The 123,192-nt window shown below is 44.5% G+C and overlaps 6 protein-coding genes across 13 annotated transcripts in view; 1 reads left to right on the plus strand and 5 right to left on the minus strand.

Moving 5' to 3' along the window:
* LOC119180708 (protein HGV2) overlaps positions 1-24,552 on the minus strand; it is a 31,668-nt gene extending 7,116 nt beyond the window's left edge. Inside the window, exons 1-7 of one of the 3 annotated variants that reach the window (XM_037431838.2) lie at positions 24,364-24,552; positions 20,342-20,568; positions 17,819-17,899; positions 16,590-16,790; positions 11,608-11,738; positions 6,663-6,727; positions 3,277-3,570 (exon numbers count right to left, since the gene is read on the minus strand). In XM_037431838.2, coding sequence (XP_037287735.2) covers positions 3,277-3,570; positions 6,663-6,727; positions 11,608-11,738; positions 16,590-16,790; positions 17,819-17,899; positions 20,342-20,568; positions 24,364-24,401 — 1,037 coding nt within the window. In that variant the 5' untranslated portion in view covers positions 24,402-24,552. The remainder of the gene's footprint in view (positions 1-3,276; positions 3,571-6,662; positions 6,728-11,607; positions 11,739-16,589; positions 16,791-17,818; positions 17,900-20,341; positions 20,569-24,363) is intronic. The other 2 variants (XM_037431839.2, XM_037431841.2) reach the window with 2 other exon arrangements.
* Positions 24,553-26,762: 2,210 nt separating this feature from the next.
* Positions 26,763-50,635, minus strand: LOC119180553 (DEP domain-containing protein 1A-like). Its single transcript, XM_037431654.2, has 12 exons — positions 50,439-50,635; positions 49,555-49,712; positions 48,648-48,752; positions 47,534-47,824; positions 46,492-46,622; positions 40,078-40,125; positions 38,642-38,788; positions 37,230-38,126; positions 36,321-36,484; positions 33,720-33,899; positions 29,015-29,170; positions 26,763-28,008 (listed from the first exon to the last, which is right to left on the minus strand). Exons 1-12 carry the CDS (start codon positions 50,478-50,480, stop codon positions 27,883-27,885), a joined length of 2,445 nt encoding a protein of 814 aa, XP_037287551.2. The 5' UTR covers positions 50,481-50,635; the 3' UTR covers positions 26,763-27,882.
* A 3,620-nt stretch (positions 50,636-54,255) lies between these two features.
* Positions 54,256-55,567, minus strand: MED22 (Mediator complex subunit 22). The gene is made up of 2 exons (XM_037431653.2): positions 55,214-55,567; positions 54,256-54,494 (listed from the first exon to the last, which is right to left on the minus strand). Exons 1-2 carry the CDS (start codon positions 55,421-55,423, stop codon positions 54,276-54,278), a joined length of 429 nt encoding a protein of 142 aa, XP_037287550.1. The 5' UTR covers positions 55,424-55,567; the 3' UTR covers positions 54,256-54,275.
* A 4,328-nt stretch (positions 55,568-59,895) lies between these two features.
* On the minus strand, positions 59,896-82,554 carry Hmgs (hydroxymethylglutaryl-CoA synthase). 3 transcript variants are annotated; one of them, XM_075875391.1, is made up of 9 exons: positions 82,245-82,554; positions 74,816-75,263; positions 72,336-72,461; positions 69,315-69,479; positions 65,117-65,273; positions 64,020-64,190; positions 62,655-62,887; positions 61,223-61,368; positions 59,896-60,416 (listed from the first exon to the last, which is right to left on the minus strand). In XM_075875391.1, the coding sequence occupies exons 2-9, from the start codon at positions 75,258-75,260 to the stop codon at positions 60,360-60,362; spliced, it is 1,500 nt and encodes a 499-aa protein (XP_075731506.1). In that variant the 5' UTR covers positions 75,261-75,263; positions 82,245-82,554; the 3' UTR covers positions 59,896-60,359. The 3 variants fall into 3 exon arrangements, with proteins under 3 accessions (XP_075731506.1, XP_075731505.1, XP_075731507.1); XM_075875390.1 differs by lacking the exon at positions 82,245-82,554 and adding an exon at positions 81,174-81,314; XM_075875392.1 differs by lacking the exon at positions 82,245-82,554 and adding an exon at positions 79,990-80,011.
* A 13,427-nt stretch (positions 82,555-95,981) lies between these two features.
* Mfap1 (Microfibril-associated protein 1) lies at positions 95,982-118,261 on the minus strand. The gene is made up of 11 exons (XM_037431784.2): positions 118,064-118,261; positions 117,329-117,380; positions 116,715-116,891; positions 115,195-115,339; positions 113,924-113,983; positions 106,971-107,098; positions 105,863-105,971; positions 100,884-101,044; positions 98,823-98,982; positions 97,490-97,579; positions 95,982-96,298 (listed from the first exon to the last, which is right to left on the minus strand). The coding sequence occupies exons 1-11, from the start codon at positions 118,143-118,145 to the stop codon at positions 96,110-96,112; spliced, it is 1,353 nt and encodes a 450-aa protein (XP_037287681.1). The 5' UTR covers positions 118,146-118,261; the 3' UTR covers positions 95,982-96,109.
* Positions 118,262-118,731: 470 nt separating this feature from the next.
* On the plus strand, positions 118,732-121,434 carry Rrp45 (exosome complex component Rrp45). 4 transcript variants are annotated; one of them, XM_075875393.1, is made up of 3 exons: positions 118,732-118,869; positions 119,567-119,767; positions 119,847-121,434. In XM_075875393.1, exons 1-3 carry the CDS (start codon positions 118,783-118,785, stop codon positions 120,951-120,953), a joined length of 1,395 nt encoding a protein of 464 aa, XP_075731508.1. In that variant the 5' UTR covers positions 118,732-118,782; the 3' UTR covers positions 120,954-121,434. The 4 variants fall into 4 exon arrangements, with proteins under 4 accessions (XP_075731508.1, XP_037287741.2, XP_075731511.1 ...); XM_037431844.2 differs by lacking the exon at positions 118,732-118,869 and adding an exon at positions 118,903-119,112; XM_075875396.1 differs by lacking the exon at positions 118,732-118,869 and adding an exon at positions 118,927-119,024.
* Positions 121,435-123,192: the final 1,758 nt, after the last annotated feature.

Consider the following 123,192-nt stretch of genomic DNA (forward strand, 5'->3'; position numbering starts at 1 on the left):
TTATGTCACACGCTTCGCACTTTCTGCCGTCAGCTACAAAACATTATATACCTCACACAAAACGGCGCTAGGTTAATGCTGAAAGCTACATTCCCCGTGAGGAATATAGCTTTCTGCGACAAGTGCAACAATTTTTTTTCCGAGTGGAGCTCCCACCCGGCAAAACACGGCGCGACGGTAAGTCCCTTCGTTGTGAACCTTCAGTCCACTCGTGCAAAAGTGATCACTGGCAATCGGCAGACTGCAATAATATTTTCGCTGCAATAAATATATCGCACCGCGGCCTTCATGCCAAAACGTGGCAGAATTGTTTGAAGCAAAAGCTGGTGCCGGCGGCCTCGACAGTGCCCCAAAAACTGATGGGCAAGTGTGCGGCATCTGTGAAATCACTATACAGTGACCTTAATATAGCCAATTCCGGCAATATAGCGGCATCCTTCGATGGCACGTTGACGCCCGGCCATTTGTCACACATAAGAGTCGGCACAGTCATCAAACTTTTCAGGACTTATGCTCGACTACATTGCGTTGAGCAACTTCTGTGCAGATTGTGCGAGCAGCCCGAAGCCTGGCGACCCGGATTATGAAAATTGGAAGGCAAACTATCTGTGCCAGACAAATATAGACCAAAAAGCTGGAGAGACGGAAGTCAAAGCAGCACTACTACTGTTTCAGAGGTCACTAGGTGCACCAACTGAGGTACACCATAAACCTCTTGAACGGTGATAGTCATTTTTAGTGCTCAAGCAGGCAGAAGTATATGGCTTTGTGCTGATTCAAAAAGAAAGTTCCGTTAATCATGTTTCATTAAAAATTCCATTAAAAGAATGGGCACAGCCCTGCATGCACTCAATGCATAACACAAGGGCTCGGCTTCAGAAGCTTTAGCTGGAAAAGGCAAATTGACCGGTGACTTGATCACCAAACTTGGTGCGTACTAGAGATGAGCATTGAAGTCAAACAAGGGGAACGTCAAAGACACATGGAAAGCTGCAATGGCGACATATCGCCACATAATGTCCAATGATGAGGTTTCTGACCACAGTCTTGGCCCATCAGGTCCCAGCTCTTGGAGCCGTCAGATGCTGCTCATGCAAAGAATGAGCCCATTACGAAGCACTTCACCCAGTATATGAGCACCTTTCAGAAGAAAAACTGCTTAAAAGGTGCCAGTGCAGCGTAATCCACAAGAATAACGAATGCTTGCATTCAATTCAATAACTTGGGCATTGGCTCCAAAGGAACAACGTACCCCGCTTTTTGCTGTTGAAGCTGCTGTGGCCGAGACAGTGATGACATTTATTTCGGGGAATGAAAGAACTTCATCTGCCATACTACAGGAGCTTCAGTTGAGTTCAGGCCTACCAAACAGCCAGAGAATGGCTGAGAAAGACAACCGGCGTGCAGCAGCATCAGTGAACAAGCGTGCATCTGCAGGAAATTTGCAACAAAAAAAAAAACGCTACTAGCAGCTCCCGGCAGAGAGGCTACATCTCTGGTGGCTACTGATCAGTTAGCTAGGTGAATGTGCCATTACATCTTGTTAGATATGAATAAATATGAGCCTTGTTTGTTTTGATTTTTTCAATTTATGAATTCTTGACGCTTTGCAACTATTCGGGAGCAATTTCTCAATAACCAGAGCACCTAGAATAATCATTCTTGTTGCAAAGCGGAGCCACACGAATGGTTTCCACAATGGTAGCGGCACACTCTTGTGTTTCTGTGTCAGTGTTTCTTTATTATTCATTAATTCAAACGATTATTTAGTCACATTTTCAGCACGAAGATTTCATGAGCTGTATAATTTCTAATAGTTGTCATATCAAAAAAGTATTCCTACCCTTCTGAATCTTATGTTTCCTGGTATCCAGCCGTCTATCTGAACGAAGATATTGATGAGTAGTTTTTGAACGATTGTTCCCAGGACTATGCTAATTAATTAACAATTACCAGCGGAACTAATTGACATATTTAAAAACTAAGTGCATATTTAAAATCGGCAAGAAAAACTGAATGAGACTGTGCAATGTCATGAAATTGGGCAAAGGAAATCACAAGATAATAAAAAGAACCACTTCCTCCCTAAACCGTGAAGCTTAGCACCCTAACCACAACAAGGTCTCAAACACGAAAAATTTTGGCAGATCCTAAGCATTGAGGGAATCAATTGTACGCAAAGCAGTCAGCCAGCAGCTGCTTATGCCACGATTCGAGCCCATTACACTTAAACATCCATATAAAAAACACGGATATAAAAAAATATCGGTTATAACAAAGCATATGAAAAATAGTCTGGCAATGAATACAGTGTTAGAAATAAACCTTTATAACACATCTTTGGATATAATGAACTTAATTTTTTGTAAAATGCAACTTTGTTATAATGAGGTTTGAGTGCACTTACAAAGGCAGGCTGAACACATCGGTCTCAAAACGGTAGCCATAATGTCAGCACTCGCGTTGCACCACAGATGTCGCTGTTATTGAAACCAGTTGTATGGAGTGTTCGTTGGCGTATCCATGCAGGGATGAGCAACACTAGATTATAGTCTTACAAGTCATAGAACTGTAGATGCAATTCGTTGAGTGCTAAATTAAAATCGTGTACTTACTTGACACCCACAAAGTATTTTATGAAGTTTTCAATAGACTGCAGATCACCTGTGGAGCATACCTGCATACTATAGGCTAGTATGTGCAACACGAGACTGGGAAAGGGTGTCAAGATGTACGTGACAGCTTTTATATTCATCATGTTTGTCACACACTCATACCCTTCTGTGCTTATTTTAGTATATAAAAAGTTAAGAGGTGACAATAGAACACCCAGACATGTGGCTAGATGGACAGATACAGAGAGATAGATAGAAACAGTGCATTAAAGATAATAAGTAGCGACCGTTTCTTTCAACTTTCTCCTAGTATGGCCACCGTGGCTGATAATCGATTGTGCGTCCTGAATATTAGCCGGGCAACCCCGTTGCCGTTGGGGTATCACTGCAGTTGTGAAAACTTTTAAAAATGTTGTCAGCGTTTGTCGACACTTGACAAATGACAATGACAGTGCGAACACTCATCTGAATTATACCCTCCTATGCCAGTTTTGGTATACAACAAATTAAGAAGGTGACCATAACAGCACCCATGCATAGGCTGCTAGATAGATGTACAGAAACGCTCAAAGTGCTTTTGGTTCATAAGAGAATGTTTTGCATTTGAAAATTGATGTCAGGACTTGCTAAAGGCACTTAACCAGACCAGACAAAAGCTTACCGGTTGCAATTATCAAGGCGCAGCTCGAGGACGCGTACAGCGTCGCGGAAATCGTTGACGGCCTCCTGGTACAGCCCACCAAACGAGTAGGCCAGCCCTCGCTGGTAGTACGTCTCGGCCATTTTGCGGCTGTCGGCCTCGAGCAGCTCCATCTGGATCTTCAAGCACTCGCTGAAGTCCTCCACGGCCTGCTCGCAGTTGTCTGACTCGAGGCTGATCTCGCCCAACCTCAGCAGCACTTCGGCCACCTTGAGGCGGTGCTCGTTCTGGTTCTCCGTTTCTTCCTCTGCCTGCCTGCAAGAACCAAAGCAGTCATTCAAACTCTGAATATGGGAGATGCACGACAAAATTTTACGAGAAACTTGACATACGACTCAAGGTATTGACATCTGCACCTAATGCAACAACTTTGCTAATTTCAATATTTTGACAGGACCGTGACACCTTTGAGGATGGTTAGAAAATTCTGCTGATTGGTAGTTCACGCTCCTGAGAACACCAAGCCAAATGCAGCACACCGCCTAGAATTTACACATTTTTCAAAGTTAGCTAGAAATCGCTCACTCTTCTCTCAACTAATGATGTTAAATCCGAAATAACCACGTCGCAAAAGCTAAGTCCATGGGCATTGGCTGATTTGGGTACCATGCGCTGCATAGTCGCCGCAGCCGCCATGAGATGCTGCAATGTAACACTCCCCCACTACATCCTACAGAGTTACAAGTACACCAGCGCACTCGAAATCCCATTGAAAGTAAGCCACGCATTGAAAAATTAAACGAAACGTGCTAAAGGTCATGGCATCTGCCGACGAATGCGTGTAGCTGCTTGCCCTCTTGGCCTATTGCTGGGGTGGAAGAAGAAAGAAAGCGTTTGAAGCGTACGACGAGTACCTGCAACTCCGCTCGCAGTCGACAAATTATAAATGTTTTTGGCAGTCAATTTGTAAGGCTGTAAGCTTTTTTTAATGAATCCATTTGACAATTACTCAAAAAAGTAGGTTTCCTTAAAAAAATGCTCACTGTCACTCTCGTCGGGCAAAAGTTTGCGAAGGCTTGCATTTGCAATCTAATACTCAACAAAGCTACTTGCCCAGTTAAAGGGGCCCTGCAACAATTTTAGAGCATAGGTCAGAAAACGCTGCTGATCAGTAGTTGAAGCTCCCAAAAACACACGAACCAGCGCAGCACGCGCAGCACGCCCAACCAGCGCAGCACGCCCAACCTTACAGCGCAGCACGCCCAACCTTACAGCGCAGCACGCCCAACCTGCAATTCACAATAAATTCTCAAAAATAGCTTTCTCTTCCCTCGAAAAAAAATGACGAAACATGCTCAAAAATCACTCGTCTCTGCTATTCTAACAGCCATTGGCTCATTTGAACGTCACCTGCTCGGTCGTGACAGGGATCGCCGTGACTTGTCCACGCATGCTTGCGCGACCGCACTGAGAAAGCCAAGCGTTAGAAGAAAAAAAAAGTGATCGAGGTCACGAGGCTTTCGTGGTTTATTTGTTTTCTCCGTGCCATCCCTCCCCCCTAAGCTTCGAGTGCTTTCGTTGGGACGAGAATAAAGAAAACGCGAATCCAGTGTGCAACAATTTGTCACTCCGCTCATACTGCATGGATTCTAAAATTTTTGCAGTGGTCGATTTGTGAGGCAATAAGCTCTTTTAGAGAATCAAATTTAGTGAATCAAAAATGTTGCAGGGCCTCGTTAAGAAAAAAGAATGCAAACATGCATATGCTTGTGACAAAATCTGCTGCAAAGACAGCACATGTGGATTTATGCCGTCTCATGCCAGCAGCTGCAGGAAGCTGTCTGAAAACGCGGTCTCGTCTGCATCCTCTCATGGCCTCAACATGACATTTGCACCTAATGGCTGGTAACTATGCGCTGTCACGCGTCAAGGCATTACATCCCTGACAATAAGTGATGTTAAAGAAAAGCCACGGGAGAGAGCTAGCTGGACAATTACCAGAGAGATAAACAATAGCTGGTGTGTAGCAACAGTGTCTACAGATTCAAAAAATATTCTAATCAACCTCAGAAAGGCGTTTTCCACTCTTAGAAAATAGAAAACTTATGCCATATCAGGCTTGATAAGCCCGTGTTAATCTGGACACCACTGCTGATATGACCAGCACCCTGGAATCATGTGCAGCACTTGTGGATAGGCGTCTGCAAATACTCAAACTTTCTAATATTTTTCCAATACAGTCGAACCCTTGTATAAGAGAAATGTACCAGGAGAGTGATTCATTTCAGTGTAAGCACGCTGTCTCTTACACCCATTTGTCTCTTACATCAGTCTCTCTTATAAAGGGGTTAGACTGTACTGTTTGCTATTCAATACACCAGAATTTTACAATTCGAAGTACTATTCAAACTTTCGAAAACTAACTTTAACTAGAGTAAATCAGCGTGCTTTGCCTTGGGTTTTTTGGCAATGACATGCGAAACTGCTAACTGCTTCCGCCTGCGCTCTGAGCAGTCGCTGCACAACGAGCTTAACTGGGGGATCAGTTGCCAATGTGTAAAACGCCGATCTGTGGTTCCGAAAAGCCAGTAGGCCAAGCGATTCGTTCTTGTGACAAAGCGCACTGCTGCTTCTTTGCTTTTGCATGTCTGCTAGCATAGTATAGTGTGCAAAGTTCGACCTAGCCATGACTCCGAGCAGTAAGCTCAGTTGAGATGTGCATGGTTGCGGTACTCGATGTTTAAAACTACATGAAGCCCAATCGTTAATATCATCCCAAAACTGTCTTCCCAAGGTCCGAAGTGTCTCACCACCAGTATATGCGTCTATGTTCACGACGAATGTGATCACCGAGGTTCTACCTGTAGGAGCCAAACTATAGCATAATTATCCTATAAGTGATCTTTAGCCACGCACACAGAACGAGCGCGAACATGTCACTTAGTAGAGCACACAGCCATGATCTCGCGTAGAGCGAGTAGCAGATGACGCTCGCTCAGAGGGAGGATCAGACCAATGCCAATGAGTGCTCGAGCACTCATCGCCGCTTATTCAAAAGAAGTGCTCGAAGACACGAGGTGCGTGCGTGACCCATTTTTTTTCCCCATACTATCCCCTCATGCTTAGCTTCCAGGGCTCTTGACGAGACGAGAGGATGCAATGGTAGCATGCAACAAATTGTTGCAAGTCCGCACATACAAGATGGATTCGAAAATTTTTTACGGCGGTGGGTTCGTCAGGCAATAAGCTCCTTTAATGAATGGCTACAAGAAAAAGTGTTGCAGGGCCCTTTTAATCTAAAATTATTGCAATTGCAGTGGAAGTAAAGAATGCCTCGGTAAGCAAAAATATGTTCTACAATACCATGTTCACAAAAAGGATTAGGAATGACAGCAGATGTGAAATACCTTTTAAATATATTCTTGGCTATTTCAAGCACCTCCCACGCCAACTGTAGATTGGGAACGTCTTCCTGCACAATGAAGAATAAGCCATTGCACAAATATTGATCATTTTTGTCATAACTTGATAGAAACAAATTACCTGGAATAATTTATTAAAGAAGCAATTAAACAAGAACAGTTGTAACACACACACACACACACACACAGGAAAAAGCTATCAGTACGTACCAGCGCTTTAAATTTCATTTACATGATGCAATAGCGAACATTAGTACTATTACTGTCACTGTTTGTTCCCCCTTTAATAGTATTAAATTTTTACACTTAATCAAAATAAGCAGGCTTGCCGACCTTCAATATATGAAAAACATAGCAAGTGAAGCAGGATTATCCTAATATTGAAGACTTAAATCTATGCCAGAGTGAAAGCTCAATGTATGATGTCCAAAACGACAGCGATTACCGTATTTTTGCGCATATAACCCGCCCCTGCATATAATCCGCACCCCCACTTTCAGCTCACCGAGAAAGAAAAAAAAGATCCTCGCGTATTGCCCGCACATTTGATATACAGGAAAGGCTGTACAAAAACTACTGCTCAAGCAACATAGCACATATGTAGACAGAAAAAGCTTTATTTAGCAAGCAGAATACCCTGTCTGCAAGGCCAGTCACAATTCACTCACTGTCACTGCTCTCGCTAGAGCTATCACTTGAGCCGCAGTCCTCACTATTATGCACAAGGTCATCTTCGGTTCCATCTATGTTGTTTGTGATGCAGCATTTCTTGAAACTTTTTCACACCATCTCACCTGGAATGGCCTTCCATGCCTCGACAATCTACTTGCAGAATAGGGCAATATCAGGCCTTCGAACTCGTCCTGTCGGCGTCAAGTCGTAGCAGCCTTCAGCCATTCACTCGGCGTAATAGCGCTTGACATGCGCTTTGAAGGGCTTGTTAAGCGACACATCTAGAAGCTGCACCTTTGACGTCATTCCACCGGGTATAACAACTAAGTCGGTGCCGTTGCGTGAAAGGCGGTCCTTCACGCAACGTTGTGTGGCCGCGGAACGAGTCAAGAACGAGCATGGACCTCTTTGCAAGCATCGCACCGGGCCTCTTCTCCCATACCGTCTTGATCCAGTCTACGAACAAGTCACTGTTCATCCACGCGTTCTCGTGTGCGCGCACCACCACACCGGCAGGCAAATGAACCTTTGGTAGAGTTTTCCTTTTCAAGATGACGTATAGTCGCAGTTGCGTGCCGTCGGCAAGGACACAAAGCAAGACTGTGATGCGCAGTTTCGTGTTCCCGCCAGTCAGCACGCTCACCCAACTGCTACCCGTCTTCTCAATCGTTGTGTCCAACAGCATTTCAAAATAAACAGGAGTTTCATCCGCATTGCCGATTTGCGAGAAAATGTAATTGTGCTGCTTTCGCAGGCCAATTACATATCTCCGGTACTTGAGCAGCTTCTCCTCATAAGAAGCCAGCAAGCGTTGACATATTGTAGTCCGCCATCTGATTGAGAGCGCTAGCCGCTTCATAAAGCGGAGCAGCCATCCGCGGCTCGTTTGAAACTCGTGAGGTAGGCCTAGCTCCCTCGAAAGTCGCCGCACTTCAACTTGGGCCATCTCGGTCGATGCGGCGTGACCCCTGCTTCTCACATCTTCGATGAACTTTACTAGCTCCGTCTCCAGCTCAGGGTAGGCACCGGTCTTGGGGCCACGAAATGACCTACGGTCGCGGTGCGCAGCTTGTAGGCTCTCTTTCTTCTTTCTCCACAGTCGCACGCAGGACTCGTCCACATCATGCCGTCTTCCCGTTTCGCGATTTCCGAATTCCTCAATGACGGCGGTGATCTTAAGCTTTTGCTGTGCCGTGAAGGCCTGCCGCCGTACGCTACTCATGGTGACAGAACAGATCAACTTAGGCTTGGCGAACGGGTCGAGATGTGGAGAACTAGCAGTGTCAGCGAGGTAAAGAGCACTCACACTCGGCGACAACTTGACAGCACTACCCCTTCTAGTACACTGTAACAGCACCCTGGAAATAGCAGAACCGAAATGCATGCCTGCTACCGCGTCAAAAAGTAGTACATTAGTTTACTGATAATATATATCTATAGAAACTATAACATCTCATTTGCCTTGCTGAAATAAATACTGCTTTATTTATTATGGAACTTACTTTATTTATTATGGAACTTTCTTAGATATCACCACCTTTTCGGCAAGCCCTTCCCAAAAGTAAATATGGTGTCCGTGACGTAGGGACATGTGGAGGGTCACTGAGCGGCCGCGAACGTCCAAAAAATATACTTGTGGTGTGACAGTGAGATTTTACACGGAACAATCAAATTGTCTCTCCCCAAGTGTTTTTCTAAACACTTCAACGATGCAAGCAAGCGAAACCAAAATCGGTCGCAAGCTGCCGTGCTACTTGCGGAGCAACACGAATTTGCGGAAACCGCCTCCGTAGCCTTCGCTACACTGTTAAGGGGCTTCACAGCACAACACGCATTGCTGTGAAGCAGCACTATAAGAAAAACCCTGCGTATTATCTGCACCTCGACTTTGCCACTGAAATATTTGGGTTTTTGGTGCGGGTTATACACGCTAAAATACGGTATCAACAGCGGTGCCCTAGTTACCGAAAAATTAAGGTACATGCATGAGAACACATGCACCACGTGCAAGACATTTGCAAAACGATTTCCAATGACGTCAAAGTTACCACCTACACTTATTCGCTACTATGCAATGGAAAAAGCTGCACTAAACCTTCAGTGCATCAAAAGACGTAATAAAATGCCGCTTGTTGATTTCTGTTCGTTTGATCATGGGAAAAAACCATCAGATGTTACTATGGGGAATGGCGCGATTCAATTCTCACCTTGTAAAACTGGACAGTTAGTGCTATCTAGCGAGGCCCAGTTGAACCAAGCATGCCTGCCATCTTGGAGGCCATGGCAGGGAATTGTTCAATGGCCACTGTTTCTGCTGTGGTTCCTGCTACTTTCGCTCTGCTGCTACTGGTGTCGGTGACCGCGCAGTAATGCCGGGCAGCATAGTTCAAGGCAACAGTGACGTGAGATGGCCACTTTGAGGCAGGAGATTCGAAGTGCGTAATGCAATGCGTATTACTAAAACATTTTATTTCAAAATAAGCACTTCCATGGCACAGAAGTAGCACGAGGTTTCTGTACAACTATTTCAGCAGTCAGCGTCGACTTAATGTTCGACATTAGTGTCCCTTTAAAGGGCCCCTTCAACGCTTTTCTAAGTAATCATTTTATTAAAAGAGCTCATTGCATCAATAATAGACTGCCGTAAAAAGTTTTCCAATCCGTCAAGTACGAGCAAAGTTAGAGAGACGTGGCGTACACATTGAACGTTTTCCCTCCTTACGTGCAATTAGTGCTCTAAAAGCAAACCAGGGAGGGAGATGACTCACATCACGAACTTGAGCACTTTTTATAGACTTTTTTGTGTGTGCCTTGCTTTCAGTGTGATCTCGAGCACACTCGAGGTCACATGGTGGCACTTCACAGTGGGCACAGTAACTGTGGAGCTCACGATGCTCAAAACAGCCAACAGCCATAAACATAGGATGTATGGCACAGTAATTTGATTATTGGCATCAGTTGTAGAGAAAGAGCGATTTATAGCTGATCAAGAATCTATTGTAAATTCCAAGCTGCATGCTACACTATCATACTTGGCTCACATGTTTGGACCATGTTGAATCGGTGTTGCAGGGCATTAAAATATTTACCATTGTCTCCACACACACTGAGAGGGCAGAATTTCAACTCTGTAGCCACAGCTAGAATGATTAGTGCTACAAAAAATATTAGTGTACATTATTTGCAATATATTCATTAAAATTAATTTCATGGGTCTTGCACCATAAGCTTACAATATTATTAGAGAATTTAGTAACATTTTCATATCGCAATTCCACAAATTTTAATCTCACCTTTCCAGTGAATTTTAAAAGATGGCTAACACTTGCTATGAAAACCAAATAGAAAATTAATGCCAAGCCATTTCAGACAATCCATGCGTACCCAAATTGTGTGAGCTCTATTTTTATTAACCCAAGGAAAAAAAAATAGCAGCTCCACCTACAGAACCATGACGCGCCTGCCCTGCCCCGGTGAAAGATTGTTGTCCTACCTGGTTATCACTTTTTATCGGCTCATTTGAACATTATGCATATAAAGAGTTAAAGGATCGTTGCTACTACCTAAAACGCTAATTTTGGCTGAGCGGCAATGTTAGAGTCCCTGACAAACTCTACCAGGACATTCATGTTTCCTGTCTAAAACCAGCCACACAAATATTCATTCGTATGGGTAAATCAGCTATATGAAACACTTGAAAAGTGCTTGACTTGTGAAAAATGAGCAAGTACTGCTGGATGGAGCACATTTACAGGTTCTCCACGAGATAGAAATTACTAAATAAAGTAATTTTTGTTTGTTTGTTTTAAGGTTGTCACCGAGTACATTCTTGCAACTTCGACTGCACAGCCACAGCTACAGTAGTCGTCCCGAAGTATCCGTGTGTGTTCAGGGCCACAAATCACTCAAACAGAAATATAACTTAGCAAGGTGCTTGTTTGGGCTGGTTCGTACTCCATTGAACTCATAAGTAGTGCAATCTTCAGGGACAAGAGACAAAGAAGGCGATTGATGATTGATTGATTGATTTGTGGGGTTTAACGTATCAAAACCGCCATATGATTATGAGAGGCGCCGTAGTGGAGGGCTCCGGAAATTTCGACCACCTGGGGTTCTTTAACGTGAACCTTAAATCTGAGCACACAGGCCTACACAAGCGCTAAATTAGCGCTTGTGAGTCACCTTTCTTGTCCCTCGTCTCTGAAGCTTGCGCTACCACTCAAACAGAATGTGAACACTTGATAAAATGGAAGAGCACCTCTTTTGGTGGAGACGACGAACCACTGGGACCCGCCGTCGAAGTGCCAGGTTCACTGGGTGGCGGCTCCGTGTCCTCCTTCAGTGCAGGCTCGGGCTTCTCGAGATCTTCTTCAGCATCCTCCTCGTTTTCTGCAGAGCCAGTGCTGCCTTACAGAGGTGCAGTGTCAATGCTACAAGCCCTACGCTTTCAGAGATGAAAAATTCGTGAACACGACTTGTCGATAGGAGCCAGAATTTTAGACAAGCAGACTTGTCTCTTTCAAGGCTGCTAGCACTGTAGCGTTAAGGCGACCCTGAAATGATTTTAACAATTTTCTATAAGTACGTTGAACTACTAAGGCAAGTCCTAAGAATCCCGTGAAGACAAATCTGATTTAAGCTCTCTTTGCTTCAACTGCGTAATTTATTACAAGACCTGAAACATACGAATTGCTACAGATCACAGCAGCTCAGCCAAGTGAGTTTTGAACTTCTCGCGCTTTTTGCACGTCGAATAGTTCCAATTTATGCAACGCCAGTGACTGACCCAATTCCATATGTCAAGTCTACGTCATAGAACCTCCTGTGGGCAGAGTGTAGTCTGTGCCACAACGTGCTCAGTGTTTACAAGAGCTCAGTGATAGTGTTTATCTCGAGGTTTCTTTTCTTGGACACAATGAATTGCCCTGTCCGTGTTGTGTACCATATATCTAGCATTTGGCGACTTGTAAAACTGCAACACCGTGCAATGTTTGCGAGGCATCTGGCGAGCAGAATCACTTCAGCGCGTTGCTGCGATAGGGAAGACCCACTCAAGTTTGCCTGCCGACGCCAGCGCTTGCCATTCCCTTGCTGCAAAAAGCACAAACAACTCTGGAGCTTTGCGATGCTTCCGCTCCCTTTGCTTGCCATACGTTTGTGAAGCTCGTGCTGCACATGAAACACCCCTCGTTTCGCGATTTCACCTTCACAAAGAGGAAGGAATCGCTGCTGCGTCTTCAACTGTCACAATGGCCATGCAAACACAAAGGGGTCAACTACACCAGTGAAATTCTACCGATTCCCAAACAGATGGTACGAAAAAAAGCAGACAGGAATGAATCAAAGCAATGCGCCAAAAAAAGTACAATTTCTCATAAAAGTGAGCATGTTCATAATGCATTGAACTTAACTGCAGTCAATTCCTGCGCCTCCACCCCTCTAATCTGTCGAGTTACAGGGAGGCGCACGTCTGCAGCTTAAAAGCACAAATTACCATAATACTTCTAACTGCCGCCTTTCGAGCACTGTGGAAAACTTGCGAAGATATATGTTTATGGTACTACTATTATTCGATATTGTTGGGGACATAGTAGTTGGAAGTCTTGTACGCACCTGGTATTTGTGATGTGTGGTTATACATTTTTTATATCCAGCGCCGATGGAAGTGTGTGGTTGCCAAAAGCTTCAACAACGATTTGTAGCAGACGTTTTGTAGGAAACGACAAAGATGACTGACACCAGTACCTATTTTATGGATTCTTGAATTCACGCTCAGCAAAAATTTTGTTTCTTGCCGGCGTAATTATCAAGTAAAGCAATAATAGAAGGGTATTAATCAAACGTGACACTTTCACACCACCACGTTTGAAGATATGTAACAGTGCATAAAACTAGAAAAGACGAAAGATGTGCAAGAAAAAAAAACTAGAAAGATGCCCTGTTACATATGTTGAAGTGAGCCAACTAGCCCAGCAAGCCACCATCTCATGTTTTAAGGGCAAGATTGGAGCATTGTTAGTAATAAGCACATTTGTCTATGTAACAGTTGTGCCCATCCTGTATTTGTTTTCTTTGTTTGCAGTGTGGTTGTGATTTTGGTGCAAAATTGACTGCTGAATTGAGACATGCGCCAACTAGCCCAACAGCGAGTACAACAAGCGCATTACTCTTTGGATACGTTTCACTGAAAGTAATAACGATTCAATCATCGGAGCACGCAAAATGTTTGATAAATAAATTTTCATGCGTAGCAATCTCCGTGCAGTTCTCAAAAGAAATACTTCTGTGCACATCAGATCGCCACAATTGCAAATTTTTTCTATAAGACCTTACGCCATCGCACATGTTTTTATAGTTTGATTACAGTGCAGTCTGCTATCACTAGCACCGCATCTGCTACATGGCTGAGCAGACACTGGCCTTTCACCAAATTTCTGCCACGAAGAAAATCTTAAATTGCGGTGATTCTTCTTAAACGTGGATCCGGAAACATGTACATCGTAACACGTGATGCAAAACCCCCCAAAACATGTGCAGAACGCGTGCAGCGTGCAAGCAACTCGACTCGCTTTTGAGGCAGTTGGAAGGGAACAGCGGAGAAGTGAACACTCGTGTAAGAAGTTTTCTCACATGCATCGACAGCACCCGGCACCGCAGCGTCCTCCACGGCGAGAGTCTCCACCACAAGTGTCACGCTCTTGCTATCCGGATCTATGCTATCTTCCGGATCTATCCGGATAGATCTCCCGATCTATCCGGATCTAGCTATCTTGCTATCCACGATCTATGGGTCGGAGCACACAACCGCACTGCCCAAGTTTACGCTTATCCCTGATCATTTTTGAATTATCGTTTGTCCACATACCTTGGCAAGTTCTTGCCATACAGGTAAAAATAAAATCAACTGGTAGTGTGGTGGACCCTGTCAGAGCAGATAACTCTGCGAGTTCTGTTTCTGCTGCGAGTTGGCGTGCTGCCCGGCACACTAGGCCATGGCCTGTCCGTGAACATAACTACGCGAAGCTCAAGCTGTCAAGCGCACTGTCATGAGCTGTCAAGAGCACTGTGATTGCCAGTGATGCCAGCATGCCTCCTGTTCAGGAGGCAAAGGCAGTGATAAGGAGGGGTGTACAGATATAATTGCCCATAGTGGCCTTAGTACAGGATACACTGCTTAATTTGTGATGCAAATGATTCGATGAAGCTCAAGCCTAAATGACAAAACTTAAAAAAATTAATGGCCCCTTTAAGCAGTTGCAGCCCTGGAGAAGACAAGTTCACCTGTAGTTATATTGGCTCCAATGACACCCCGTGTTCATGAATTTTTCTTCACTCTTCCGCTGAACTTCTGGTTTTTTCGAAGCTCTGAGCTTCAATCTTATGCATTCGAAGCAACAACAAGTCCCATACTTAAGAATTTCAGAGGCCATGAGCTCATAATTTAACAACTGGTAGTGTTGTACATTCGAAAACCACATTATGATTATGACTGACGCCAGAGTGGAGAGGTCTGAAATATATAGACCACCCCGAGTTCTTCAGGTGCATTTAAATCTAAGTACACGCTCCTCTACTATTTGGCCTGCATCAAAATGAGGCAGTCGCGGCCAGGAATTAAGCCAACGTCCTCAAGATTTTAACTGTTTGATACTAACACACCTGACCACATGGCCCAACCTTCACTTTAGTAGCTGCGGCACCGTTCTTGGTGGCATGAGAGTGCATTGAATGCATAGGAGATGTTATCACCCAGTGTAAACACCTAGGTACTTCAATATTTGCCTAGGAAGATCTTGACGGCAGAAGAAGAGAAAATATATCAGACTACTGAATCTGCAAGTTTCTAAGTTCCTGCAAGTTCCCGATAATCGGCCTGAAAAGGGCTCGCAACGGCAATAGGGTAGAAAACGGAGTTAAAAGTACTCCCGACATATCATCAAACCATCGAAACATTTTGGCGACCAATATTTACTCTAATTAAATTTCACGAACTTGATTGGAAGTTCACATAATTTTGCAAGCATGGTAATAACATGTCATCGTAACTGAATAGCAAATAGAACCCAGTGCCAAAATGAGGTACCAGTGAATAGGAATTATAAGTCTTCATTTTTTTTTTTAGTGAAACACCATAAAATGCGATTCAAACGCATTTGCGTACACCACAAAAAAAGAAAGCAATAAATTTTTTAGCAATGGCAAATTCGCAGTCAATGAGAAAACTTGGAACAGCAAGCAAATCAGCTAAAATATAAAGCATAGCAATGTTTAGTATTGGGGTGCACTTAGATGAAATGCACCTTCAGACAAGCAACAAAGCATGGTTAACATGGCATTCTGCAAAAGGAAACCGTGGGAAGTAGTCTGTAATGCTGCCTGAATCAGCAAGGCAAATTTCTCCCACAGTACAATGAAAGAATGTTAAAACAAAAGAAATGATGCCCGTTAGTAAGAGAGCAGTTTCAGAAATGCAAGAAATTATTAAGTTCCAAACAAGCACCAGGCTTCAGCAGACATGAAAAGTTACAGAATGTGACAGGGAAGAGACGTAAGTGACGTGACGACGTGAAACCGCATCCTTGACCGACAAGACCAGCTCCATTCCACAGATGTTATACCCTCCTTACATGGTCGCACTTCAACCAATGAATTGAATTTTTCGACTTGCACAGAAAGTGAGTGACACCGCATCGGACTAGCAATTCATTGGATGATTAACAATGTTTGTACGAGAAAGCTACATGATGACCTTAAGAGACCAACCACACCGTATCAGCTACAAACCTTGACAAGACCGATAAGTGCTTAACTTAGCTTGTTCCTCGTGACTGAGCTCATAAAATTGTATAACAAAACAATTGAACCAGAATCTGTGGAATTCTGCTCTAATTTAACATCAATTTTCCGGGTTTTCAGTGCCCTACTCGTTATTAATTCTGGTTTTTGTTTCAGTTTCCCGAGTATCTGAACCTGCAGTTTTGGTGCTATGTACTAGCTCCTAACCTGACCACTTTCATTACATGATGACTCGCTGTTTACCAGGATGAGGTCATTTCGTTGATTAACCAGTGTCAATAGAGCAAAATGCTGGCTCAATGATAGTTTAAAGTGTCCATGCGAAGAAGGTACCGAGAAAAACGACCACCAGAAGAAAGTGAGGTAAACCATGACAAGAGAAGGCCAAAAGACAGACGAGAGTAGAAGAGCTGTTGGGGCCACCCGAAGTGCAGGCTCTCTCACCTCCACCATTCTGCTGTGCCTTCACCTCAGTGGCGGCACCTGCCGCCGCCTCACCACCATCACCACTACCACCAGACGAGTCTTTCGATTCCGGCGCGTTCGCTACGCCTGGGCTTTCCGACAACTTTGCAGCAGAACCAGACTGCTCTTCTTTGTCTTGTTTTTTTCCGTTTTCTTCTTCACTACCTTCCTTAGAAGATCCTGCGGAGGCAATTTTGGGCCAAGCAAAGCGTTTCTTACGACATCACCTGGAGGGAAATCGGGTGCCACCATCTTTGCGAGATTTCATACGGACGCTAGGCCATGACTAGAGTGACTGCATGTGGCTGTATACCGCATTTGCTCGCATGATAGGCGCACACCAGTATTACCCACATTAACCAGCATTAACCTGTATATTTTCCCTTTCAAAAGAGTTCACTTGCTTACGACACAAAAAAGCAGCGAAAAAGAGAAACAGACAGGAAAGCAAGCAACGACTGTCGCCTGTCCCACAACTTCAATGAGCAGCCAGTACACTTCACATTTCATATAAAATGCAAGCAGAAGGCCTCAGTACTAAGCAATATTGAAAATCAATTCATTACGTGCTGTTCTAGCACAAAATAGCCTATTGTGGTAGATAAGATGCTGCTAACCTGGAGTTTTTAAGGCTATCTCACTTTTCAACGACTACGCCAAAGTTGTAACATCCCAGTGTTCGCCTACAGTTCCAACTTTCCTTCTAGGCAATCGCAAGAAGCTCTATAGGGACAATGACATGAAAGGCTTAGCTGCTGAACCATTTAAATAATGTAGCCAGCCTCTTATGTGCCTCAATGCAGCGGAGGCGTTGCATCATAAAAGGACACATGTATGTATGCTCTGAATGTAGAGTCGTGATTAGTTATAACAATAGCCTAACACCGAACAATACCATAGTTATATCTAATATTTGTTAGAAGCCTATTTGCTAATATCTATGCATGAGAAGTCCAAGTAAAAGAAACACATGTTATGCCTCAAACAAGCAAGCAAAGTGTTTGCCTATACCATCTATAACAACCTTCAAATTTGATACTATTGTGACCTTGTGAAGAAAACATTAGCCAGCACAATGTTGAAACTTAGCTGCCAGCACAAAATGTACATTGCACATATGTATACAAACACAAGAGTAACTTGTCACGAGCAAAGCTGCCACCTATGCATGGCATGCCATGTTTCTTAGACGTGCATAGTGTACTCACCCGCTGAATCCCCTTCTTGAGACTTTTCCTCTTCTCCATCTTCTTCATCATCGTCGTCATCTTCCTTCTCCTCTTCGGACTCTACAGAAATACATCAAGAACGGAGATGGTTTTCAGAATGAACGACCAACAAGGATGAAGGCCCACATATGGATGGCCTATGCGACAATGGCATTTACGAGTGAACTTCTCTACAAAATCATGCAGCTGAAATCATTTTCTGGTGGCTAGATTTTTTTTTACGCTGCGAGTCAAGTTGGGTTACGTTCCTCAAGAGGAAGTTAAAAATCAACACATAAGATGTTAAAAAAGACTTTCCATGAATACCATGAGAGAAAGAACTTACTGCACGAAAATGAGCAAGGTCAGCCAGGTGAAGCACTGTCTCTGACCTTTGCTCTTTGAAATGTCCTGTAGGTGGTGTTCCACATATTGATCAGTGGCATAGTCACGAGCATTTTCCCAATTTTTTGAAAAGGAAGGAACCTGAACTGGACTTCGAATGTTGCCTTGAGTCATTACGCTATGTATCCTATGGTGGACAGAAGTTTGATTGATATGTGGGGTTTTAACGTCCCAAAACCACTATATGATTATGAGAGACGCCGTAGTGGAGGGCTCCGGAAATTTAGACCACCTGGGGTTCTTTAACGTGCCCCCAACTCTGAGCACACATGTGGACAGAAGTTTGAAGACAGGCTGGGTGTCGGGTGGGGGGGAGGGAGCAAACACCTAGTGTGCCGCTTTCTGTATATACTACAGATGTCTACCTGGCAGTACATCTACTATGCATGGCACACATACCTAAGTACATTTGCACTGTGCAGTAAGCGAAACTGCCAAATCGCATGAGCAATACCACCAGAGTCAAAGGCACCAGTCACAGGAACCAGAAGGAGTATTTGTCCCCCCGAATGCCACCCTTGAAAGCATGCCTTAGCAGCCCCATTTACCAGCTGCGTTTCCTTCTAGCCAGATATTCATATTTAGAACCCAATGATAGCACACTTATTTTCTGTGCTTCCATAAATTCACATAGCCATATTTAGAACCCAACGATAGCACATTTATTTTCTGTGCTTCCACAAATGCACATAGCCGATGCAGTTTCCAACCTTCAACTCCCTCGGCAACATCATATAAATAAGCACCACCAGGCGATTGGAAAACCTTTGCCATTACATAGAAGTCCAAATGCAGAAGGAATAATCAAGGATAGCCCAGTCTTTATTTCCTCTGCTACTCATTAAATATTTCCCACCAAAAAGCAGAGTCCAGTGGTTCTCAGCCATGGATGTGTCAGGCACCCCTTGTGGACTGGTGGAAGTGATGGGGGACACCTTGCAGCGGAGGGAATAGAGGGGTATGTAGGTAAACAACTGGAGCGTGAAACAGGTGCCTTTCATTGCTGCTGAAAACATCAAACAAACGTGCCACATCCCTTTATTTTGGACAGTTCATCAACACGTGGCACAGACACACTAAAAAAAAAATGCGGGTGAGGGTTTCGCGGATCACAGATATGGCTTCGTGGCCGCGAACCCCCATTTGAGAACCACTTGAATAGTGCATCGCATTTTCTAAGAATGAACTGCGCGTCTAAACTGATTTGAGTGTTTCTGTAGCTGCTTCGTGGTCCTTTAAACAAATCTGCAAAATTTAAATGTTTGGCGGTGCTATCAACCCCTGTAACGTCATTTGCACCTCGTGGCACACACGCGTGTCACGGATAGGCTGCATTTAGGGCTAACAGCCGCTGAGCGGTAGGTGGCGCAGCGTTTGCACAAGATCTTCACTATCATCATCATGGTTAGTGCCAGCAGCCACACCTGGTGGCAATGCTGGGTGGCCGGACAGGAAAGATTGGGGATTCTCTTTCTTTGGTGCGTGACAGCTGGCGCAAATGGTCGCCTTCTGACAGTGTCCCGTAGTGAGTCGAACATCGGCGCCGCCCCTTTCGGGTCACCGTCTGTTATGTTGAGTGTACTGAAATATAGTACAAGGTTGTGTTTTAGCGTGTCACTAATGACGTATGTGATTCGGCTGACGATGCCGTCAATGTAAAAGTAATTGAATAAATGTACATGATGTTTGGTGTAGTTCGACCGTGTCTGCTGTCTCCGTGGATTCCGAGAGTGGTTATCTCATTTCAAGACACCCACAATGAGCTGCACATTATTGTAGTCAGTTCCAACAATTGCAGACTGAATAATATGGTACATTGTTCATCATGCTACTTCTGTCACATATGTAGCAGCGGAGCCTAATGTTAGTCATGTTGATTATACTTATGTCACTCAATTATGTGTTCATTGTCTACATAAGCTGGTGTTTCTGCGCAAGCATGTGTCTCAGTCAGGCGCATGCTTGCAAGTTTAGCCCTTACCCCTCTGGTTTTCTGTAAGAAAACTATCAAATGTGTGAATAAAAAATCAAAATAAACACGTCTATTTCTGTAGATTATGCAAAACGGCAACAAACAGGGCTCTACTGTGATGCTAAGGAAACGCTAGCCAGACTTACCCAAGGCGTTTCCCAGCACGTCTGACTCCTGTCGGGCAAGTTCGAGCAGCGCACGTCCGTAGAAGAGGTAGGCTTCCCCACACTCCTTGGCGGTCTCGCCATACAAGTTCGCCAGAAGCTTACAGGCCTCCTCCAGGCTCGCCGCAGCTGACGCGTAGTCCTGGACGATAAAGTCCCTCTTCCCCGAAAGGAGCAGCATGGCCGCATCCACCTTGGACTTGTCTTCCCTGGAAGCAAGCCACCCACAATTATTTCAGTACAATGTTGAAATACAGTACTTATAAAGGGGACACAAGCCGCTTTTCGAAGTAATCATAGTGCGACCACAGTATTAGCAATGCTCACGGCCTATAGGTGGCGCGCCGTGCAATCTAAGATCGCTGCGGAAGGATGATCAACCCATGAACTCGCATAGAAAAAGATTGGACGCACGGACGTACTCTCCGTGCTGCTTTCACCGAATGAACTCTTGATCGTGAAATGAATGTATATCGGACCAAAGTACTTTCCCAAACTATAGGAACTGCTGAATGTTCGCTACCTTATTTCTTGTCGCAGTGCAAAGGGCGGTGGTGGCAGCTAATCGTGCGTGTATCAACGATGCTTTGTGTAATCCTGTGCGTGCTACAAAAAGCTGCGCCAACTAGAATTCACGTCTCAATCGAATGGCACTCCGAGATAACTTGTGCCGAGCCTGCCTGGGGAATTTGCCGCAATATTAGGCCACTAGCAAGTAGCGCGTCGTCGTGTCTACACAAGACCAAATGTTTCATATTACGCCATCGTCGTTATTTGTGCTGTATGCATCGTGCAGCTGCTTCTTAACGGAACACAAGCATTTCACTTCCCATTAAGTAGCGCTTGTGTCACAGCCATGATCAGACTCCAACAGTGCGCAGTTCGTTGCACTCTGATGTTGCAGGTTCCATCAGCGTGATCGAAACAAGGATATCGAAATGAATACACGCGTACGCTTTTTGCAAGGTCAAAATTATGAAAATTTGTCCAACAATAATGTCATTTGGACGGCACCGGTGAAGTGCAGGAGAAGTTAGCGGGGACTGTAGTAACTGCACATTTCATTGCTCCAACCATTTCGCTTCACTGGTCGAGCTCGAGCATTTTGTAATATTTACTGTAATTGGGCTATATGCAATGCACAAGAAAAACTTTTTTTTTATTTGGAGTTCGCTGAAGGATATACAATAAATACAGCCAAAGGGACTTACGAGCATGAAAAACAAAACATTAAAGCAAGACGGGACGGGAAGTGCAACTCGCTGCTCGTGAGCTAGCAGCTGATCATTCATAGTCGCTATTTTTCTCATCGCGTTGACAACCATCTACGTCCAGTGAAAAATCCTTGACGTCAAGATGCTTTCCTTGAACATCACTGCTTAAAGTAATCTGAGGAATTCTCCCCGCCGAACGACTTTGATAGCACCAACAATGCGTCATTCACCACGCACAACACCCACACGGCGTCAATCACCACGTTTATCTGTGGGTTCGGAGAACATTTCGTTCCGGTACTCCGCAAGAAAGGAATCGCTTGCAGTGTGCTGCCATCTATTAACGAAAGTAAAAAACAAGCGGTGCAGTGTAGGCCAAGGTTTTGAAGCGCAAATCGTGAGCCTGTGCTACTTTCTGCTTGCAATGAATGTATGGGATTCATGCACTACAAAAGCACTGACGAATGTTATAATGCTATACGCACACAAGGCGTTTCAACTGTAAATATTAGACAATAACATTTAACTATCCAACGTGGCTGCAGAAAACATCGTGAAGCTGACATTTGTACTCTGTGGGCTATAATTGAAGGCGCGAGTTGCCACATATATTCACGAAAATTTCACCTCTCGCAAGAACTAATCAGATTTATTGTGTCACGAACGGTCCGGTATATTCACTGCACGCAACATACAAAATGATTTGTGTTTGTTTCTTGCCAACGCGTTAATACTGAGGCTAGAACCGCCGTACGAGAAAGCGTCTGCCTACTGATCATCCTTGAGAGGACGCTCCTGAATTCTGCTAGGCGGTGCGACAGTCTATGAACATTACGAATTGGAGTTTATTGTCTAACAAATCGACTGTCACAAGAATTTGTCGTCGAACCAGTAGGAAACAAGCAGAGTTCCAGCTGTTCGCGACACGCTTCCTCTCGACCTGACGGGCGTGGTGCAAGTTAAGCAGGAAAGGATGGCACAGGGGAAAGAATTTACGCCAGGGCCGTAACTAGGGGGAGATTAAGAAAGTATTGCCCCGCCCCCCCCCCCTCCTCCTCAAGTTTTTTTTTTTATGTTTCAGCTTTTTGAGTGGTGCTAAAGTATTTACCGGATGACAACTAGTTGCCAAAGTTGGCCACTCCACACATAAACACCCCCTCAAAAAAATTCCTAGGTTAAGCCCTGACATCAGCACACATAAATGACAATCGCTCCCTCCGAATGTCATTTTTATGCACGATTGTGGCTCCCTACGGAAAGTTAGCAGACTATGAAGCGCTGTGCCAGCACCCCGCAGCAATAAGCACATCACATCCAAATGCCACATTTGATTTATGCTTGGCTATTAGCAACAGCATGATGCCTGTTGTTTGACAAGTGGGTGCCGGCAGTTCCAAAGCCAGTGAGGACGGGCCTCTGCACAAAGAGAGCACCTGAAAATAGCAACTTTATGGTCTACTTGTAATATGACTGCAAAAATTTATTGAGATGTCCATAGCAGCGTCTGCTATCTGCAAGACAAGTTTCCTGACCAAGACCGAGGGGCGGTTCAGGATTCCTTTAAGAAAACCGAACTTTGGGTGCACTGATATTTCAACTTTGCTAAAATAGCACAGGCAACTAGCATGAAGACAAGTACATTAGAATTGCATTTGTCGCATCCCCTTTTAGCCTTTAGTTTGATCTGTTCTTTGCCAAATAAACGACCGACAGTAGTTTTCAGCGTCATCTTTATTATAAATTACTTGAATATGCAGGACCTCCAAACCGCAAGAGAAACACTGCCACGCTTCAGAGCTCCCTTGATTTATTAAAACAGCATTACTACAGCCTTGTCGGTTTAATAATAACGAATGGTTTCATGGGCCAGAACCATGATATGATTACGAGTGAGGGCCTCTGGATTGCTCATGACCAATTAGGGTTTTTTTTAACACGCACCTATATGTAAGTACACAGGTGTTCTTGCATTTCGCTTTGATCGAAATGTGGCCGCCATGGCCGGATATAGAACCCGCGTCCTCCAGCTTAGCAGTCCAACAATTGAATTCACTCTGCTAACAGGGCTGGCGTGTTTAGGTTGCCGTTTCGTGCTCGGAATGTTCCAAAGGGGCAAGCACAATTGCCAGCTTGTTTCGACAGGCAAGTACGGCAAATAATGAATTCACGGTGCGCCCGCAGCAAGGCAAACGGGGCTTAATACTCTCTGCGTTTGATTAAGGTAGTGGCAATAACAAATGAAAACGCTTTAGTGAATAAATTGACTGCTGTGGCCAGTAGGCGTGACGATTAGCGAGCCCGAGTCACGTATTAGCTTCAAATATGGCAGCGAAACAAACATCTCTGTACGGTTTACAAGCGGCGTAACCAACGCACAACGGTGCAGCACAAAAGCGGAGGAAAGCCTTAAAACTTTGGGGCTTCACAGTTTTAACAAGTAAACATGTGACTACGCGGGTCAAACGACACTGAACACGCAACGCAAATTCACGAAACGTACGTCCGACATAAACGGCGAGTGGACGGAATCCAACTCGTATTCAGCACAGCGAAAGTTGCACCACTTCGCGCGCTTTTTTTTTTTTTTTCTTGACCAAAATTACCGATCCGCCGCACGCCTCTTGTGATTCAAGAGAACACGCGGGCAGCCGAAACCGACGCGTTAGCCATATTTTACGACCACACGGCAAGTTTGTGCAACCGAACTAACCGAGCCCGCGTGGACAGAGAGAAGAGCTTCGCATTCAGTCGCGTCGCTTTTTGAGCCGGTCGCTTTCATTTTCCACTCACCCATCCGGCTTGGCGGGCTGTGAACTTGTATCGGCCATCCTTGGTATTCGTGATGTGCGACGCCTCGAAGACGCAATGCGGCCGACAGAAACGAGCGCGCAAACGTTGTTTTCGCGCCTTTGAGAAGGATTGAAATTGCGGCGTAGGGCCGACACACAGAGACGGCCGCCTTATCAGCCTCGTTTCTGAGAGCACCCACGCCACAAGCGGCGCTAGTGTAGCGGCAGTGAAGAGAGAGAAAACGCGTTATCTACATTCATGCAGTTTCTACAGATTTCTTACAGTATAGTTACAGATAATGATATACATCTTGTAGCAAAATATGCGCACTAACGCGCCACAGGAAGTATGCATGATACGCATAAAAAAGAGCGCGAATAGGGCTTGCCAAATAGTGGCGCGTAATTCAAAATTCAACATGGCACGCGCGGTTTCGTTGTCCAGTCCGATCATTGAGCAAAGTCATCTCTGCTGGTTTGCGGCATAGCGTAGCCGCTGTGGTGGTTAAGTACAGGCTCTACGAAAAGGTGGAAGTCACCGCGTATGCGTCCGAACCTTCCACGGACTCAAATAGCGTCGAACCCTCACGCTTAACCTCTATCGGCTAACCGTCCGGTTATCTAATTTTATTGTGATAGCAATTACACGGACAGTATCAGACGGTTTATGCCATCGTCGCCACCACCGCCGTCATTCACCGTATATGTATACACGTATATATATATATCGCTCGGCAGCCAGCTAGTCGCGATGCGTCAACGCGCGCTTATCTCTCTTACGCGTACTTTGCCCCGCGGATGGGGCAAAGCAGGGGGGGGGGGGGGGTTCGTGATGAGGTGCTCGTGTCCGCGCGCTTATTCTTCGGTGGGCAGAATCGCGCGCCTTCGGCTTTCACCGGAAAGATTGCGTTTATTGCCGGGCGCACAAAGATCACTTCGCTCGCTGGGCAGGCCCCGTTTGCGAAAAGAGCACGCTTTTCAAACACAGCGAAGTAACAACTGGAACACTCGTTAGTTCGCGCTCATATCTGTACCTGTGATTACATTTCGTGCGTCATTTTGTTTAAACAGCACGTCAAGCGTCGAGCTGTGAACGTTGTTGGTTAGCTCTCGTCCTGTGTGTGTTAACTGTTTTCGTGCATCGTTTGTGCCTGAGCAGAGCGCTGCACGTTTCGATCTGCTAACCGTTCCCAGCGTTATATTCCAAGTTGTTGCTATTGCATTCATTGCTTCGCCCTTGCGGCGAAACTGTGACTTTTTTTTTGTGTCAAGCCTCGCAGTTGGACTGTTTAGATCGACCATAGTCCCTCAGCACTTCGGCATAACATGTGCAACGCATAATTTCGCAACAGGCGAAGGAAAACTGCAATCTTTTGGACCCGTGCAGTTGAGTAAATCCACCGTGAAAATGTACATTGGAAATATAATTTTCTCATTTCTTGAAAAAAGAAAAAACACAAAATAAGTGCCATCTCGGCGTTCGTTCATAGAGTTTGATATTTTACCAAAATTCTTGCCACGCTACATATCAGTGCCATTGAACTTGCAATACGCAAGTTCTATGGCACTATATGCGATAAAAATAAAACAATTTATGTACATTATACTTATGAACAAATTGAAAAGTAGTTCTCCAGGATAGTGCAAAAGCAGCTAAGACTATGACTCACACTAAACTTAAAATGAGAAATTTTAAAACGGGGGATGGGTGCTGAAGCTGACGTTTTGATAAGCGAACTTGTCTTTTTCAAGCGTCAACAAAAGAAAAGTTCGCTTGTCAAAACGTCGGCTCCAGTACACACCCCGTTTTCGAACTTGTCATTGTAAGCTTTCATCTTCCCCCATCTTGTTGTTCTTTCGAATCAACCTAGAAGACCTTCTACTTATAGCTAAAACACTCGTAGTATTATCTGCACTTTCCCTTAGAGCTTATATGATCTATAGCAACAGCTAAGACTTGCGTTCTCTATCGCTATCTTCTATCAACTTGCTGGGATGAGCAGCTCCCATAACTTCTACAAGTAGAATGTACAAACTAGTGGAAAGAACTATTTACTGCTATCTCCTGTGCGACATGCAGTGGATAACTAGGACATTGCTTGGAAGTGGGTTACAGCTCGTGCCATGACTTAGGACGTACAGTCGCACTTAATCTAAGTTGCAACACACAGTCTGTACTCAAAATGGCGCCAACACTGCAAAGTGGCACCTACATGGAAAAAAATTAGTGAATTAAACTCTCTCAATTAGTGGTACTTTCTGAACCAATTTAATGTTTGCTTGCATCATTGTTCGGGCTTGGGGTCACTTTAACCACAGCCAGTGTGTTGCAACTGATAGTGTGACTGTACATGACAGCACGATTCTATCACTATCACCGGAAGAATAGGCAAAAAACAATGCAGTGTGATGATGATTTTATTTGATTTGTATTGCAATACAATGTGCTATACAACAGCAAAAAACAAACTAAGCAGGTACAACTGAAAATGATCAAATAATGACAGATAAAAGTGCTCTGTAATAAAACCTAATATTGTACATATGCGACTAGTGCTGTGTTCGTAGCATGATCACATGCAAATGTAGTTGACCGTGACTGTAGGAAATTGCAAAAAAGCTCATATCGCTTTTTATTGTAGCACCACAGAGTTTCGCGTTAATACTTTTAAATAACATGATGTAAGAAAGATACATGGCCATCAGTTGTAAGTAGTTCATTGAGCATATGGCACATCCAACAGACCTTTGGCAGGGAAAGGCCACCAGAATAGTCCTTGCACTGAAAACACAAAGTAAAAATGACTCTTTCTCTCAGAACCCATGCAAAATCCCTGAGCTAACTATGCGCAGCGAACGTGTGCAGCGGTCATGTAAAATATAGCAGCAATACTGTGGTTTCAAAAGCAATGTCATCGCAGTTCACACCACCTTGAATTTCCTCCCTCTTATGGTGGACAGACAGTAGTGAACAAGGAAATGCAGCGATGAAGACAAGGACAACACTAGACCAGCACTCTATGCTCTCGACAAGCAGAGACTCACGTACACACGTCATTTACAGTAGTGGGAAACGTACGGAGAAGTAGACATTGAAGACAATACCCATTTTCGTTGCACTTAAAAAACGTCACAGCTACTTGAGTGTCAGCCATCCATTTCATCTGTGCTTACACATTAAATATGCAAAGAACAAAACACAGTTGTGAACTAATGTAATTTAGATAACTTTCCATACATTACAAAGAAAAACAATGCTCCACACAGTCCCAGCCAGCTTTTAGCAAGCACTGGTCCTCACTTACGGAGACTATTTTATGTGTCCAAGCACAAGACTCCATAGACCGAAATTTCAGCTTTCTATAACTTCGTATTGCAATGCACAAGTTCAATGGCACTGTATGCGATAAAAATCAAACAAACAACGATTCACTTAAGTGATTAGTTCAAGCACCCGTGCATAAATTCAGATCATATTCCAGAGCCACAAGTATATAGGATTTAAAGACCTGAAGTTAAATCACAATCTCAGACTTCTAAGCAAGCCAATCACGGTGGCCCTTGAACGGCTGTTCCTCTTGAATGTAACTGGAACAGGCTCATCACACGTCTTCTTGTTGTAGATGTCAGGATAATTTTGTCGAAACTGCAAGGAACGAAAGTGACGGTGAATGTAAATACTAGCTCTTGTTGTAGATGTCAGGATAATTTTGTCGAAACTGCAAGGAACGAAAGTGACGGTGAATGTAAATACTAGCTAAGTACAAACGTTTAAAAAGAGGAGTAATGCTCATAATCTAGCTCCTGCAAAACAGTATGTCAGATATACACACGAAAATTCCCAGATGTTCATAAGCTTACTCTATTGTTTACTGGGACACTTATTAATAGCCTGAACAACTGCACTGCGAATTATGTGCATTAGATATACTGCAACAAGCAGACATATATGCGCAGAACGATGCATAGGGCCAAAAATGTTTGTCATTCCCAACTTTGTAAATCTTGCATATTTTGTCTCTTTTGAAGCGAGCGAGTCACAAACAACTTTCTGAAAAATCTCTTTCTAATGCTCTAGTCATAATTATCCATAGAGTGTTGAGGAAAGTGAAGCTAGTAATAACTATTTGGCATTTTTAACTACACCGGGGGCACTTGGTACGAAGATCATTCACTTCTCACATTAATTTGCAATCTCCTCAGGATATTCTGGAACTAAAGGAAACTGACGCTAGGAGCAAGCCCGCATAAAGTGTGAACCTCAATTTGCGTTGTTGTAGCTAACGTCAACAAGCTTTCTTGCAAGAATCGAATTGAAAAGCACTATTAGTTAAATCTTCCTTGGCTTTGTACTTTTCTGCCATGGGCAACTTGAGTACTTGTGATTACATGTTTGTGCTTAGACCCTACATACGTCCTTAGGCTTAGATTCGAGAATGTCCCTTTACTAGTGGAAATTGCATTCTGCATTTTCCTTAATTTATTGATTCCTAAAGCACTACTGCATTCAATATTGGCATATTAGACGTTCTCAAGCATTGACCTTTCACCCTGACAATAGCTATTATTTGCCTTTACTGTACCTTAAACTAGACCACGTTTCATCTTTCGCTGGCAAGCCCAAATTTCAGAGCTACTCTCCACAAGCGCACCTGCTTCATCCTAGTGTTGCGTTCCTTGTCCGATATTCTCGGGTCGCGGAGGATGTCGTCGAAGAGGTCCATCAGGGCTTGCTCGGACAGCGTCCGCTTCTGCGCCTCAAACTGCTCGCGCGTCACCTGCTGGCAGTAAGTGGTCGCCTTGTTGGCCTGCAAAAAAAGAAGCGTTCCGTCTCACCACCCCGTTAGAGGTGCTGGCAGGCAATGTTAGGATGGCATGCGGTGGGAAGTGTAACGGTGTTGGCGGGGTAGGGAGTGGGGTAGGGGCCGGTTTCTAAACTACTGACACAAATGGGAGGTGTCGCAAAAGGAACATTTTTTTTTTCTTCGTATGCAGTGTTAGAGCTCTCCGCACACCAGACTCGGAGAACACATATGTAATATTCCCCTTTTATTTTAAAGTTTTTTGTCACCAAGCATCTGCAAGCCAGCCTCATTGCAATGGATTATTACCACGAGTCAACGCAGCTCATTGAGTTTGTAAACTCTGCATCCTGCATGCAGTCTTAAGTACAGAAAACAACGGACGACAATTCACTCATTTTTATTTACGTGCATCAAATGTAACTTACAGCAGATGACACAGCTGCTGCAAGTACATTGTGAATAGCTGTCACTGTAAAACTGCCCTCTTGATATCAAAACAGAATTTTTTTTTTAAGGTAGCCTAGAAGTGTATACAATTAATTTGCAGGTGTCATGTAACATTTATTTTATGATTCATAACACCAGCATTTTATTTAGAGCAACAATACAACAATACAAAAATACTTGAAATTCGGGTTAGTGCTTTTTTAATGCTTCATTTCTTATTTTCTTTCATTCTACATCAAAACAGACAGTGAAAACCCAAGAACAAAGGGACAAAATACTTCCACTGTCTAACTCAAAGAATACTTGAGTCTGTGGAAATGGACCACCCAATTATATTATCTCGTTTTTGCAACATCATTGCAAGGGCAAACAATCAACATCATAATTTCCTGGGACTTACGCTTCGAAGCACACAGGCACACAGACAGATGGAGCACCTCGTTGTGTACGAAGGTCATACTGAACTGCCAGGTTGCAAACGAGCATAGATATTTAGCGTGTCCATGAACATAACGCCGTTCACAGAATACCAAGTTTCAATAGACATAGGAGTAGCAGCAACGCTGCAGCTACGAAGTTGCAGTGCAGCACTTGGATTTAGAAGACACTGCTTTTCGTTGCATTACATTGTTGCAGTGACAAACCATACGGGTGCAACACAACAGTTTGTGCATGGCTTCATAAGGGGAAGCTATAGATTATTTAACTATAACACAAAACATGACCTTCAAAATATGACTAATGTTAGGGACTGGATAATGCAGTGGCATTAAAACTGATGCAGGGGCATTTCCATGTAAGCTGCTGAAAATTTTTGAGGTGACGCTGGAGTCCAAAATGTCGTCACAATTCACAATAAAAATATCAAAACTGAGAACACAGTCAAGTAAAACAAAGTAGCTTACAAAAATGCGTTTATTTTGATGTTCTTGGCACGGTGATAAGAAAATGCATGCAGACACATTACTTCTCATTGGCAGAGGAGGCAATGCACACAGAAAGAAGAGGTTATATAAACAATACATTAACCATTCAAGGGACACAAAAGAGAAATGATTCGTAACGTTAGAGTGACCTTCTATTAGAGTTGTGAATAGGTAGGTCATTGTCACAGTTAACAGAGAGTTAGTAAGCCAATGTGTGTTAAACTCATGCACTACCTCCTTGTAATTTATGGGATATTTCATAGCATCCATTTCAAATTAGATAAAGCTACTATCTTAAAATTCCTTTTCATACATGTGGGAATTAGTAGCCTATTTCTACACAGATAACGTGCCCAATATATTTTTAAAATTCATAAAATTTTCATGCCTATGTTCTCAAAGTGAGAATTCGGCTGTATAGTGTAGAAACACCTTATCAAATCAGGTCATAAGGCACTACTATACAGTGAGAGATGCCATAATGAAGTGCTCTGGAATAGTTTAAAACCTTTGAGAGTTTTAAGTGCACAAACGATTTGGTATTTTGTCCTGTGTTTTGGTAATTGTAAAACGGTACTTTACTTATACGTGAAAAACAGTTTTGCTCTTTAGTGTCCCTAAATATTCTAAAATTTTGTTGCAGCTAGCCGATCTTCAAGCAAAGAAAAAATCCGAGGAACTTTCTGGAGGAGTGCGTGTGATTTCTATTGCGGAGCATTGTCTCTCTGCTGTGCTCTTGACATATTGAAAAATTTTGTAATGACAAACTTTGATCACAGACCAGAATGACATAATGCAGGTTTCGTTAAGCGTAGGAACTTCGAGTACTACCGCATCTGTCACTTTATTAGCAAACAGCGCAACATCACTAGGAAACTAGACCAAAAAGCATGAAGGTTAACTACGCTGAAGTGTCCGTGCGGGCAACGCTGACTTTACTAAAGCTGAGACACTGTACATCTATCAAAGTGTTCTCGAAGGTCGCTAGCTAGCCAATATGCAAGGAAAAAAAAGGAGGGGGGAGGGGAGAGAGAAAGCAATCAGACAAGGTGACAAGTCACCTCAGAATGACATGCACAAAACAAAAATGATGAAAAGAAAAACAACTTTTGATTTAATTGCAGTTCTAGCACAATATATAATAATTGCCCTGGCCCATAAACATTTGTCAGAACTGATGTCTAACCAAAAACTTGTCTTTAAAACAAATGCAAGCGTTACTGTCTGATAATAAAGCCACAGTAACAGCAAACCTCAGGGTAGTACTAACAACTCGGCTTTGCTAGCTTGCTCTATCTGTAAAAACAAAAATTGCGAATACATATGCATGATTGATTTTTTTTTCCATGTGAAACCAGATATAGCCCTTGTCACGTTGTGCTCAACACAGCGAAAAAAAAACAACTTTCAAGCCAATACAAGGGCTAACTCCTCCTTCTGAATAAAGTCAGAATGAAAAATTTTTTTCACAGGTAGGCAACTTATGCTATCATGATATTTCATAAACAGAAGGATTTCCAACTTCCGTAAAATGTATTTACAAGGCCCTCGAATTGAAGCTTCAACATATAAGCAGTGCAATGACACACACACAAGCAACAACCACTACAGTGCTCATGACAATAACAAAGCCTTCTGCACAAAGAAATGAACTAATTATGGACGGATATCATCGCAGTTGAACACAGGGGTATGGAGCTCACTATAAATAAACAAGAAAAGTGGTCAAATGATACACAAAGGCTTCCAAAAAAAATTTGCCTTGTATACTGTATTTAAACTAATGAAGATCAATGTATTTGAATGCCATGACAATTACATTCAATGTTTTGAGTAAAAGAAAGATTGTTTCCATCACAGCAAAAAACACAAGCGTAGAAAACATGATTTAAGGGTCCTTAACTAAAATACGATATTCACAATGAATGCTTCGTGTTTAAACATAGTCCAAGAGCCTTCAAAGCAATATCATTCAGCTTTGTACAAATGACCAGCTGAAGCTGAATGCCAATTCATTTGGCACAAATTGACTACAGTACTTGTGATAACGGTTTCCAAAGAATGTTATGAAAGCTGCAGAAGAACAGGGAAAGAATATACCTCAATGCACAACCGGGACATGCACACAAAGTGCTAAACTAACAATGATGGTTAATAGAGTTCATTCTATTACTATTCACTCAACTGTATCAGAAGAGTGCACAAATTTCACAGCCATAGCAGTGAATGTGCCCCACTTGTGTCCTAAACGTTGCCCTTGCCATAGTCTTGTGCTTCTATAATCCCAACAAATCATCAGCGAGCTCGTCTCACATTTCTACTCGGCAATGCTACGGAAGCTGAGATGCACAAAATTTTTGTACATGTAAGTCTACTTTCAAGAGTCCGGAGAAATACACCACTCAACATTACACCCAAAAACCTGGAATACCGATACCTGGGCAGAGAAAGGAAAGTTAGCTGTTTACTGGAATATAACGAAAAGTGTTAATGTTTGTATGATGTAAATGTGTTCAAGCACAATGTTACAAAATACATGCAAACAGAAGCCAAATCTCATGTTCCTACACTTTTGTGTTACCAACAGAACAGTTCCACTATACATTCGCAACCTGCGACAATAACTGAGCTGATTCGAGCCCTCCTAGAAAAAAAATTATCAATGACCTCTGACCAGGATATTATTTCGAAAGCTGAAAGAACCACCAGAAAAAAAAATGTTACCACCAAATGCATTCACCAAAGCACCAAAAGCAAATGTTACCACCAAATCCATTCACAATAGAACCTAATCGTAGATACATTTGGAAAAGGAGCTTGAGATGGTGCTATTATCTATTATCTCGGAAAATGCTTAGCCCGTCAATGATATTTTAACATTCATCAGAGTGCATAAATTAGAAATCATGCAGATTTGGAACACATAAGTGAAGTTCCATGTACTACATGCAAAACAGACCACAAGAGTGCTAACTATACATGCATGATTTCGAAGTGAAGAAGCCAGCCTAATAACAGACACAAAAAAATTGTTCGAGAAATTGTTGGCATATATTGCGCAGGCTGCCAGGCACTAAACACCGTCTTTCACTTAACCATCTTTCGTGCAACGACCGTTTAACTGGCACCGTGCGCCGCAGCTAAACGGTAGGCAAGGGTCACCTAGCGTCGCTGCTTACCCGCTCCCTTCGCAGAATGGTGAGCCGTGCCTCCACCTCCAGGTGAAGTTCACGGGGGGGAGCAAAGATGCGGTCGCAGTGCTTCACGAGGAAAGCGAGAAGTTCCTGGGCTGTGTCGGGAGTAGCTTCCAAGCAGCTGCCATCAGTGCTCATCAGGATGCACGCAAATGTGTTCAGCAACTGCATCAGACAATGCGGTATGCGCAATGTGGTTATCCCTTTGCAACATGGCGTTCTCATCCAAAGATATGACTTAGTTTTGCCATTTCTGTGCACTATTGGCAGGGAAGAGACCACGAACACTGAACTAAAGGTAAACTAAGCACTCTTGTTACTTAATCTGTGTGTCACTTCCAGTTGAAATATTTTGCTACAAACAATCCTTCTAGTGATGGCAGTACTGTGTTTTACAAGACATAGAATTCAGGGCACTTCAGCAGGACCCACACAAAGTTTTTTTTTAAACCTTTTTTAGAATACTCGCTGCCAGCAGATAACTTTCACAGGCAACTTGAGTGGTTTGTTGAATTCGGTTTATGAATACATGTACCATGACTGACTGTACAATAACTAGATGATTATTTAGTTTGTAATACAATTATGTAGTAAAATACGCTATACAGTAAAACCTCGCAAATGAGTTCTTCGGAAACCCGCAAGGTGGCGGAAGGGTTAATAAAGGGAAAAAAGACAGCCACCTGTTTGTAGCATGAAGCCACAAGAAAATCCGTACGATTTTTTCAGAAAGAAAAGCCTCTTAGTTGCCGAAAAATTTGTCCTAGTCCGGGGAGCAAAGATGCAGCTGCAGGTCTTCTTTTCCACAAGCGCACATTTCAGCTGAACCTAAGGTCCCCAACACCCCGCTGGCAGCAGCGGTGCCTCCCGTTCACCCGTCTTTGCGGCAAAACTGGGCTCAGGTGTTGCGGGAAAACATAACCCTTGGAGTCGCGAGCTAGTCAGCACAGCAAATGACCACCTCAGATTATACTACTTTCAGTAACTCAAGGTTTCCCACTTTTTGTATGTTTTGTTACTTCGAACTGCTTAATTCGAAGATTTTTGACAGTTCCAGTGACTTCGAATTAATGAGGTTTTACTGTAGTTTATTCTAACACTTCCACTTGCTTTACACTTGGTCTCCATACTCTAAGCATCCAATTACGAAAATTTTGTGCGTTTATAGGCAGTCCATCATAATGCACATAGCAATATGATTATTATTAGCCATACAATTCTCCAACATGTGGAGGAGGCTCAATATCTGCACCAAACAATACCATGCATGCAATGTTCTTCTAACGCAGGTTTAGGTGTAGTTTTTTAATGCAGCAGCATTTATTGCACTTACTGTGCAAGTCTTGCATTGGAGCACAATTATATTAGGCAGCTGCACCTACAATGTCATGTGCAGAATATATTCTAACAACAGCAACGACAACAAAAAATTTTGTTTAAAGGGCCACTAAACAACACCAAGGTCAAAAAATTGTTGTAAAGAGAAATATGTGCACTTTTACTTCGTGAACATGCTGCTGCAACATATTTACAAATATGTGCTATATTAAGGAAGCTACAGGCGCTAGAACATCGCGTTCAGTTGGTTTCAAATTTTCGCGTGGTCGTCGTCGTGACTTTGCCCCCTTCAGCAATGTGACAAGACGTCTGCGGTTGACGTCATCGGCGAGCTCAGTCAGTCGCAACGCACTTATGCCTGGCTGTTTACTGTTTACCCTGTGCTGATGCTTCTCTGCAGTCCAGTAGCTTGATTTGCAGCCAACAACGATTTGCAGCAAAACTGCGTTCCAAAACTCGGACATGAAGTTGGCCCGATTTTTCTGGAGTTTGATTTTTCAGAAGTTGGAAGACTGTCGCGCAGTCTTGGAGCAGCAACACAAAACACAAATATGCATCTAATAGTGGGTTTGCTGATCAACAGGTGGCGCGAAAATCTGCTCACTTCCAAGAACTGGGTCAGTAAAGTGTGCCAATTTCGATGCATGGAGCCTATGGGAAGTTTTGCAACTCGTATGATTGAATGGCTCTGTCGTAGCTGTGGGTGGGAACAGGAACTGTTGTTGACTTCACTACTGTTTGTTGAGACCTGGTTTAGACCAATCGATGAGCTGCGTGCTGCGTCACATCGCCGATCGCCGAGTTGTTGTCACTGCGCTTGCAAGGAGCGTTGGTCAGACGTAGAAAAGGAGAGCGTGAATTGTTTTTCAAAGCGAAGGCTCTGCGCGAAACACAGCTCTGTAATATTCAGAAAACGCGACCACAGTGGTCTACTTTACGAATTACCAAGCCTGTTATGGGGGTGTAAAAAAAAATCTGAGCCTGTTGACTGGCCCTTTATATATGGGATCTTGAACTGATGTCACACAATGTATTGAGTAGTGATTAAGCATGATCAGGGTCAAATTCCTTGTCAGTGATTGGCTCCCTTGAGCAGCTTACACCCAAGCCGTGCAAGTGCCACAGCTGGAAATCAAACCTAGAAGTCACTTACAGCAGCAGAAACGCAAGGCAACTGAACCACGACGACATGTTAAAGGCTACGAGATCACTGCAGCATCACAGTAGAATTTAGGAGAACAGGCATACCACACTCATATTGCTATGATGGGGGATTAGAGTCAGCACTTCGTTCCGCGACGTCTTGTAAATGAAGCGCAGGAGAAGGTGCAGGTATCGCCGTCTGCAAGGCGGAAGAAGAAGCGATGCCACCTGCATCACCTTCACTGCCCGCCGCAGGTCTTCAGAATTTTCTGCAAGAGGGGAAGCCATGTAGTATTAGTGAGGGGTCTTGCATAGTAGGCTGTTGGAGTGCCGCGGAGGCTGTCGGAGGCCATAATTTTGCAAAGTTCAGGGTCACTACTCTCATGACCTCCCCCTCCCAGCTGTCACGAGTGCTGCGATAACCCACTCACCTTTGCAATACCTCGAATCCGTCCCATCACCGTGGCGGCCACAAGATATTTCATAGTGTAATCACACATTCTAGTCCATATAAATGTATCCTATGTTATCATAAAAAGCAGCCATTCTGTCTGGGTTTACTGTAGCACAAATCTGGTGCTGATAGCCAACAGACATTAATTACTGCAATTAATTATTACTTTGGGAGCAGTATATCAGGGAAGTAATGACCATTCAAAAGGGAACAACATTGTTGCTGGAGCACTTAACAGAAGATACATAGAAGAATGCTTCTAGTAATTGAAGCGGTGAACGGAGTCTATCAAGACATATTTTGAAAGTGACCATTTTGATGATAAAAAAGCTTGTGAAATGCATTTTTTTTAATTATCTTATAAAATTTTGGGGCAGCGCTCACACTTTCATAGCAATAAAAGACACCTATACCTTGTAGCATTAAGCTATTTTATTGTGTTTATTGCTTGCATTTAAAATCCATCAGAAAACAAAACACTCCTAACTGAAAATGGACACTTCTTTGGCGTCTGTCACAGTGACAGCATTACCAAACTTCATGCCTACGTATTCACTCACCTCTGGGCCGCAATGAAGAGATGTTTGCATAGAATGGCCCCGCAGTCTTTCCTGTCTCTGCCGGAGTGGAGTGCACCAGGACCGGTAAGCTCTCGCAACTCGGATTCGACCTAGCATAGCGTAGGCACGTCACGCTGTCACTAGCCGACACGAAGCTACCGTCTCGAGAGGATGCCACACTGACTTGAGTTGGCGCCGTCGTGTAAGACACGCTTCCAGCAGAACGCTGCACTGCCACCTGCCAGTCACTGGTCAAGCTGCTACTAGATCCGTACCCTAGGTTCACGTACCCCTCCCCGACTAGCATGTTGCCTCTCCTCGCCTCCCGTTCTTTTTTGATTTGCCTCAATGTCAAGAATCCGTCAACGTTCACAGACGCCGTGCTCCGCACCAAAGCCTCCTTTGGAGCCGACATCGTTGCGTGAGTGAAGTGCCTCGCAACATTCAGATCTTCGGCGGATGAGCTTCGCGGCACTCCAATGGGCTTCTTGTCAGTGTCGAAGCCGCCGCTGAAGCCAGCCACACCAACACTGCCGCTGCAGGCCAGGTTGTAGACGTCGCTGTAAACGTCACTGTAGGCCGGTGACAATGGTCGGGTGAAGCCGCCGCTGCATGAGCTTATTGTACTGGCCGTCTCGGCACTCAATGCGAACGCATGCTCTACAGAGCCCTGCGACTCGATGAGGACTGTCACGGGGTCTGCCGATTCAAAGGCAGTGCGATAAACCAAATGTCGACCGGACAGTGACGGTTGAAGACTAGGCTTAGTAAATTGATGTGGCTTTGCCGTCGCTTCGACTGGCAGAGCTAAAATCGACATGCTGTGCAGAAGGTTTTCGACCGATGCGTCAGGAGTTGGTGGCTCCTCCGGGACCTTGCAGCTTTCTACAAGTGGACCTAAAATGGGAACCAAGACAATGAAACCTGTACAAACTTTACTAAGCAAAATGCGAATAGAAACATCCCTGCATCAGAAAAATTATTGTGAAACATTGGGGTACTCATTAAAAATTTCAACGAAACGAAATGCGCCTTAATTAAGGTTTTGTTGATGTCATCGTCATAGGCTGGAAAACCCATTCATGAGCCAGTTTGCACGAAGTACGAATGACCAATAAATATGAGTAAGCTCAAGTTGGTCCAAGGCTTTGCAATCAAGGTTCTGACATTTATTGTGAGTTGGCCAAGCTGAGCTGATCTTGAGTGCAAACGAGCCTTAAGCAAGGATTACATTTTGTGAGTCAGTGAATTCTCTGCACATCGCCAGCCTAGTGTAGTAACAGTCTATAAAGCTAACATAGCATTTCACACAGGGCAAAGCCTTACAGGAAAGGAGATCCGTTAGGCCGCCACACAAGGTCCACTCAATGAGGCACATTTGTATGCAAATAGAACGTGCAGGCGGTGATTACCAAAAGCGTGGTAGAACAGCCTCAGGATAGGTTGAGGGACCAAAGCAGTTCCAAGGCCACTGAAGAATTCGCTGACCACCTTCAACACGTCCAGTTCGAAGCCTGGGTAATTGGGCAGGCAGCTTCCCGCACCCGACGCTCGAGGCCCTGAAAACGTGATATTTGTGACACTAATGTTGCACAAACCTGAAAATATGACAGACAGATGCTTCAAAGACAAAAGCCATTAAAACATGGTAAAATATACCTTTTTCTGTTATACTGCTCAAGATTCTGACTGTTTGTTTAAAAATTCAGAGGCTTTGTTGCGTGAAGGTACTAAACAGACACATTGCTCGATTGGTTGTAGCTAGCAAGACCGGTACCTAAAACGAGTAATATCAACAGCTGAAATGTCTGTGTAACAGTGGTCACTCGTAACTTTGGTGCTTAATGTCACACATTTTATATGTTGTAGACCTGATTAACAATTAAGTAAGCCCGAAAAATTGGACTTTTGTAACCTAACCCCTGATCATATTTCCACATTATAAAAAAACTAGTTTGGCTCTAAACTGGTCAAAATGAGAATGTTAATAATATTGTCTGGGCTTATACACCCCAAAATCTAAATACGATTATAAGAGATGCCGTAGTCGAGGGCTCCGAAAATTTCGACTGCCTGGTGTTCTTTAACGTGCAGCGACGTCGTACAGTACACGGGCCTTCACCATTTCGCCTCCATTTAAATGCGACCGCCACGGCCGGAATCAAACTTAAGACCTTTGAGTCAGCAACCAAGCACCGTAGCCAATGTTTCACTGAGGCAGACAGAGATGAGAATGTTATAAAATCATTATATGTGATGGTGAAATCCTAAACAAGCTCTAAATATCGGAGAGACGAAAAATTCATGATTATGGGGTGTCGCTGGGGAAGTCATTTCAACAAGTGAACTTGTCTTCTTCAATACTGCAACTGAAGAAGAAAGTCCACTTGTCGAAACTTTGGCCCCAGCGGAACGACACCGTCAAAGATTTTTCATCTCTACAAGTTTCCATCTTCCCCCTAACATTTGCCTTCCTCTAAATATTGTGTATTATTGGGTGCCGAGTGAATCAATGACCTTTGAACGTTACTGTTTCCAGAAGAAGGAAAGCGTGCATCATAAAGTACTTGGAGACAATCAGGCATGAGGCATTTTCTATTATTTAGTTCATCTAGGCTTGATGACATACATATACAAAAGAAGCCAAACACAAGCACTGGATGACGGACCTCTCTTACTGCTATTTCTGCAGCCAAGTTGTTTGTTTTTTGATTGCTCTGAGGACAAGAGTTTGCCCAATTAAATGCCTGCAGTTCATTTTTTTTTCGTTTATCACCTATTGGTCACAGCACTGTTACATGCAGTACATGACAATAAATCTTCATAAAAAAAATAAGTGAGGACTCACAGTGGATGAGACACTTCATCGCGTTGATTATCCACTTCGGCAAGTCATCTGCAAAGAATTTGCAAGAAAGGCAACTTACAAGACTGATTTCCTTCATGTTGAAGAGACAGGGCATGCAAACACGGTCACGAGAGGGAATCCAGGACAGTGATTAATGCATAGCTTTGGTGTACAAGATTCCATATAGCTGCGGCCACTTCTACGTATATAAAATATCATCATCAAACGCTGGAAGAAGAAGAAAGAAGACTGCTGCCTGGAGCGAGCACGTGCTACTCCACTTCTAATAAACCGTATTCGTTCGAAGCAGTCCCTGGTCTCGATCGTCTTAATAATGGTGCTGTGAACCAGGATACTACCTCCGCGCCGGCAAGAAAGGTCAACCTGCCATGAAGCAGCAGAGAAGAAAACGGCGGAGGAGCAGAGGATCGACCTGGATCGAGCGACGAGACCACGGTGGACAGTACGAGCATCAGAACAAACGATTGACAAGTAAGGAGTCATAGTTAACCGCCTCAATATGAGCAAAGAAGTGATAACGAAGAAAAGGAAAGCGCTTCGCTCCCAGATCACGCGACTGATTAATGCAGCCGAGCAGCAAATTAATGATGGAGCTAACCGGGAACAGCTGCTTACAACGCAGGCGCAGATTAAAGCAATAAGCGACAGTCTCAATAGCGCGAACGAGCAAATGAAAAAGTTTCTAACAGAAGACAATGCCAAAGCTGAATTCAAAAGCGTCATAGAGTACGACATGAAATTAACGACGATCTTATCTGCAATGGAATTCAGACGTCGACAGCCTGAACAATTGGGTTCAAGTGATAGGACAAGGCAGGTGACGCCCTCAAGTACAGGACAAGAAGCAACGGAACTAGTTAAGCTACCAAAGCTTGAAATGATAAAGTTTGGGGGAAAAGCTTTGGAGTGGAACCGCTTTTGGTCTCAGTACCAGTCGGCAGTTCACCTGAGACCAAACATGAGCAAGGGACAGAAGTTCAATTACTTGTTAGCATCACTAACCGGAAAAGCGGCGGCTGCTATTGAAGGACTTCAGTACTCGGCAGAGGAAAATTATGATGACGCAATCAAAATACTGCAAAAAACGTTTGGCAATCGAGAACACTCCATTGAAATGCACATGAATGAGCTATTGAGTTTGGAGAAAGTGAGGTCTGTTCAAGATACCGATGACTTAGATATGCTAGTACAGAGAGTGCAAGTTAACATATTGGCACTCAAGTCACTAAAAGTGGAAACCGAGAGCTATGCGCCGATGTTGTTACCAGTATTGAAAAGAGCAATTCCACCAGAATTATTAGTGCAGTTCAAGTCAAAAGAGGCTATGAGAAACAGCTCAGCTTCAGAAAACGGCGAGCAAAACAACGCAACGGGAAAAGCGTGCGAGGAAAAGCTGGACAGGCTTATGTTATTCTTAACAGAGCAAGCGGCTTTTCGTGAAGAAACACAACGTGAACAAGAGGGGATAACTGCAAAACCAAGAGAGAACCGCGGACAGATGCGCACAACTTCAAGCTTCTATAGCTCAGCGGACAGAATATGCTTATTCTGCAAGCAGAAAACCCACGCAACTGAAAACTGTCGTAGGAGCATTCCAATGAATGAAAAGAAAGCTATGCTTACCGAAAATAGAGCATGCTTCAGATGCACGCGACCAAACCACACTGCACGCATTTGCAAGGCCCAAGTAAAATGCAAGCAATGCAAGGGACGACATGCCACGTCAGTATGTAGAACGGTGATGCAGAAAACAAGGGCAGAGCTGATCTCAACAGCGCAAGCCGAAGCGACGACGTCTACGCTACAAGCAACCGAAAATATCAAGCATAAGTTTGTGCTTTTGCAGACGGCTGTAGCGTGCGTAGAAGGAGAAACATGTGGCCGACATTGCCGTTTGTTATTAGACAGTGGAAGTCAACGTTCATTTATTGAAGCGGGATTAGCGAAAGAAATAGGTGCGAAGGTGTTGCGACAGGAAAGGCTGACGATTGGTTCACTTGGAGGAGACGAAAAGGTCAAACTAATGAACGTGGTGCAAGTGACTGTAGGATCACGAGAAACAAGCACGACAACAGTGATTGAAGCGTTACAAGTCGACGTTATCTCGCACAGTTGTATACCCACTCCAACTAAGAAACTCAGCGAGAAAATGAAACAGCTAAATATGCAAGTGGCTGATCACAGGACCAAGACGACTGCAACAAATTCTGTAGAACTACTGATCGGCTCAGACTATTATTGGGAATTCTTTACTGGTAGAATTCAAAGAATCAAGGACAGACTGATGGCTGTAGAAACTATACTGGGATGGGTACTGCAAGGGCCATCAGAGCAAAGCAAGACAAAACTATTACATAATCAAGCAGTCATGGTTCTGAAGGTCGAAGCTGCGGAGACAGAACTCCAGCAAGAGCTACAGAAGTTCTGGAGCCTGGAGTCAATGGGGATCGCAAGAAATAGTTTGGATAACTCCGAAAATGAAGTGGTCGAAGAATTCGAGAGCAAGATTGTACAACACAACGGTCGCTATCAAGTCAGCTTGCCATGGAAACAGGACGTAAACTTGGAAAGCAACAAGGAAAATGCGATAAAAAGACTACAGCAACTGACTAAAAGGCTGCAAAAAAATGAAGACATGCTGTATCGCTATGACAAAGCTATATCAGAGTATATGGCATTAGGAGTCGCAGAGGAGGTCGAAGAGCCATCAGAACAGCCAAATGCACTTTGCTACTACATGCCACATCATGCGATCATTAGAGAGGACCGAGCGACAACAAAGGTTCGAGTAGTGTTTGACGCCTCATCACATTCTCGAAAAGGCATGCCTTTAAATGAGAACCTAGAGGCAGGACCCAATTTGAATGAGGACATGCTATCGCTGCTCATTAATTTCTGAAAAGAAAAGGTGGCGTTAGTTGGAGATGTTGAAAAGGCATTTCTACAAATCTCTATACATGAAGAGGATAGAGATAAAATGAGATTTCTGTGGTGGAAGCATGACGCTGAAGGAAAGTTAATGAATAAAGTGCAAACATGGCGCATGACAAGAGTAACGTTCGGAACAACACCAAGCACGTTTATACTGGCAGCTACAATTAAACACCATTTGAAACAAGTGGAAGACCAGTTTCCTGATACGACAAGGACACTGCAGAAAGCGATCTACGTGGACGATGTTATTTTGGGAGCAGCAACACTTGATGAAGCAGTTAAGTTGTACAAAGAGGCAAAGCAAGTGTTCAGAGAGGCAGCGATGAATTTGAGAAAATGGACATCCAATGAAGAGCGATTAAACAAAATAATTGATGAAAACGAAAGAGACGATTCTCACATAGATATTTGATCTAGAGGATTTACAATGCTTCTGGGCTTGATATGGAAACACTCAAAGGACATGATTTGCTCCCCTATGGAAAAGTGGAATTTATTAACAGATACAATGCACTTGACAAAAAGGGCTGTGTTACAAACCACAGCGAAGATATTTGACCCACTCGGTTTGTTGTCGCCATTCACAGTACGCGCGAAAATAGGACTGCAGAGACTGTGGAAAATGAACGTCACGTGGGACGACCAGCTCCCTAAAGATGAATGCGACAAATGGAAGAACCTTATGTCTGAAGCGGAGGACTTTCGAGTTCTAGAAATCCCACGATGCTACGCAAGCAAGAATCAACCAGTACAAGCATACAAGCTGCATGTATTTGCCGCCGCGAGCCCATTAGCATACGGAGCGGCAGCATACTTGATAGCAGTATACCACGATGGAAGCAAAGAATCAAGGCTGGTAACAGCAAAAGCCGCGTAGCTCCAATTAAAGAGCTGACATTGGCGCGACTTGAACTGATGGCAGCGGTGGTAGCATCAAGATTATGCGACTACATCAAAGGTCACTTCAACGAAAGTTTTCAGGAAATACACTGCTGGACGGACTCGATGATTGTGCTGCACTGGATCAAGGGAACAAGCAACGAGATCCGTTTGTTGCCAACAGAATCCCAGAAATTAGAGAAAAAACACTTCAAGCAAGCTGGTCATTCGTTCAAAGTGACGACAACCCTGCTGACCTACTTACACGAGGAATAAGCGCAAAGGCATTGATAACGTCAAAGTTATGGTGGAACGGTCCCGAATGGATAACATCACTGGAAAAGAACTTAGTAAGCATAATTGGCACAAATACAGACGTGGAAGACCAGCATAAAACACAATGTCACCAATGCATGGGAAGAGCCGAAATTGCGCCAATCTTGGAAATCGAAAGGTATTCATCATACGGACGGCTTATAAGAGTGACAGCATGGGTGTTCAGATTCATAAACAACACAAGAAAGGAAAATCACAAAGGGCCGTTGACAGGAAAAGAGGTAACAAATGCAGAGAAATACTGGATAAGACAGACCCAAATATCACTGAGACAAACAAAGGGTGAGGCCTATTCAAACAATCGATCATTTGAAATTAATGGACATGAAGTCTACCTTGATGACGATGCAATCATCAGACAGAAAGGACGATTGCAGTGCAGCCAAGAATTCAACAAGCACGTAATAGTAATTCCAAAGGAGGAGCATTTCATTGAACTGCTAATGCGTCACGTGCATAAAATGGTATCACACGGAGGAGTTCAAGTGACGCTAGCGCAACTTCGAACTAAGTTCTGGATATTGCAGGGTAGACAAGCAGTGAAAAGAGTTCCAAACAAATGTGTCGTCTGCAAGAGGCATAACTCCAGACCGGCGACTCAAGACATACCTCCACTTCCGGCAGACAGTCACTGAAGCAGAGCCATTCAAAGTTGCGGGAGTTGACTTCACAGGACCTCTTTATGCAAAGGACAGGTACCAGATTGTGAAGCAATATGTACTGATATTCACCTGCGCGGTAACAAGAGGAGTACACTTGGAAGTTACCAACGATTTGTCATCGTCAAGTTTTCTACAAGCATTCCGACGATTTACAGCTCGACAAGGAATACCAGCAGTAATATACTCGGACAACGCCAAAACATTTATAAAAGCTGAAAAGGAAATCAACAGAATGCTCAAAACAATTAAAAACGAGGTCCTAAAGAATTACTGCAGTGGCCAACAAATTCAATGGAAAACGATAGACGAGTGCGCGCCATGGTGGGGAGGATTTTATGAGCGCCTCATAAGAAGCTTGAAGACGTCGATGCGAAAAATAATATCAAAAAGCACAGCTTTGGTAGAGGAGCTATGCACTATTGTAGCAGAAGTTGAAGGAACACTCAACAATCGACCATTGACTTACGTATATGGATAACCTGACGAGCCAATGCCACTAACGCCGGCAGACATCATAGGTGGACGGCGACAGCTTCAAGACGGACAAACAAGACTGTACAACGGTGACATTGAAGACGCATGGCGACGCAGATGCGAACTCGTGCGCGCTTGGTGGAAAAGATGGCATCAAGAATATATCAAGGAAATAGGAGCTACGGCCAAAGCCAAGACACGGCAAGCAAAACCACTCTCACAGAGTGACATCGTGTTGGTTGGGGACAAGGCTCCAAGAACATTTTGGAAAATGTGCCGGATTGAAAAACTCTACCCTGGGCGAGACGGAATAACAAGAGCTTGTCTCCTTCGCACAGGCAAAAAAGAGCTTCTAAGAAGATCGGTGAACCACATATACCCAATGGAAGGTTGTTTCAAATAGCCCGCGAGAACTTATCACATTTCAACTTGGGCGGGCGGGAGCCTATAAAATATCATCATCAAACGCCGGAAGAAGAAGAAAGAAGACTGCTGCCTGGAGCGAGCACGTGCTACTTCACTTCTAATAAACCGTATTCGTTCGAAGCAGTCCCTGGTCTCGATCGTCTTAATAACGTAGAACAGATAAGTCACTGCGTTAACCAGAGACTAATGGAACATAAGAGACTGCTCATCGAAGGCTCACCATCTAATCTACCTTTACACCGTTGAGTGTGCAAGTTCACACCAAAATTTGATGAATGTATAGCTTTGTACAGGCGCACGAATGAAGAAACATGTCCGATGGTTGAGACCCGGCCTACTGATAGCAGTGGTGGCGCATGTGTGAGCCAAGTGCCTAAACAGTGATCTCTCACATAGACCACCAGACGTGCTAAATTGATAGGCTTGATTCTTACCCGTGCATGCGCAGATAAGCTTTTGTGTCTACCTTTTTTTCCCGCCACTGTGCGCTTTATCATCAGTCGTTAGTCGGCATTTATGGTGTCTCAGTGTCACTCTTGAGTCCGTCTCGTTAATACGAATACCTACCGACAAGCTCTCCATTATTCTAATGATTCCCTTCATAGCTATGAGCTACTCCATTGTTTCCACAAAAAATTTGGAGCGAAAAGTTAACAACATCAAGAGGCAATAGATAGCTTACCAGACTTATCCAGGAGAATCACAACACCGTTGCGACTAAGCCGGTACATGTTGTGCAGAATGTCTGCTCCCGAAATGCGGAAACCGTTCAAGCTTCCATCAGTGGCTTCCTCACCGACGAGGCATCTTAGCCTGGAAGCAAACACATAGGGAAACATTATTTTTTGTTTACAGGCATACAGAACACCACCATGAACAGAAAGCTTAAACCGTGAAGCTTCAATAGAAAAGACTGTCTGCTAGGCAATACTGTCATAATGCATTATAGAATGTAATTCCTCACTTTAGCTCGCCTAAACATTTCCTCCTATACACCGGGAGCCATTCTGTAGCTATGCAATTGAAGCTACATAGCCTAAGCCTGCATGTGACAATGCCACTGGATACAGCTTAACGTTTAAATAATTGATTTTGGTCGAGACTCAGCGTCTGGAAAGCACGACACAGAAAAAATATACTTGTCTTCTCCTCCGTTTCCTGTTTTCGACAAACCAAGTCTCACTATAAATCCAAACCAGCTTGCCCAGGACACCACTTTACTTCATCGCTTTTAGACAATATAAGCACTGATGCACCACAATATTCATACCGAATTACAGCGCAACATGCTTTTCAACACAAGAGTCGTTTACATCTGGCTCTACAGGAAATTATGTACGTCACCCAATCGATATCCTGCACGTTTTCGAAAATTGCTGTGACGCCGCAATACAGCCCTGCACAATGTGGTAAATGCTCTTTGGCTCTCTTGAGATAAGCACACATAATAGACAAGCCTCAGCACCTGCAATTACTATAACCACACATCTGCTTGAAGGACAACAGGCGCTGCCATTAGCACAGGGAAGTGCACTTGTGGAATATGAAAAGGGTCTATTCAGTTTTTTTTAGCGACAATATGAGTAAATTTCATTGACAAAATTTGCTCGCTTTTCTTCACTTCTTGCCGTGCAAATTTAGTAACATTGCCCCATATTCAAGTCGACTTGCAATCATGCAAATACAGTAGCTCCCCTGCCGCTGCAATGAAAAATAAACGTTACCTGGCCAGAACTACCGATTCCCAGATGCCTTGCATTTCCTCCCGAGTCACTAGAGTGGCACCTGGTTCTTTAGAGCTCTCGGATGGGTCCTTGACAACTTCAGTAGCTAGTGGCCGGCTAGCATCTTGCTTGGCTCCAAATAGGAAAGCGAGGGCCTTGGCCGACACACGGTGAGCTTCGGGAGGAAAGTTTGGCTTGTTCTCTCGAGCCAACAGAGGTGTCCGGCCGCTTCCAGCCTTTGGCGGGAACTTCGCAGAAGGTGGGGTCTTGACAGGGGAATAGACGGTGAACCTGTAGAAGTGAAGAATTATTTATATGCAGTTTAGAAACCCAACACAATTTCGCATACTAGCTGTGAGACGAAACCTACATTACAATTACAATTAAAATGTACAAATAATACCCTGTATGCTTCCCTTGGCTTCATTACCTGTTGGCCTCGCATGGTTGTGCTTAAATGCTCAAGAAATGCATGCTTCATGTGGAAGCGCTCTACTTCTACAGCTAGTGACTATTTCATTTATCAAGTTTAATTTTTCTCACTGTAACTTTTACCTTTCAAGTGAACATGCGATAGCTAACGCTTTCTATGAATTCATTATTTGTCACACTTCACAAAAGGTGCTGTGATATCGGGAAGTGGTGCATTCTCCGAGACCAACAGTTGCTCAAAGATGAGATGTACGCCGACAAGCTTCACGTCTATAGTAACGACCGAGTATTTATTGAAAGAGCGAGCACATTGCCAATTTTTTATGTTATCACCAATAATTACTATCCCAATGCACCTAGCATGCAGTTAGATCAGAAGCACCCATCAGAGAGTCGCTGAATTTAAAAGAGCACAGGGCAGGATCCCTCTGTACCAATTTCAAGTGCAAATTATAAGTTTGGAAGTTTATTGAAGAACACTTTGTAGGTGCTTTCTATACCTTCTTTTAATGATTTACAATGGTAGTTATTTAAGAAAGGGTGCTAAAGCAGTGACGATTGACAAAAACAGACGGTACAGGGCCATACTTTATGAACCATTTTAACACTCTTTGTTAAGAAGTTTGACCTCCTGGCCAAAGTTCACACCCTGCTGCAGTAGAAGTCCATGTGTCAGGCATACCTGTATAGCTGCTTGTCATCTTGAATAACCCTCGGTTTGCCACTTTTCACGGCCTCTATAATCCTGTTCTCCAAGAACTTCTGCAGAAGCTGCATCGTCTGGTGCCTGAAATGCATGCCAAATTATAATGTCAAGGTGTGCACCATCCAAACACTTAGCATATTTTATCGATAACATAAATCTAAACAACATCATACACGGTCGCATATCCACTACTGCACATAGGAAGTGCACTCGACTGCCTCCGTGTAGCATGCTATCTTTTTGTTTATCAACCTGTACTATGACCATTGGCAGGCTACCATGGATCCTACGGACCACAGCAATACTGCATTTGTAACACCTGATGAAAGGCATAACGTGCCTTTCGGTCTACGCAACGCCCTGGCCTAATCGGAGTGGACAACAGATTCATCTCTGTAAACATCTCAAATGGTCTACCGCTTTTTACCTAACAGTATTGCTTCATCAACAGCCCAACGAGTCTTAAAAATTGCAAAGCAACAATCACACAAGGAAATGACACGTAAGTGGGATGGCAGCTATTTTAGGTGTGTCTTACTTGCGTGACTGTTGGTTTGCACTTGTTAGGTTGTATAAGTTCCGTAACCATCAACTTGCTCACATTTGCACGTCGAATTTTCAACAGCTTTTCCCAGCCACCTTCCAGGTGTTTTTCAACACTGGTCTTGATATGTTATTTTAAGCATCAATTTGGGTAACATCAATTTTGCTTTGCAAGATAGCAAAAAAAAAAAAACTTGTCCGCATTAACATATGCCGGCCTTACCACTGTTCACAAAGAGCACAAGAACCAGGGATTAATTTTGTTGAAAGGGAAACTACCAGCTCAATTTTAACAATCAAAGCGCAAAATTCTGCACGATGTTTGTATTGTTAAACACACCTGGTGACAGCGGGTCCGAAGTTGGGGTCATCCTGCAAGTGTTCGTGGAGCCACGAAATGGCATCGCTGGCCACGAAACAGTTGTCGAACGTCCTCATGTGCCGCCTGTGTTTACCCTTGGGCATGCCATCGCGGAAGGACCTGATGACACTGTTCCACTAAAAAGTTTCAAGTTATTTATGTAAGAAACAAAGGAAATATTGCCATGCATTCAAACACACAATTTCCGCATCGTGTTACGTATTTAAAAGGCAAGTATTAGACGCGTATTACGCGATGGACATTTGATTGCGATCGGTCCCGACCACGATCATGTTTTCTTGATCGAGATTGGCTCAATTATTCGCGTAAGACGGGGAACCGTGACTGCTGCTGAATTCGATTCAAATCGGCCTTGGTCGCACTCAGAAATGGCCACATAAGAACAACGGTGCAAGCCTTGAACACAACACAAAACGGTACGAAGTCTGTTTCACCATCTGTCGGAACGTTGGCTGCAGCGATCGACGTTCCCTGTTCAACGTGAAAATCACATACGCGAAAGTAAAAAGTGAGCTAAATTAACTTCTGCGGATTAACGGAATGTAAGCGCTCGTAATCAAAATTACATGTGCTTCAAAGACTCGTTTCGCGATGAAAAAGCAAGCAGATTTCGCGCAAATTATGCTAGATCATAGTTCGGCGCTCAGGAAGCTTGCCTCACTAGCACCGCGTACGTGCACATTCGCAGTGTGTTAAAGACATGCACGCATATTACTTGTTCCACTGGAAGATCACATGTAGTCGATCCGGATGCGAAACAGCTGGAAAGCTGATCAATGCAACAACTTGATGGAGTCTTTACATCGAGTTTCACCATAGCCACGTATACCGGTCACACTTACCAATCTCGTAGCTCTGTACTGACGATCTCGTGAGTCACTCATGGTCACCTATTTCTGCAAAATCGCGATATTTCCAGAAGCACCCTCGCCACTGCGATCACCTCCATACGGACATGATGTGCATCGTGTCGGCACGGACAAAACGACGCTCGCACAGACGCCAGTTTGAAAACGGCCGGTGAGGGATCACATGGTAAAAAAACATGGCGTCCCTCAACTTTCTCGGAAGCTGATTGGACAACAGCGCCGTGGCGTTGATTCGAATAAGACGGGTATTTTTCTTTTAGAAGCAGCAACGTAAGTAAATTTGGCAAAAATACCACGATGTTGTAGAAAGCAGATGAACTGCTTTTAGGTGCAATATTTGTAATATAATGCTTTTTGAGAAGCCGCTCTAAGCCACAGTTCCTAAGCCCAAGAGGGGCGTGTTCAGTGGCGTCACCAACGTCGTCTGCTAGAGCGGCTTTCCGCAGAAAAAGCAGTGAAAAGCCTAATTTTTGAAAACTGGCTCGAAAGCACTGGTCAGCAGTTACCATATTAATGGAGATGAGTTTCTTGGCAACAAAAACTTTGATGGTTTCGAGTTATACCTCTGCCTGTCGACAAGAAATAAACGAAAAGTGGCGAGTTCTCAGATTCCACGTTGCTACCACTGTACCAGTAACCATTAAATTTGCGCAAGAACGTACAGTACTGACATAAAGTTAGAGCTATTCTGAAAGTAAATTAGAGGGGCAGTGCTGGTTATCGTTCCGGATTAATTAGATACTTGCGCGCGCGTGCAAACTATAAAATTAATGAAACGCCTTTCCTCATTCTTCCATATCTTTTGCTATCATTTCATCCACTTTCACTGTTCGCGCTCTTTTTCTTATTCCTGTAAAGTTATCTAGAATTTGACTGTGGCACAAGATTATTTATTCTTTCGTAACAACAAGTTTCTTCATTGAAAAGGGCTGCCTCACAGCACAAAACAATGAACAGAATACTAAATACATACTGCAATAGCATACTAAATAATAAAAATAATAAAACCGGGGTGGGGGTTACTGAACTGGTTCAGTATTATGTTCAACCGATCAAAGCTTGGAAAGCAAATGCTACTACAGAACACATAGCTTGTAGTTTGAGTTTAAACTTGAGTGGTTCTAGCTCAGTTATAACACGTAACAATCGGGAAGCACATTTTTCTTTCCCAGAGAGTTAAAGAATGTACCTTTTAGGAGGTTGAGTGTTTATTTAATGCACCTTTTATAAAGTTGACAATTGATTTTCAAGTTGAAAAAGTTCCAGGTGTGGTGGCCATGGGAGCATAACAAAAAGATTAAGTAAATTTAAAATGGTGCGGGTCAGCACAAAGCCGTCCGAGGAATTGTGTCTTGATGGGACACAAGTGAGCATGAAGTGGTGCTACATTTTTGTGTCTCTGTACTTAAATGCGGCACAGAAAATTATGCCGTACCTTAATGATGCATTCAGTTAAGAATAAGAATCCTGGTTCAATAATATTTGTATGTTCTAGAGCAAATTCTGTCTGCACATCAGTAGCACACATTGTTTTCAGTGTGAAGAAATAAATTAAGTGAGGCAACGCAGTCAATGCAGATTGTGTGCTTTGTGATGATGGGATGTTGGTAATATTCGATTTTGGCATAATCTAAGGAGTGTAAATAGTTTATTCTACTCTCTCCCAAAATTTTTCTGCTGTATACTTTGCTACATACAGCAGCATTTTTAGTCTCTCATATGTGGCATAATTTTCAATGCTTACTGCAAAAAATTAAAAAATGACAAACATAAGGAATGTGTTTTTGCTCTCAAATTGAAAAAAGAGAAAAAGCAGTCATCACCGATTTGAATCAGAGTTCCGAAAAATTACCGACAGTCGCTAGTTGTCTGTTATATATAAAAGAATGCAATGCTATGTTTCTGTCAAAGAGAGCAGTACAGCTGCTGCCATGTATGTGTATATCACGCGAGCAGCTTGTCTTTGCTCTGCGGAGCAACAGCTTGAGGCAATTTCGAGCTTTGACATGGTGTGTCAGGAGCATGCGCGACGTAGTAGTGAGGCTGACCAGGTCAGAGCCCGAAACTGCCTCAAGCTGTCACTTCGCCGAGCGAAAATCGGCTGCTCACAAGCTCTGCACAGATGTGACCATAGCTGTCCCGTCAATGCACATGCTGCGGTGTTCAACATCCTGTTGCCGGTCTGCTAGGGTGTCACACTAACCAAACATAAATTAATTGTGATTCTCATGTACCTCAAACTAACTGGCAATGTGAACTGCTATAGAGGGTAAATACAGGTCCTCTTTGTGTAAGAACCACAAAGCCATGACAGTTGCCATCACAGAAACATTTTCCCAATTAACATAACATCAAAGGTGAATATTTCCACTATGTTGGTTGTTTTTCAGAGGAAATGTATGGAAAGATACACCACCACTTAGACAAGGCAGACTTTAAGTAGAACATGCGGCATAGTACTATCTCTGATCCTTGTAGCACAAGCGCAGTGTTGCTACATAGCCCTGCTATTACCTTGAAGCATGAAAATGTTGTATTGAAAAAAAACAATCAACTCTTATTACACTCAAACCTCATGACAAAGTTGCATATTATATGAAAATAAGTTAATTTTGTCCAAAAACTTGTTATAAAGGTTTATTCTAAACACTATATCTATTGCAAGACTATTTTTTATTTACGTTGTCATAACTTATATTTCGTTATATCTGGGTTCGTTGTATTGAGTGTATTAACAAAGTGAATAGACTCTTAAGTTCCACCATGTGATGTGCGAGGAAAATACTTTACATCAGAAAGAATGTGCAGTGAGGAATTGGCAAAGTCCTCGCAAACCTTGAATCTCGGGTGCATCAATGTGGCATGGAAGCATGTTTTTTGTGCGGACTGTGACATGATGCATAAAATAAGAAGCAACCTGTAACAGTGAAAAGGGGAAGCAAGGAGGCTTAAAGGGAAACCTATTGCCTTCCCCAGTAGGAAGCTTACTTCTCAGCAGGCAAAAAGGTCTGCGATTAAAAGAGAGGCGTTTGCTGTTGTGTGGGCACTAAGGTTGACACCTTTTTTTTTTCGAAGACAAGTTTACTGTGCGATACGAATCTCCGGTATCTCGATAGGACTATAAGCAAGTGTCACGGCCAGAAAATTCTGAAAAGATATCTTATTTTGATATTAAATTACATTTTTTCATGGTGCACCTACGAACATTGACATTAACTTGACATCAGGTTACAGTACTAATTCTGGCGACATTGCCTTTCACTTGACACAAGAAAAGAAGGAATTAAAATTTTCGTGTCAGTACCCCTTGGATGCTTGTTAAAATGGTTGGTAGTTAGAAAACCTTATCTAAGACATATATAACTAGCCAAATTAAGATGTGCCAAAGTCCGTGAATTTTATGACACGACCCCACCTGATGCTAGGCAGACAAAAAGAACAGTATGTTTTTTTTTGTGGTGCTCAAATACAAAAGGCAATCACCCTCATAAAAGATCTCCGGTATACTAGAATACATACTGGACTGCACAGTTTCCCAAAATTACTAGGGCCACCTATGTACTCTTTCCCAACTTGAATCACTTAATTTCCATTAGAGTACGATAAAAGCTCGCAGTGTTCTGGTATTACACAAATCTCTCAAGAATTTCCAAACGTCAGTGCTTCGATTTCCTATCAGAACGCTTTATCACAAATTGTCACACATAGTTACGCAGTGTTGTGCGGGCACAGATGTGAAGTGAGAAATGGGGAACAACAGGCCTGGATCAGGCATGACCTCCGCTGTGACTGCATGATGAAACTAGTTTATTACTTATAGCAGGACGAATAATACTCTTCCTCAAGCTCGTACAGTTCAGCAGCCATGTCGTCCCGCAGTGCCATCAAACGCTGGTCACAGTCCATTTGAAAAGCACAGTAGCGCTGGCTGTTCTGGGCAATGGAGTCGTTCACAAAGGGAAAGTCGTTCAGGATGAGGTACTGCTTTATGTCCGATATCAACTTCATCAACGACTCTCCGGCTCGGACCTAAGGAAAGAGAAAGAAAATGGGTTGACAGATGCACATCAGTAACACACGCACATACGCTTCCTATTCCCTTAACACAGCCATTTTTGCGCGGGCTGAAAACTGGAAGTTCGCAACAATTCGCGATATTTCCCTGTCGCGTAACCCCACTGAACTCATTGACTCGAATTGGTCTGAACCACGTCGAATATTCCATCCTTGGGAGCCACCTCGTTTGGACAGAAAGAGGTAATAGGTATGTCTACGCAACTTCGGCAAAAGTGTTTCTTTGAAACACTTTGACCTTCATGCGAAACACTTACGCTGTCAAAGCTTCATAATAATCGATGCAGCTTACATTTAGCTAATTATTCTAATAATCGTTGGGGTTTCAAGACCCGAAGCCTCTGATATGATAATGAGAGACGCCGTAGTGAAGGATTCCGGAAATCTCGACCACCTTGAGTACTCTGACGTGCACCTAAATGTAAGCGCACGGACCTCTGGCATACCGCCTCCATCAAAATGCGGCACGGATTCCCTCCCGCGACACTCGAGTCAACAATTGGGCACCATAATTACTAGGGCACCACGGCGGGTCTCGTTAATTATTTTAACTCACTCGATTCTCGGCTAGTCCCCCTAGGTAACTGAACCGTACAATGAAGACGCCAACAATATGCAGGGCATCTCTGATTAGCGATATATGCAGTAATGCAGATGATCGGAAGCGTACTCACTATGTTTGCTGCTCGTACGGTCATTTCGTAGTGGTCCTGTATTCCCTGCAGCGGTCTCAGTACCTGGCCCTCATCTTCGAGCGGAACGCGCGTGGATTTGATGATCTCCGTGAAATTGTCGACCATGGATTTCATGTCATCCTTGAGTTGTTTAGTGTAGGATTTCAAGAGCGCTTCCTTGCTCTGACTGAGTCCTTTCGTTTGAGACATATTGATTACTACTCGATGAATGTTATGAAGACGGTGCAGTAACTTAGGGGGCAGGAAACTTTAAAAAGCCGGGGATGTTACAGACCGCAGCATAGCCTCAAAAAGTTTACGGTAGCGGCCATATTGACGCTGTAGATGTGTATGATGATGATGATAATAACACAAACGATGATGATGGCTGTGGTGCAGAAAGAGTTGCTGCTCTTGTGTATATTTTCAAAAAATGAAGATGGTGGGAAAAAAAGAGTCTAAATGACCCACTTGTTGCCTGAAAAATGCAGATTTTTAATAGGAATGCCATACAAGAGTAATTTTAGTAGATAGGCACTAACAGGCCAGCTGTATAGTTGTGCCCTTTTTAGTGGGACATGCTGTGAGACAACACTCTTGTATGCTGACCACAGTAGTGACCACAGAGTGTGCCAAAAGTTAATGAAACCTACGAAGAGTATGAAAATAGTTTTGATAAGAGCACACGTGTCACCACCTCAGAGAAATCAAAGCGCGCAATTGACAATGTTTCACTAATTTATTTTCTAATTTCAGTAACTCGTAAAGTTTAAGAATTGCGGACTGAGCAAGTTTACATGACATATACCCACCTGAAACAAATCTCAAGCATGACAAGCACAGTTTTGAAGTAAATGTCAAAAGTAAGCAAACTTGTGGTAAACATGCATGTACTTGCTGCTGTTGTATTAACTATTTTTTTACACCTTAAGCACAAAAGTAAATTGAATGTGCATGCGTTTTGTAATAGATGTTATTTTACATAGAGATTCGTCACATAACTCAGAGACGTTACACAGTTCTGAGAAGTCTTGTGAACTGCCTGGGCTTAGTGAAAGACCACAACTAACACAGCATCGCATTGTTGGGTGGAGCACAGCGTTTTGTATTTGTATGTGTCGCACGTCCAGCAAAAGCTCATGGGGAGGCTGCGGAATCACTTTAGTGATGGATATTATGAAAGTGGTGTCGTCCCAACAATTTCTAAGCAGATATGCACATGCTTTGCAAATTCACCAGCAGCCGAAGTAGCAATAGACGTACTATCCGTACGTATGTAATTTATCTTTTTTTTGTACATGGAACTCTTATTCATTTATTTTTCGGACCCACAATTAGCCTTTGGCTATGAGTCCAATCAGTTTGGCATTTCCGTATGTTTTGGCCTTGCAAATAAAAAACTGAATTGAATACTGTAGCTTCATCAGTCAATGACACAATCCAATTTCCAGTGCAAGCTTCGAATAATTCAGCCAGTTAAAAATTATGTAGCCTTAAAGGAAAGAAAAAGATAGCCAACATACAAGTGCACATACGTGGCACATGAGTGCAGCAAGCTAATTGTTTACTGTCAGTATAAGCCATTTTTTAAGGAGAACAAAAGAATGTACAGAGCAGGTGAGCCTTACTTTTATGGCAATGTAAAGTTTACATGCTATATATAATCCATGAATAATACCCTTTCGCATTCTTCTTCATTCTGCATTATTTTGCACAAGCAGAATGCCAAAGCCAACTTGTGGACCTTATTTCCAGTACTTCACTGCACCTGCAGTCGCTGCGCAATGCGACTGACATTGCATAATAAGAATATCTGGGGTTTTACGTCACAAAACCACGAGATGATCATGAGAGACACTGTAGTGGAGGCCACCGAAATTTCGATAATCTGATGTTCTTTAACATGCACTGACATCGTACAGTACACGGGCCTCTACCAGTTCGCTTCCATCGAAATACGACCGCCCTGGTGCAGATCGAACTCGGGATCTTCAGGTCAGCAGCCAAGCGCCATATATCCACTGTTGCACCAAGACAGACAGTGATCGACATTGCATCACTCACATAACTTGTTGCACCCTTTTCTTCCTTTCGGGTAATACCACTGCGCTTTAATTCCCCGAGCAGGGTGCACTCTGGGTCGCAGTCTATCACAATGCCCAAATTACTACAGTTTGTTGAGAGATTGAACATATTGTTGTGGTGGTGAATATTGGAAAATACTGCCCCCAATACTATATATATAACCAACTGGGAATAACAATTCAGTTGGTGTAAGTTGAGCATCATTGCAAGAGCATCATTGCTACTATGATCTCTGAAAAGTCAAGTAGTTTTTAGAGCAGCTGCCGTGCGTCTTCCGGATACAGTTACGAGATTTCCATTATTAACCATTGACGAACATATACACATACCATTCTTTTCAGAGTAACACATATGAAGTAATATAAATTGGCAAAATATTCGAAAGCTGATTGGCCCGAAAAGCTGACGAAAATGCAATCACTGCCCCACTTTGCAACTCCTGCAAGCGAGGTGGTGCAAGAACATAAGCTTCTTTCCTGTTTTCATACAATAAAATCTCATAAGCAGAAATGCCATGGGCCAGATAAATAAGCTCCAATTAACATGTCCTTTATTAAGAAAGATGTGCTGATGTAGCATTGTCTGTCACAAACCCTCCCAACATTGTTAGGGTATTGTAGGCATGAATGCATCAGCTAGCTTGTCCTATGAGAAGTGATACAGCTGCTGGCCTTTGTACGAACTAGGCTCTGCTAGTTTTGGGTTCGAGCTGACGCTATAAAAAAAAAAAAAAACACGTAGCTCTAACTGCGTACCATAGCCAGGAATTTTTTTCGCGAAGGAGCAGGGGGCACACTTATTGATCAAGACCCTAAAAAACACTTATTTTTGTTATTTGTCCTTGGATACAACCCCCACTCCCTCTCAGATTTGGCCTTGCTCCACTGAATAACAAAGTTGTGCACGGTCCTTGGCACCGTGTGATAAAGATGGGATTGCAGACACAAGGTAGGTGTCACATGAAAATATTTCAGAAATTTCCTCAAAACAGTATCAAAACAGTACAAAACAGTATCAAGTTTGTTTCTAGAATTTCGTTGACAAAGAGTTATGAATATTTCAGTTCCAACTCAAAGTAATATATATATTTTTCTATAGCATTCATATACACAACACCAGCCAACAAAAGACTTGTTCCCATTTAAGCAACAATTTTGTTTGAGCGATTTGTGTACACAGAGAGACTGACATGTTTCCCCACCCTCTAAACCTATCAAGCAAGATTGTTGTCATCCCCGAATCCTTACCAGAGTGCAGAGATTGGCAGTGTTCAGACATGGTATAGTGGTAGCCAGCATATAGAAAAACCATGCAAAGTCCGACAAGGAACGACTCTGAGAAGTTTGCGTTGTCCGTGCCGTGCGACAGGCTACAGCATCCACAGGCTGTAGCCTGTCGTGTAATGTATCTGTAGCCTGTTGCACAGCCACAGACACACTTTCTCGCGATTTTCTGAAACGTCAGTGGTATACTGTGTACTGTCTGGGTGCCTGCTGCTAAATTCGTAACAAAAGTGTCTTTGCCAAAGAATTCATAGACTACATGTATACAGGTTAAAACATGTGCAAGTTCAAAATAAAAAGGAGACACAAATAAAAAGATAATTACAACCTTTATTTGTCAATACAAGCTGCGCCTTGCATCACAGATCAAAGGTATCATTGTGGTATTACGGGTTACAGTCGGATGTCGTAGAAAAACAATCGACAAAGGATACCAATGCATATCCAAACTCTTCCAGCATAAAAGGCGACACGTCATTTCCTTTCCCTACGTATAAAAAAATTTTAAGCGTGAATATTGGGTCATTTCATTCTCCTAATAAGACGGCAATATTCTGAACAAAGCAGCACTATGTGCTCCTCTAAATTATGTAAAATATTACGCGATAACCCACATACCAAACAGAAAAAAAGTATTAAAACAAGTGCTCTCGAAAAAAACTGAATAAATAAAAAAAGCACCTCCACATTGGTTTAGCAGTAATGCGTTAATGGGTGACACATTCTCATACCGTCTCCTCTACAAAGTGCAGAAAAGCAAAACACGCTACAAAATTCTTATACTTATATTAATTGTGGAAACATCTGGCTATTGCCTCCCCCTCCCTTTTTTTGTGCGGCCAATAAGATACACATTTTTTTCCCCCTTCAATCCTAAACCATTAGGGCATTTTGCAGCAGAGTCCAATTGGTAAACTCATTTCGCTGAGAATCTCAGCAGAAAGAACTTCTGCGAACAAATGCCATAACAGTCAATGAACGAATACTGCATAATTGCGCTACCCCCTCGCAAATGTCTGCGCTAGTGCGATTTCATCGCTATATTCACAGTAAACAGCGCTACTCACTTATCGACATCTGCATTTTGTTCACAGGTAGGCAGTATGAAAAAGAAAACGCAAGATATGAAAGAGCAATCGCCCCTTTCTGTGGAGGCTAAGGGCTGTGGAGTGAGGCATATCTACACAGGAATCTATTCCTACATATTCCCAGCTTCAGCAGGCATTTCACACGATCCCATCACATACGACTTTTATATCTTCTACAACGGAGCCAACAACGCAAAATGCACGCAACACCGCAGCTTCCCAACTCTTTCCTCCTTTTCTTCCTAAACGTCCACTAACGAGACTTCAACACGCTCCTCATCAAAGGCCACTGTAGTTTCCTGCACACCGCTCACGCAGCATGCTCGACAACACAACTCCAGGCAGAGTCCGACAACACAACGTGAGGGCGTTTCCGAGGCGGCGAGATGCTGGGTACCAGAGTCACGAGGACAGCAGGCCGTCGTGGAGACAGTTTTGTTTAGAGGCTCGCGGGAGTACTTTGCTCAGCTTTGTAGTGAGGAAAAATGTTCATTAAAATAACCGTTGCTACAGTGTTAACACAGGCTAAATTAAAGGTGGGATGAAGAAAAAAAAAAAAGGTAATAATGTGGTTGATAAACTGATGTTAAAGGTAAGGAATAACAAAACCGAGCTAGAAAAGGAAGGGAAGGAAAGAGGCAGTGCAGCACACGGACGGTCTTCGCCAACGCTGCAGGTTGTCCCACGCTGCTAGGTCTCGTGTGCGATGGCCTGACCATTGGTGGTGACCTCGCTGTTGTTGACTTCCTGTGAGAGAGACGACGTACAGCTGTCAGGATCGTGATCAAATTATGCACATGTCCTATTGCTTCTTGAATAAGATCAAATCTTCACCACTCATAAAGAGTGCTCTGAAGAGCATAGTTTGATACCCTAAAGCCTACGCAGACTAGTGACCATTCCGCGCCCATTCACCAGGAACCAGTGCAGGGGTGGATCCAGCTGCTCATTTTAGGGGGGAGGGGGGGCACCCGAGAGGAGGCATAGTGATGACTTTTTTTGTTTGTACTAGCAGAAAAACCTTTCCATAGCATAAATACTGTTATGTGCTCACAGTGGTTTCACTCATTTGTCTTAATTGGTGATAGGAGGTGGACTGCAAGCACTGAAGAGAGGGGGGATGTTGGTGTTGAAACAGAGTTGGGGGGGGGGGGGCGATCACTCCTACCACCCCCCCTCTGGTTCCTCCAATGAACTATTCAATGACAAAGAGTGCAAGAGGATGAGTGTACTACCTGAATGAGAGTGAGTGGGTACATTTATGTAAGCAAGCGATTGTCTTGATGTTCGATAAGTGCAAGTATGTGCCAGTTCCCCCATGTTGCTAGTTCCCCATGTTGCTAGTTCCCCATGTTGCTATTCTCATTTTCAGACAGCTCTTCCCGATTTTCTAAGCTTTGTCTGATAGCTTATATAATACTGTCTCTTCGTTTCAGTTGTGGTTTGCATTATTTAGCACCATTTATGCCTGTAAAGAACGCACTGCCTCGCTCCACTTGAGGTGAACTGGCAGGTGACCAAAAAGCATTGAAACGACGAATTATTATGTGTACCTTGAGTGTGGTTGCCACTGGAGCCTTTCCGTTTGCAGTTGCAAGTGGCAGGCGTTGATAATGTCGCCGGTGCATACTGTCCACTGATGCAAGGTACCATGTGCCCGGAAAGAGGTCCTCCAAAGAACCGACGGGTGTGTACGGTGCTGCACAAAATTGAGACACACAAGTTTACCACAAAGGACCGGTTGTTGAAATGACGTGAAATGAGAGCTCCAAACACTTTGAAAAAAATTGGGCTAGTTCCACGCGACGAAAATCGTCGGATAGTGAAGCTGTAAGTGTGCGAGAGTGGCTAGCGAAGCCATGTCGTGTCCTAAATTCACCGCTACACGCGAAACGCGCACACTTACACTTAATTGAGCAAAGTGAGGTCGCGTGACCAGCCGCCTCAGGTAATGGCGTTACAGTGAAAGCTTCACTATATTTGTCACTAGCGCAGCCTAAATCCTGCCTAACCTGCACTCCCTGTTAGGTTTATGACCCTCTAATGCACCCACATGCTTTGCTTTAGTTTATTAAAGTTAACTTAACCATAACTAATGCAATTTATGAAAGCTAAAGTTGCATTGGTTAACGTAGGTGTAATGAATACAATTAATGATGGTGCAAAATGCTTTGCCTTGCCATGGTTAACATGAATCTGTAATGAGGGGGATTAATGAAAATGAATTCCTTCAGCAGTGTTTTGTAGTGGAAGATAATCATCACCATTTTGTTTTATTTCTTCATTCGCTCCCTATTCATTAATGTGGCCTTTCTTACAATGACTGCCGTTACTATCACTGCTACTACTATCGCTACTATGGGCGAACCCCTCAATTGCGACATCGCCGTGCAAGCAGTCTTTGTCCACTCTAGACAGAATTTCATTTTTGCAGAAATAGAAAAATATACACTAATTACTTTGTAGCTGATCTTGCTCTGTTTCACATTGCTTTGAAAGAGCTTGAGGACTAGGCGCCACAGTAAGTTCTGTATAGCTTCGCTATAGTCATGGTCGTTGAGGAATGTGTGAATGATGTCAAAACATCAAAAGCTTCGCGCGATTTTACCTGCCTATCCTGCGTTTTGTTGCTTGCTATCATCATCACCCAACCCAATGTAAACGGCAATGTTCACACCGATTCTTGTCGGCGGAAGCATATGTTTACGACTTGTCGGATGAGCGGTGCTGTAATTTTTTAACCTCTAAGCTCCCAACTAACTCATGGGTTGAAAGGTATGTTGTGGACACTACTCGAAGCTTTCGTTGTTGTGGGAGTTTTTAAAATCTATTTAGTGGCAAGAAGAGGCAAATCTACAAACGTTTGCTGCTGATGTCGGATTACTTCGTTGCCACAAAAATTTTGTTCGCTATCGAGGGATTCAACTGTACTACGACAACAGCACAGAGCAGACCAATACAGCCACGCTGCGAAATGATCGTCACCTTGATGGTGTGTCTCCTCACGGAGCTTCATGATGAGGGCAAACTCCTCGGGTGCTACCTTGCGACGCTGGGCAAGCCGCGCACGCAAGTCAACCAGGCTGGCATGCAGCTCATGCAATGCGGAGTCTGGCCCCAGGTTGTTTGTCACGCAAAGGCTGAACAGAGTGGCTGCCAAGCCGGAGCCATACGAGAACATCCCAATGCGCTTGCCTGCCAACTGGGACACTGGGAAGCTGTCATAAGAAAAGGACAGGAAAGGATACCATCAACACAATGTGATGAAAACATGACTAACATGCAAAGCGTAAAAAACAAAAGCTGTTTATAGAAACAAATCGTCACAGCAATGCAAGTGAATTGCAGTCACACTATAATTAGGCAAAGTTAATGGGCCCAATATTCCTGCAAAATTGAAAACACACAAAACATTCCCGCAAATAAGATTTTATTTTATGCCTTGAACATCCAAAAGGATAAATTTTTTCCTTGCCTTTGCACTCATAATAGATTGTATGGCGCTCCTTAGAGGGGTGGTGCCATCAAATTTCGAGGCTATAAAAAGCCTGTTGTGGGTTTCCTCTGTATGCAAGGACACTCCACACAAAGCGCCAGACACAACAAATGTTTAGAATATATTTCAATTCACTTCCAACGCATACCCAAATGCTCTTTCACTCGATCGAGACTCATCGCTAGCGCATCCAGCATTGACGTAGCTCCATAAGGAGGGCAACAAAAGTTGCAGCAACATCACACCAGATCTGTGAATGACCTCCACTACTTCCTCGACGTACATACCGGCAATGCATCGACTGCTACACCGCTCGCGGTTGCTGCAGCTAGCCATTGCAACTGTCAGTAAATTTTTTTTTATGGTGTGGCACGTGTGTGCTAGAGCAGACAATACTCGACACGACGTGCATCACAGCCTTGTGTGGTCACATGACCAAGCCCACCACCCTGTCATGCCACTGTCCAACTCGGTGCCCAGAAACCGAAATTGAATGTTGTCCACATAAATAAGGAGATATTAAATTACTTACAAAAATAGCTAAATCTTGGTGTGTGTATCCTATGCTTCGTGGAGCTGTAAGAAACGCTTGCAGCAAATAACGTGAAAACCACAAATTGGGTGGCACCACTCCTTTCATAGATTGGGGTTTTAAAGAGACACTACGCAAATGCATACACAAAAGCATATACGTAGTAAAATTCATACAATGTTCGCATGAATTGTTAGAATATCATTCTAGGAACCTAATTCGTTTCAGCGCCCTAGCATTCCCTTTGTGGATCTCCCATAAATTCCCAAACCTGGCAAACAGGCATTTAACATCAAAGTGCCATCCGCAACGAGCAACTCACCTGGCGAGGTAAGAGGCGAGACAGGAGTACAGAGAGGGCGTATACATGTTGCCCACTTGGTTGGACACCAGGAGACTTGGCTTAGTCTTGTCCTCAAACATCTGCTGGCTGAACTTCATGAAGGCCTTCTCTACGTCTCGGTCAAACACAGAGTCCTCTAAATGTACAGAGCTGAAAAAGAGGTGGTGGGGAGAGACAGGAGTGATGAATAACAATTTTGTCACTGTTATAATCATGTTTTGCAGGAACATAGCACGCCTATACCGTACCATGAAATACGAGATACACTCAAACCTCGATATAACGTACAAGGATATAACAGATTATTGGTCATAATGTAGTACATAGAAAACAGTCTTGCAATAGATACAGTGTTAGGAATAACGAACTTATTTTTGCATAAGATGCAGCTTTGTTATAATGTGGTTTGAGTGTACTATTGTTCCGTGTTGATCCGCCCCGATGAGCCCATTTCAAAATACTTAAATTCGTGCGTTGTGCCACTATTAGAGTTCGCACTGCATATGTGCGGCTGCACTACATATGGAGATTACTATACCGAATAGTATTCCATGGTGTCCCTGTCACTTGCTCTTTGTTTTCAACATCACGTGAGCGTCCATGGTTTCACTGCGCACGCATGCAGCGGCCCCCGAGGATGTTCAGCTTTGCAATTTTTTTTATGCAGACAACCGTGTCGTCACTACTGAAGAGATGTCACATTAGGTGCTGGTGGAAACTGCCCGAGACCACGATAATGATGAATGTTTGGAGGTTGACTTGTCATGCACTTTGCCGTCTTGCGCCACACTGCGGCTTAGCTAGACCTTGAGATACGAGTATGTTTGTCAAGACACAAACACCCATTGCTTCTCGCCTTGGCTGTTGCCCTTCAGCCCACTGAAGACTACAACACACCACCGGCAAGCTATTCTAAAAGGATGGCTTAGTGACACTCTTCACAAGATCACTTAAAGGCTGTAAAGCTTCGCACCAGATTTCCTTGCCACATTCTACTAAAGTTAGGAAACTTTCACGCAATATTCGACCATATTTTTTGTACAACAGAACCCTCAAAGTCTAAGAAACGCTCTCACCTGAAGCCAGCTAGGCTGGCATACTTGGGGGATGTTGAATCCCGCAGAAAATCGTTGAGCACAAGCCTGGCCAGGCTTTTTTGCACAAGCTTCCCGTATGGAGCGTGAAACAGCATGGCATCCAGGTCGTCTAGGGTCACCGGCCTGTCGTGGTGCTCTGCAGCGATGGAAAATGGTTGCGAAAATGTGAATATACGGCCGTCAAACTCATGATAAAGTAAAACAGAGCAAAAAAACACAACAGTGGGTCATAAGGAATGCCATTATGATGAACTTCCTTTCAGAATAGTTTGATTATCATCATCAACAAACTGACTACACCCACTGCAGAGGCCTGTTCCACGTTTTGCCAATTAACCCAGCCCCGTGCTTCCTAGCAACCATGTTATCTCTGTAAACTTGGTTAATATTATCTGCCCACCCAACTTCCTGCCACGCTTGCACGCTTGCCTTCTTTTGGAATCCAATATGTGGCTACTAATGACTAAAAATTATCTTGCCTTTGCACTATATACCCTGCCCATGCCCCATTTTTTTTTAAATTTCAACTAAGATGTTCTTAACATGCACAAAAAGCATGGTACATTAAGCTCATACCAGACCCTTTGAAATAAGACTACATACAATGGCCAGGTACAACATTGCATTGTTGACACTAAGCACACATTGTTAAAGATTTAAAACGTGAAAACGGCAATTCAGTATTTCAAACGAATCCAATATTCAATTCTGGCCCGATTTTATTATGCCTTAAAACTTGCTCCATTTCCACACCCCCAAATAAAAAAAAATGGCAATTATACAAGGGCTTCTTTTATTTGTTATATTTAACCAATGAAACCAACAGTAAATCAAGCCAAGGAAGGCATAGGAGACGTTGGTTTTTAACTGTAGTCCAATGATTAGGACCTAGACTGAAAGGAATCGAAGTGGTTTCGTTGGTTGTGCCTAACAAAGAAATGAGCCTGCCAAACAATTACCCGTCTTTCGTACTTTCATAGTGAGGGCTTTGTCCCAGCATATTTGCTGCCTTGGCTACCAGGCATGGGTTTAAGCGTAAGCTGCTGCCTCATGAACAGTGCCGCGAGACGCACTCTCGCAAAAGAAAGCGTCTACACTCACCGTTTTGACTACGAGTGCTGCTGCTTAACACTTTCAGGGATTAAATGCCCATGAATACCTAACAAACTGGACAAGAGAGCGTCCTCCATCGTAACCCTTTGAGTTAACTCGGATCATATCGGATACATTGTTTGATGGTTTTGTGCTTGGATTCCAATAATAAGGAATGATTCCAACAATAAGGATTCAATATTCAACAATAAGGACTCCAACAATACGGAACTAAGATGATGAACTCCTCAGCACACGTACGAAGTGCCACACATGAGAAACACATAGGCAGAAATGACCGACGCGCCATGCCTTGACTTTTCTAAAGCCTTTGATCGTGTGCCCCATTGCCGACTAATCTCTAAGCTATCTGCTCTACGACTTGATTCTTTAACATTAACCTGGATTCGAAACTTCATTTCTTTTCGACAGCAGTTCACTGTTGTTAACAATCTTGCGTCCCCTTTTTCTTCTGTTAGTTCGGGCGTACCGCAAGGCAGCGTCCTTGGGCCCTTACTATTATTAATCTACATTAATGACTTACCCTCCGAGATTACTTCTTGCATGCGTCTATTTGCCGATGATTGTATAATATACCGTTCTATAAACTCCAGTAATGACCACTTAACCATTCAAGCAGATCTCAACCATATTTGTAACTGGTGCGACAAGTGGCTTATGAAACTGAACTTAACAAAATGCGAGGTAATGTCTTTCACCCGTAAACACGTAAACTCTGAATTCTCCTATTACTTGAACAATACCATGCTTTCCCACACTTCTTCCTACAAATACCTAGGTGTTCTTCTCACAGAGAATCTTTCATGGGCCTCACATATCGAGTCTACCTGTGCCAAAGCATCACGTTCACTGGGCTACCCTATGCCGCAACTTGAGAAATTCCCCTACTAATATTCGAAAACTAGCCTTTCTTACCTTTATTCTGCCAATATTAGAATACACCTCAGCAATTTGGTCTCCTCATCAAAACTACTTGATTATTATGGTAGAAAGGATTCAAAATAGAGGTGCCCGCTTCATATCACGAAACTACGACATCACGTCAAACATAACGCAAATTAAATCAGACCTTCAGCTGCCGTCATTGGATAGCCGTCGCAGTATTGCTCTTCTCTGTCTGTTCCAGAAATATATTACCTCTAATAAACGAACGCGGCTTCAGCTTCAAACACCTCACTCTTTTTCACGCAGATTGCATAATCAGTTCAGCTTCATGCGCATATACGGGTCAACTAATGCATTCAATTCATCACCACTGCCTCGGGCCGTTCGTCTTTGGAATGACCTACCTGATTGCATAGCCTCCATATCTAATCCCGATACATTTCGCCGTCAGCTACTCACTCTGTTCACCATGTGACCCTGTTTTTGTATTCTGAGTGCATTGCGTAACGGTGCTTTATATTCCCCTTGTCTTTTATTTTAAAATGTATCCCTCTGTTGCCATGTTCATATCAACAAGTGCTGTATTCCCTCAAATTTACCTCGCCCTCTATAGCCTAAGATGTGATCTCATTTATATATATATAGTTTTTCGTTGTTTTTGCACTGATCCTGCCTGTAAACTGTTCGTTACCTGTCTGTACCATTCCGATTCCTCCCCCCCTTACCCAATGCCCTGTTCTGGGGCCTGTAAGGTTTTTTTTGAATAAAGAATAAAGAATAAAGAATAGAAAGAGTGCTTTGCCGTCCACTTTATTCCTTTCAATTTAGTTCGCCATCGTTACACTACGGTTACCGTATTTACTCGATTCCACCGCGCCCTCGATTGTAACGCGCACCCGGTTTCCACGACGGAAACAAAAAAGTAAGACACCGATTGCAACGCGCACCCATTTTTCTCGGCCCACACGATCACACCACTCGGGAAAAAGACTCCTTTCGGGAGCGTCTTCTGTTTAAAGATGAGGTATGGGGGAAGCTTGTGCCTATCTGACATGCAACGGAGCATCGCCGTCACTCTAGTTTTACCGTGGCCCGATGTCAGCACGCGAACTTGCTTCGCCCCCTTCTTCTCGACGGTTGTGGTGCCAGGCATGTCGAAGTAAAGAGGCGTCTGATCGGCATTCCCGATTTGCCCAAGCAGGAAGCCGTTGTTGTGTCGCAAGTTTAGGACAAACCTCTGAAAACTGAAGCTTTTCTTCGTACTCCTCCGACAACTTTTGGCATATGCCCGTTTGCCTTGAGAGGGAAAAGCCTTTCCTCTTCATAAAGTTGGACAGCACCAGCTCGCTTTAAACTGGCTCCGCATTAGCTCTTTTTTTAAGGCTAACTGCATAGCCTGCACTTGGAGCAGTTCTGTCGTCACGGGCCGCTGTGCCGCTCGCTGCTCAATCACATACTCGCCAAGCAGCTCTTCAATTTGCGGAAACCGACCCTGCTGTGGTTCGCTGAAGCCTTTGCATGAATCTTTGCTGTCGACAATATTCTGCTCTTGTTTCCGCCAGTCCCGCACGCTCGTTTCGGGAACTCCGAACGACCGCGATGCAGCCCGATTTCCATCCGTTTCGGCACACGCGATGACTTTTCTTTTAAAAGCGGCATCGTGGTGCACTAATCGAGTTTTTAGTCGGCCCTTCCATGCCGTCGATGCTAATGCACACTAAGATGACGAACTCCTCAGCACACGTACGAAGTGCCACACATGGGAAACACATAGGCAGAAATGACCGACGCGCCATGCCGACGGACGTAGGGGGCGGCCATTTTGGAATGTCGATGGCAATAAAATGACTGTATTCATTTTTTTTTTTTCGTACTCGATTCTAACGCGCATGCGATTTATGAACTCGCTTAACCAGAAAAAAGGTGTGCGTTAGATTCGAGTAATTACAGTGTTTTAAAAAAGCAATCTATGTCCCCTATGGTTTCCTCAGCTGAATTATTTGTTGGTTTCATTGATTGTGCCTAACACCTCTATCTCTCACATGTAAAAATTTACTTGTCCAGGAACATCTTCTGGCAAAAAAAAAAAAAGATGTATGGTGTGGAAAGGTGTCATCAGTAGTTTGGGGTGAGAACAATAAAGCTTAGGAAAGAAACCTAAAGTATTGACACCACTAACCATCAGCGCGGACAGCTCTCGCCTTTTTGCAGAAACCGGCATAGCACTTGTCCAGGGCTCTGCTGTAGCACTCGACCGAGAGCTTGCCATCAACACGTGGGTACTCCGAGAGGAGGTCTGGCTTGTAGAAGTCGTACACATGACTCATGTAGGTCGACCTCACACCTGCGGAATGAGGAAAATTTCAGGACTCGCACCACAACGCTGGGCACCTTCTGTACCCAGACCTATGCGATTCCTAACCGCTTGAGGCTGCGGTCCCCCAATTCTACGATCTCATGTAGCCGTACAAGTATTGGGGGGATCGCTACTGTTCTCCCACGGACAACCACTCCAAGGATTACTGTCTATGTACAGTAGCACTCAATGCGACTTGCAACACATGGCCTCACAAACTAAAATATTGTGCAGGGCTGCAAATCGCCATCATTTCCACAACTAAGTGACATCACCTTGTTCGGGATCCTCCACAAGTGGGAGAACAGCGTTTAGTCATTAAAATAACAGCTAGCTGAAGACATGCACAACCTCAGTTCATGAGGCCACAGGGCGCCATGCTGAAAATCATAATGAATGTATTCCCCTCCCCCTCCTCCCAGAAATGCCAGTACACTTCTGCTCAGACATTTAGCAGACAGACAATTAAAATCATAGCTAGTGCCACATTGTGAATGACACTGCTGAGTGTTCTTGTACAGGTCACTTTTCAAATGACTACTATACAGTGGAATCTCATTCATTCGAACTTCTGGTTAATTCGAACTCACGCTGAGTTCACGTCAAAGCTATGTGTATTCCAATGGTCGGAAACGCCCTGTAATTCGGACGCGCAAGCACTTCTGACGGTTAATTCGAACATACCGCACCCCAAAAACACTTTCAGCACCACATCCAATCCCGCAGCAGACCCTCTGACACCTCAACGCTGCACGCGAAGAAGAAAAGGAAAGAAAAGGCTGCAGTGGAATGTTTGCTCTCTCTCAAATGCCGATCTGCGACATGCCTGGGCCACGCTTCTCCCTTTTTCGTCGCTACCATGTAAAGACCCTTCTCCTTTCAATGCTGCGTGCGACGAGTGAGAAAAAAAAAAGAAAGCTGTTGCGGCATGCGTCGCGGGAGTGTTGGCTCTCTCTCACGCGCCGGTACCACACTTCCCCCTTTCTCGTCTCTGCCACATAGACGTTCCTTTCAACGATGTGCGCGAAAAAAGCAAAAAAAAAAAAAAAAAAAGCTGCCATGGAGTGTTGGTTCTCTCTAAAATGCAGATCTGCTTCTCTCCGCGTGGAGATGCTCCCCTTTTCTGGTCACATGCTGGCCATGCTGCGGCTGCGGCTCAGCGGAGACGCAGTTGTTGTCGTCATCCTTAGAGAGTGTCGGCGCTGGACATTGCCGCGCCCAACTTCTCATGACAGTAGAATGCTGAAGCCAAAGTAGAAATGCTTTGCTAGCTGCATGTGAAACTGATTAGCTCGCTACAAGGCGAATGTGTGCAGATGCACATCACTGATTACTTCAAATAATGAAGGATGTCCTTTGATTTGTGAATAAATGTAAGTCTTCCGAAACTTCCCTCTCGTGTGCTAGCTCTTACGCTGCATGATGAGCCCTCCGTTTCCTTAGCTTTCTTTAATTTGAACTTCTTTTAATTCAAACAAATCCTTGGGCCCCTTTGAGTTCGAATTATCGAGATTCGACTGTATATTGTACACTAAGCTAAACGTATAACTTCATATCTACACAGGTGTCATTTGTACAAGATCCTTTGCAGTCACAAGTGATTCAATATGTTATAGAGAGACAAGCGCAGGTGTCAGGTGTACATGCGTTTTCCCCCAGGGTAGCGTGCCACACAACACTAAGCCGTTCTGTTCTTTTTCAGTACATTGAAGAACTCAAAGACGACAACCCAACTACTAGAGCAAATCGCAAACCAGATAGCTTTTTGTGATGCATGTTGTGAAATCTGTCAATTGCAGCTAAATATGATCATTAGTGAGCTTTTGAACCTTGAGAGCATTGCATATGGATGATTTTTGATAGTAGCAGAAATTCTATATATTGCACTATTAGGTCTACTATCCCCACCTATTGCCGTTGACATGTGCTATCTTTCAGTGCCAAGTACAAGTGCTTGCTTTTTGATGTCAACATCAGCAGAGGGACCTTTTCATTTGCAATCATATGAATACAGAAACCGTACGCCTTAGGCAAGTGTGAAAGATTGCTCTTAGCAACACAGTGCAGAATTGCGACTTCTCCTTGAATTGGTAGATCTCGCATATTTTGAGACTTTGAGACCCCCTCTCAATGTAACTGTGCTTTCCTGGCTCTATCATCTGTTTTCCCAATGTTATACAGGTGTATACAAACTAATGCATTCGAAGAGCAACACAGTGTGTCACATTCGTCTGCATCCGTGTGAAGTTTAGTCAGCTGATTAAAGAAACTGCGTTGATCTGGACCTTTTCGTGCAAAATTAGCAGGACAGAGATAAAGCGTAATGTAGACTGCTCTTTTCAGGCAGGTACACGGGTGCTGGCAGAGGGTGCCAAAAGGGCACTTGCTCCACACTAGATGCACCGGTACTTTTCCCCATTCTGGCTACACCAGCTCCCCCCCCCCCTCGCCTCAACCGGGTGAGACGCGACATTGCGACACCCCTCAATATGTCATCCTGCCGATGTCTACAGGCAGGTATTATAATCTTGAACCTGAAACATTAATTCCAGCATGTACTAATTACCAAGCTTGATTTTCAACTTACAACTACTGTCTTATGCAGTGGCATTGGGCTGTGGGCAGACCATAATTGCCAGGAGCAAATTCCACTGAAGCTGTGGGCCGCCGCTGGCCGCTAGGAAATGACTGACATGCCCTTTTGTGAAAGCTAAAGCTGCGAAGTCGGCGAGACTGCCCGAGAAAGGGTAAAGCGATGTCGAAGCAAGAGGTCCGAATCGTGTCGACTTCACAGTGACACCCACTTTTGCGCAAGTTGGAAGGACAACCCCCTGGCAAGCTCACCTCTCTCTAGGACGAGAGCCGCGCTCGGCCCGACAAGCATGGCCACGGCACCAGCACCACCCGTGGGCCTGGCAGGGCCCGTGGCATACACAGCAATGTCGGCGGCCACCACAATGGCATAGCGTCCTGCAAAACGCCAAAGAGCACAAGTAATAGGTTATAAAGTCAAGGTGAGTCAACTCCATCTAAGCCTTCAATAAGCCCATTTGCAATGTACATGAAACATTACTGTAAACCCACAAAAATGTGAATTTGAGTGAGCACGACTCAACTGGATTGGACAGTTGCAAGTAGCAATAAGTACACTCCATGGGCGTCGGCAGGGGGGTGCAAAAGGTGCCCTTTCATGCTACACCAGAACTTGCCGTCCACCCAAGCCACACCAGTGCTCCCTTCCCTCCGCCAGCCATGTTCAAACATGGGTTTGCACCCCCCAAAGACAAAATACTGCCAATGACAACGGCACATACACTTACATGACGAAGTGACTGACACTGCAACATACAGGATACAAGCATGGAACCAGAGATCATGAGATGATATTGAGTCAACGCAAGCTGACAATTGGCACAGCCTATAAAGGTGACACCCCCAGATGCAGAAATGTTGTCTCCCATAACCAGGAATGTTAAGAAAGGTAGGTATTTGCTTTTGGTAAAGCTGTTTAAAGCATGTCTCACAGCAAGTTGAAGTTCTAGACATGCTATGAAGATGAGGTTTAAGGCTTATGGCACTTGTCATGCTCATAGCACACTCTTTAGGCTAGGGTAAGAATCATAAGAGTAATCTTAGTCCCTAGGAGGAACAAGAATGTATTTATGGCTCAACTGATACTGCATCCCTTTCATTTGTCCAGTGCTACTTTAGCTACGAGACACCACTCCTGTCTGAAATTTCAACATTAGTCTCAAGCTAAGTCACAGAATAAGAACACACATGTGGAACCTGTTGGGGGTAGCATAATGTTCCAAGTTGGCTCGGAAACGAACCTGCATCCTCTAGACTGGCAACGCAATGCCCCACACGCTGAGCTACCATGGCAGGTCGAGAAAAAAAAAAAATCCAGGTGATCAAATTACACAATCACTGATAATGAATGTTCCACTAATGTCACATGAACTAATAAAGAAAAGGACATGTAAAGCAGCCAGCTTATAAAGTTATGCACAAAGAGCACCTGTTGGCACGCAATCTTCCAGCGTGGAATGCTCTCAGGCCATAAACAGCGAGCTGCCCGAAACACAGGCCAAGCTGCACGGGACTCACCTGTCTCTTGCAGTTCGGCTTAAACTATATTAAATAAGGTAGCGAGTGCCAACCATTCAATTGCTATGTGCTATGTGGAATTATTTTGCAACTCCCTTGGTGCAAGGTCCCGAGCGTTCATAGATATTGGTGCAACGTAGGAGGGAGATACTTTACGGTGAACACACAAAGTGTGTGTTTGTGAATAACATTCACTACATATCTAAAGAAAAAAATAAGCAAGAGAATGTACTGAGACAAAACTAGCTATTTCATTAGTGTCAGAAGCTAAACTAGCTTTGGTGCACTTCTATGAACTGTGTTTTGAATAACGTAAGATGACATGAAAACCAGAACATGGAATTGGCAATCCGGACTACTGTTACACCCTTACATTTTTATGTCCATGTTCAGGCAAACAAGCGACTTTCAACATAAAGACACACGAAATTGTTTACATACACGGAAATGCCGCTTTCAACAACTGTGGAAGCTCACAAAAATGCCCTTTTTCATGTTCTCAACACGGCAGTTATTAACAAGAATTGATTCTGTGACCACGCTGTTTTTGAATTTGAACGAGATACATCAGAGTGTCAGCAAGCAGGACATGAAACACTAACGCGCTTCTGCCTCTTAGTGTCTTCTACCTCTTAGTGTATGGTCCAATCACTAAACACAACATATTGCAAGTAGCAGCAACTTATATCCTACAGTAAGCTTTGACATATACGATGATCAAATAATTATATTTTTGTGTGGTAAGGTTAACACGCATTTTACATAGGGAATAGCACAATACTATAGGGACTGGCAGTACATTAGCAACACAACCATTCACTTTCTTGGTTACCTGCATTTTTTTTCTATTTATTACATTGCATGGCAGTGTGTGTGCCACAAATAAAAGTCCAAGTAATTGTTATGTACAGCTAATACATACACGTATTGCTAACACAGCTTGTGTTGAACCAGCACAATAATATCTCTATTTACGTAATTATGTACATAATCTGGGTATGTACACAGCTATATGTTAAAATCTACGTACATAATTATATTCTTGTACAAAAATTTAACGTAAAAAAATACACACGTAATTACATCTATGGACATAGGTCCAATAATATGGCTATGAACATTTTGCCAACCATGCATTAAAGATTCCTTTCATTGAATGACCGATGTTTTAGTAAAGGTGATTTCGCAACATGCAAGTGGCAGCGGCCGCTTACCGTCCCAGGCACTGGACTCCACCCACGCGGCTGCATTGAACAGTGCCGCCGTTCCACCATAGCAGGCATTGGTCGTGTCCACACCCTCAATGTCTGTGTTTCCCGCTTCCTCGAACAGCTGCATTAGAACCGTCTTGACACTTTTGGACTTGTCGACAAGTGTCTCGGTGCCGACTTCGAGGCGGCCAACGCGGCTGGGGTGCACGCCTGTTCGCTCCATAAGACGGCTAGTCACAGTCAGGCAGAGTGAGTTGATGTCCTCGCGGTCGGAGCAGAAGCCCATGCGGTCTTGACCGAGGCCAATTGTGTACTTGCCGGTCGAGACGCCATCAAACGCCTCGAGCTCGGTCTGGTCCACGTAGAGGTATGGGAAGTAGATCTCCATGGCAAGGATGCCGACATTCTCGGGCCAGCCGGGAGTCTTGTTCTGCTTAAAACTGGGCATCGTCTGCATGGATTTAAAAAAAGCAGGCATTGGACATATTAATTGACACAAAGAAGAACAGCCCAGTTGGAAAATATTTCATTTGGAACTGGATTATTGAGCTGAAAATCCAGACTTGGGGTTCGGGAATTTAGCTCAAAGTAATTGTATATCCAGCTGGAGCTTTGCCAGTTTCTGGCTCGAATTTAGACACATTTCAGCTGGATATTCATACACTTCGTGGTGAACTACAATGCTAAATAGTTTGAGTACGGTTCACTCGTACTCAACCAATCAAGATATTCATAATCGATATCTTATTTCAGTCGAGCAATAACTCCAGAAAAGCTTCCGGAAAGAGGTTATATTCCAATAAGGCCATGGTGACATTTTGGAAGAAACACCACGACTGTCAAACAAAGAAAGCCAAATAGCCACAGATTACGTTGCTTTCATCGTTGCATTAGCACTCACACAAACCCACAGTTCACTACAACAATGCAGTTCTTTATGATCTGTATTTTAGCTCATTAAAGCAGAAATTTTTCTAAGACTCAGAAAACCAGAGCATATTGACAAGATTAGGGGAAAACTTCGAAAGTAGCTCCAAGACTATTGGGAACGCCAAACAGAAATGCATTGTGTTGATTTCGACGTTAAGGATTCCACATGCCTGTATTTTAGCATGGCATTAGATCGCTGCCCCAAACAACGACAACCCAAAAAGGCATAAATCTGTGACCAACCACTTCCTGCAAGAATAGAAGCCAGACTAATAAAAAATGCAAAAAAGGTGGCAGGGAAGTAGACAGCACAACAGGCCTCAGCACCATACAACAAAATTACACCTGACCCTAGTCGTAGCACTGTGCGACGCTTTCCTCCAACAGCTGTTTAAGCATGAGGAAGGAAAGAACAACAGAAGGCCTTCCACGTCGTCTGGGCAGCTGGCATAAGCTGTGTCCATAACAAAGTTGTGATTGACACGAAACGAGATGGACGCCGCGGACAAAGAACTCAATTACGGGCACTGTATGCTGTTTCCATAAATAAAAAATGCTGCCAAGATTCCAGGGAGAACGATTTACAGACCGCCCTGGCTTGTGAAAAGTTTCTTCTTTCAAAGGTTACAAGTTACCTGCCCGATTGAATAAGTAAAGAGATATAAGTGAAGAAGACGAGGAAAAAATGTCTATATGTTTCCTCTACTGCAGGGCATAAATTTGTTTCACCCAGGCGCCAACTATCTGCAGACCCTTTGTCTAGGTCACGTTTTTGTACTCACTGTAATGGTGTAGTCAGCAATGCAATACGACTGTGCTAGTTTAATCAAAAAGCGTTTCTTGTCAACTCAAAAGCAAATGACACGATGCAAATGAAGGAACGGCATAACAAGCGTACTCTGCTATTTTGTCGAAGTCTATTCTGTTAATGACATTTTGCAAGTGCTCACCTTCCAATGCAATTGAATAGATTGTGCCATGTTCGGCATTGCAAGAAAAGCAAAAGGCACAATGTAAAGTATGATTGAGTATTTATGTCGTGAAAACTGTCATTTTATAACTGTCAATATATTTTTCATACCTTGATATCTGTATCTATTTTAATCATGGTGACATGCATATACAGTTGATTAATACTATGGTGAAATAAAAAATATATTAAGATTTCTTTTAAAGTCTCTTTAAGAAATGCTGCATGCACCCACAGCAAGAATGGTCTGAGCTGCTGACAAATGTAAATGTTATGATGTTTAAACATTCATGAAATGACAACGAAAACTTTAGCTGCCTTTATACTGCGGTTAGACCACTGCATATAATGCATAGCATAGTGGTGGTCAAGTAGAAATAATCAAATGGGATTAAAAAATTGAATGAGAAAATCAGTAGGGGACTGCATCCATTCCACTGAATAATTCAGCCCCAAGGTGGATACAAATGAGAGATTACTGGCATTAATAGAATGACTCTAAAACAGTTGTTTAAGTCTAGTATATATTATGATCAAAAGCTGTCAAAGCTGGCATATACACCATCGTTTACACTGTCTTATCAACTTCTGGTTCATACATCAGTTCATTCATATAAACTTATACACTTACTCTTATTCATCCCCCTTTTTGTTGTGCGGGTCAAATGTTATCTTTTGACTTGTACTGAAACCACATAAATGAAAGCCAAGTTTACTTTGAAAAAAAGAAAAAGTGCTTAATTTTCTTTACTGTCATGAACACATTATTTGTTTAGGCTGACCATATATATATATATATTACATCGATTACCTTTCCATGTTTGTGGACAACTTTAGAGTCATCAAAAATGGAGCATTAGATATAAGTCTCAAGCAAAGGCGAAAAAACATCAATCTGAAAACTGAACTTGTCAGGATGCCTGAAAGAGACAAATTTATCATGCACACATTGCCCTGGAATATTCAAATCTGTACATAAGAAATGAGTGTAAACGAAGATACCTTACTTTCTCATAAATTTATTCAAAGAAATTTCACGCGAACTTGTTGAACCTTTAACATTTAAGAGGACAGTCTGTTGCTTTAATGACCCAGACAATTTCACGTATTATCAAAGTGCAAATGACTTGGTGTGTAGTGTGACTGGGTTCACAGTACTTTTTGCTCTGCTGCTTCTTCTAATCTATTTTTACTGACACCCTTCTTATTGTTTGGTCAAGAAATTTATCAAAGGAAATCCCTATTACCATCAGCCCACCTAATCTATGCAGCCTATATATTGCCACAATGATCCTCAACTGTGGCACAATCTTCACTTTGAGATGTGCAAAAGCATTCGTGGCTGTGCCATGACAGACTGCCAAAAAGCTGATAGACTGTCCCAGTGCTAATAGACTCTAGCAAAAGGAGAGGAAGCCTTTTTTTGTAATTTACTTTGTAAGTGTCATTACTGATTAGGACACAGTCTATAGCAATCTACAAAGTCGGTTACTGTGCCAAGCTTACAGACCTAGATATGAAGCTATCCCAGAGAAATCTTGTTTAAACACACATAGTTCAAGCAACGATGATAAGCACTGATAACTAAGAGAAGCATGGTAAAATAAAGATAAGCGAGTAACAGCCAGATATTGCTGATAACACAGTAACACAAAACTTTTTGTTTCTCTTTAAAGTTAGTACGAAATAATACTGTGACTTTTCTTTCGTCCTGTGTGTTCAACTTGCGTACTTTCAAGCTTCCTACTGCGCCCATGGGTGGTGAAGGCTGTCCAATGAAGCTATGTAGTCTAACAATGAATAAATAACAGCTTGGATTTCTGTTTTATGTGCACAACTAATGCCTCAGAAGCGAAGAGTTTGCAAAGCTGTCGTAATGAACTGCTGATACGGCAGAAAAGAAAAATCAGAAAGACAAATCTATAAGTTGACTCTAAAGATGTCCAAGCTATTTAAAAATAGATACAAAAGGAATCATACATGTTTCCAGTACATACAACTGTGGGTAAAGGGCTTTAACCAAAAAGGCACATAATTGTTACCCTGCCAAGGATGGATTTACTGTACAAGTGTATGTAATGAAAATGCCAGCTCTTTTCAGTATTGCCATATTACATAAAATGTAAATGCTGCAACCATTTAATTGCTTTTAGTTAGAAAAAAAATTGTACTAGCCAGTGAACAAGCAGCATATTGCATGCCCATCAGCTGGGTGCGCGAAATATTCTCTTTGAAGCAACCTTAGCCACGTTAAAGAAAACTGACAGGACACATGTGCAAATGTGCCATGTCCGAGAGGTTATACCATGTCTTGAAAACCTTTAGGCAATGCTTGTAGCAAATTCGTATCAAATTGTCTTAAGTAAATCAAGAGGATGAGTGCTCCTTAGAGTTCTAACCTGAAAGCTGTACGATAAACACAATTGAAGACTTCTTAAAGTCCCCATGCACCGAACTAAACCTCACAATCTGGCATTATGAGGGGTCACTCTTGCACGGTTGTCACTGTAGGCAGCATGCACCGTTTTTAATCAAGCAGGGCTGTTATGGCACCATTGTAGTAATGAGTGTGAACGTGACGGTTACGTTAATTTAAGACGCACACCTATAGCACTCGCACTGCATTAAATGCACAAGGGAGAACAGTTCACAGAGAAAACATCTAATTCTATTTATAATTCTGTTGAGCAATATTACTTTAGGAAAACAACTTCATCGTTAAAACTGCTGCTCAGGCGAGTTGGTTCATGATTAAGATAGTAAATCTATCTTATACTTCATAGTGGCATTTGCCAGTTTCAATTAGTTCATTTGTACTACTCTGGTGCCCTAGTCAATATGTAACAAACTGCTCTGAACTAGTCCAAGAAATGTATGTCTACTCTCCAGTCGGTTTATGAGCAATATGTTGTACGCTTGCTCGCACTTTGTGGACAGTTAATACCCATTCCAATATATCTGTAGAGCATGCAACTGCTTACCAACATTTAACCTAACTTAAGTTTTTGAAAAATTGCGTGAACTCTGGAATACTATGCACAATCATCAGCAGCTGCAAACACTGCAATGGCGTGCTTCTGCGCAAACGAAACACTGCAAACAAAAACGCAGCAACAGGAATTTCTTCGACAGCACGGCTCGACCGTGCAGTCGCAAAGAAACGGGTTGTTGAAATGGCGAAAGCCATTAGGTAAACTAAGTAATTGAGAAATCGGCACATTATAAGAGTCGAACGCCAAAATAAAGGACGTATAGGAAACGTGACGTCAGTACGTACTTTTTTTAGAACACCCGGCGGTGATTAATGAGAGAAAATCACGTTACGAAGCCGTCCGCACTTGCAAAAACCACAACATGACTGTATAACATATTCGCGCGAGGCGAGGCGCGATCGTGAGACCCTTCGCGCGGTGCGCATTTTCTCCGCGTTTATCCTCCAAGATGACCTAAAAAGACAAAGGCCCCTGACGTGCTCGAAGTAAGAAATGTAAAAAAAAAAAAAAAACACGGGGCATACGCAGGCTCAAAAAGTAGCGAGCCCCTCCCTTACAGTCATGCGTCTGCAAAGCAAAAAATCCGAGCGAACAATTTGCAGCCGGTGCGTAAGGAGACTTCAACGAGAAGCTGAGCGGATGGCAAGAACCGCCGGCTGCACAGTCAGGTTTTTGCGGAAACAAACTAAAAGTAGAGAAAAGAAGAGTACGCTTGCGCAGTTATACGTGCTAAGCTTGTGTCCGTGCGAACGTAACGTCTTCAATTAATCCCCTTTCGAGAGTGGCGCGCACGAAATTCCGCTCACGGCGACGACGCCAGATGGATACAGGAATAACATAGTACTGTATTACACGCATCGGACTTTTATCTGGGTTACGCGCGACCGTGACCCAGCTTTTTTTCAAGTTCGAGGCCGCCGCATCAAGAGCGCCCGGCTCTTTTTTTTCCCCTTCGACAGCACTGCCCGTTACACAGTCGCTCGGGTTTTCACTGCGATGCACAAGAAATGACGCAACCTTTCCCGCGAGAACACATGCTACCGAAGGGGGGGGAGGCGATTCCTCCGATGTTGAAAGGACGCGCTAGCAGGGGGTGCGGAAAAAATTTTCGGGTCATGCTAACGACCGGTCAAATGCCGCGAAGCTCTCGCAGCTTGCCCTAAGATGAAAAAAGAGGCGAGCCCAGGCAAAAAGAACGCTAAACGAAGCACGCTAAACCAGTAAAGCAAGCAAGAGTTCTGTCATGCTTCCGTAACGAGCAATAAAAAAAAAAAACTCAAACAAGCATGATCAAGACGAGCGTGCGACTACAACGGGACATGGGTTTTCTTCTTTCTTTGCTTCGTTTTGTTCATCGCCCCAGCGTTTTCTCTTTCCTCTCCTCTTCGTTAAGAACGAGGGGTCCGAGCTTTTTTTTTTTTTTCTTTAAGCGCTTCGCGAGACGCCCTTTGTTTTTCTTTTTGCTTACCTCGAGCGCTTGAGCATTTACCGCCGATTCCGTGGCTTGTCCCACTGCCGCCCGCCGCAGTCAGCCCTCGCAATTTACAAGGCACGCGACGAAACTCCGCTCCGACACGAGCATTCCTCCAGTTCGGTCCCTTTTTTAACTTTGCCACTACACGTAAGAGACGGAAGAACGAAACCGGAAGTATGGGTCAGACGCTCACTAAGGTTGCCAGATCAGATATTTTATATTCTATGCATTCAGTTGACTGCTTACATAGCTCTTCAACAAAAATAGCACTATAGTAACTAATATTAGCAACAAAACATATCACCACACAGATGTTTTGTAAATGATAGGGCTTTAAAGCGTTAAAACATGAACGCAAAAAAAGCCGCAATAAACGAAACCGAAACTAAAAGGCGCCTGCCAAATGCCAAACGCGCGATCAAGTGCTCCTTTCAAATCGACACAGTTGCACGAGTTTCGATAGAGCTTTCATGTACCCGATAACTTTACCTTTATAAGTTGTCTGTAATTCAGACAACACGTTTAAAACACAATAATACAGAAACGTGCAAGACAGAAAGGCTTAGTTAAGTGGTTGGCTTTGGTGTGAAGATTCCACAACTATTGCTTGCTGGAGATCTGGAGAACACTAGAGCGTACGGCCGTTCCGAAACGCATGTTTAAGGCAACTCATACTCTGTGAAAATACGTTAACTCGGGCTGTACTGACAGTGGCGATGTATTCATATAAAATAAAAAGCTGTAATTGCCGAAAATTTCGTTGACACAAGGCGATTACAATATGTGCGACATTCAGTACAAACACGTATTTACTGTCGAAGCGTTAAACTAAGAAATTCATTCCCGCGATGTTCGGCCCATCAGTACATTTCTCTACACTCTTTAAAAGCCCGGAAATCATACAGCGCGTATAAGAAGGGCACTACTTTCAATTTCGTCGGTCGGCGAAACAAAAGACACGCCGATCATCACTCCATGTAATTTCTAATCACCATAGCTTAGCTAGCTATCTGGCCTACACGTGGTAAATTCCAAAATATGAGAACCACGCTCGCTTGAACCCACCTTTTTTTTTCCACTGCACCCAGTAATCTTCAAGAAATCCTCAGGCGTGCCAAAGATGTTCACGTACACTGCAACGTCAAATAACTGGCGCAGAAATTGTGCGCACACCAGTTCACGTGCACAGTTGTCGAACGTGCGACAAGACACACGACGTACTACGTCGGTAGTGTGAGCAGTTGTGAAGGTCTGCGCGCGCACCAAGGGCTGCAACGAATCGACGTGAACGAGTGATGGTTGTATCGGCGCCGAACGTCAACGAGTCTGAGACGCCTATTACTTTTCGCTCCCGACTGAAAGACGCGACACTCCGAGTCGGCTTGCCCCCCTCTTTAAGTCTTCTTTGCCTCCGCTAGCTCCTGACGCCTTTTTATGCCGGCAACAAATCGCGAGAGGAGAAGAATGAAAGAACAACAAAGGAAAGGTCCGCGACACTACTGCCACCACCTCCCATCTCCGACTCCAAGGCCACGGGTTTGCGAAGGGAAGGAAGACGTCGTGCCTTGCGCGTCTTGGGCTGCTCGGAAAATCAAAACAAAAGGTTCGCGCCGCGTTCTTTCCTTGTGTACAGAGCGTGGCGCTTGCGTATAAATAAATATAGAATGAAGGCAATCAATTCCAGTCGCGTCCCTCCCGAAAAGCGAACACGAAAACAAGACTAACCCTTCCCCGCGAGCAACGTCGCTTGCAGCGCACCCGTCGATATGCGTCACGGTGGACGTCAGAACAGTGTACACCATGGCATGCGCACACTTGTCCTTGAAACATAGTTTTCTCTTCTTTTCTTTAGCTTTTTTTTTTCGGAGAAGAGATATATCGGTTCGGTGCCCTTGTTTCCCCCCTGTCCAAGCACTTCCCAGATCATGGACGCAGAACTAACCCTGAATGGTACATAATTGATTTGATTGATTGATACGCGGGGTTTGACGTCCCAAAACCACCATATGATTATGAGAGACGCCGTGTAGATGACTCCGGAAATTGAATGACACATAAGATATGCCATAACAACGCCATGTGTCTGACTGCCATAGAGAATATATCTTCGAAATGACAACGTGTCAGGACGTCTCATATCCGTGACACCGCAGAGTTTCGCCGGTTCGGTCCCAGGTTCATGCTCCCCCCGGTCTTATCTGCTTGCACAATTCGTGGAGTGTACATATGCGCAATCGCTCAGTATTATAATCGCCTCGATAAAGGCAGAAAGTTTAAAACCGGAAACTGCGTGCCCAGCTTGCAACTACTTCGTGATTGCGCGAGTGATAGCTAGTAGATACATCTTCACGGAAAGGACATTTCGCAAACGACTGAATCGTTGTAGAGGGTGGAAGTAGTCTTTGTCGAGCCACTTGACCTTTGGTATCTGCTCCCTTTCTGTTGCAAACAGGAAAAATAAATTGAAGATTGATATGTGGGGTTTAACGTCCCAAAACCACGATATGATTATGAGAGACGCCGTAGTGGAGGGCTCCAGAAATTTCGACCACCTGGAGTTCTTTAACGTGCACCCAACTACGAGCACACGGGCCTACAACATTTCCGCCTCCATCGGAAATGCAGCCGCCGCAGCCGGGATTCGAACCCGCGACCCGCGGGTCAGCAGCCGAGTACCTTAGCCACTAGACCACCGCGGCGGGGCTAGAAATTAATTTACGACGCGCCTTCTGGTCACATTTTTTCGACTCTTTTGAATACTGATCGATGCCCTTAATTTGATTCTATGTCATTGCACGCGAAAAGATAAAAGTGTAACAAGAATGAATTGCATAATAATAATTGTTGGGGTTTTGCGTTCCAAAACCACGATATGATTATAAGGCACGCCGTGGAAGGCTCCGGAAAATTTAGACCACCATATATACTTGTTTTGTGTGTGTGCGATTGTAGTTCTGTCTGTCTGTGTTTTCTTTTCAGCACCTAAATCTAAGCGCACGGGCTCCTTTTGCTTTCATCCAGATTCAATCCAACGACTTTCTAGGCCAGCAGTCAAGTACCATGAAAACCACAGCAGCGGTAAGAGGGTATTTCAGAAATGGGTGCCATGGAGGTAATGATTTAATGATATATTTGTAATGGGTTCCAAACGGCTCTCTACTGCAGCACACAAGTAATGTACTCACCGCGGTACTCGACATGCTGGACCACTTCTCGAATGGGTGCTGCAGCCCTGTCGCGGTGGTCTAGTGGCTAACGTACTCGGCTGCTGAGCCGAAGGTCGCGGGATCGAATCCCAGCTGCGGCGGCTGCATTTCCGATGCAGGCGGTAATGTTGTAGGCCCGTGTGCTCAGATTTGGGTGCTTGTTAAAGAACCCCAGGTGGTCGAAATTTCCGGAGTCCTCCACTACGGCGTCTCTCATAATCAAGTGGTGGTTTTGGGACGTTAAGCCCCAAATATCAATCAACGAATGGGTGCTGCACGTTGCGTGAGCCGATGTGGCAATGGGAGTCGGCAGGGGGGTGCAAAAGGCGCACCTGACCCCCTCATGCCTGACCCGTACTTGTTCTGACCCAAGCTACACCATCGCTCTCCCCCTCGTCCATGCACACGCGATGCAACACTGGTTTGCACCCCCCGAAGATAAAGTTCTGACTACGACCGTGGATGTGGCGATGCAACAAAGCTGACGCACGTGTTGACGCGTAGGAAAGAGGCAGTGGTCACGAGAGGAAAAGGAGCAGTCAGAGATGAGCGCGCTACGCACCTGTTAGTATGCCGCCGTCAATCCTCGGCTTCTCTCGACGTAACACACCCATACACAAGTGGCCCGTTCAGTAAAACTTCCTGCAAGACGGCTTGACTGACTTCTCTGCATTCATTTCCCTTATTCCGCGAAACAGTACCGGGACATGTTAAATCCGCGACACGCCTTCTTCAGGCGATCCACCCATGGCTGATCCTATAGGCGGGATATAATATCTCGCTGGCACTGCAGAAACGACAGGGAACGCTGTCATTGGTTAGGTAAGCAGATGGCCTGTATAAAGGTGGCAGAGTGCGCTGCCCAAACGCTATAGCAATTATTTTATTTTAAGGCGAAAGCCTTTAATGACTCACATCCGCGGCATCCATCCGTCCGTACCTTGGAACAGTGCCAAATGTGGCCACCAAATACTACCATTTCCTATTACTACCAAATACTACCAATTAAAGCGTACAACTTTTCATAAGCCCTGCAAAGGATTCACAAAGGAGGAGGAAAGTTTACTTCTCCACCACAAAAACCAATCTGTGCTCAGTAGTTCGGAAAATTTTCAAGCCTGCAGTTTAGGGAAGTACCCATACTGTGGGTAAGGGTCCTCGGAATTCTTCCACGAGGTATGGCCATGTCAGCTAACACCCAGCCTCCCCCCCCCCCGCCCCCAACTCTATCTCAACCGAGAGAATTGGGGGGGGGGGGGGGGGAGGCGGCCGTGCTTGACTGTTCGGACCTGGCCAGCCAAAAGTCCTTCGTCCCGCGCACCCGGGTAGCGGCTATAAAATGCCAATGGGCTCATGTAAAAAGTAGCCCAGCAATGCGAAGTCACCCCCATGAAATACGCTGCCTACACGTATTGGTGGGCCCCGCCGCGGTGGTCTAGTGGCTAAGGTACTCAGCTGCTGACCCATGGCACAGATCGCGGGATCGAATCCCGGCTGCGGCGACTGCATTTTCGATGGAAGCAACCTAGCCATGTTCCCGATCCGGGGAGCCTCCACCTTTTACCGGAATAAAGTATTACTCCTCCTATTACTACCATACTAACGTATACGTTTATAACATGCGTTTATAACGCTTTGGGGATAAAACGCAACTATTTTGGCGTCAGATGCGACATTTTTTATGCAGCAATCCAAAACGGCCAAAAAAGAGAAGAGAGAGAGATAAATAGAGAGGAAAGGCAGGGAGGTTAACCAAGCTTGGCTGGTTGGCTACCCTACACTTAGGGTGGGGGAAAGGGAGAATAATAGAAAGGAAAGAGATAGAAAAGAAGAGAAATAAGAATCAGAAGGATCAATGTTCAACTCGAGACAACACAGTGCGGTCTCACAATGTACTTTCACAAACGGTCTTGAAGTCTGGTGGTCCTTAAGAAGTAAGAGAGCTTTCGTGGCTTTGCGCGTATGGGAAACCGTTGGCCAAGGTCCCAGGATCTTGTATTCTGTAAGCGGCCGTGAATCCAGCTGACAGAGCTTGGCTTCCATAATGCGTCGTTCAGAATGATATGCTGGGCAATGGCATAGAACGTGCTCGAGCGTTTCCTTGCAGGCGTAGGTGTTGCATGCCGAAGTGCTTGCCATTCCTAGGAGACGAGATTACGCATTCGTAAATGCCATGTGCACGCTCAACCTCATACGACACAGTAAAGTTTCAGCGCATCGTGGGGCCCGGATGGAAAACGAAGTTACAAGTTTGGGTCGATCGAATACAGGTGCGTGTTCAGGGGCGGCGCCAGGGGGGGGGGGGCAAGGGTGGGCTGGAGCCCCCCCAAAATTCTCGCCTGCCCCCCCTATGCCCACCCAAGTGCCCGGAAGCATATATTGAAAACCTAGTAGGAGCAGAGCTAGCTTGCCCCCCCCCCCCCGGAGGAACTCACTTTTCGTGGTTGCCCCCCCAGTAAAAACATCCTGGCGCCGCCCCTGAGCGTGTTCAAGAAACCCGGCGTATTCCATTGTAGGAGAGTTATGCGGCGAGCAAGTAATTGTAGTTGCCTTATTTCACACTAGAATTTTGAGCCAAAACTTCGGCACTAGAACGTCATTCCAACGACAAGAGTTTCGCAGTCTTTTTGCACATGTTGTCCACATTATTTGGTTGAGCGATATGTTCTGAAACTTGCTATCACTTTGTCTCGCCTGGAACACAATGAAAAATCATTTTTCACGACGAACCATTGCGTAGGACCCAGTAGGTTCCGCAATAATCTGTGACGTCATGGCGAGACGGTGCGGGAACCTAAAAGCGACGTCACCACCATAATAGTGCGCCCAGGGAAAGGGGGGAGGAGGAGCGGCCACCCCTTAAGCCACCAATGAAGGGGGGGGGGGGGCGCTGCTGAAGAACTTTCGCCTCCCCTGAAGCACGCCTAGGGTAACCACCTATTTTCCACTGGAATGGAAAAACTTTGTTCCGGTCCGGGCGTAAACTAGCACCTGTATCCTATTTTCTTTTTTTCCTAACAATCACTAACCAGGTGTCTTCTCGTGTTAATAAATGTTATTGAACCTGTACTTCACCACGAGAGAAATTATTTTTCTATTTATTGTTATATTAAGGGAGGTGAGGTGTCACATAAAGTTCAGTGAAGGGCTTCGCACATTCGCACTCTTTCTTCGTACGCATTGCCGTGAATTCGGGCGTTTATCCGGCCTTTCATCTTTGATAACACCGTATATAGTGTTCAAACATCGCTATACTTGAAAGTTTGCCCATGTGTTTGGCGTCCGTATCACTGCAAGGAAGTTAAACTTCATAACTAGGTCATGGTCGAGGCCACAGACACGCGTCATCATTTGCATGCACTGATATGGGACTTTCCACAAACATCGTGTACCACTGCCGTATTTTTCTATGTTTTTGTTCCCTGTTTTAAATATACTGTCGAAGGTTGAGTTCGGCGAAGGTTCGTCTCAGCATTAACGCGTGGACATTTATCGATTCGCGTATGAGGGTGACATTGCGCCCCCTCCCTATTAGATGAATAGGAGCCCCCCCCCCCCCCCCCCGCACCTACTGTGCGCACACTCATGACCACAACATTGGTAAAGTTGCTTAGACATTGTCGCCACATTGCGTGCTAGTATAGGTATAGCTACACCGCTTAAGTGAGCTAGGGCACGTGAAATATGGCGATACCACTTAATTAACCCGACTTACCTAGCCCCATTTAACGTCCTTCTGTACAAATTAAGCTCTCAATTCGAGTAGTCACCATTGCTGTTCATGCACCCCCTATATCATTTTTTTTTCTCCCAGGCGACGTGTAGCTATTGCCTCACCGTGACGTCACCGCGTAGCTATTGACGCAATCGCGATGAAGACGAGGAAACGAAGCGTGCGAAACGTTCTCGCAATTAGGCCGAGTAAAGGCGCGGACAAAGGGACGGTCAAAAATAGGCATTACAACACGCGCGCGACTTTAAAAGTTTTCTCACGGCTAAACGCGGATGTTATGCTAACATATAGTTGGGAGATGGATAGTGCTGACAAAAGAATGGCCGAAATTGCACTGTCACGTGGTCAAAGCGTCTAACCTTGGCTGCCCTCTGCCCAGGCACAGCAAACTTTCCTTTTTTAATAGTACGCCCTTACCGTTTATCACTGTCCGTGTAGGCGTGTCGTAAAAAAAATTGTGTGTCGTGACGTCGTCTGTTTTCTTCAGGGTCGACCAGCGAAACCCCGTTCGGGAGACTGGTCACGTGTTGGTGACGCAAGTTGACTGTTATTTTTCGCAGCGTTAACGTCCTGGTTTGTTACCCGGTGTTCATGTGGCAGCCAAATTTGAGGGCACAGTGACTCATTTAGAACTACGCGTATATAAAAAGAAAGACACCAGCATTTGACAGTGCAGGAAGAAGGAGGTAATATTGTGTCCCCCCTTCCCCCATTTTTTTTTTTCTGCTGTCATACAATTGAAGGCTACTTCAAGGCTTCAAGGAAAGAAAGGGTTGCTTGGTCAGTGACCGCCTCACGAGTGCCCTGTTAGAGTTGTTTCTTGTAAATGCACGGCAACCATAGATTGAAAATTTAACTTCGCAGGTTCTCCGTTTGGGGGTAATCCCCTTTCGCCGCTAATTTTCTATATTGCATGCCTGCAAATGTGAGCGATGTGTCCGCACGTGAGAAATGTGTTCGCATGTGAGCAATGTGTTCGCGCGTGATCGATGAGTGAGCGCGTGAGCACGTGAGCGATGTGTTCGCGCGCAAAGAGCCAGACCTGCAAAAGACTGACTGTTCTAGTTTTGCGAAACAAAAAGGAAAACATATGTCAATCGCACTCCAACATGGCAGCCGGTACAGTACGTACAAGGGTAAGCCTTTTGAGTGATGCTTCTTTCGAGTGACAAAGCGATTTGTTCCGCATTTCGGTGACAAAATTGACGAACACAGAAACGGCAAATCAGCATGTACGAAAAACTGTGCCACGCACGTGAACGCCGCGCCAAAAGCCACGAATGTACACTACTTGCAAGTACGTCACGCCGCGAAACTTTGGGATACGATCTCGACACAGGCGTGCTCAGGATTTCCCTTCAGATGGGAGGGGGGGGGGGGGGCTGTGACGACTATTCACAGCAAACTTCCCCCTCCCCCATCGTGTGAACGTACGGGTAGGGTTGCTAATCACCCTAGTACAGGTCTGGTTGAATTTGCGCTTCCCGCCTCCGAGCCGGAGCTCCCCCCTTTTCTATTAAAAAGGCCCTCTAACGCTTGAAAACATCGGTGCCGAGTGCATCACTCGTAGTGGCGCTCGCCAGAACTACTGCGAGCGAAAATTACGCCAGAAGGTTGCCGCCATATGATTGGATAAATGTATAACGTTAAATGTGATCGTGGCATTGCATCAAAATAGAAATTACTATGAATTTATTTTTTTATTAGCGTGATTTTTCACTCAAAGCGATAGAGAATAAGGCCCTTCCACTTTTCCAGCTTGAAAACTGCAAATCTGGTCAAAGAATGCGCCGATCACGCCATGTGCTGGAGGAAACCCGCTGGCGACGCTCCGGGCGCCGTTATTTGAAGAAACTAAAAATAAAAAATGTAAGAGCGTTGATATATATACGTCATTGCAAGCTTTCGCACGTTTCGTTCCCTCTTCAAGTACCACATTGTTTGTTACCATCGCAAAGGCGTCCCTTAATACACTGGGCGTAACAGGCAATATGTCATGCGAGCTTTCAGTTCATTTCATTGGGCAGCCTTACGACGTCAGAGGGCGAGGAAAACACGGTAAAGCGAGCCCGCGAAAATCGAGTTGAGGGTAAGCATCCATTTAATCGCATTTTGATATCTCTACGCTGAATAACTTTGCACTGCGACATCCTATCGCTGCCGTTCTTGCGGCACTTATCTATTAAGCCGTCAGTGTACGCAACCACCTACAAAAAAACACGTAAAACTATGAAATCGTGAAAAGTGTTAGAGGGCCCCTTTAAATCGACGTATGGGACTGATTTTGCCCCCCCCACCCCCCCCCCCCCCCCCAGCTGAGAGTCAAGCTGTGTCAGAGTCAACACAGAGTCAAGCTGTGCGGCTCTCGCATTTGCCAACAACGCGGTATACGTATGCGACATTTGACTGCCGCACGATAAATGTAAATGAAATAAAGAATAGTCAACTTCGTGCCGAATCAACAACCACACAGAGAAAGAAACACACATAGACACCACGGGCGCTATGTGAGATAAAGAAGAACCGTGCAGAAGCGGAGACGTTCAAGCTGTTTGCCAAGGGTGATCATGAAACAGTGCGACCGCACGAAAGAGCTGTCCGAGAAGCGAAACACATATATGGCGCATGCACGCATAAAGAGGAATGACTTCAAGAATGAACAAAAAAAGTACGCATTCGCGAGCGTCACGTCATAACAGGCAAGTTATGTTTCCAAATGTTATGCGAAGTTGTTTCACCCATCACGTGCGACACCGCAGACACGGAGGACCAGAGTTCCCCATTCAACACTGCTTATCATTACCAACGCCTCCTAAATTTCCTGTGCCTGCCGGATGAGCGCGAAACGCCGGTCATCTATGACGGCGCTGCCTACGTAGGGGTAAGGGTCTTTGTCTTGGCCTTTTTGAGATCGGCAGTTTTGGCGTTTGCTACTAAATTTAGAGGATGCCTTGTATTAAAAAAAGTTGCTTCCTGCATGACGGCGTCACTTACGTAGGGTTAATTATAATTACGTTTACGCCTTTTTAATACTTTTTACGTTATTTTTGTTGCATATAGGCTCCAAAAACGTAAAAACTGATTTGAAGACACCCCTACTTGAGTGGCGCCACTACCGTAGTTCCGACGACCGCCGCTTCCCAAGTGACCGCCGATAATCCGACAGGCACGGGAAATCTAGGAGGCGTTGCCATTACGTACGTGCGACACCGCAGACACGGAGGATGAGAGTTCCCCATTAAACACTGCCTAATCTCCCGAACGACTCTCCCTCGTCATACGCGCAAGGCAAACGATGAAAACACCCGCATTAGGCCGAACGATCTGCCACACAAACGTAAACACGGCGCGGTCGCAGTTGAGACGTGCTCATGAAGTGTGCTCGGTAATGGCGGACAGAAGACAGGAACTACGTACAACGTCGCTTGCAAGTTATGTATACAGCGCCCCCATAAGTGTTCTGTGGCTCCCCGCGTGCCAGTTTTAGTGTTGTGTAAACTGGCTTCACCATCTTCCGCATCTCAGAATTTGCAGAATGACCGAATTGATCCCCGCCCACGTGTTCCTGGAAACTGCGTTTACAAGTGCTCCGCGCGCTATCGCCGAGACGGTTCTGCAAGTTGCGCAAATTTCATGGGGCGCACTGGGCAATTTTTTTTAAGTCGTCTTCATATCTGTCTTAAACAAACCTTAGTGCAGAAAATCTTTATATGCTTAAGTAAGCCTTGCTGCAGTGCTGATACCGCGCATGAAGGTCTCGCTTCCCGCCGACTTTCGATGTGCGGATGAAGCACGGTGGAATTCGTTAAATGCAAAATATTTATTGTCGGAGTCGTTTTAATGGGGGTAACACAGGAGCAGGTCGCATTCATACTGACCGCTCGCGGAACCCTCACATATGCCTTTCCCGGCCGGAACGCCCGAATTCCACGGAACCCTTTGAGGACCCACGCACTATAGATGTGAAGCCCCAAGAATTGCTTGCATTCGAGGGTACAAGACAAGTGTCGAGATATACGGGAGCGGCGCCACGGATTAGCCTTGACCGGAGCGACAGCGACAGGCCATCCATCACCGGTTGAGTATACGGAGCTCGGTGAATACGCTCGCTCCAGGAAGTTGGTCGATCGGCAAAGACATATGCGGTCACGTGAATCGCACGTGTCGCACGTCGTCGTCGGAGCGCGTCAATCTCTAGCAACATGCAACGAGTCGGTGCCTACGCACGTGGCATTAATCGGAGTTGCTGTACATGCTGATGCTAATCTTCCATGGGAACCACATAGAGTTACTTAGAGCTCCTTGATGGCAGCTTGTTCCTTCGTACAAAGAGCGCTGTCAATGAGGCGCCCTAGAATTCATTCCGCATTAATCAGCTTGCAGCGACCCTGCACAACGCGTGTCTGCACAGGTGTAGCTTTGCCTTGAAATACGTGATTGGCTCTGCTTGGCGTGCCACGTGAGAGTTCACAGATTTAATCCTGAAGCTCTGGAGCGCATATGACGCGACTGCAAACGTTTTCCGAAGGCGAAATCTAGCTGCGTGTGTGCGAGGAGGGGGTATAGTTAGCCACAATGCGCAAAATGTTGCTCCAACCCCCCCCCCCCCCCCCCACCCCCAAAACACGGAAGCCCCAAGGCAGCTTCATATCTTCAATGTGCTCAGATGCAAGCTCATAATTAGTCAGAATCCATCTTAAAAAGAAAAGAAAACATCATAGTTAACAGGAACCAATTTTCTTTTTCTACACTTGGTTTTCCTTCTCTCCACAAGCATGCCCAGGCAGGGTTCCCTATAAGGAAGGGGATAGTGTGAAGGATCGTCATAGAACCCCCTCCCCCCTTACTAATTGTACTGGGCAGCATATGAGCCTGCCCCCCCCCCCTTCCCCCCGCCCGTGCGCACGACCAAATTTTTCTCCTCCCCTCCCATTTTATAAGCTATAATTTGTGCACACTATAACAGCTTTGTTGGCAGTTAACAGGGGCATACACGGTACGTCGGGAGAGGTGGTTACACCCCCGCCAAAATTTATAATTTTGCAAGTGTTTATATATACACACAGATAAAAACATGTGCACAGACATATGCAACCTCCCCTGCCGAAAGAAAGTTGCTGGCTACATTACTGGCAGCTAGCACCCGCGCTCGTGTGATGTTCCCTTGTAAGTAAATTAGAGCAGTTTTATTTTAAATGAACCCATATCCTTACTGCAGCACCTGTCCGTCTCTTGTTTTACATGTGCAGGGTTACGACTATGCAAGTTTTTTACAATAATGGTGGCCGGGAACCCTTGTTGTAGTATTCCACAAACTGCTCATGTCTCACCTTTGACCCAGGAAAGTCTGGGACCAAAGGCAAGTCACGGTGAACAGCGAGTCATCATTTCTCATTTTCGCATCCAGTGCGAAAATGAGAAAGAGATAGAGTTTTCCAAAATTAACTAGAGGGCACTCTGGCGCTGCGATCGTTCAGCGACCATGGGAATGATGGGTAGTACACACATTTGCCTAGTCTTCGTACTTGTGGGTGGCAAATCGTACTTGCGGCTTCGTTTATTGCTGGTTACGGTTTTGTTTTGAAAGAACGAAACGGTGGACATTTGCTAATTTATGTTTTCGTGAAAAAACAGCTCCAAGCCACACAAACACACGGAGCCAGAAGCAGGCCAGAAGTACGAAAATTAGACAAATGTGTGTACTGCCCATAATTCTCATGTTCGCTAAGTGCCGTGTGTTGCAGCTCCCATAGACACTAGCGCCAGAGTTCCCTCTAGTGTATATTAAGAAACTCTATGCTTGTTCCCTTTTGATTTGACCAGGGAGGTCGGAAAAGGGGGTGCTGCAGTGGAGTTTCACCCCCTCTCAAGGGGAGACCTGCATACGTCTAGGTACAAACACATGCTCCACACAATCAGGCGGCGAGTCTAGTGAATAGATTTTGGCCTTCACGCTCGGAACACAGTACTGCTCATTGAAGGGACACTACAGAGAAACAATGACTTGGTTGACATTGACAAACTGCCCTCAGAGAACTCTAACGCCATATGTTTCACTATCAAAAGTTCATTATTAGCAGAGAAAATCAAGGCTGAAGTTTCATTTTATTAAAATTTCACGCCAAAGTTCTTCACGCCAAAAGTTTCAAAATGTACTTTTCGTTATTCACGACAGTGGCTCAATGAAATTCTCTAGAACTTCTTATGCTTGGTACTATATGGTGCCCAAAAACGACAATGTACTTCCTTTTTATAGATTACAAGCTATGTAGGACCTTGCAGACACCTTCAAAGGTATGACATCACCGTGTTTGGTGCAAGAACCACAATGTGGCATCTCCACCTGCATATCCTTTTCGCGAATTTTCTCCCTTACCAAAGGTCATATCACGATAAGAGTGGTGTTTTTAGGATGGCGACATTGTTCTTTATTATTATACGAAAAATCGTTTTCCTCTTCAGTGTCTCTTTAAAGCAGCGATCCATACTGTGGCGATTTGGACGTGTTGGCATGATATGATCAATTGATGACTGATATGTGAAGTTTCACGTCCCAAAACCGCCATATGATTATGAGAGACGCCGTAGTGGAGGGCTCCGGAAATTTCGACCCCCTGGGGTTCTTTAACGTGCACCCAAATCTGAGCACACGGGCCAACAACATTTACGCCTCCGTCGGAAATGCAGCCGCCGCAGCCGGGACTGGATTCCGCGACCTGCGGGTCAGCAGATGAGTATCTTAGCCACTAGACCACCGCAACGGGGCCGCATGACATGATCAAAGCACTGAAAGCGCACAATCCGACGAGGACAAAAAAACATGCAATACGCACAGGCGTTAGAGGCGACAAGAAGGGAGCAGAGCGAGCCAGGAACCAGACAGGTGTTAAGGACATCTTCGTCGAAACCAAGAAGAAATGTGCACAGCGTGTAACGCGTGCAAGTACGGTACCCAGTTTATTGGTGAGACATCAGAGAGGTCTTTACCTGCAGTGGGCGTAGCCTAGCTGACGATGATGATAAACAGAGTACACTAATCATATCCAATAAGACACTTCGATTTGTTTGATATATTTTCCATTACAACTTTGAAAGAAAAGTATTGCAGAGTTATCTACAAAAGTGTTTAAGCGTAGGGCATTGGTCTTTCACTAAATCAAGGTGCATGAGCAGCGAGACCAGTGGGCAGTTAAAGCCAATCATGTCAGGCACTGTGGTAATCGAAACCTGAGAGTGCAGTAGCAAGGACACCACTGTCAAACTGAGAATTCCATAACTTCATCACACTTGCCTGTTTTAGTGATGGAATGGCGGGCAAGTGCGTGTCCTTGGATAGCCTGGCACTGGTTGCGTGCGGTCGAAACCACTCTTAATTGATAATCGAATGTTCACAGCAATTCACACAGATGCAACAAACCTTATTTTGTGTATTCGTGAAATAGTCTGCTACGCCCGCAATCAAAGCCTCACCTTTTGGATGAAACTGCAACATCTTCAGGATTGAAATGTGCCGTTTGACTTGTTACGCAAGAACTTCTTTCCATATTGAGCTTGATCAACCTAGTAATTCAAGCCTCACTCAGGCATTCCAGCCAACAGTAAGATCTAAATCCCCTACCTGCAAATGATGTTCATGAGAAATATTTATTATTTTAGTACCATTTACTACTGTGATGATCTAAACACTGCCAGTGACTTTGCATTGTAGACTATTAGATGTCAGGTCTTAGAACCAGCACAGTCTAAATTGTGATGGTTGTTTAATGTATTTGTTTCCGAGTGGCTTATGTACAGGCGTCGATAAGAGTAAGACCCGGATTTCAGTTTATGACTATCGAACACATTTAGTGCAAGCACTTCCACTGAAACTTGCATCGACAGTTTTTAATCGAGACGCACACGATTTTCCGCATAAAAGTGTGAGGACACGACAACACGACAGTACGGTGACTATGTACAAGCATTGGCGACACCAGGCCCGTTCTCACGATTCAAGAGGCCGTCGTCTTGCGCTTCTTAGCGCTTGGCTTTTCGAAGACCTGCTTCATTCCGCCAGCCTGCTGGGCGTGGAACTTGAGGTTTTGCGCCGTTTCCGACATCCATGGCGAGTCAAACAGGGTCGTGTCCTGGTCCACCAAGTGTGTGTATTTGGTTCGACCAGACCGACCGAAGTTCTTCACCTGCGTTGGAGAGAAGCGAGAGCTTGCATCAAGCCAAGACGAAATCGGGGGCGGTGCAGCAAGTGCAGAGTCTGACCGATAACTCATATTTTCCAAAGAATCTTCTAAATGTCTAAAAAAAGGAACTTTGAACGATTAAATTCACCAGAAAATAAAGAACTTCATTCTACAAGTGGCAAAAAGGCCATGTCAATGCACTGCTGCATGAACATTAACCAGTCTGTGGCTAGTCAAGCATGTATTTCCGTCACTTTCACACTGTGGCTGCGCATATGTGAAGGTAAAGTTGATGCACACATTGAATTCGCTTTTATAATAAACAACAGGTTGGCCACACTATGACAGATGAATGATCATGTGTTTCCTTGCAACAGTTGTCGTCTGGTGCTCACAGATTCACAAAATTGTTCATGATTCAACTAACATGAACTTGGAGGTTGCTTTGAATATGAGTGAGCCAGGGTGAATTTCAATACGCCCAAGCCAAATTGAGCACAGCTAAGGATTTTGGCGAGCGTGAATACGAGTGGCCACAAACTAAAACATATGTCCCGCGAGTGAGTCTGAGTAAGCTCAGTTTATTTTGCTAATTTACGCCAGCAGTTCCCTCGTTTAGCTACTGCCCTTGGCAGTACAGGCACTGAAGGCGGAAATAGCAACACTTGAAGCTGCCCGAGAAGAAAACATAATTACAGCAATCAATGAAGACCGTTTTGCTTTTTAATGCAGAGGCTCCGAAAGTGGGGAGACGGAGCCAGTAGGGGCAGCTACGTCAACAAGTTGGTGGCATGCCCCAACACTTAAATTTTTACTGATCCACCTCCTCACACCTTTTCTGAAAAAAGACTTGGCAACACTATAAATAGAGGAACTAAATTTCATTCCCCATGCCCAAAGTGGCGGCAGAAAAAATTGCTAGAGCTGTGGCTTGAGAGTGACTCAATAACGAAAACGTTGCCCCATACTTTTTTTTAAAAGCTGTTTTGGAGCTCTCAGGCATGAATCCTGTATGTAATTTGACATGATTGCAGTCCTGTAGCAGTGGATTCCAAGATCGTTCACTGACAAACTATACGCATGAAGCAAGTTTGCATGTGTACTTTTGATATTATGAATTACCATGCCCACCGGGAGGCTCCTGGAAGGAAAGGGAAAGAAAGCATCCATACACGCAAGTACAAATATACTCACCTGCATAACCTTAGGCAGGATAGTCTTGTCAAAGTGGTCTTCCAGGGTGGGTGCTGAAAAGTCTCGTTTGTAGACGTTATCCTCTTCGTTCTGCAGTAGCAAAAAAAAAAGTGGGAAGTGAGACGACCGATGCTAAGCTAAGCAGATGATCAGTTTTAACTTAAGATGATTTTCCGCGAGCCACCTAGCTTCTCTGGATTTCAGTGATCTAAGTACATCAACAATATGCAAAGCATGACCAGTAATTTTCTAAATGAAGACAGAAAATCTATGGCAACACAGTTAACTCTGCATTTTTTTGCACAGTATTTAAAATAAATTCCGAGTTTGCCTCTGCATGATGTGGGACAACTCCCGAACTGGCTCTCTAGTCAATTTTCCCAGCGTAATTCGGAAAGAGAAGGCCATGGCCTTTTCTAGTCATTTGAGCACATGGACTGATAGAAATGCTGCGGCAGCAATGCTTTGGGTCCTACAAGATAATGAAACGTGGTGCACTGGAGTATGAAGCCATACCCGATGATGCAACATCATTGCAATGGCCCCGCGCACAGCCCAAAGCAATCCATGCTGTGTGCCTTAAACCTTACTACACTCACTAATTAATGGTGACATTTCATTAGCTTAATTCATGAATTTTTTTTCCATGTATTTTCAGTTTCGTGCAGCATCAGGATGATGCATTTCTAGCGGGGGCGTTGACACGTGTACTTGCTTTATTTTACGGTGACTGCCTTTTTCATTTTGTTGTGACGCGTTTGATTGCTCTGTGTGCGGTACGCTTGAACCTGCATGCTGCTTCCCAAATGATGTTGACTCTTCTACAAATGCTTTATGCTTGGTGCGTATGTATGAGCACCTTCGAGATTGTGCGTGAGCGTAAGTGATAATACTAGAATGTAATGTGGCACATGTTTAAAAGCTGATGCATTTTGGAGCCAATCAGTCTTTCGATCACCGACGACTGAGAGAGAGCTTGAGGCTATCGTAGCACTGAGTGTGTCACTTGTTTTTCTTCTGGGCACACGTTAACTCAACAAAGTGCGTCATCCTTACTAGCTGAAGCTCTGCTAGCTGCACCATAACAACCATTTTACAATGTGGTTATGAGTATATATAAGGCGCATTTTCATTCTGCCATGGATAACAAATGTGGGTGCCGTGGCCAGTAGTCGCATCCACAACCTCATTTTTGCTCTGTGACAAGACTGCTACAAGGCTACCACACATAATTAAATATAATTAACTTCTGCTGTTCCATTGCATTCCCTTAAAAAGTGAATGTAGTTAACAATGACGTAAAAAAGAAGAAAATGGTCGTCAATCATCTCACCAGGAAGAAAGCACCTCTGTGATAGTACTTCTGCAGGAACTTGTATTTGCCCTTGGATGCCTTGTTGGTGACCTGGCGAGGGTTGGCCCGCAGTTCAGCACGTCTCTCCTCTTCGGTCATGTTGTGCATGCGCTCAACCTCCATGCGCTCCTTCTCGTACCTGCACAATGAAGAACGACACGCACGCTGCATCAAAACGCTGCAGAAATAGACTCAAGCCCTAGAAATGCGGCAACCTACAATGAACTTTCACTAACAGTTGTTCGAAACTTTTTTTTTTTGCGTCTAAATGATACGCGTCGTTCCACTGCATTCGCATTTTTAACGATTACGAAGGATGTGTGAATAATTCGGGAACATTGTGCAGTGCCTTTAGCCGAGAACAAGAGACGTTGGCCAGTGTGACCGACCTTCGCAGTGGCAGATGCCAAGTGCTCATCACGACGAAAGTATTGCATAAAGAAATCATAATACTTGCAAACACAAAATCCAGACTGCACAAAATGACACCGAATAACTGCAACAACAACTAGTGATTGTCCTGTAATGTTTTATATAATTTCAGAAAAGCTTGTGTGGGGGCTGGTTGGAACATACTGCAGGAAAAAGCTGCGCTGCAAAGTTGAGGACGACAAACTGGACCGACACAGGGAATGCGGTTTCCCTCAACTTTGCAGCGCAGCCTTTCACTGCTGTATAATTCGTAGTGTGTGTTCTCGCTAGTATTATAATGTCAGCACCATCTAGTACAGCTAAATGCATAAACAAACCTTGCCTAACCCTGCTCCATGAGCACATTATTGGCTCATAAACTCTTATAAGTGGCCTACAGATCTTAGGCTTTTTATAGTCACGAACCTTGTTTTTTTAAAATACATTAGGAACTCTCATGTAAACGAATGCCACCAACACACAGCCCGAAAAAACGAAGGCGTCGCTTCGATAGCCGTGTCGCCGAAGTGTTCCCTCTTTCTCTGCGATTTCCCTTTGCAATCACCCCGAATTGCCCAGCATAGTGTGTTTTCGGGTGTGTTCCAATACTCACAGTACATGGCTAAATAGACAGCTAAGTGGACGGTAGCCATCTTAAAGAGGCCCTGAAACACTTCTTCAAGTAATCATGGCACGGAGCTTATTGCCTCACGAATTCAACGCCACAAAAATTTGTCGCACGCCGCGATCGCATTCTCTCTTCTTTTGTTCCAACGAAAGCGTTGAAAGCTAAGCAGAGAGGGATGGCAGGGGCAAAGAAAATACGCCACGCGTGCCTCATGACCTTGACCACTTTATCTTTTTTTTAATACACGGCTTTTTTAGAGCGATCGCACGCGTGTAAAAGTCGCGGTCTGCCATGGCGATCCATGTAACAACCGAGCACGCCATCTTCATATGAGCCAATGGCTGATAGAAGGCCTTTCAAGAGTGATTTTTGAGCTTCCTTCATCATTTGTTGAGAGAAGAGAAAGCAATTTTTAGCCAACTTTGATTGATAATTTATTCTGAATTGCAGGCCGGTGCTCGAGTGCTTTCAGGAGCCTCTACTACTGATCAGCAGCATTTTCTGACCATGCTCAAAAAGTGTTGCAGGACCCTTTCAAGTCCCATTCCAACTCTCACATAGCCGACAAAATAGGCAACTTTGAAAAGATGGCATCAGAGGCAAAAGCAATGCAGGCTACTTTGCTGTCCAAACAAGCTGATGGCTTAGCGAAGTGCTTAGATAGCTCGGGTCTTGCCGGAATGGTTGTCTGCCCAAGAGCAGACACTTCTCTAGACTCTCAATGTGAGTAACGTTCAACTTTAAAAAAATTTGAACACAAAATACCCTAAATAAACAGTTACATTTGTTTATCTTAGCTTTCTCTTTTCGACACGAGGTGTTATCTCATGGCATAGATACCATCCAGACGCGTCCCATTTTTTTAGACAGCATGGGCTCGATGATTTCTAAGCTGTGAGCGCAGACTGTCTAGAATGCTGTCTAGAATTGGAACACAGCCTTTGTTATTGTCACTGAGGCGCTCTGGTAGATGTGTAGGGTGATGAAGACAAACGACTCACTGCTCCTTTTCCTCCTTGTCACGCTTGACACGCTTCAGCTCCCGCAGTTTCCAGGCCTCATACGCCGCCTCGTCATTTTCGTCATCCGTGTTGACCCAGTCTTCTGAGTCGTCCACCTTTTTCTCCTCCATCAGCTCCTTCTTGGTCTCCTCTTCGACGATCTGAAATGTTGGCCACGACCACACATCACCACCTGCCGAAATGGGTGGAACTACGAGGAAACGATAGAACTTCGGTGCAAGTACTTCATCTAGCGTAGAATCATTAATGCCACCATTAGTTATTAACATACAGTGAAACCCCATTAACATGTGCCTGCCGGGGATGGTGGCATAAACGTATTACGCATTAACCATTACCTACAAATTTGCATCCCCTGACATGCGCCATCGCCGCCAACACAGGAATAGATTCAGGGCCACAGAAAATATTGCCTGAAGTGCCCACCACAAAGCCATTTCTTTCTTTTTGCCAAATTTCAGAAAAGTTTCTCACTCCCCCACAACCGCCCGGTTGCACGCGGTGGCGACGACAAGGAGCATTTCGAAACTACTGCGGGGTCCAGGATATGCAGCGAGGTACAGCGACAGAATGAACACAATTGGCTGTCTGTGATACAGTTTTTCCACGGTCTGCTTTAAACAAAAACTGACAGTTTTTTTTTTATTCCAACGTGATACGGTTGAAGAGGGCCGAATCGTTTCCTGTATGGCTAGTTGCGTGCAGCCCTTCACTTACTCGGCACACACAGTGACTGCCCATCCGCTTCTGGCCATGCGCAGATGCGGCGAGTAGCCTGCTCGGTTAACGCGGCGATGACGAACTTTACGCAAGCGATATGCTCTCCTGGCAGGGGACAGAGGCACGTTTGGGCTGTCGCTGAATAAAAGCGGGCAGCATGCTAACAACAGCGCTATGCTTGCTGTACGGTGCGCGCATTGGCATAATACAGCAAGGTTTCTCGGTGCCTGCGACCAGCAATGCTAAACTCAGTGACAGCAAGCTGCTTGTGTTTCTGTAAAGCAGTGAGCGATTGAACACAGTCCCGCACAACGAAGGGGCAGCGAGCAGCAGCCTAGCGCATTGAGCTAATCACCAACACCTGTAGGCGTAGAGTGATGCTACGCCACAAGCATGCCCAAGCAGATAACTGGGAATGCTTACTGTGATAAGGGTTTTCGTGGTGATACGGTATTTTTGCGCGTATAACCCGCACCAAAAAACCAAATATTTCAGTGGCAAAGTGGAGGTGCGGATAATACGCATGGGTTTTCCTATAGTGCTGCTTCACAGCAATGCGTGTTGTGCTGTGAAGCCCCTTAACAGTATAGCGAAGGCTACGGAGGCGGTTTCCGCAAGTAGCACGTGTTGCTCCGCAAGTAGCACGGCAGCTTGCGGCCGATTTTGGTTTCGCTTGCTTGCATCGTTGAAGCGTTTAGAAAAACACTTGGGGAGAGACAATTTGATTGTTCAGTGTAAAATCTCACTGTCACACCACAAGTATACTTTTTGGACGTTCGCGGCCGCTCAGTGACCCTCCACATGTCCCTACATCACGGACGCCGTGTTTACTTTTGGGAAGGGCTTGCCGAAAAAGTGGTACTGTCTAAGAAAGTTCCATAATAAATAAAGTAAGTTCCATAATAAATAAAGCAGTATTTATTTCAGCAAGGCAAATGAGATGTTATAGTGCCTATAGAGATATCAGTAAATTAATCTACTACTTTTTAACACGGTAGCAGGCATGCATTAAGGTTCTGCTGTTTCCAGGGTGCTATTACAGTGTACTAGGAGGGGTAGTGCTGTCAAGTTGTCGCCGAGTGTGAGTGCTTTTTACCTCGCTGACACCGCTAGTTCTCCACATCTCGACTCGTTCGCCAAGCCTAAGTCGATCTGTTCTGTCACCATGAGTAGCGTACGGCGGCAGGCCTTCACGGCACAGCAAAAGCTTAAGATCATCGCCGTCGCCGAGTAATTTGGAAATCGCGAAGCGGGAAAACAGCACGATGTGGACGAGTCCTGCGCGCGATTGTGGAGAAAGAAGAAAGAGAGCCTACAAGCCGCGCACCGCGACCGTAGGTCATTTCGTGGCCCCAAGACCGGTGCCTACCCTCAGCTGAAGGCGGAGCTAGTAAAGTTCATCGAAGATGTGAGAAGCAGGGGTCATGCCGTATCGACCGAGATGGCCAGAGTGGAAGCGCGGCGACTTTCGAGGGAGCTAGGCCTACCTCACGAGTTCCATGCAAGCCGCGGATGGCTGCACCGCTTTATGAAGCGGCAAAGGCTCTCGATCAGACGACAGACTACAATATGTCAACGCTTGCCGGCTTCTTATGAGGAGAAGCTGCTCAAGTACCAGAGATATTTAATTGGCCTGTGAAAGCAGCACAATTACATTTTCTCGCAGATCAGCAATGCGGATGAAACTCCTGTTTATTTTGAAATGCCGTTGGACACATTGATTGAGAAGACGAGCAGAAGTTCGGTGAGCGTGCTGATCGGCGGGAAGACGAAACTGCGCATCACAGTCTTGCTTTGTGTCCGCGCCGACGGCACGCAACTGCGACCGTACGTCATCTTGAAAAGGAAAACTTTACCAAAGGTTCATTTGCCTGCCGGTGTGGTGGTGCGCGCACACGAGAACGCGTGGATGAACAGTGACTTGTTCGTAGACTGGATCAAGACTGTATGGGAGAAGAGGCCCGGTGCGATGCTCGCAAAGAGGTCCATGCTCGTTCTTGACTCGTTCCGCGGCCACACAACTGAGGAAGTGAAGGACCGCCTTTCACGCAACGGTACCGACTTAGTTGTTATACCCGGTGGAATGACGTCAATGTTGCAGCTTCTAGATGTGTCGCTTAACAAGCCCTTCAAAGTGCATGTCAAGCGCTATTACGCCGAGTGGATGGCCGAAGGCTGCTACAACTTGACGCCGACAGGAAGAGTTCGAAGGCCTGATATTGCCCTATTCTGCAAGTGGATTGTCGAGGCATGGAAGGCCATTCCAGGTGAGATGGTGCGAAAAAGTTTCAAGAAATGCTACATCGCAAACAACATGGATGGAACCGAAGATGACCTTGTGCATAATAGTGAGGACTGCGGCTCAAGTGATAGCTCTGGCGAGAGCAGCGACAGTGAGTGAATTGTGACTGGCCTTGCAGACAGCGTATTCTGCTTGTTAAATAAAGCTTTTTCTGTCTACATATGTGCTATGTTGCTTGAGCAGTAGCTTTTGTACAGCCTTTCCTGTATATCAAATGTGCAGGCAATACGCGAGGTTTTTTTTTTTTTTTTTCTTTCTCGGTTAGCTGAAAGTGGGGGTGCGGATTATATGCAGGGGCGGGTTATATGCGCAAAAATACGGTAAGTCGTACCGGCGCGTTTGTTGTTAGTCGCCACCTCGCCATCGTTTTTTACCGATGATTACTCGCAAAGCCATCGTTGCAATCACGCGGAAGTCTGAATAACTGATCTGCTGATCTCCTTCCCCCCGCTCACACTTATTAACATGACGGAAAACCGTTCACGGCACATTGTGGCATCTGCAAGCTCAGGGATGCAGTTAAACTTTCAGCCACAAAATGCTATCGCGGTACACAGTTACTAAGCACTAACCGGTAGGCATAAACTGAACACTACTGCTTATGCTGTCCGCGAATGCATTAGTCTCTATGAGACTCGGTCAAAGGTTCAATTTAACTACGTTTTAACCTTTAGTACATTTAAAACGGGTACATACTAGTAAGGTTTGACTGTAAGTATATAAGGTTCAGTGACACAAGGTTGACTGAGGCTGTGACGTGCCAACCTCAAGGCAAAGCCACTGTCCAAGCTTTACCGACAAACATCACTGTCTCGGCAGCACCAAAACTATGTCACGGTCAACTCAAGGTTCTACATTTTTGCGCTGGTACATAGTACTGTGAATGTCATTTAAAAACCTTATTTGCAACTTATTCTCTTATTCGCAGCTCTGTAGCCAGTACTGAAAATTCCCTCATGGCTAATGATGGCACTAACTACGAACAGATATACAAAGTGCTGTCTAACCATCTTTAAATTAATGAAAGAAAGATACCAGTATAGTGCTATTTTTTATATTGGTAATGATGCTGAAAGACATTACGGTGCAATCATCAAGAAGACCACTAAAATTTCGAGTGAGATGAGGAAACTGCAGCATGAAAATGCATCGCAAAGGCCAATTGATTGCACATGAGAGGTGGCACTGTAACGAAAAGAGACTAGTCATGCAAAGTGGTAGCTTGTAGGAAAATGGCTTTCTTTGCAAAGAAAGCTTGTAGCTGCCCCATTACAGAGGCGTTACAACACTTTCAGTACACTCAGGAAACGCTGTCGATTGGTGGTCAAGGCTCCCGAGAACATTCGAGTCAAAAATTATGGCACAGCATGCGGCCTGGTACTTTTACAATTAATTTTCAAAGCCAGCTAGAAATCCTGCCATAAGACCGCTTTTATTCTCCGCTCCTCTGTCTGTTTTTGAAATGTACAAAAATAAAGTTGATTGATTGATTAAAATCGTTCCCTCTTCGTTTTACAAATGATTTCATATACCCGAATGAGCACGCTATATACCCTAAGTCATGGCCACTAGTTGATTTGAGTATCGCAAGTCACACAGTCACTTAGGCCGCCTGCATCTGCACCTGCAATCACACCGATAGTAAGCAACCTGTCTTGGGGGAAATGAAAAAAAAAAGTTCTCAAGGTCATGACGTGTACGTGACAGCCTCTTTCCCATGTCTCCTGCCTCGCTGCTTAGCTTTCCACGCATTTGTCGGGAATGGAGAAGAGAGAAAGCAATTAGAGCGTGCGGCACATCTCTTGACTGCACTCGTACCTAACAGCACTCGTATAACGCCTTTGGATGGTAGCCTAAAGAGGTTTTGCAGGGTTCATTTAATATGAGTTTTAGACAGGATAGTCAATACCTACAAAATTATTATTTTTGTTCTCACCTTCAACGTGGTGCGCCGCCTTTCCTCGGCGATGCGCTTTGCCTCGAGCTCGAGTTCCTTCTCCTTCTGTGCCATCCGCTCGCGCTCCTGGATCGTGACCCTCTCACGTCTGGAGTGTGGAAGAAAGACCCGCCAGACATCAAAGATCTTGAGGTCATCAAAAAATGTGTTAGCTCTGCCACCAGAACTGCAATGCGTTTGCCCTTCACCTGTGGAAGGCTATTCTAGCTCGAACCATAAGCACTTTTTTTGGCTAATGTCAAAACTGCAGATGCTATGTCTTAAAGGGCCCCTAAACCACCAAGAGGTCCAAATTTAGCTGTGGTGTTGCAGTTATGCACAAGTATACAACAAACATTGGGCTGTGAGAATTTTTTGAAACAATGCCATAATAGCGGAATTACATGCTTATGATGACAAAAAAGAGGCCCTGCTCGTTTCATACTTTCCTTCGCTATGCTCTATTCGTCAGCTTGTACCTTTTCCTGACCAAGTGCTCCTCCTCACCACGTAAAGAGGAAGAGCAGCAAGCACGCTTACCTACAAGCAGTCAAACAGCTCTTGTAGATGACGAGCAGACATGTTAATGTCAAGGCTAACCTTCGTAGCGCTGCCACGTTTGTCATTGGTGGTCATGACGGCAACTAACTTGACGCGCACATTTATTGAAATGTTAAAAAATCATCAGAGGTGGTTTAGGGGCCATTTAAAGGTTCTCTGTTACAACCCAAAACATGTTTGTCTAAGCAGCGATCTCAGAATCTCTGGAGAAATTTACCAGGACATTAATGTTTTCGACCTAAAACTAAAGACACAAACGTGTGTCTGTATCGGGAAGTAAACTATCTGAATCACTCGAGAAGTGCTTGACGTCACGAAAATGAGTAAGCGCTATTAAATGGAGCACTTAAGCATATACTCTGTGGATCGCATTGGCTGTGGGTGAAGCTGACATTTTTTTCTTCAGGTGTAAAAAAAAAAAAAAAAAAGTGCAGGCTATACAGCTTAGATGTAAAAGCAATGCGAAAATACTTGCACAAGTGATCAATTATTGGAATGGCAATGTCGTAACTTACGTCAATGACATATGAACCGACTATAGACTCACTTTCGCACAAACACGGGCTTCAGACGAGGTCCTGTGTCTTCTTCCTCCGATTCTGTGTACTCTTCGTACTCGGATTCTTCCGACTCCTCTTCGTCTGAGCGACCCTCCTCCTCCAAATCAAGAAGCTCCTGAAAATGACAAATGGGAGTGAAAGGAAAAAAAAAAAAAAAGTGGCTGATCCCCCTATATAAGAATCGTTATAACGCGAAAGTAAAACGTGTCTTTACAGAGGTAGTTAAGAACGGCAAGCAGCTCGAAACTTCCAGCGCACACCTCAAGCAGAAGCTATGCGCGAAATAAGCATACACAGGGCGACTGCATACACAGGATGACTGCAGATTAACAAGGGTCACAGCTCGACACTTAAAGCGCTGTTGAACCAGAAAGAAAGACTCACTAAATGAGTGCACAAGTATGCACAGGACAAGCGCGAACAACTGTCACAATTCTTTCTGTGTCTTGTGCCAGCAGGGCGCTCCTTTCGTAAACACGGCCGCAAAAGCAAGCAAAGCGACCTTCGTACTCTTCCAAATGAAGCGTCTGATAGGCGCGTGCGCAGGACAGACCACGCAACTTGGAGGCGGCACTTCGTGAAGGCGACGACCTCTAGAGCGCGCCCAACACAAGCACGTCGCACCATCTCGCCCCTGATAACGAAAATGCGCTGAAGTTTCAAAGCTCTGAGGACTACCAAACAGTGTATGGTGTATAGATGGCTTGCCATTAGCATTTCTGACAACACAGGCTCCATGACGTAGTGGTTAGAGCCATGCGCTGGGAATCTAGAGGTTGCTGGTTGGGTTCCGTGCCACAAATGCTTGCCTTCTGTTGTTTTTAGGGGCGAAGCTCCTTAAGGGGGGACGTGGCAAGTAAAACTAATTTTTTTATTAATGTACTGTTTGTGATGAAATTTGGTGTGTGTATGTGGATGATTGTGAGGATTCCAAATATGAAAACCGTTTTCAAATACCTCTTGTACTTTTTGAGTTACAAGCATAATTATACTAATTAATGCTCTTCACACTTAAAGAGATAATTATTGCTAAATGAAATTATTTTTTCATATTATTATGTTCCCAAAGCATCAACTTGTGCAAAGAAGCTATTAGTTGATTTTTCTAGTTCTTGTAACCATAAATAAAATTTCCAAAACATGGATGTTGTTTTGCGCACACATCGCAGTAATTATAAAATGTGTTCTAAAAATTTTAAATGATGAGTAAGAAGAGAGATAAAGCTTTATTGCACTGCTAAAGGCCTCCTGAGCCTAGTGCAAAAAACGGAACGACTCTATCAGTCTTTGTTAGAAAATGACAGATGTTCTAGCGAAGGCACATAGGCGAAAATCAAGAGTTGAGAAAACTGACTTTGAAAGTTCACTCTTGTTTGGAAGTTCACAACATGCCTAAAACACTCAGAATCCTCCTGGGCAGTAATCCTGAGATGCTGTGGCCTTGGCCTCTGTAGAGCGCAACCCAGTTTTGCGCTTCTTTGTCGTGGAACAATGCGCCTTTTGAGCCCTCTTTACCCTTTTGGCATCCTTTTCGGCTGCTCGCCGCAAAGAGCAGTCTCCTGGATTGAAGCCCAGTTGAGCAGTGATCTCTTGCAGCGCACTCTTGCAGCCACCATTGAAACGGCAGACTGCATCTGCAACTGCACTTTCCACACTTCGAAGGGAGGCGAACTGGCTCTTGGACTGGAGTGACCAAATGAGGCTGTTCATACTCTCCACAGCGTTCTGGGTTTTTCCCTGCGCACACCTTTCAAGGAGCTCTTTGTTCGAGAGGCGCTTGTAGATTGGCAGCAGTGCCACTCGCACGTGAGGGGGCAGTTTATGTTTGTGAGGCGGCAGCGGCTCTCCCTTGGCCAATGCCTGATTGTGCGAGCACCAGGAGTCAGTCCCACTTGGGCACAGGTCGTGGTGTGGATCCTGATCTGTGGATGTTACATGGTAATAAGTGGCCATGATGGCCCTCTCCATGCCAGGAACATCGTTGGGGTGGCTCTTAATGGCCCAGCCATAATAATTCGTCAACTTCTTTATCAGGCCCTGCGTCAGCCGGCCTTTGCCACCCATGCTCAGTCCTCGGCTTTTGGATTTGTGCTCATCAAGAAGGTTGCGCAAGGAAGTGCCCATTCTTTTTTTCACATGGTTCACACACTCCTGTTTCTTAATCACCATGTAGCCATACACCTTGTCTTGCGTGAGGGCAAGGTACGTACGGCTGTCACCGTCGCAGAGCACATTGATGTATCGAAGCTTGTACTTGGTAAACGATCTTTCAAACATGATCCTAGCTGCTTCTACTTCCATTTGGCCTGCATTAGCATCGGTGTTCTTTTGGCACTGTGGCTTGTGTTTCTCAAGCCACTCCTCATAGTTGTCGTCACCAGGCTTGGGGCCAACAGCACAGCCTTGGCAGTAGTTGGACAGGACACAGTGGTCCAAGACCAAGCCTGTGTACAGCTCGATTACACAGCCCACGCCAATATGACTTCTGTGCCCCCTCGTCATCCACGTGCCGTCGTAAATGACGTCAATGTTGCCTGGCACTCCTCCTAGGTCCTTGTAAATGTCATGCACCTTCTGTGCACTTTCTGCTTCAATGCGGGTGGCAGCTGATGTGGTGGCAGGGTGGCTGTACTTCCTTTGCAGTCTCTGGTAGGACTTGTGGTGCAGTGCTCGATGCGAAATGTCCATCGCAGAAAAAATGTCATTAATGGCAGATTGTTTTCTGCCAACTGACTGCACAGCCCTCAAAGCACGCACGTTTACCTCAAAGGGGTTCGTTTTTTGTTGCCCGGAGCACCTCGGGGACGACCACGCACTGTTCACTCTGCCACAATTGTCACAAAAAAGTTCCATCCTCGCCGCGAGTCCAAGGCAGTGCGTAGTCTCGAGGCGTATCGACCCTTCGTCGCACTTGTTGCACTTTACTGACGAAAGCAGACCGTTCAGCATCTTCTTATTTACAATGAAGAATGTGGAGTCCTTACCGCCGTCATTTTCGTCGCAGCCTTCGTTCAGAAGCTCGAGCTTCCGCTTTGAAGCGGACTTCGATGCTACGGCATCCAAAACATCCCGCCTTGTCTGCGCCCGCTGCGCGATTTCTTCACTGCTCGGAATCTGGGCCGAAACTCGCGATAGAATGTTCGACGCGCGCACGCCCGGAGTTGCAACGGCTGCCGACGCGGTGCCACCGCAATCGGGTTCGCGAGAGCGTCCATCACGGTCGACGGCATCCGGCGGTCTGACATACGACGATGTGGCACCTTCCACACTCTCGGCCTCACAACAATCAGCGAAGGGTCTGAGTAGAGGCTCCGTGACGCTTGAAGAGCATGCTCCGTCCGGAACTGCGACTGGGACGGCAGCCGCAGTCGTCTGCCCTTTGTTCCAAGCTTTCCGACGCTTGCCGTACTTGTGGACGCTCCGGAACTTTTTTTGCGGCAACATAGCACCGCAGTATGAGCAAGCACTCAGAAGAGACCACCGATGTAAACAAAGCTTGGTAAAAAAAGCACGCGAACTATCACAAAAACAGCAAACTGGCAAAAAACGAAGCGCACGCCGGATGATTCTCGACACGGCGGCCGCAGATGCGCTCGCGCTTCCAAGGTTGCCAAGGTGCGCGGCGCAGCTTTGACCAGTAAGAGGTCGCGCCTGCTACCACGTGACCCGCGCAGCCAATTGCCGTTCTTCGTTTTCGTTTTTTTACTTGCTCCTCGCGCTTTTATTTTCACTCGGCGAAATACGAGACCGCGACCATCGGGAAGCCGGCTTTCTCCTCTTTCCAAAGCTACCAAAATGGCGGCCCACGGTCAACAACTTGGCGCGTTTGTGCGGCGTGAACAACACCGTTTCAGGGGCTTTTTTTTCGCACTTTTCGGCGACTAGCCTCGGCAAAAACACTATTTGCGGGATTTGTAGCGCACGTTTCGCTGTAATATTTTAGAACAAGGAAGTTGAAGGTCTAAAGATTACGAAAAAAAAATAAATCAGAAAATCGCATATTTTGACCAAAATCGGCACTTTACTTGCCGCGCCCCCCCTTAAGGAGTGGGTCTGTCCATCCTCGGCGTATGTATGTAGCCACCTCTGGTTTAGTTCTTGCATTGTTTACTAGATGGCGTGGCTACCTCTAGTTTAGTTCTTCGATTGTTTACTAGATGGCGGGGAGCGTTGTAATAAAATTCGTTCGCTGTTGGCGCGCGCTCGGAGTTGCCCGATGGATAAGGCCGCAGAGCGGCGAGGGTGCAAGGCGGCGGCAGCTTAGTTCTTCGATTGTTTACTAGATGGCGGGGAGCGTTGTAATAAAATCCGTTCGCTGTTGGCGCGTGCTCGGAATTGCCCGATGAATAAGGCCGCAGAGCAGCGGCAGCACGTGCTCGCAGACAGAATCCCGATGTGCGAGACCGCGAGGCAGAAGCGCTCTGTGAAGCTGGGCGCCGCCGCCATGATCCTGCCGTACGAGAGCGGGAGGCTGAAGCGTGTCGTCTGGCTGCGCGCCGCCGCCGCCAATATCCCAGCGTTCGAGAACGAGGCCCAAGCGTCACGGCAACGGCGCGAGGACCCTGCCGTACATATACACACACAGTGTTTCTCACGTCTTTCTTGCTGATGTAGTGGGCGAACTTTTACTGCTGAGTCATGGTTTTACCGATGATTTCTCCTCAGGAGCTTCGCCCACTCATCATCATTCACCTCGTGGATATGTTGTGATTTTTTTCTCTGCAATTTCTTAGCATATATTTTTGAATGCCACTTCTGTGACAAAAGTACGTCAGCAGAGCTGTGGTGGACCCCGACATAAAACACTTTTGTATTAAAAAAAAACGGAAACAACTCGCAGGTTTCTTTATGCATTCGCCTAAAATTATTGAAGGCGAAAGCAATTTTCATTTTCGTCTCCATCTATTGTGTAAATCCTCCTGTCAAAAGCTATCTGCACCAAGCATAATACAGTCGAAACCCGCAATAACGAAATCGCCGTGGAAACCGAAAAATTTCGTTCTCGCGAGAATTTCGTTGCCGCGAGTATGAGACATAAAAACAGTGATACGGCCAGCAGAACGAAAATGTATTGCCAGAAGTCGGTCAACTTACTTTGCCGACCCTTGCCATGCAACAACTTCAAAGCTCTCCCTTTGCACTGGAAAAAGTGGTCCATTGGTCGTCATGTGCGCCGAAGAAGGAGCGAAAGGTGTCCAGCGCATCCAAAACAACCCGCGGGTTGTTTTAGATGCGCTAGCGTGCTGTTTTTGCCCGCAGTCTCGCTTTCAGCGGAGTTAGGACTAAAGCCAACTCCGATAACACGCTGCGCTTGTAGACAGCGGGCTCGCTCGTAGTAATCTTATCGTCCATCCGGTGAGGCCACTCGTAGTAAATCTCACCGTGCCGCCGCTTACAGCTTCGTTGCTTGCGACGAAGCACGTCGCCACGAGTGCGCTAGCACGTCGTTCCTGCCCGCAGTCTCGCTGTCGGCGAAGTGAGGACTAAAGACGACTCCGATGACGCGCCGCGCTCGTAGTAACCTGATCGCGCATTCGCCTACTGCTCTTAACTAAAGCGTAATTATATCTTAAGTGATCATCAAGCCATGAACACGTCACGAAGTAGCAATTTTCGAAAGCCATGTCCTTGCGACGCACAAGCAGCAGACGACGATCTCCCGGAGCGAGCATCGGGCCAATCGCGAGGCGAGCTGAGGCAACATGGCGGCCACAGCCAATCAAAGGCCTCGAAACGACCTTCGAACATTTGCTTTTTGTGCACTTGTTTTTAAAGGGAGGGGCCAGCTGAAGCGGGAAAGTTAAACATGGAGAAATGCTCCTTCAGTACCCTTGCTAGCGCTGCAAAAGCAGACGTTTATAAATTTTGAGTGCGCATAACACGCATACGAGCATATTTTCGACAGTTAACCTTTGGCGGGAGAGTAAAATAAGGACCGTCGTAGAAAATTCCTTAATGCGGGATCGCTGTCCAAAAACACTTCGTTGCCGCGAGATACGTAATACATGGGCTTCTATGAACGTTCGCCAAGGATTCCGAAATATTTCGTTGCCGCGGGTATTTCGTACTCGCGGGGTTTCGTTATTGCGGGTTTCGACTGCATTGCACTGTCTCCAAGACCAGAGGCATTGGAAACATGTGCGTCACGTCACCATGACATCGTGAATTTTGGCGATCTACGATAACATCACATGATTATTTTTTGCATTACCCATATTGATGATGATAGTCACATTAACTATTTGAGAATCAGACCTTAATAGACAACGCACAGCTCAGTTGAGTCAATCACAAGATTTCATTCAGCAATATCCAATTAATCAGAGCGACTAGATCAAGCATGGTACACAAAAACATGTTTCTTACTGTGGCGCCCACAAAAGGGTCTGTATGGCTATAAACAAGGCTTTACGAAATGACTATGTTGGCATGCACAATATAGCATGTGTCCCATTACTTTGACTAAAATCACCAAGATCATTCTATGCGGATGCAAATGAATAGAAGGAATGAATGTTACAATGCGGCATTATGGGAAATGCACTGGATTGTAATACACAGCTCTGATTTCACTCAACCAATAGCTGCAGCTACATGAGAGTCCCATACGACAACACTGCCGTGACAATGTCCACCTGCATCAGTGTGTGCATCAGAAGGCATGTGCGTCAAGCATGAGACAAAATGTAGCAAAAATACATATGCACTTGTGAGGTTCTACTGTACGCCTCAAACTCAGTGACACGACGCATGATTGTTAATATTATGTTTCGGTCACACTGTTTTACTTTTCTAATCAATGCAAGACACAATGGGCGAGAATAATGTCCCTATTTCCGAATCGAATGAAGTAAACAGAATGGTAAAGCAAATAAGGCAGTAACAAATGCTACAACTTTCTGCACAAGAAGCTCACAAAGCATGCTAAGTATCTACAAACCTCTTCTTGCACCCTTGCCAAGGCTCGTTGTCTCAGCATCAGACGTCGGCGCTCGATTTCCTGCAAAGAAGAAAACGGGATGGGCGCTTTTTCAGACCACGCTGACTTCACAATGTGTGTGCTCTAACAGAACATCTGCAGCAATTTGTATAAAAACTTCAAGTTCTTCGAGTTAAAGACGAGGTATGTAATATCACTGTTGTAGGTGTATAGACAAAGAATATATTCACAGCTGGTGGTCATGATTTTCTTCATATTTGTATTACTTTATCACTAAAAAGACAGAAGAGCAAAGGAGACGACTAGGCTTGTGCGAATAGTGAATTTTAGGTTCGAAGCGATTTTGAATAGTATATGTGATATGTAAAGAAAAACGGGCACATTTATTATGACTTACTAACCTGCACAATATGTTTTTAAAAACTGAAATAGAGCCTCCATGCAAATGTCATTTTTTTTGTTCAAAGAGGATCGAAAGAACTTTAAGTAGTAGCAGGATTTGACTTTCAGCAGGATGCGAGTCATATCCCTTAAAATACGTAACATTTTAAAATCTATTACACTTGGAACATATAAGCTGTCATAACAAGCATTTAGGCTTAATAAAATGAATTCATTTGAGAGTAATATTTCCATTTAAAGGGGCCATGCAATACTTTTTCAAGTAGCATAGAATGGATTCACTGAAGAAGCTTATTTATTGCGTCTAGAATTCATTGCCGCAAATGAGAGATGAGAGCAATTTTTAGCTGAAATTGAGAATTTATTGAGAATCGCACGCCGCGTGTTGCGCTGTAATATTTGGCTTGCGTGTTCTCGGTAGCCTCGACTACCGATCGGCAGCGTTTTCTGACAATGCTCGAAAAGTGTTGCAGGAACCCTTTAAATTATAAGGGTGGCTTCGCGGCAGAGCGCATATCTCCTGGATAGGTTCTTCCACGGTTTAGTACCCATATGCCGCAGTGAAACCACCTTTACAAGCAGTACACTCGGATTAATATGCATTTATTTGTTCCTTGCGAATACTTCGAAATTTGGATACTTTGAATAACACAGTATACATACACAGATATGCACAGATAAACATATGATAATTACTAACTACCTCTCCTTGCCAAAAATAAACTTTCTGGCTATGCCACAGCGGCAAGCATAGTATAGCAGCTGATTATTATATAGCAGAATGTGTATTTCTCAGAGAACAGAAAAGGCAAACATCTTATATGCTAATATAATACGACTTCTCTTCTGAGCAAGGAACTGAAGCAGACCTCGTCATCAAGCTCCTCAGCGTCACTGTCTTCCTCTCCATCTCTCCACCGAGCAGCCCGCGTTTCGCTCTCATCCATGGCCTCTTCTCCATCCTCACCAACAGATATGACCTCTGGCTCATGGATCATCCTATGTCTCTCCATTCTAACAGCGAAAACATGAAAATTCGAGCATCAGTTCAATGAAATTGGTACAAGCAATACCAGTTAGCATAACTGGGGCCCATGAACTCCAAACATGAAAATGCTGAGAATCTTTAATAAAAGAAACTGAGCCTGAGTAGGAAGATGCACAAGAGCCACAGCTTCAGGTGTGGGACCATTTCCTCCAGGCTGAAAGGCACTGTCTGCCTAGTGTAGGTGGCAAGCTGTGCTCGCTGCACACAATTGTCTTTTAAAGGGACTGTCAACCATCGTTCACTGCTTTTCTGTTTTGTGTCATTATGAAAAGTGTACCTTCTGAAATGTCTAACCTTGCAGCGGCTTCGATCTGCGAAGAGCGATGACAATTGTACTGCCGGTGAAAGTCGAAAACTGAAACCGCGAGCATTTTTTGCAGGCTTTGTCAAGTTATTGCTAGTAATAAAACAAACACCTTACTGACTGTTTTAGGCACACACACACTTTTTTGTTGTTTTTATGAGCGGCGGCGAGCGCCATGTTCGCGTTTCTCTGCTGTTTGCAGGTAGGCATGCAGGCAAGCGAACACACCGCCGGCAGCGCCACCAGGCGCCTATTTGAATGCGCGAGAGAGAAAAAAGCAGAAATTAGTCTCTGGCGCAACTTAAAGCTGCCTCAAGTGCTTTATATACAATTTCAAGTTATACATGCTCATTTCTAAGCGAAGTAAGTCTACCTGCCAGGATTTCTTGTCCTACCTGTAGATTGACCATAGATTGACCACATCGCAGTTGGACGACGCTAGTGGTTATTTTTTGTTGATTTTCAACGTTGAGTTAAAATTATAACTGGCCACTTGGTTTTGAACTTTTCCAGTCTGTCAATGAAGTATTGCTGATGGGGATCCCATATTAAACAAGTACAACCTAAAATAGGTCTCAGATGCATCAGATAAGGGGGTTGCTTCACGGTCTGTGAAAGTTGCTTAAAATTTCTATGTTTAAAGTATAGCATTCTACGTGCCTTTGTAACAGTCATATCAATGTGTTCAATGCACTTGAAATTGTCAGAAAAATAGATGCCTAAATACTTATAATGAGATTCATTGCTAATTATTGCATAATTAATTTCATACATTGTACCTACTTTACAAATGCAATTAGTGAATGATACACAGCAACATTTCCAGATGTTTTAGACTCATTTTCTATTTCTGACACCACGTTGATATTCTGCACAAATAATTTTGCAAAATTTCAGCGTCATTGTGCGATTTGATCTCTCTAAACACTACTCTAAAAATGGGATGTTTTTTTTTATTCTATACAATACGTTTTATTGACACTCGTGATGGTGTCAACACCACCCCGAAAACAGCTGCTGGAAGGAAAAAGACTCACCGTTCCTCTTCATTAAGCTGCTGCTCCCTTCGCTGGAGACGGCGCAGACGTGGGTCATTCTTCTCCGCTTCCTCATCGATGGGGATGGGCTCGGGAACGACTGGTTGCTGCCGTCGCTCAAACGTGAACTCATCTCCACTCTCCTCATCGCTACTTTCCTTAGGAGCGTACTTAGGTCTGTGGATAGCAGTGGGAGTCACAAGCTATAAGTGCCGGTTGCCAAGCGAAACAAAGGGTTCACAGGCAGGTGCAAGACACGTGGTAAATGGCGGTCAAACAAGCAGGCATAGCGCCTGCGCTAGCATTACGATCCTATTTGTTAAAGATATAAGGGTAAGACGTCCACGGTTCAGCACTATCTTTATCTCCTTTGCTTTTGCACATAAAATTGATTCTGCTATGGCGCCGAAGGCAATATTCTGAGCGACATCTTCTGATGACCGAGTCATTTCTCTATGGGAGGGCTGCAAGACAAGAGCGGGGAATGACATTGATAGTAAGAAAGTGAAGTCGCCTAGTTTAAAGCTGAAAATGCCGCAACAGACTCCCCTCCGCTTCAACGAAGTGTACACCAACTACACTTTTAAGGAATGCTTCACAGGAAGTTCACTTACCTTCTTCCTGATATGTATCTGTGCACTTTCACCTTTTGCATGGACACCTCGCCTGGAAACGAAATGGCAAACTCATGTTATTTAAATTTATTTGTGGAGAGGCACAATAATTTGACAGAACGAGACCAAGTTAAGCGTCTTTTTTTCGAATCCTTAGGGGGAAAATCCAATTTACTAAGGGACGAGACGTTTAACAGCTGGTTACGAAATTATAAGAATCTTCTTTGTAATCTTGGTTACCAGTGCTGAAGAAGAGTTTCTACAGTTAGAATGAATTTTGTGTTTCCTGTGACCTGTTACATGCCATAAATGTCCACACTACCACGCATTGATGAGATGGTGAATGACTGAGAATCAAACAGCGCCGGGAACGAAATTATACAAATGGGATGTCGCCCCGTTTTTTGCTTCCTTCAGAGCACTTTTTATTTAGCGCTTTATCAGTGAACATCTAGGTTTGCAAGTAAACATTCCGCGCCGTCCCAACAGCTGGTTAAAAGTCGAAAATATACGCGAACCGTGATTCGAATCAAAACGAAACAAGCGGGCTTTCGCGATACGAATGTTTCGTGGGACTTACTGTACCCCGTGTCATACGGAACAAATTAACGTGTTAAGGAAAAGGCGTACAACTGAATTCTGCGGGTAGACATCAGTAAACAAGTATGAACTGAACGGGTAATCCTTGCAGGTGATGTGAACGACGAATGTGCGATGCATCATACAAACACTTACCCTTTTCATTAAGGACGGGAATGGCGCCCGCTGTTGACTGAATCAGATTTGACGCCTGTGAGGCGTTCATTGAGCCCGACATTGTGGCACGATTATATAGTAACGCGAGTGGAAGTCTTGGTCAAACACTACACTTCGCAATCAGTCAACCGCGCACGCAAACTGCAAAAGCGGCCATTACAAACGGCTAGCAGATCGGCATGGGCTTGGCTTTACATGGTTTTTTTTTTTTTTTGCCGTGCCGGCATTTGAAGCAACGTTTGGAGCACTGTAGACTAGTACGCCAAGTTGAAAAAACAAAAATACGTATTAAACAAACAAAAGAAAACTTTGTGGTATCAAACTTGTGATGTGCATGGAAACTGTAGAAAAAAAAACTAAATGAGAAATGATAATCAAGACAATAGTGGCTGCCATGTTAAAACATGCAATTATGTTAACCACAACAAAAAAAGGTTCAGTCAACATTTTAGGATGCAAACAAAACTCGTAGTATGAACAAGTAATAATCGTTTTTGAGTATCAAAAAGTGCAAACAATTCTTAACGTTTATTTCAAACATTTATTAAAGTCTTGTGGCTTTACAAGTGTGATCTTTGGGGGCATCTGCACGGGAAACGCTACGCTGGCACCGTTGCAATACGCAAAAAGCAGCGCACATTCAGCGCGTGTTCAAGTTCACTGTAGCAGGTTGGCAGAGAGTTTCATATTTTAATTGTATGAAACTCTATGCAGGTTGGCTTTTGAAAGTTTTGATCGAACAGTTTGCAGCGTTGCATCATGACGGCGCCCCAGTAACTGGAGAGGTAAAAACAAGCAACTTTAGGGAGAATAACTAGCGCCACACTGGTTTCATATGTCTACGCGACTATTCGCGGTTAATGGACGCCTCGTGTGCAATGTGCCTTCGCCGATTTCAAACAATGTGAATCCCATGTGACATCTGCCGCCTTCTGAACGTGTATGTTTTCCGTCCGCTAATCGCGTTTTAAGGCGTCGCAGACGCCTATTGAGCAAGCTTATCTACTATATAACCAAGAAAGCCTGAGGTAAGTATTCAGTCGAACAGGGACGCACGATTGTGCTATCGTGAACGCATGCCGTGTAAGCGTAAATCCGGCATCATTTACGTGCTATGGATGCAACGTTTTAGTCATCCTGTGCGGTTCTACTAGTAAGTGGAAAACATTTGTCATCATCACCCTTATTGTGAGTCTGTTGACTGTGTTAAGCATTGGGTTTTCCAGCGGGCGACGGCTTTATACTGCTGTAAAGAAACCTAGCTGTATCTGCGCTTAAATATAAATACACTGGGCACATATTTGCACACAATGGCCGTTCGAATAATTTTAGGTCTGCCTATGTCTGCGTTGTATTCGTAATATTTGTGCGCAGCGTCAGCAGTTAAAATAATTTTTGTGCTCCCGGCCTTCCTCTTAATCTCTTTCTGTAGATTTTGTTGCCACTTGCAACGGAGTGAACTGTGGCCTTTGCGTTTCGCAGGTGCGCGGCAGATCGACCACGATGTTGTCTAACACCGACTTGCTTTCCAACTGCGAACGTGACTTCATCAAGATCGCAGTGTCTGAAGACAAGCGGGTTGACCATCGGACTTCCAAGGAAAGCAGGCACGTGCGAGTATCCTTTGGCCTCGACAGGGGATGCTGCGTTGCCTCACTCGGTGATACCAAAGTCATGGTGCAGGTAAGCGTAGTACGCTGTTGATCAAAGTCTCCGCTAATACTCATTGATTGTTATCAAGCTGTTTCAAATTGATATGCAGGTGTCCGCCGAAATCATAGTTCCGAAACCTGGAAGGCCCACAGAAGGTGAACTGTTTGTCAACCTTGAACTGTCGCCGATGGCAGCACCACACTTCGAAGCAGGTAGACTTGGGGACTACGGTGTCGAAGTTGCTCGCCTCTTGGAGCGCTGCATTCGCGACTCCCAGTGCATTGACCTCGAGTCCCTGTGCGTGGTGTCGGGCGAGAAAGTGTGGGCACTTCGAGTCGACGCGCAGGTGTTAAACCATCAGGGCAACATTGTAGAATGTGCCGGCATAGCAACGATTGGCGCACTCATGCACTTTCGTAGGCCCGACGTCACCGTCATTGGGACGGAGGTGACCGTCCACAACCCGAGAGACCGGGAACCGGTTCCCCTGCACCTCCACCACTATCCTTTCCTTGTGTGCTTTGCTTTCTACGACGATGGAAAGACTGTACTCACTGACCCCACTGATCTGGAAGAACGGATTGCCGAGGGTCTTCTGTCCATAGCTGCAAACGCCCACGAAGAGATTTGCTTGCTGCATCAGCGAGGTTGCACCGTTCGCAAGGATTTAGTGTTGCTCTGTTCCCGACTGGCCTCGGTTCGTGCTAAAACGCTTGCCACGATGATTAAGGCCGAAATTGCCAAGGATGATGAAGGAAGGATGAAGAACAGGAGGGTTGGCTTTGCCGCTGCCCTTGAAGTTGATGAGGATGAACGCTTGACAACGTTGCTGGAGCCAGAAAATATCGAAATTGACGACGCGGAGTCACAGGAAGCCCCTGCGGAAAAACCCACATCAGCAGTCGAGATGCCAAATGTTGTATCCAAAGCTAAAGTGTTCTTGGAAGGTATAGGGACGGCAACGATCGGAAAAGGTGGTCCCAGCAGCTGGGGTGTACTGGAGCATTCAGAACGGGCAGCAGCCAAAAATGCTGGAAAGGGCAGCAGAAGAAAGAGGGAACCTGCACTACAAATGGCAGAAGAGGACAGCAGCAGTGAAGAGGAAGAACTGGTCGTGCTCCAACCTGAAGATGCAAAGGCAAAACAAAGTGATAATAATGCTGGGGCTGCTGAAGGTGATACAGTTCGTGGGTGGTATCCAAAGACCCCATTCTGAGCTTCAGCCATCTGTATATGTGTGTGTCATGCAACAGACAGTGTTCTTAATGGCAGGGAGAAAGGCAGGGTAGGGTTTTTTATGGTGTCTAGTTTGTATGCCTCTTTTAAGGGTATATAGTTCTTATGCAGTTTTCCCTAATGAATTGAGTGATTCGGTTGGAATTGCCTCATGATAATTCAGTGAAGTGGGGGGGGGGGGGGGGCCTCTAAAATATGAAATGGTTTATCCGCTTGACAGAGGTGATGGTGGTAAATGTGCTTAGATTTCACGCTTAGTATCTAATCTGTAAAAGCAGTTGGGTAAGTGTAACGTAATATTTTGTGCATTTTGAGAAAAAGTTGCATTGTTACATATGTTTTTGTGTGCCTGGCATGGGATGTATGATTACATTCAGCAAGCAATACACCTGGAAAGCGAGATGACAAAAATGTGTCAGAAATGTGTATCAATAGCCATATAAAAATTTGTTCATCTTTAAGGTACAATATGATTATTTAATAAATGAGCCTCAATAATATACTTCACATAATCTAAGGTAAAAAGTGCTGAAGTATGGTGAGGCTCAGGATGAGGAGATGGCATATAACAGTAATGTCGATGGCAATGGCCGTTGGCAACATAACAAAATGAATTGGCGTTCGAGAACTCATTTTCGAGCAATTTGCTGCTATCCTCGAGAGAAAAAAATTATGATAACGTAGCATACGCTGATTTATTAAAAAACTGGTGCATATAGAGAACGCAAATTCACAGCGTGCTACAGCAGCTGCCGTAATCACGGCTTGCAGCTTGTAGAAGTTTTGTTATTGCTAGTGGTAACATGTTGAAGACTGACCACTTCAACTTCTTCGAATGTACCTTGTTTCCGGGGTGGTAAATTGATCATCTTCTGGTTTGCTTCCTTGTCCTGGAGCACCAGGCCACTGCGAACAAGTTATCCATACAAGTGCAGGTTAACAGTAGCTTATAAAATATTGTTTCTATGAGAAAGTAGCCACCATCACGTGAACGACGGTGCATTAAGCTATTAAGGAATTTTGCTCCTCTAGTCGACAATCTTCTAAAGAAGGAAAAATTAAGCCGCTATCTAGGCTCATAAGGAAAATGTCCAAGCAATTATTGTAATGTGAAGGAAACCCTAACCCCTAACGTCATTATTACATACACACACAGGACCTCATTACATGTGCTAGCTATTGCTAAAAAATGTTACAAAGAATATTGCTTCTGAGTACAGCTATGTTCACAATGTCACTGTAGCCGGAACTTGAACTACGTCGAAGTTTAGCGACTTCCAACAGCGACGATGCAAGGGCCGCTACAGGACACTAAACACTTACTGTTAACTGTTATCTTTCGGCACTAAGATAGGGTTGCCTGGGCTCTTCTCACAACTGAAGGTTCGTTGAAGTGAAATGACCCAGAGTGTGAATGACCACACTCTGGGTCAGAGCGTTGCACACACACATGCATGCACGCACACACACAGGGTGTTCTTTTTAGGGGTGAAGCTCCTTAAGGCGTGGGTCTGTACATCCTCAGATGTTGTACATAGCCACCGATGGCACATACCCTCTCTAGAGCGGGTATGTGCCACAGGGGATGGGAGATGGTGGTACTTGGAGTGTTCACTAGATGGACGCATGGACGAATGAACAGAGAGACTAGCAGAAGGATGGACAGACGCACGCAGTGGGTATGTGCCACAGGCGGTGCTTGGAGTGTTCACTAGATAGATGGACGGACGGGCTGACAGATGCTTTGCCCCCCAGTCATCATCATTCACTCCATGGATATGCTTTAATTTTTTTAAGCAATACCAATTTTTTATTTAAGAACTATATTGGTTAGGCATTTGCAATCTTCATCGTCATTCACTCCGTGGATATGCTTTAATTTTTTGATATGCTTCAATTTTTTTAAGCAATACAAATTTTTTATTTAATAACTATATTGGTTAGGCATTTGCAATCTTCGCAGATAATTTCAAGGCCGAGGAGGAAATATAGGAAATATTTCGCTACTGTCTAGGTCACTCAGAAATGATTAATATGCAAAATTATTTCAATTAACTTTTTAACAATTTTATGGTGGTCCTACTTCTCGTTTGTGAGATTAGCATGCTTCACTTACATCATCTCCCCCACCCACATTCCAAAAAAAAAAGTAGGGAAGATGTTACTTTTTTGGCGAGTCCTGTGACTCCCGTCTTGCCATGCACCTATGTGTGTGACTC

Source organism: Rhipicephalus microplus, chromosome 10, assembly GCF_043290135.1.
Source record: "Rhipicephalus microplus isolate Deutch F79 chromosome 10, USDA_Rmic, whole genome shotgun sequence".
In the NCBI taxonomy this organism is placed as follows: Eukaryota; Metazoa; Arthropoda; class Arachnida; order Ixodida; family Ixodidae; genus Rhipicephalus; species Rhipicephalus microplus.

Excerpts from the sequence above, each read along its gene's own strand:
- LOC119180553 (XM_037431654.2), bottom strand. The coding sequence starts at position 50,480 with ATGAGTGACTCACGAGATCGTCAGTACAGAGCTACGAGATTG. Across the intron at positions 40,126-46,491 it reads GATTCTCCTGGATAAGTCTG|ATGACTTGCCGAAGTGGATA; the intron begins GTAAGCTATCTA and ends AATTCTTTGCAG. Across the intron at positions 33,900-36,320 it reads ATCATAGCAATATGAGTGTG|TTGCTGAACACATTTGCGTG; the intron begins GTATGCCTGTTC and ends TGTCTGATGCAG.
- MED22 (XM_037431653.2), bottom strand. The coding sequence starts at position 55,423 with ATGTCTCAAACGAAAGGACTCAGTCAGAGCAAGGAAGCGCTCTTGAAA. Across the intron at positions 54,495-55,213 it reads CCGTACGAGCAGCAAACATA|GTCCGAGCCGGAGAGTCGTT; the intron begins GTGAGTACGCTT and ends CTCTTTCCTTAG.
- Hmgs (XM_075875391.1), bottom strand. The coding sequence starts at position 75,260 with ATGCCCAGTTTTAAGCAGAACAAGACTCCCGGCTGGCCCGAGAATGTC. Across the intron at positions 65,274-69,314 it reads GAGAGCTGTCCGCGCTGATG|AGCACCACGACAGGCCGGTG; the intron begins GTTAGTGGTGTC and ends CCATCGCTGCAG. Across the intron at positions 62,888-64,019 it reads CTCGCCTCTTACCTCGCCAG|CTTCCCAGTGTCCCAGTTGG; the intron begins GTGAGTTGCTCG and ends TTCTTATGACAG.
- Mfap1 (XM_037431784.2), bottom strand. The coding sequence starts at position 118,145 with ATGTCGGGCTCAATGAACGCCTCACAGGCGTCAAATCTGATTCAGTCA. Across the intron at positions 107,099-113,923 it reads TGGCAAGGGTGCAAGAAGAG|GAGCTTCTTGATTTGGAGGA; the intron begins GTTTGTAGATAC and ends TGTCATTTTCAG. Across the intron at positions 101,045-105,862 it reads GGCGGCGCACCACGTTGAAG|ATCGTCGAAGAGGAGACCAA; the intron begins GTGAGAACAAAA and ends CCAACATTTCAG.
- Rrp45 (XM_075875393.1), top strand. The coding sequence starts at position 118,783 with ATGAAACTCTATGCAGGTTGGCTTTTGAAAGTTTTGATCGAACAGTTT. Across the intron at positions 118,870-119,566 it reads GCGCCCCAGTAACTGGAGAG|GTGCGCGGCAGATCGACCAC; the intron begins GTAAAAACAAGC and ends TGCGTTTCGCAG. Across the intron at positions 119,768-119,846 it reads ATACCAAAGTCATGGTGCAG|GTGTCCGCCGAAATCATAGT; the intron begins GTAAGCGTAGTA and ends ATTGATATGCAG.